The sequence below is a fragment of the Thermobia domestica genome, chromosome 8, assembly GCF_964235325.1.
Source record: "Thermobia domestica chromosome 8, izTheDome1.hap1.1, whole genome shotgun sequence".
Classification (NCBI taxonomy): Eukaryota; Metazoa; Arthropoda; class Insecta; order Zygentoma; family Lepismatidae; genus Thermobia; species Thermobia domestica.
Genome location: NC_137461.1, coordinates 2,642,095 through 2,786,273, shown reverse-complemented (window position 1 = coordinate 2,786,273; position 144,179 = coordinate 2,642,095). Strand labels below are relative to the sequence as shown.

The window sequence follows — 144,179 nt, the reverse complement described above, 5'->3', positions numbered from 1 at the left end:
AATTAGATGTGTAATATTGTGAACACGATTTTACAGTCATTTTAAAAGTCAAGAGTTGATACGGCTGCTTTGTATGTAACCGCTGTGTGGAGATGTTTTGTCCAAGTTAATTGTTATCACGGGAAATTTGATTTTGAATTCAAGAGACTGAAATCCTCATGTGATAGAGTATGTTTAAAACGAGTGTTTTGTTTGTTGAGTGATGCAGTATGTTGTTAATGATATTAAGAGACGGTGGTTGTAGTCCCAGTAGGACTTTTGTAATGAAAGGTACAAAACATGAAGTAACGTACGAAGTTTTCATGTAGATATGTAAAAATATATAAAACTTGTTTTTGGTTTCTCAATAAATTTACTTTAGATTTAGTTGGCGACATTTTAAAAATTCTTCCATGTTTCCATGTTTAGATTACACCTGACTGATAAAGGCCAAGGTATGGTTAGTTCCCCCCCCCCCTTTTTTTTTTTTTTTTTTTTAATAATTATTCGAGGTTGGTGGCAAGTAAACACACCTTCAAGAGGTGCAGCTTAAATGTACTGTGGGCGTTAGTGTTAGGAGAAATGAAACAATTTATACACATTCTGCTACTTAATAATGTATATTGATAATTTGCAGTACATAAATATGAGGGCGATTCAGAAAGTAATGTCTCCAAACCCACTACTTGGCCAATAATACTGCAAACATTCTGAACTGATGTTTAAGCAATAGAATGTCACTTGTTTCACCTTCCCATCTCTTCTCGTTTCAGAGTAATGGAGCAATCCATGACATCCAGTGTTCACGTCCTGTTGAAACAGCTCTAGTATCATTCAATTTCTGAGTGCGGAAGGTTGTGCGCCCAGGAACATTCATCGCCGGCAACGAGTGGTGGATACACCATTACGACTCAGAAACGAAGCGTGAGTCGATGGAGTATCGCCACACGTCCTCTCCTCTGCCAGAAATTTTCAAAGTTGTTCCCATCATTCTGTTTCACTCTACCTATAGTCCGGATCGTACATCCTGCGACTTTAGACTCCTCCCCATCACATTAAGGGCCAACGCTACAGTTGTGACGCGGAGGTAGAAGCAGGAGTTCGTCAAAGGTATCGCCAGCAGCCACCACAATTCTTCGCCGAGGGAATGAAAAACCTTGTTTTGCGTTGGTGCAAGTGTGTTGCCCGCAATGAGGACTATGTTGAAAAATGATGCCACCATTTGTAGCTGACATTGCAAACTTTCCACTGATACCTGTATCGATGTTATCTGTCAAAGGTATAACCTTGGAGGCATTACTTTCTGAATTACCCTCGTACCTGAATACTCCATCCCAGCAACATAAAATAGTATTATGAGTGATGGTATGAACTGCAAATGTGAAATAAAAGCAACGATAGGAATGGCGAAAGAAGCCTTTAGGAGGAAGAAAGTACTATTTTGTGGGACCTTGAATAAAGAGTTGAGAAAAAAAACTTAAAATGTGAAAAAAAAAAGCAGAAACGTGGAAATAACGCAAAAACGATGAAAAATGACTGGAAATGTGGGTGTAGAGAAGAATGGAAAGAATTAGCTGGTTCGAGCGGAAAACCCATGAGAAGGTCTTAGAAAGAGTGTCAGAGAAGAGAACAATTTTAGATGTTATTAAGAAGAGGAAGAGAAACTGGTGAGACATTGACTAAGAAGGAACTAGGGATGGCCACAAAGTTCCGGTTTTCAGAACCGGTTCCGGACATGGATCCGAAAAATTGTATGGTACCGATCGAAAAATTGTATGGTATCTCTTCCGTGTAAGGAGTAACAAAATGTACAGCTTGCTACCACATCTGCTACAATCGATTGATCTAGTGCTCCTGTGCGAATCATGTCCAATATAAATAAATATTTTTGTGAGGAAATCTTAAAGAAATTAAGTGAAATTTGAAAGAAAATCAGTGTTATGTAGATAGGTTCTGTGTACAAGGGCTTACATTGAAATAGCTATGCACAAAGGTATAACGTTTGGTCCGGGGCAGTAGTTTTTGGTTAAGCATAATAAAAATATCTGATACATTATATATTTATGGAGAAAAAGCAAAAAGAAAAAAAAACTAAAAAACGAGCTTTTTTGTTTTCTGGACGGGAACCAAAATTTTCTGGTTTTTCAGGTCTCAAAATCATTAGCTGTAAATTTTTTTTTTTTTTTTTTTTTTTGGCTTTGTACATTGTAGCTGCCCCCTCTCAAAAACGACGGACCCCTCATAGATAAACCTGCTGGCTACACCCCTAGCCTGAGTGATATAATGCGAGAAAAAAGAAAAACTTTCTCTGGCGTTAAAAAAAATACATATATCTGTATATTTATACGCGGATACTCTCCTGGTTTGTTTGTTGAAGTGTAGCGTTTCTTTTCAGCAGTAAGGCGATATGAGATGTGGAATCCGAACCAGACTGTTCTCCAGAATTTTTTTCCAGGGGCAAAATCAAAATATGATGAAACGACACTGGGACACTTTCTTGATGGGCGTGCCTTGCACAAGAATGGCATGTAGTTGCAATTTAAGTTACCTTGTCTTCAATACAGCAGCCCTTCGGAAGGATGCCTGAAAAAAGCTGAACCGAACCACTTTAATACGGTCAATGGTGTCCACCAAGAATCGAAAACGGTATCAATGCACTAAAGCCGCACGCGTTACCAACTAGACCAGCAAGGCTCGTTTGCTATCATTTACCTCAGTTTATTTAGAAAGGAATTAATTCTATGATATTTGTTAAGTTTTCCTTCATTCTCTTATGAAACAGTTCCTTCGTCGATTTGAAAATGTCTCCGATTGAAAGAATTCGAATAAAGTTAGGCTTGGCTCTCCAACCTAAATAACCATTTAGTCCTATAGAAAAGTGAGCCTGTTTCGTGCACAGACACATATTGGAATTTGTTGTTACTTCCTTTTTCTCCTGGGCTCGATTCCTTCCTCTTTCGGATTTAATACTTCCTCATTTGCTTGCCTTCCTTAGCCTCCCCTTCCTTGATACCGGAGTGAAAGAGGGCGTCAGCTACTTTAACGAATTCAGTCGTGTCTATTTAGGCGTGTGTTACGGATATTTTCCCATCAGTTTTAATGTATGAAAGTAGAACAGTATTTCGTGTGCGCGGCATGTTCGTGAATGCACTGCTGGCGAGGTGAGCCACTGAGTGACCATAATCAAACTCATTCAGAATCGATTCCAGACAAACCGAGTAGAATCGATTGTGCCCATCTGTAGTTCCTAGTCGAAAATCTTTTTAGCACGTATGGTCCCCGAAACTGTAACCTATTCAGTAACTGTCAGGGAACGTGATGGTTTACCTACTAGTTAGTATGTACCTATGACAATATTTCTTAAATATTGTCACTTTTCCTTGTACACCCTGTATATTCATCCCTCATTTTAACAGTTAAGAACCATTTAGTGCGAAAGAAAGAGGAATAGAGTATTTGGTTTCTCTCTCTCCATCTATATCTCTATCAGTTTTTTTTTAATAAGCTGTATCGATTGCAGTTTGCGATGCAAAACCTATAAATGCGATACAAATTGAAAAATGTATAACCACAGAAGCTAAAATAAGGTGCAAGCTGAAAAATATTACTGTTATTTTTAGCAGGGTCGCTGCTGGAAGAAAAAATGCATTGACTTTGGGTTACAAAAGAGTTTTCCACTCTGTCTTTCCGTCCCTTTGTCGGTTTGTTGCTTAGTGGGTCATGTTATGACTTCTCAGGTTTCGGGTCATCCTATCATTGTTACTGAGTGTATAATAATAATAATAATAATAATAATAATAATAATAATAATAATAATAATAATAATAATAATAGTAATAATAATAATAATAATAATAAAATGTCCCTTGAAGAAAAGACGCATTGACAGCAGAGAAAACAAGTCCAAAGTATATTGGACCTAGCTGATATATAGTGTAACATGAGGCTTCGTTAGGGTTAGTAAAACGCAAAATTGCTAACAGCAGATCACTGAAACAGTAACGGCATTCTTCAGCGTCGAAAATATAGAAAAATACACTCGTCTTTCTCTCTCTTCTTTTCGCTTTTTATTTGAAGTACTGATATATTGCCGTGCCGTGCTAAGCAAGAGTGCCGTATCTACACTAAACCTGAAATTGAGAAAACGACCAGCAACATTTTTGCTCTTGACGCTTCAAGTATACAAGTCTCTTTAAAAAATTAATGTAACACTCAACAAAATATATTGAAAATCTTCTGACTCATTAGATTTTCGATACATTTTTTTAACAGAGAGCTACATGATTTTTTTAAAAAAAGAGTTTTGCACACTTAAGCGTCAAGAACAAAAACTTTGATGGTCGTTTTCTCAATTTCAGGTTTAGTGTAGATACGGCACTCTTGCTTAGCACGGCAGTATACTGGATGCACATTTACGTACCTTGAGAAACCAACATACAGTACTTGCAAGATTTCTCCTCACAAGATGCCACGAACATAGCTCAGAAAACATCCCGACCAAATAATAATAATAAGGGATTCATAAAATAAATCCAATAAATACGTAATTCCAGTCTTGGGAAGTAACGTAACGCAAGTAACGCGTTACTTTTTAAGTAACATTTTCTAGTAACGCGTTACATTTTTTCCAAAGTAACTGTAATGGTAACGCCTTACAAATTTTTAAGTAGTTTGCGTTACATTTCGGATGAGTAACTACAATATATATATATATATATATATATATATATTTCGGAAACAAATGTTTTTTTCCTGTAAGCGAATTTCTCAGAATGAAACAATGGAGCATGAACTACGTATGTCAGTGACCGACACACAGAGAAACAGATATGTTCGTAGTGCCACTTGCTGTTTTTGGAAGATAAGGACAGCCTCACGGAAATCACGTATACTGATTGCAAGCACCTGGAAGATTTTAACAGCTTCAAATCAATACATTCAGTGAGTGAACTAGGAGTGCAATGATACCGGTAGTCTATTTTACTTTGATTGGTGTTGTTTTTATAAAGATGGAGAACGAAAATATTTACCGTTCGAACATTTGAAAGAATATCTTTTCTTAAGAGCTGAGGATGATGATGGACAGAATTTAAAAGTAAAGTGTCTGAAGTGCCCCGGCGGAAAATATCAACTAGGGTGCCATAACTAACGATATATAGTAAGGGGTTAATACGAATAAACTGTTCTAATGAGCAGGCCTATTTTATTACTAGAAAATAGTTTGCTGATGGTATGTAATATTGGAGTTCTTTCAGATCAGTTTGCTTATCCTGGAGTCCCGTTGATTATGGAGTTTGAAACTAGCTTTAAAAAGCATGTATCGATTTTAGAGTACTGGCAAGTTTGATTCACCCCCAGTTCACGTGTTCTCATTTTATTACTTGTAGTGTAATGTTTCTCTATATTCTGTATTTTTAATTTTACATAACAACATTGTTATTATTATATAATTAGTTTAGCAGAATAATAATAAGCAACAATTTTTTCTAACGTATAAGGATGAGCACGAGCCAAGCTAAAACTCGACTCGACTCGAATTCAAGTCGAGTTTCGAGTCAAGTCAAAGGTGATATTCTCGAGTCGAGTTCCGAGCCGATTCAGTTTTTCGCGTCGAGTTTCAAGTCCAATCGAGTTTGATAAATGGATCGTTCGTTTTAACTCGTCTTGAAATGATGGCCTGATTACACTGGAAAGCGAAAGCCGTAAGAAATGTAAGCTAAGCAGTAATATGGAATGCTGTTAGTATTGCTCACAAGAGGGAACACTGCTCGCATCTCGTCTCGTTTCGATAGCGAGACTACAAGAGATTTTTTTATAACAAGTTCAGCTCCGCTCGGCTCAACTGAGAAGATGGCTCGAGCCGGCTCGCTTGGGGTGAACCATCGACTCGAGCTGGCTTGGTTGGGATGACCATCTGCTGGGTTCGGCTCAACTGAGCCGAGTCGGTTGGGTGAGCTGGTGGCTCGGCTCACTTCTCGGTTCGGGTTGATAGTGAATGAACTGTGAGCCGAGCTGCTCGAGTCGTTGCTAATTCTAAACCCGGGCCGAGCAGATTTGAAGATATTTGGCCAGTGCCCTATAACTTTTAACAGTGTTTGGTTCGAACCCGAATACTCAATCTAGACCCTCAACCCAAATTCAGAAGCTCGTGAACAATGTCCTTGACTCCTAGACTTCACGACTACCGAGGTTGGCAATCAACTAGTTTTTTAGTATTCAAATACAAACCGCCTATCTTTCATATTTATATACAGTGTTGTAATAATTAATAATAATAATAAGTTGTACTAGTAGTAGTGTCATTGATAATCATAATATTGTCTATATAATATACTTGAAGAGAGTACTCGAAACTACACACCGGATTTTGCTCGACTCGACTCGAAATTCGACCCCAATTCGAGTCGAGTTGGAGGAAATTTTTCAAGCCGAGTTCTCGGGTCAAGCTCAAAGATGTATGTTTCTAGTCGAATCGAGTTTCAAAGAAAACTCGCTCGTGCCCATCTGTACGAATAATGCAGTATGGCATTTTATCAATGTTACATTATATGAAAATGTTCATATAACAAGTAAAAATTTGTCCTTGCATTTACATAAAGCGATTCAGAAGCGCAATAATAATAATAATAATAATAATAATAATAATAATAATAATAATAATAATAATAATAGCGGTAGTAACAGTAGTACGGAAAATTGAAGTAATATTTTTTCACATATTTAAAAGTTTCGGACCTAAAAGTAACGCGTTACTTTCGAAGTAAAGTAACAGTAATTTTTTTTTGGGGTAAGTAACGCGTTACATTTTTACAAGAAATTTACCCAATACTGCGTAATTCACAATTCCATTCATACTGAATGGAATTATGAAGTACTTTCGTATTTATTGGAGTTCTTCTATGAATCTATAATTACTCAGTGTGGTACAGAAAATGCGATACAAAATTTACAAATTGCGATAGAAATTGAAATTTGTATTGCAATTTGCTACACAAAATGTAAATCGTAAAAAAAAAAAAAAAAAAAAAAAAGAATAAAACGAATCTATATACAGGGTGTCTCAAAAGTCCCCTGACATAGGATAACTCTGTTATTATCAGAGTTACAACAAAATGTAAGAGGGGAAACCGTCTCCAAATATGATGTTTTTAATCTAAAGTGAAGGATTTTTTTTAAAAAAAATCAGACGAGCCGTTTGGGCTGTATACTCTTTATTGGCTCAATGTTAAATGAAAATGCAACATTGCCATATAAGTGAATGAAGTTACTGTCTTTTTCGCTAACATGTCGTTGGCCAGCCCCCATTTCAAACAGCAACTTCATTCACTTATGTTGTGGGCCCAAGTAAGTGGCAACATTGAATTTTCATTTAACATTGGCCGCATAAAGAGTGTACAGTCCAAACGGCTCGTCCGATTAAAAAAAAAAATCCTTCACTTTAGATTGAAAAACATCATATTTGGAGACCAGAGTTGGCGTGGGTCAATGAAAACTTGACCCATGACCCACTGACCCACCACCCACCGTGACCCACGACCCACCACCCACCGTGACCCACTCTGACCCACCGTGACCCACTGTGACCCACCATGACCCACCACCCACGGTGACCCACTTGACCAACCATCCACCATGAACCACTCTCATCCACTTTGACCTACTCTGACTCACCAAAATCCATCGTCATCAACTCTGAACACGATCCACGGCCTCTTCTAAACTGACTAAAGAGTTTACACTTGTAATAAAACAAGACTTTGAAATTGTCAATAATCGGAGTTTGAATTTCTAGTCAATCGCTCAAGCACCACTCTGTTACAATAACGGTGGATCTGACCTTTACGATATAAAATGGTAAAGTGTTTGTCAGTGAGGAAATTGAAACAGTTCGAGGTAGGGGGAAATTAGTGTGTGCCTAAAATATACTTGTACTAAGAGAGTATTCTTTCAAGTGTTAATTTCTGAACGCATTCCACAAGAAACTTCTATTCGCAGGAAAATACCCCTATACAATATGGAAACGGTTATGGTTTCTCAGTTCACAGTATTTTTCTCACAAAAGACTTGAAAAATCAGTTGTTCATAGGGTATAAAGGTGCTCGGTTACAATCTGTGGGAGCATCTCCATAAAGTATGCTCATAATTGTAATTTGTGTAATCACTAAAACACCATGTTAAATTTAAGTTACAAATATGCATAATTGCAATTATTATGAATATTTATTCTAAGTAGTTTACCTAAAGCAAAGAAGATACTTACTAAAAATTAGGTACAAAGTTGAATAACACAAATAAGCCATTAGTAATACAAGTATACATTTTCCGTAACACGTAATTTTCCACCTTAAAACAAATCTGAAATCGGATTTATTTCCTGTTGGTAACTTTTTGGCGGTAAATCATCCGCAGTGGAATGATGTCCATCCTTCAGCCAAGAAATAACTAGCTAGTCTACTTTGAGCTTGTTTAGCGGTGGGCCATTAACATTGATGAGCAACAAGTTAGACAATGTTTGAGCACTTAGTATATTTCTAATATTAGTCATCTTTAAATTCACAAGGGGAAATTTCCGTTCGCACTCTGTCGTGGAAATTGATAATATTTCTACCCGATTTCTGCAACTTCTTATTGACAATCTACTTGTTAGACTTAAGTCTGATAACGATTTTTCTTGGTTCGGTTTGAAATACTCAGCAAGAAGTATCATCTCTCTATCACCATAGAACATCTTTTCCATATCGACCATGTCAGTTGGTAATGTCGACCCATGTAGAACAGAAACTTCATCTACCACGCCTTTGATAGGGAATCTTGTTAATAAATTATCAATTAAAGCCTGATAAACTGATGATTTCTTATTTGTTTATAAATTTATTTTTTGTAATTACACATGAAGGTTTGATACCATTACCAAGTTCCCTCCCCCGTCTAGAAAGCGAAAGGGAACGTGGTTCCTGGAAAGTGTTCAGAGTTGAATGGGAATTTCCCTGCTTCTTCAACTTCAATTACCACACTGCTGTTTGCTATGTGCCAAATTACGATGAATTCAATTAAATTATCATAGTATAATTATTTTCTTGTTGAATTATCAATACTTTTCAGTGGAAAAAAGGATGAAATTTCAAAGTTCCAAATCAAAGTAAGTAGACCAACGTAAAGGGAGAAAAAGTGTAAAATTTTCCATACAATTATGCGTACAATCCAAACTTCAAATTTCCGTGTAATTAAGCTTACAGTACAAATTTTATGCCTATTTTTCTCACAATTTTATGGGTTGATTGCCCTGTGCTGTGAGCGCTCCAAATAATAAACATAAGCTTCAGCAATTATTATAGCAGAAAGCAATGGATATATGAAGCCAAGCACTGTATTTTTCGTTTCTATTTTTTTTCTTAAATAACATCGGTCGTTTTCGATCATTTTTACAAACCAACTCAATACCAATTTTCCATATAAAGAAAGTGCCCCCCCCCCCACACACACACATAAAGAAGAATTTTAAAAAATGCTAGGACACACACTGTTTATTTTCAATAAAGAGTTAATACACTGAATTTCATCTCCGTAAGTTTAACGGCTTGCGAGATACTCATTTTTTTCGCAAAAATTCGGATCCTCACTACCTCCTTAGGATATTATGCATTATAATAAAAGCAATATAACATCCCAATTTGGATTAAGGCCGAACTATATACCAAAAGTAATTTCATTTGACTTTGAAATTTGACCGTGATGATCAGGCACATATAGTTACATTCAATTTTTTTTATATGATAATTTATGTATTACAGTGATTCAAAAATGTATTTTTTCCAGTAGTTAGCTCTAAAAACTCACAGGTCTCGAAAGCCAAGTAGTAGTGGAAGTCCTATTGCTATTATTACTATTAAAATTATCAATATCCAAAAGTGCCTGAAGTTCTTTTTTCACTTGGTTAGATATACTCACCTCAGGTAAGTAGACAGAAACAAGTGGAAAAGAAAGGGAAATGAAGGTCTTGAAAGTAAAACGGAGACAAATTTACCAGTCCTCAGAAGATACTGTCTACAATGCAGTGAGCAGAGAGGGTCGGTAGATCATACTGAGTCGGTGGGTCGCAGTGGGTCATGGTGGGTGGTGGGTCACAGTGGGTCACGGTGGGTGGTGGGTCGCAGTGGGTCATGGTGGGTGGTGGGTCACAGTGGGTCACATGCTGTTGACCCACGACCCACCAAGAAAACTTGACCCACTCCATCTCTGTTGGAGACAGTTTCCTCTCTTACTTTTTGTTGTAACTCTGATAATAACAGAGTTATCCTTTGTCAGGGGACTTTAGAGCCATCAGTTCTTACATTCAATATAAATTTGGATCCAGCATGCAACACACAGTTACTTGCATTGGGCCAATTGCACACATTAATAACACACGCATCAATCCAGCTAATGTTACAGGACCAGTATCGGCGTATTTTGCCAGTATGATAGACCGGCAAGAAATTCGTTATCACAAGCGATGAAACTCGACTCGCCAGGACATGAAAGGGTCTCTGCCAACGTATGAAGAAGTTAAAACAATTCATTTTGATGGGGCTGATGACATCCAAGAGCCATAGGCTATTCAAGACTCCGGAGAACTTTACAAACTAGTATGAACATGACAGTGGAATGGAAGACACCGGGACCTGTGGTGAAGGGAAGGAATCAGTGAATTTGCAATACAAACAAAGAGTTGTCAACTACTGAAAGAGTGAAGAAGGTAAGTTAAAGTTGAACAACATCATGACAAAGTACAAAAGTATTAAGTTGAGAAGTCAGTTGTACCGCTGGGAGAAACAAATTGATTGTATTGGTACACAAAGAGACAAACTGCGTGGGGTGTCCTAGCTGCACATATCCATGATGTTGACCTCCGGGCTCTACAAGCAAGTCAGGAACATAATCTCCCAAAGTTCACTGCATCCAGAAACTGGTTACTGACATACGAGGAGAATACTGAAAGTCGTGAGCAACATGTTTTCAGAACCGTAATCTTTAGTTGTAAGTGAACTCAAGTATATCACCTCAATCTAGAGACCTTTCTTTCCAGACGTTGACGCTGTTTGTTGCTAGCACGTAACCACAGGCAGGATTTCCAAAATGGCGCGCAGCGATGTTTCGTTTCGATAGCGTGCTCTGATTGAATTTCTTGTTAAAGAGGACCAATCTACTTCTGAAATTCACCGCAGACTGCAGCGTGCCTATAGAGATGTGTGCATGAGTGCCAGTAGTGTTAGGAGGTGGGTGAAACGGAAACACTTGTATCGAAGATGAGCCTCGCAGCGGGCGCCCTTGAACTGCCTCCACGGAAGGCAACAAAGTAAGGGTTGATGAGCTGATTAGGGAAGATAGGCATATCATCGATCTGATTCGGTCTAGTTGCTTCGATTTAGTCGCAAATGCAGCGAGTCGATTTAGCCGTGCGACTAAATCGACCAAGTGTAAACGCCCCATTAGTGTCGCGGAGTGGGCAGAGTAGGTGTGGCGAAGCTGTGACGTATGGCTTCACGATTTTGTTGTATGGGCAGATCCTCTATTTTATAACATCCTTGGTATAATGCAATTTCTACTTTCGGAGTGTAAAAATACCATTTTACCAGAGATCGCTCTAAATTGAATGGTACAGGGTGCGCCATGTAAAACCGGCTCGTAAAGTGAACACATAAAATGAAATGTAATGTATTGAATATGATTAACTACAACACATAAATGAAATGTAATGTTTTGAATATGACTACTCACCTTCACAGCAGGTGTTGAAAGTGTCCTCCGCCCACTTCAACACACATGTGAGCACGATTGAGGAAATTCATATATACCCTTGTCAGTTCTTGTGTTGTAATGCTATTGGTGACATCCTGGATCCTGGTCTTGAGTTCTTCAATTGTGTGTGGATTTGTTTCGTATACTCTTCCCTTTAACAGTCCCCATAAGTAAAAGTCACACGTGGACAAGTCTGGTGACCGAGGAGGCCACAAGCCTTTGCTGATTGTCCTCTCTGGTGTAAACATCTCATGCACAAGGGACAATGATGCAGCTGATGTATGGCATGTTGCACCGTCCTGCTGAAAGTAACAACTGACGCTCCTCTTCGGTCAAGTATGTATAAAACTCCTCCAGGATTCCCATATACACGTCACTGTTCACTGTCGTCTCAAAGAATATGGGCCCAATAACGCGTGTGGCGGAAATGGCACACCAAACACCAATCTTCTCATCATGCAAGGGTACCTGGTGGATTGCGTGTGGATTTTCTGTCGACCAATACCGGTTGCTTTGGGAATTTACGTACCCAGACAGGTGGAACCACGCCTCGTCACTCATGATGAGCATTAGTGGATCCAAGAAACCACTGGCAACATTGCTCAACAGCCATGAACAGAAATGCACCCTCTTCTGCAGGTCAGGCTCCTTCAGTTCTTGCACAACACGTATCCGGTACGGCTTTAACTTCAGTTCCCTTAAAACACGTCTGCAACTTCTCTCACTCGCATGAACCTGTTAACTCAATCTCCTGATTGACTTTCGAGGACTTCTTGTCATTATCTCCTCCACCTGCATCTTTAATTCAGGTGTGCAGACAGATGGTCGTCTGTTCCTGGGAGCATTTTGAACCGATCCTGTACGCCGCCATTTTTCAATCAATTCCTGAATGGTGCTTTTTGCAGGCACAGAACGTCCTGGAAATTTCTCCCGAAACAAATTCTTTGTTTTCACAAAAGATCCAGTGAGAATGAACCCTTCAACAATGGCAACACGCTCGGGTATCGAATACGGCATTATCACACACTGACACTCACCCGGCTTAACACAACGAGGCCTTTTTCTCAACTGGTTTCGACAAGTTTCACTGGCTGCGGCTGCACGTGACTGCTGCAGGTCACGTAAGTCGACCCGACCTCGACACGCCATCTCTTGGTAGGAAAGTAGATTATTTAAGTGTTGCCAAAAACACAATATACCAGAATATTACGACGGGCCGGTTTTACGTGCCGCACCCTGTATTTGCAAAAAATAAAAAAAAAGACTATTCAATTACTAGGTTTTCTTCTGGATATTGCATCCATTCTGTCTATTATTAGTAAAACGATGCAAAAGGAAGCAGTTTCGTACAACGAAATAGAGAATAAAATCAATCTACACAGTAAAAAATACACAGGGCAGTGGTTCCAGTGTGACTATAAGTATACGATGTTCAACACACACCCCGTGATGTTGGCGTTTAACAGAGGGGGTATATTACGTCCTTAACACACAACCGGTGTTGAGTGGTGTTGAATTCGGATCTGTGTTAGTATTTTTGGTGTTGATTAGACACCATGTTAGGGTAGGTAGTGTGGAGAAAAGTGTTGAGTGTTACTTGTGGCGGTGTTGCATCAACACGAAGAAAGTAACACAGTGGGTAGTGTGTTAATTACTTTGTGTTAATATTACACCATGTCAAGTATCAATATAACACAGTCCCTGTGTTACTTCAACATCATTTTCTTATTATTTCAACACACAATCTGTGTCATAATTCAAGGTCAAAGCCGTATAAGTAACACCGTTTTAGTGTTAATTTAACACTTCCTGTGTTAACATTCAAGGTCAGATCACTAGATTAACACCGTTTTTGGTGTTAGTTCGACTCCACTTCTGTGTTACTACGACACCTATTTCGGTGTTGATGTAACCATTTTTCTGTGTTGGAAAACTATGTGGTGTGCATGCTTACGCTTACCGAAGATTCCAATTTTAAAATAAGAATAGTAAACTATAGAACACTTCATATAGAAAACCTTCATAAAAATTTTTTTCGTCCTCCCAAAAATTTATTGTGAAGTATTTCTTGATGGTGCGAAACACAACCTTCACCATCATCTTGTTCAAGAATGATAGAAAACTCATACCTATATCCTTATAATATTTGCCTCTTCATCGTGATTCTGCTTGTTCTCCGCCATTTTTGAAGCACAGTCCCCGATGTTGACTGGTGAGCTCTAGTGCAGTGTAGAAGTGACACAGTAATACGATGTTGTTTCTCGCTGTTGATATATTTCTTCAAAATATTATGTAAAACAATTGAAAACACATCGCGCGCGCGGTCTGCATGTTGAAATTTTGCGTATACTTGGATTTGTTTAAGTATTTCTTTCTACTGTGTTTGTTTGTAGCTTCAATTCATAAGCCTTTATAATTAGATACCCAACATATTTGGCAATCACGCAGAAAACAACACCGAAGATTATACACTTGTGTTAATTTAACATACAGGCTGTGTGTCGTTTCAACTACCGGCATTTGACATACAACTCCAAATGGAGAGTGAGTTGTTTCAAACACCTGCTTGTGTTATATTTTAACATATAGGCATGTCGTTGACATAACACAACGATTTTTTACAGTGTACAAGCCAAACTCTGAGAGAAATGCGTGTGAAAGATTATGTCTACCTCAATCTTTAAAGAGAAAAGCATTTAGTGCACTACAGAAAAGCGTCTGATACAGGGAGTGATTATAGTGTGTTTGATCAAATAAGGGGGCAGGTAATCCAGGGTTTAGAAGACGAAGTGGAAAGATGGTTCCTACTAATGATGTGCTAAAACACTTCTCAGTGTTTGAAAATAAAGATCGTAATAGCATGAGTGGTTTATTCGGTAACGTAGACGTACGGTAAGACAGGGTTACTTTGCACACCAGGGGTTACTTTGCACAAAATATGAAAAGAGTTTCACAATCCTCTGTCGGCAAAACTATGAACAGAAAAGAGGAAATTTCAACTGGCACCGTAAGATAGAACATCGTATTTTGGCTACAATGTTGGCAGTTAATATCTGTTCTAATTACCGGGAGGGTTAATTGTTGTAGAGGTATGGAAAGCAGTCACTGTAAAGGCCGACAAAATTTGAAAGATATCACGTACAAGATTTTCCGTCAAAGTTAAGTCAGTTTCGTAGAATACTACTGTTTATAATGGGCGAAAAGTTCACTCTGTGCCATTATCAACAGCTGCCTGTGAGCATGGATTCAGTGTTGCTCATTATATTAAAAGTTTAAAAAAAAAAAAGTATTTTGACGAGTACCTTCCAATCTTTATTGAAAATTGAACTCAATGGACCTCAGGGGTGTAGCCAAGGGGGGGCCCATCGGGGCCTGGCCCCCCCAAATATTTTTCTGCCCCCCCAAATGACCAGCTTTTAAAACATCATAGTAAAATTATCTCGCTTCATTCATTTAAAAGTAACAAAGTTTATTGACAATTAATAATTTATGGTAAAATACTATGGAGAAATATTGTTTTTCCATACCAAAATAGTATAGTATAATATTTCTTCCTTATACCGATCGAAAAATAGGATTTTTTTTTTTTTTTTTTTTTGACAGCAGATTACACAATTTACTGCGATTTATATTTGACAGTTTGAAGACAAACGTTTTAACAAGGTACTACAAATACAGCCATAAAACAAAGGTACTAAACTGATTTGTAAGTACAGTATATTTTATATGCTTTAACAAGTGTTTTAAAAGACATAGAGGATGGAAAATTTGGTGAGGAACAATGCTTTTATTCAATTTGGATTTCATTCGCTCTCTTTCTTATTTCTACTCAGTTAATAAAATAATTATGTTTTTTTTTTTTTTTTTAGTCACGAATAATAAATAAATATTTTTGTCAGGAAACAGTAAAGAAATTAAGTGAAATTTCAAAGAAAATCAGTCTTGTGTAGATAAATCTGTATACAAGGTCTTAAATTTAAATATAAAGGGAACCAAGAAAAGTTTTGTTGCTTTTTCACCCACCACCTTCGAACATCGATATGTCACCTAACCTGGAAGATCAAAAATAGTCCCCATCAGCATCGACGACCTTCTGAAAACGTTCTGGAAGGCCATGGAATCCATCGCGGTAGCATTTTGGACTTTTACTAGGGATTTGAACTGGCGTCCTCTAAGGTGATTATCTAAAGAATGGAACAGGTGTAATACCCGGGGAATATAGTGGTTGCAATATTGTTTCCCATCCAAGGCGAAAAATGGTGTCCTGAGTCATCCTAGTCACGTGGGACTTAGCGTTGTCCCCTAAACGAGGGCCCATTTGCAATTCAGAAGTGATGGCTTCAGAGTTTTGAGTTTTTGTTGAACACAGCTCAACTGCTGACACTACACAGTTGCATTGATACTCTGACCAGCTGGTAGCAGTTCCCGATGCACGATGCACCAAATACACAGAAGGACCTTCTTCTGGTACAGTGCTGGTTTCGGCTGTTTTGAAATTGGTTCATGGGATGCTAACCAATGATGACGGCACCGTGGAGCTTCGTATAGGACACACTTTTTATCACATGTCAACGGCCTGTCCAGAAATGGCTCCGAAAGAGTAAATAAACACAGGTGACTGCCGCGTTGCCTTCTGGCCCGGAGTCAAAATATGAGAGACCCATCGACCAGTGGCGGCGATTGGACGTTACAAGTGGGGGGACAAGATATGATCTGAATATTTGTATATCAATGTTAGTTTTCCTGGTTGTTTCTAACACTATGTTTGACGAAAGGTTGTATAACTAATAGGATACTATCTTTTTCAGTTAAAATACCGTACATCGCGTTTCATATTTAATTAAGTAAATTGACAAGAGCGACACACATTAGGTACTAACCCTTGATTCCTTGCTCATGAACATCTTAAAATTCTGTCTGGAAAATTGTGTGATCAGATTATTTAATAACATATTTGCAAAACAAATGAATAGAAAGGATATTATTAATGATACTAATGAATAATAAGGCATGTTTTGTAGAAGTTATATTGAAACTGGGAATTAATGAACAACTTACATTTTTAATTCCACATTTGTCATTAAATGTATGTTATTACTCTTAGAAAATGAAAAACAGTAAATACTACAAGCATATGCTACGACGCAATTGTAATATTAATTCCTTTGAATTGCAATTAAAACGCAATTCCTGTAGCTGTCTTAACTCTACGGGAAGACAAATAACCAATACACACTTACGTAACGACAAATATTATGTGGTACCATTTTTTTCTATGAACCAGTAATATATGCAAAAACTTTACATTTCCAAATGAAACTATATACATTACCCATTTTAAATTCTGACGTTTTAAAGGTAAATTATTAAATTTCAGTCAATCAGTTACAGCATCATCCCTATTTATCCTAGGATCATGGTTAGTACCTCATTCTCTTCAGAATAGAACAACCTTTCAAACGGTTCCATTTACGTTTTAAACATCATGTCCCTAAGGCGGGAAATTTTGAGGGAAATTTGGATTTTTCTGACTTTTTCAAACTTTGATCCCCTGTAGACCCCCTATGTTAATGCACAGATCTCAAAATCAACTGAAAAATACGAAGGGATGTACTAAATGTATATAAAAATTTCAAGCTTCTATCTTGAAAACTAAGTGCGGGAAAATGTTTACCAATGAGCTAAGAACATTCCCACAATGCCCCAGATGACCCGGATGTAATATAAAATTTTCCTGAAACATCCCTATTTATCCTAGGATCATTGTTCCCTTCAGAATAGAACATACTTTTAAACGGTACCACTCATATGTCTCCATCATGTACCTGAGGTGGGAAAATCATGAAAAATTGGATTATTTGTTTAAAAAATATTCCTTCTTTGTACTTTTATTGCCCCTCTGTACCCCCCTTTTTTAACGCAGAGATCTGAAACAAATACTCCAGATTCCCGTATAAAAAAGAATCTCAGGTAAAAAATTCCCTGAAACCCCTATTTATACTAGGATCATGGTTCGTACATCATTCTTTATAGAATAGAACAGCCTTTCAAACGGTACCATTCACATGTCTACATCATGTATCTGAGGAGGGAAAATCGCGAAAAAAGGGATCTTCGTTAAAAAGATGTCTTTTTAACTTTTTGCCCCTCTGGACTCCTCTGTTTTATCGTAGAAATCTGAAAAGAATCTGGAAAATATTAAGGGATGCACTGAATGTGTGTGCAAAATTTCAATGTTCTAGGTGCAAAAGTAAGCCCTGCAAAAAGTAATAAAAAGTCATAACAAAAAATATTTTTAAAGTTATAACGTCATCACACTCTACGTCTCGACGGAAAAAAGGCGTGAAAGCATATGTAACGTGTTCCACAATGCCTCCAGGCTTGAGAAAAAAAAACAAGCAAAAAGCTATTTTGGTACTTTTTTCAATCGAATAATGAAGATTCTAGCCTATCACCGAAAAATAGATGATATAATTTAAAAGAGTTAAGTAGTCACTTCAAAAAAGTGGGGGGGGCAACTGCCCCCTCTTGCCCCCCCTAATCGCCGCCCATGCCATTGACCCAACTTGTAGTGCTTCACAAGTTGATGGATGTGCTGCCGAATGGTTTCTCCACATACTGAATTGTAGTCCCAGTTCCTCTTTGTACATGTGTTGGTCTTCTGGCACGTGGTGTTTTCGGGTGTTTCGTCATCATCCTTAAACTTGTTAAACCATCGCTGCAATGTCCGCGTCGTCACGACACCCTCACCAAAGGCCAGGCATATCTTCTGTCCCGCTACAGCGGCGTTTGACCTCCATTTAACTCGTTCAGCATACATGCTCTTATGACGCTCTATGGATGTCCCATGTTCCCTCTGTCTTTACGCAAGTTCACGGTGTGTCTGAATTGCCACAACCAGGTAGTATGTTGGATATACCCACACCAACAACTGACGTTCGCCTTATCTCCACTCGCATTCAACTCACGGTGTGAGGTCCAATTGAACACAGACCTCCACGAAAAGGGCAGAACTTTCTTGGTTACCTTTATAGTTATGCACAAAAGTATAGTGTTTGGTCCCGGGCAGTAGTTCTTGATTAAGCATAATAAAAACTATCTTGAATATAATTTATGGATATTATTATTATTATTATTATTATTATTATTAATAATAATAATAATAATATATAATAATAATAATATATAATAATAATAATAATAAGAAGAAGAAGAAGAAGAAGAAGAGGAAGAAGCTAAAATAGTGTTTTTAGTTTTCCAGAAGGAAACCAAAATTTTCCTTTCTTTCAGGTCTCAAAAACACTATCAGCAACACTTTTTTTTTTGGCTTTGTACATTGTAGCTGCCCCCCCTCAGAAACGACGGCCCCCCCTACACAAACCTGTTGGCTACACCCCTGATGGACCTCCATTAAAATTCTGGGATGCTGTTATTGCTGCTCATACATGGGTTTCGTCTGGCCATCACATCTCCAACTCTTGTTAAACACGGAAAGAAAGTGTTAAAGCTTTTCTCTAAGCTAAGATACGTTATTGTAACTATATTTTAGATCGATAAATACAATAACACAATCATTCAATACTCGTATTATTGTGGCTCTCCCCGCTGGTCTAGTGATCTTTGGTGCACGGGGTCCCGGGTTCGATTCCCGGTGGGAGCGCCGGTTCGGATTCCACCTTAAACTGTAAGTCCACATCTCATATAGCCTCGCTGCTGAAAAGGGACGCTAAACTTAAATCACCAAATCAATCGTATTATTGTGCTTTGGCTTTCGTTTTTTAAAGTTTAACATCCTATGAATATCCACCAAGGTGAAGGAAGACGGTCATGATGAGATATTTGATAATGGTGGATTAAGAAAGTGGAAGGAAACGGGTGGGCTCCGGGAAAACCCCCACACACAGTGTTTGTATACCACAAGCAGAATCGGGCGCGAACTAGGATCCATCCAGAGATCCCACGCATCTGAGGTCAGCGCTCTACCACTGAGGCAACGCGGCTTTTTGTTGTGCTTTCAAGTATTTGTATTGAAATCATATCTGTTATTTATAATAACATATTCTTGCTAATAATACTACATAGATATAGTATTATTTAGACTTCCATAGGTGACAGGATATTTGAACGACCAAACTGAAACACTAAATACTTAGCGAAGAAAGGGAATTTCATAAATAATAATAAAAATTATACTCTATGGTTTGCCAGGTGGAGTGCTGCAACTTCGTACGTGTAATGATTGGTACATCTGCTCTCAGGTGCTATTATTACTGACTTCTAGATCTCAAACTGCACTCACGTATAACTTGGCACGACCTCAGCAAAAGAAAATGGGCATGAGATTTGGAACATGGAATATTAGAAGTCTTTATAGGGCAGGCGCGTTAAAATCCGTAACGAGTGAGTTAGAGAAATACAGGATGGACGTAGTAGGAGTTCAGGAAGTTAGGTGGGATGGATCTGTGAATTCCGGAAATTTTACGTTCTTTTACGGGGAAGGAAATAAAAATCACCAGTTAGGAACAGGGTTTTTCGTTCATAAACGTATATTACCAGCAATTAAACGGGTTGAATTTGTCACTGACAGACTTTCTTTTATTACTCTTAAGGGTCGGTGGTGTGATATTATTGTTTTAAACGTACATGCCCCAACTGAAGATAAGGATGACGATATAAAAGACAGTTTTTACGAAGAAGTGGAACGGATATTTGACCAACTCCCGCGATACCATATGAAAATTCTATTAGGGGATTTCAATGCGAAGGTAGGACGAGAGGATATTTTCAAACCGATTATAGGGAACGAAAGTCTGCATAAAGAAAGTAATGACAATGGTATTAGACTCGTGAACTTTGCAACATCCAAAGACCTAATCGTGAAGAGTACAAAATTCCCACATCGCGACATTCATAAATACACTTGGACATCACCAGACGGGAAAACACATAATCAAATTGATCACGTTTTAGTAGATAGTAGAAGGCAATCTAGCATAATTGATGTCCGGTCGTTTAGAGGGGCTGATTGTGACACTGACCACTACCTGGTAGCAGCGATAATACGAGAGAGGTTATCGTTGAATAAAGGTAATATTCATTGTCCGAAAACGGATAGATTCAATTTAAAGAAATTAAAAGAGTCAGGTAAGAGAGAAATACCAGATTGAAGTGTCGAAGTGTCGGCTTTAGAAGATTCGGAGTGCACCAGTGTTGAGGATACCTGGATTGAAATTAGAGATAGCATTAAAATTTCAGCAAAAGAAAAATTGGGACACGCGGAAATACATAGGAACAAACCATGGTTCGACCAGGAATGCATAAGACTAGCAGAGAAGATAAAACGGGCAAAATTACGCTGGCTACAAAATCCGAATGAAATAACTACACAAAATTTCACAGATATTAGGCGGGAAACTTCCAAAATTTTAGAACAAAGAAACGCGATTTTCTGAAAGCTAAAATTAAGGAACTTGAAGATAATAGTAAAAATAAAAACATCCGGGACATGTATAAGGGAATCAACGAATTTAAGAAAGGCTATCAACCTCGTGCTTATATATTAAAGAAATCTGACGGTACAGTTCTCACTGACACGGATAGCATCTTAAATAGATGGAAAGATTTCTTTGACGATTTGCTTAACACTCAACCAAAAACTAGTGTGCGTGGAGAAAAGGAGATACACACCGCAGAACCGTATATTCCAGAACCCAACCGAATAGAAGTAGAAACTGCTATAAATAAATTAAAGAAACACAAATCTCCGGGTGTAGACGAAATTCCGGCTGAGTTAATTTTAGCTGGAGGCAAAAAATTGTGGAACAAGATACACAAACTCATTCTTCTTATCTGGAACAAGGAAGAATTGCCACAAGAGTGGAAAGAATCAATCATTGTTCCAATTCACAAGAAAGGCGACAAAACTGACTGTAATAATTATCGAGGCATTTCTCTTCTGTCAACATCCTATAAAATCCTTTCAAATATTCTATTAGCAAGACTGACCCCATACGCAGATGACATTATTGGAAGTTATCAGTGCGGGTTTAGACGAAATCGATCAACTATCGACCAAATATTTACCATTCGCCAAATACTCGAAAAAAAGTGGGAATACAATACCCTGGTACATCAACTATTTATTGATTTTAGAAAGGCGTACGACTCGGTTAGGAGAGAAACATTATACAACGTTCTTACAGAACTTGGAATACCGAGAAAGCTAATTAGATTAATTAAGATATGTTTAAATGAATCCCAAAGTAAAGTCCGGGTAGGAAAATTTTTGTCCACGAGCTTTCACGTCGAAAACGGCCTGAAACAAGGAGATGCGTTGTCGCGATTATTATTTAACTTTGTTCTGGAATACGCTATAAGGAAAATCAAAGATAGCAACCAGGGCCTAGAGTTGAACGGTATTCACCAGGTTATGGCATATGCTGATGATGTAAATTTAATAGGGGATGATAGGAGAACAATAGAAAGAAATGCAGAGATCTTATTAAACGCTTGCAGGGACATGGGTTTAGAAGTAAATGCAGAGAAAACTAAATACATGGAAGTGCGTCGGGACCGTCATACAGTAAATTGTGGAGGCGTTAAAATATTAAATAATACTTTTGATAAAGTGGATAGTTTCAAATATCTAGGATCAATATTAACAGAGGAAAGTCATATCCACGAAGAAATTAAATGTCGTCTAAAAGCAGGGAATTCGTGTTACTAATTGGTTCAAAACCTCTTGTCGTCGCGAATTCTGTCGAGGAATTTGAAGCTTAAAATATACAAAACGATAATCATGCCTCTTGTTTTGTATGGCTGCGAAACATGGTCACTTACTCTGAGGGAAGAACATAGACTGAAAGTATTTGAGAACAAGATCCTGAGACGAATATTCGGACCCAAGAGGAACGGGAATGGGGAATGGCGGAAACTTCATAACGAGGAACTACATAATTTATACGGTTTACCCAACATTGTTAGGGTCGTCAAGTCTAGGAGGCTTAGGTGGGCGGGTCATGTAGCTAGAATGGAAGAAAGTAGAAACGCTTTCAAAGTATTGACTGGAAGACCAATCGGAAAACGACCATTATGAAGACCTAGGCGCAGATGGGAGGACAATATTAAGATGGATCTCGCAAAGATTGGAATACAAAGTAGAAACTGGATGCAGTTAGCTAAGGATAGAAGTCAGTGGAGAGCTTTTGTGAACGCGGCATTGAACCTCCGGGTTCCATAGGCCATAGAGTTAGTTAGTTTTTTAGATCTCAAACTGCAATTTTCGTGAATGTAGACCTCAATACGATGGTAAACACAAGGGGACTGTGCTCTCACGGGAGTCTAACTCTGGACCATACGCATCGAAGTGCATTAGATATTAAATGCAGTAGATAAATGTACCAATTTAGGTTAAATGAATAAATAACATAATTAAAGTATTTTAAATAACAATGACGACTAGTTTGAATATTTATCATTATTATTATTAATAATAATAATAATAATAATAATAATAATAATAATAATAATAATAATAATAATAGTAGTAGTAGTAGTAGTAGTATATGATTATTTCTACTTTTTGGAGCCCCCACTTCATGTGTGAAGCACAGTGAGGCAATGGTGTGGATTGCTGAACTTCTCCCCCCCCATTTTAAAACGATTTCGCACCCTGGGCTAAACAATCGGGAGGAGACCCTCCTCCTGCAACTCCATGGTAACGGACGCTCCTATAGATAATACATTTTCTGATTCTGCAATCCCTATAGCGTCAGAGATTACCATTGAAGCTATACCACCGGTCAATCTTTACCAAGATCATCATTTTCCTGATTTCGTGGTGCACGTGACAGCTGATTCTTCTTCTAATACCAATCCAAATATTGAGCGCAAACACCCCTTAAATTTGGTAGACTATTATTTCACAATAAGGTTCCAGGAATTAAATCTTTTCAAGATACGGGACGAAATTTTATTAAAGTGCTTTTTTATACCGGACAGCAAGCTAATGACTTTCTTACCAACTCGATACTAAGAGAAAACGGATGGAGAGCATACATTTCAACTTATGGCACCCATTCCGTTGGAGTGATCACGGGAATGGACACTGATATAACGGATGCAGAAATTAAAACAGATTTAAAATGTAGGGCAGAAATAACACACATCCGGCGCATTCATCGCTGGCAAAACAATGAGTTTATCCCCACTTACTTTTGCCTCTCAAAATTTGCCAGAGGTATGCTCGATCTACTATGCGAAATTCCGAATAGCAACCTATATCCCCCCAAGTCAAAAAGTGCTGTGGGGTTGCTTCCGCCTGGGGCACTGAAAAGCTGGGTGCCGCTCTAAACAATTAATGTGCGCCAAATATGGAAATTCACATGATACTGACACATGCATCAAGCCACTCTGCTGTATCAATTGCCAGTGACCTCACGTACCAACCGAACGCACCTGCCCGGCCCGGAAACGACATGAGTGAATCAACCAACTAATGATGTTAGAAAAATTATCTTATAATGAAGCGCAAAAACGAGTACCTCCTTTGCAGCGCTCATTTCCTACCACTTCCTCGGCTGTACAAACCTTTAATTTCTACTCCCCACTCCTTGCACTACCTCAGCAGCTCAGACCCGAGCGCCACTCACTTGCTTCCTCTCCCACGAAAGCGGCCACCATTTCTTACCACTATTCTCCCAAACCCGAACGACCTCTTATCCCGTAACGAAATAGAGCTCTACGATGAATATCATGTTCTTCCTCCAAAACGACGACGCCCAACTGGACATGATTCTATCGAATGGGTTTCACATAAACCTTCATTGATTGCAACCTCGACTAATCACTCTTCCTCAGAAGAACGTGCATTAATAGCTTCTCCAGGATCCTTTCCCATTAGACGGACTCGCATGTTCAGAGGAGATAACTTGTTTACAGCTGGCTCTTCTAAGACAGTCTGGAACCAAGAACTTGATACTAGTCATGTAAGAAACAGGAACTACTAAAGGAATTGCATCAGATAACTTCCAAACTTCAGTTTGACACCTAGCCACTCACCACATTAGGTTTACAGGCACTACTATTACGAATCATTCGCTTCCTGGAACATATACAAGAATGGCTCAGCTATAGCAGTTACGAATACTACAATGAAATATACAACAATTTCATGGCAAGGAGGTGTTTTTATCGCAACTGTACCGCTTCTTTACTCCAGTTATCATTCTACTACAAGAAACCTGGACTCAGCTTGAAGACAACTTAAGAATTCCTGGATACCAACTTTATCACCGCCCTCGGGATGACCACTACGGTGGGATGCCTTGGGTATCCGCACCTCTCTACCAGTTCGTGTCATCTCAACACTTCCACCAACCGGTTCAACAAAAATACAAGTTCTCGGAGTGCTCTGTGCTGGACTCACTTTGATCAACATATAGGCCCCACCAGACAGCCCTCCTACAACTAATTTATCGCAACAATTATTTACTTCAATCCAATTTCCCTGTATTATTGAGGGGATCCGAACTGTAAAAGTGTAAAATGGGGCAATCGTTACACAAATGTAGCTGCCCGGAGCCTTCTCGCTGCAATGGACACTACAACTCACCTCGTCGCCAATGATGGGACTGCTACTCGCCTCCCGAACCTCAATGGTCATCCCAATGCACCTGACATCACCATCCCCATTTCTGCTTTGTATGGAAACCACAGCTAGAGTGTTTATGGTTATACCAGTGGCAGTGTTCATTTTCCTCTACATTTGACTACATTTGAAGGAATTACTTTTCCGAGAACACGCAAGACTCACCTCTCTCCATTTTCTCTAACCGTTTCTCACATTTCTCAATCATACAATCGTAATCGTTTATGTCGTAATCAATCAAAGCTCCCCAACGCGCGCAGAAGGTCCTAACCATACCATCAACCAAACTCAACTAGCTCCTCTGCCTGGATCCCAGGTTTTGTAGTCCTGAAATCCAGGTGGCGAGCCGTGATTGACTGAGGACTGTTACATACCAAAGTGCGACAGACGAACCTTTCCGGTATGTTTCATCACAAGTCACCCCCATCAATACTTCTCATTTCATAAATATTATAGAAGCAGGATCCTTAGAAGCCTCCGCATCTTCTCAAATCCCTGGCCAGCCTCGAATTCAAGCATCCCATTCCCATTTTCCTTGGCGGAACAAACGTTACCAGTAACTTCTTAATGATTGCAAACAGAAGCAAAAGGCCTTTTTCAAAGAGAAAAGTCAACAAACGTATGTGGTCTATCGCCAGTCCCTGGCGATGTATAAACGTTACATTTAGCAATGTCGCAAACACACTGTCAACGAGTTTGTGCCACACTCCACCCACAGGCTATTTCTTCTTCTATTTGGACTTTTATACGGACCCAAATTACAGGGTCTCCTCCACGAACATTACCTACTTAAAGTCTCCCGGCTTGGATTGACGAATTTCATCGCCTTCTCACGCCTATTGAGTAGTAGAAAATGGATCGATCTGGGCCAGACCTGGCTCAACATTAGCCAACTCAGGAGCCACTGGGAAAATGACCACCGTGCACCGTGAGCCCACGGTCTTTTACGACCTCCATTTTAGGGGTGAATTTATTCCCTTTTATGAGCACTTTTAAGGGGATGTGTGTACTCGTTCCCTTTTATGAGCACTTTTCCAACCCCTATGTTAATTACGAACACATAGAAGAAGAGATAACACATAACACTACGTAACACACAGCAGAACAGATAACAGATAAGAATATGAAACATAGAAGGGGTGTACTCGTTCTCTTTTATGAGCACATTTTTAAGGGTGTACTCGTTCCCTTTTATGAACACTTTTCCAACCCTTATTTTAACATAGCAGAAATTACATAGAGCAGATAATAAACACAACATCCTCCATTTTAGGGGTGTACTCGTTCTCTCTTACGACCTCCATTTGAACATAGTAGAAATTACATAAAACTAAGACAATAATGAGGGTGTATTCGTTCCACCGAAGATTAAACATAGTCCATTTTAAAGGGTGATCTCGTTCTCCAACCCCTATTTTAACATAGCAGAAATTACGAACAAATAGAAGAGCAGATAACACATAACATAGCAAGGGTGAACTCGTCCCCTTTTATGAGCATATTTTTCAACCCCTATTTTAACATAGCAGAAATTACACTGAGACTATGAACACACAGCAGAACATATAATACATAGCACAGCTAATAAAAGAGCATAGCTTATTTTCCAACCCTTATTTTAACATAGCAGAAATTACACTGAGACTATGAACACATAGCAGAGCATAAGACTACGTAACACACAGCAGAACAGATAACACATAAGAGTACCTAACATAACAAGGGTGTATTCATTACCTTTTATGAGCATATTTTTCAACCCTTATTTTAACATAGCAGAAATTACACTGAGACTAAGAACACATAGCAGAGCAGATAATAAACACAACATCCATCCATTTTAGGGGTGTATTCATTCCCTTTTATGATTACTTTTTCAACCCCTATTTTAAGACAATGAATACCTATGTAACATAGCGATTCGATACGCTCTTTGAACCGATTTGGATGAAACTCGACATATGGCGGTTTTCGACCATGCTGAGTACGAATATCATACATTTAGCAATAGGTCATCAGGTACTACGTGTCCCAAAATTAGTGGTCATCCAGGTCAAAGGTCAAAATACTTAAAACCCAATAACTCGAAAACGAAGCAACGTATTGAGGTGCTGTTTCCAAATCTAGTAATAGGTCATCAACTAGTGCAAGTTCCAAAATAGTGATCATTGAGGTCAAAGGTCAAAATACTTAAAACCTAATAACTTAAAAACGGAGCCACATATCGAAGTGGTGTTTCCAAATCTAGTAATAGGTCATCAACTACTACAAGTTCCAAAAATAGTGACCATCGAGGTCAAAGGTCAACATACTTAAAACCTAATAACTCAGAAGCGGAACCACATATCGAAGTGGTGTTTCCACATTTAGTAATTGGTCATCAACTAGTGCAAGTTCCAAAATAATGACCATCGAGGTCAAAGGTCAAAATACTTAAAACCTAATAACTCGAAAACGGAGCCAAATGTCGAAGTTGTGTTTCCACATTTAACAAGAGGTCATCAACTACTACAAGTTCAAAAAATAGTGACCATCGAGGTCAAAGGTCAAAGTACTTAAAACCTAATACCTCGAAAACCGAGCCAAATATCGAAGTGGTGTTTCCACATTTAGCAATAGGTCATCTGGTACTACAAGTTCCAAAATAATGATCATCGAGGTCATAGGTCAAAATACTTAAAACCCAATAACTCGAAAACGAAGCAACGTATTGAGGTGGTGTTTTCACATTTAGTAATTGATCATCAACTAGCACAAGTTCCAAAAATAATGACCATTGAGGTCAAAGGTCAACATACTTAAAACCCAATAACTCGAAAACGGAGCCACACATTGAAGTGCTGTTTCCACATTTAGTAACTGGTAATCAACTACTACAAGTTCCAAAATACTGATCATCGAGGTCAAAGGTCAACATACTTAAAACCCAATAACTCGAAAACGGAGCCACACATTGAAGTGCTGTTTCCACATTTAGTAACTGGTTATCAACTACTACAAGTTCCAAAATAATGATCATCGAGGTCAAAGGTCAACATACTTAAAACCTAATAACTCAGAAACGGAGCCACATATCGAAGTGGTGTTTCCACATTTAGTAATTGGTCATCAACTAGTGCAAGTTCCAAAATAATGACCATCGAGGTCAAAGGTCAATCTCGTAAATGAAACCACATATTGAGATAACGTTGTGTGATCTATTCAATTTTGTACAAAGCAGAAAAAAAGTGAAGAAGGAATAAATTTGAGTGGCTTATTTACTTTTGTATTAATGAGAAAGAAATCAAAGGAGCACAATTTTAACTATCTCCAGAATTTCTGTACCTTTTTGGGTTATTCAAATGGATTAACAAGAAAGAAAGCAAAGATATGCCGTATTAACTAGCTATGTATTATTTAAGCAAAACGAAGGGCTAAATTTGAGAAAGCGAACATGGACCATTTTACTCAAATTTGGATGGAGTATTTATCTTTGTATGAACCAGAAAAAAATGAAGAAGATCCGTTTTAACTAGTTCAATATTTCTGTACAATTTTGAACTACTCAAATAAACGAAATTTTATTTTTTGTACCAATCACAAGATAATCAAAAAAGGGTCATTTTATACCTTTTTTGTGCTATTCAAATAATAGAGGGAACAAATTTCAGTGGTCTATTTTATTTTTGTACCAATCAGAAGAAAAGCAAAGATATACCATTTTAACTATTTAAACAAATGAAAAGATAAATTTGAATGACCTATTCAATTTTGTACCAACGAGAATTGCCATTTTGTACTACTCAAATAAACAAAAAAAAACGAAGAAGGTTCATTTTAACTAACTCAGACTTTTATACCATTTTGTACTACTCCAATAAACGAAGGAATGCCAACCAGAAAAAAAAAGAAGTGAAGATTAGGTGGATTATTTTCTTTTGTATCAACTAGAAAAGAGAAGAAGAGCTACTTTAACTTGCTCATTATGTACTGTTTAAACAAACGAAAATTGACCATTATGTAACTTTTGAACTTACTGAAATGTTCTATTTTTGTATCAATCAGAAAAACCCGAAGAAGGATCATTTTAAGAAGTTCATAATTTCGATGTTCTACTTTTTATACCAACGAGAAAAAATGAACTAGCTGAATATACGAAAGAATAAATTTAAGTGACCTATTCAATTTTGTACCAATGAGAAATGTCATTTTTAACTGGTTCAGAATTTTACTACTCAAATAAACAATGGAATATTGTACCATTTTGGAGTTTTCAAATAAACAAAGGACTTTTATTTTGTGTCAACTTCAACAAACAAAAGGAAAAAGCAAAAAAGGATCATTTTAACTAGTCTAATAAACGAAGGCATAAATATGAGTGAGCTATTTAATTTTGTAGTAACCAGAGGATCATTTTATACCATTTTGTACTACTCAAATAAACGAAAGAATAAAATTGTAGTAACCAGAAAAAGCGAAGAAGGCCCATTTTAACTAACTGAGAATTTCTGTACCTTTTTGTACTATTTAAACAAACGATGGAATAAATTTGAGTGGCCTGTTTTTTGTACTAACCAGAAAAAGCGAAGAAGGTCCAATTTAGCTAACAGTGTACTATTTAAACAAACGAAGGTCTCTTGAGTGAGATTTCCAATTTTGTAGCAAGAAGGACTATTTTCTAACTAACTCAGAATTTCATTTCATTTTGTAATACTCAAATTTGGATGGAGTGTTTAGTTTTGTTCGAACCAGAAAAATTTGATTGGATTATTTCCTTATGTACCAACTGGAAAAAGTGAAGGGTCATTAATCAAATAAATGAAGGAATAAATTTGGGTAGAATATTTAGTTTTGTACATAGCAAAATAAGAAAAAGAATTGAAGAACGAATAAAATTTGGATGGACTATTTTCTTATGTACCAACAAAAAAATGGAGCACCAGCGACAAAAAAGAAACCGAAGGAGGAATAAATTTGGGTGACCTAATCAGTTTTGTACTAAGCAGAAAAAAGCGAAGAAGGTAAAATTTAAATAGCTCAGTATTTTTGTACTACTAAAATAAACGAAGGAATAAATTTAGGTGTTCTACAGAAGAAAACGGGGAAGGGCCATTTTATTTAATTTTGTAGTACTCAAAATATACAAAGATATAAATTTGTGTGACCCATTCAGTTTTGTACTAAGCAGAAAATTTGTTGGCTTTTTTAGAAAGACCATTTTATCTTTTTGTGCTCTACAAATAAACAGAGGAAAAGCAAAGAGAGACCATTTTTAACTAGCTTAGAATTTATGTGCCTTTTGTAACGAAGAAACAAATTTGAAGGAGGTTCATTTTAACTAATCCTGCTGCGAGTAGATCAATATGGCATTATTGCGACTTTCATTTTCGAATACATACGGATTAAGCCACTACGGCAAAAAATACTACTCTCTCCTTATGCTTATTTGGAGCAGACTTAAGAGGACCAAGCATTAGAAACCCGCTAGTAGGGCGTCGATTCAGTAATCCATATTGGAGTATACCTTTTATACAACAAAACAAGCTTCTTAGCCCCACTCCAGAAATTAGAAAACAAATTCTTTCTTCTACGGTCTTCGGCATGCATTTTAGACCAAGGGCAGCAAGATTAATATTAAATAACACTTCTGCTGGATAGAAATTCGATTCTCTCGATCTTCTGCTTTATCCGGCAGCTTTACTTGGAAATTATCCACATCTTAGAATTTATCAGGTTACATCTAGTAAAAGAAAACGAAGAGACAATTTTGAGACAGTTCCATATGGGTAAATACTGTAGTAGTAGAAACGATAGTTTTTTTAATTAAGTAGAGATAAAGAGAGAGTGTGAAAAAATGGATAATTAAATTTTAAATCATTATTATTATCATTTTAGAGGTCAAAGGGAAGAATAAATGAATTTGAGTGGCATATGTACGAACAAGATAGGCCATTTTATTATATTATCGTGTGCTGTTTAAACAAATGTATGGAAATGCACTACTCAAATAAACGAAGGAATTTAATTTTGTACCGGGCAAAAAAGGAGTGAAGAATGAATAAAATTTGAATGGAATATTTTCTTTTGTACCAGCTGCGAAAAGTGAAGGAATTTAGTTTTGTACCATTGTATCAATTTAAGTATTTTGTACTATTTAGTACCACCGAGAAGGTGTAGAATATTTAGTTTTGCACTAAGGCTTCTTTACTTTTGTATTAACGACTAAAAACTTTAACACATACTTGGTTGTGTGAGTTACTGTTTTTTCATTTCCCTGTGGTACAACGTAATGGTCTACAATTAGATATTTTCGGTTACATAATGGTATACAGCCATGTTTTGTTGAGCATAATGCACACTATAACGATGTGGTAGAGAATTATTTGATGGATAGATATTATCGCTTCTTTCGCTATGGGGGAACGCAGGACACTTTGGATGAGTTATTAAAGTTTTGGAATCATGTGTGCGAGTTCAGGCCAAGTATCCAGATTGCAGATTTACTTGGTTGCTTTACACGATGTGGTAAAACTGGCCTTTTTGCGGTATCTCCTGATACCTATCTGTTGGACCTCGCGGTATTTGGAAACTTGGTGAAAAAGAATAACAAATGGTTTTTCTCACAATAAAGCTATACATACAGAATAATCCATTATGGCAAAAAAAAAATACTACTTTCTCCTTATGCTTAGTTGGAGTAGCCTTCGATAACAAGAATTTCCAATTAATAGGGGTATTGTACTGCACTTATAATAGTCTGTAATAGTGCAGTTTATTTTTCGAATGAGAATAGGTTTTAAAGGTGTATTGTAGTCTACCAGCAATAATGATCTCTAAGAGAGTTATTAGGAAAAGATAACAATTACACCGCCATTCTGCGAACACATTTATACGATCCAATTTCTCAGATTTAAGGCTAAATTAAATGGGCAAGAGATGTACAGTATTTGGGAGATATAACTAAGAAGTACTAGGATGTGCCAATAGAAAAATTTCAGAACTTCTATTTTAATTTTGGGGTGGAAAAACATGCCTATTAACACTATTTGTAATAACGATGATTCCGTGGGTGTAGATTGTCTTAGATAGAATACAGGTAATTCTTCCATTAAAATTTACAACTATCTAATTGATTTTCTTCATTGTTCAGACAAGCGTTTACAGGGTATTACGAGATGTGAAGCAATTATCTTTAACCACTATACTGATGAGTGGATCCAATTTTACACATCAAAGAATATTTACAGATGCTTATTGGAGTTGCCGGATAAAGCAGAAGATCGAGAGAATCGAATTTCTATCCAGCAGAAGTGTTATTTAATATTAATCTTGCTGCCCTTGGTCTAAAATGCATGCCGAAGACCGTAGAAGAAAGAATTTGTTTTCTAATTTCTGGAGTGGGGCTAAGAAGCTTGTTTTGTTGTATAAAAGGTATACTCCAATATGGATTACTGAATCGACGCCCTACTAGCGGGTTTCTAATGCTTGGTCCTCTTAAGTCTGCTCCAAATAAGCATAAGGAGAGAGTAGTATTTTTTGCCGTAGTGGCTTAATCCGTATGTATTCGAAAATGAAAGTCGCAATAATGCCATATTGATCTACTCGCAGCAGGATTAGTTAAAATGAACCTCCTTCAAATTTGTTTCTTCGTTACAAAAGGCACATAAATTCTAAGCTAGTTAAAAATGGTCTCTCTTTGCTTTTCTTCTGTTTATTTGTAGAGCACAAAAAGATAAAATGGTCTTTCTAAAAAAGCCAACAAATTTTCTGCTTAGTACAAAACTGAATGGGTCACACAAATTTATATCTTTGTATATTTTGAGTACTACAAAATTAAATAAAATGGCCCTTCCCCGTTTTCTTCTGTAGAACACCTAAATTTATTCCTTCGTTTATTTTAGTAGTACAAAAATACTGAGCTATTTAAATTTTACCTTCTTCGCTTTTTTCTGCTTAGTACAAAACTGATTAGGTCACCCAAATTTATTCCTCCTTCGGTTTCTTTTTTGTCGCTGGTGCTCCATTTTTTTGTTGGTACATAAGAAAATAGTCCATCCAAATTTTATTCGTTCTTCAATTCTTTTTCTTATTTTGCTATGTACAAAACTAAATATTCTACCCAAATTTATTCCTTCATTTATTTGATTAATGACCCTTCACTTTTTCCAGTTGGTACATAAGGAAATAATCCAATCAAATTTTTCTGGTTCGAACAAAACTAAACACTCCATCCAAATTTGAGTATTACAAAATGAAATGAAATTCTGAGTTAGTTAGAAAATAGTCCTTCTTGCTACAAAATTGGAAATCTCACTCAAGAGACCTTCGTTTGTTTAAATAGTACACTGTTAGCTAAATTGGACCTTCTTCGCTTTTTCTGGTTAGTACAAAAAACAGGCCACTCAAATTTATTCCATCGTTTGTTTAAATAGTACAAAAAGGTACAAAAATTCTCAGTTAGTTAAAATGGGCCTTCTTCGCTTTTTCTGGTTACTACAATTTTATTCTTTCGTTTATTTGAGTAGTACAAAATGGTATAAAATGATCCTCTGGTTGCTACAAAATTAAATAGCTCACTCATATTTATGCCTTCGTTTATTAGACTAGTTAAAATGATCCTTTTTTGCTTTTTCCTTTTGTTTGTTGAAGTTGACACAAAATAAAAGTCCTTTGTTTATTTGAAAACTCCAAAATGGTACAATATTCCATTGTTTATTTGAGTAGTAAAATTCTGAACCAGTTAAAAATGACATTTCTCATTGGTACAAAATTGAATAGGTCACTTAAATTTATTCTTTCGTATATTCAGCTAGTTCATTTTTTCTCGTTGGTATAAAAAGTAGAACATCGAAATTATGAACTTCTTAAAATGATCCTTCTTCGGGTTTTTCTGATTGATACAAAAATAGAACATTTCAGTAAGTTCAAAAGTTACATAATGGTCAATTTTCGTTTGTTTAAACAGTACATAATGAGCAAGTTAAAGTAGCTCTTCTTCTCTTTTCTAGTTGATACAAAAGAAAATAATCCACCTAATCTTCACTTCTTTTTTTTTCTGGTTGGCATTCCTTCGTTTATTGGAGTAGTACAAAATGGTATAAAAGTCTGAGTTAGTTAAAATGAACCTTCTTTGGTTTTTTTTTGTTTATTTGAGTAGTACAAAATGGCAATTCTCGTTGGTACAAAATTGAATAGGTCATTCAAATTTATCTTTTCATTTGTTTAAATAGTTAAAATGGTATATCTTTGCTTTTCTTCTGATTGGTACAAAAATAAAATAGACCACTGAAATTTGTTCCCTCTATTATTTGAATAGCACAAAAAAGGTATAAAATGACCCTTTTTTGATTATCTTGTGATTGGTACAAAAAATAAAATTTCGTTTATTTGAGTAGTACAAAATTGTACAGAAATATTGAACTAGTTAAAACGGATCTTCTTCATTTTTTTTCTGGTTCATACAAAGATAAATACTCCATCCAAATTTGAGTAAAATGGTCCATGTTCGCTTTCTCAAATTTAGCCCTTCGTTTTGCTTAAATAATACATAGCTAGTTAATACGGCATATCTTTGCTTTCTTTCTTGTTAATCCATTTGAATAACCCAAAAAGGTACAGAAATTCTGGAGATAGTTAAAATTGTGCTCCTTTGATTTCTTTCTCATTAATACAAAAGTAAATAAGCCACTCAAATTTATTCCTTCTTCACTTTTTTTCTGCTTTGTACAAAATTGAATAGATCACACAACGTTATCTCAATATGTGGTTTCATTTACGAGATTGACCTTTGACCTCGATGGTCATTATTTTGGAACTTGCACTAGTTGATGACCAATTACTAAATGTGGAAACACCACTTCGATATGTGGCTCCGTTTCTGAGTTATTAGGTTTTAAGTATGTTGACCTTTGACCTCGATGATCATTATTTTGGAACTTGTAGTAGTTGATAACCAGTTACTAAATGTGGAAACAGCACTTCAATGTGTGGCTCCGTTTTCGAGTTATTGGGTTTTAAGTATGTTGACCTTTGACCTCGATGATCAGTATTTTGGAACTTGTAGTAGTTGATTACCAGTTACTAAATGTGGAAACAGCACTTCAATGTGTGGCTCCGTTTTCGAGTTATTGGGTTTTAAGTATGTTGACCTTTGACCTCAATGGTCATTATTTTTGGAACTTGTGCTAGTTGATGATCAATTACTAAATGTGAAAACACCACCTCAATACGTTGCTTCGTTTTCGAGTTATTGGGTTTTAAGTATTTTGACCTTTGACCTCGATGACCACTAATTTTGAAACTTGTAGTACCTGATGACCAATTACTAGATTTGGAAACAGCACCTCAATATTTGGCTCCGTTTTTGAGTTATTAGGTTTTAAGTATTTTGACCTTTGACCTCGATGACCACTATTTTTGGAACTTGTAGTATCTGATGACCTATTGCTAAATGTGGAAACACCACTTCGATATTTGACTCCGTTTTCGAGTTATTAGCTTTTAAGTGTCATACAAAGGGCGTATCCCACATAAACCATCAGACCTGGATAAAAATAGGTATGATATTTGTAATCAGCATGTCCGAAAACCCTCATATACCGAGTTTCATCCAAATCGGTGAAAATTGTCATACAAAGGGCGTATCCCACATAAACTATAAGACCCAGATAAAAATAAATATAATATTCGTAATCAGCATGTCCGAAAACCCCTATATTCTGAGTGTCACCCAAATTGGTTAAAATTGTCATAGAAAGGGCGTATGCCACAAAAACTATAGGACCCAGGTAAAAATAAGTATGATATTCGTACTCAGCATGGTCGAAAACCCCCATATGCCGAGTTTCATCCAAATCGGTTCAAAGAGCGTATCGAATCGCTATGTTACATAGGTATTCATTGTCTTAAAATAGGGGTTGAAAAATCTGCTATGGTAAAATAGGGGTTGGAAAAGTAATTATAAAAGAGAACGAGTACACCCCTTAAAATGGAGGTTTTTGTGTGTTACGTACTCTCAGTGTAATTTCTGCTATGTTCAACTAGGGGTGGAGAAAATGAATACACCCCCTGTGCTATGTCCGCCATGTTTCGTAGTCTCTGTCATATTGAAATAGGGTTGGAAAATATGATCATAAAAGAGAACGAGTACACCCCTAAAATGGAGGTTGTTGTGTGTTACGTAGTCTCAGTGTAATTTCTGCTATGTTCAATTAGGGGTGGAGAAAATGAATACACCCCCTGTGCTATGTCCGCCATTTTTCGTAGTCTCTGTCATGTTGAAATAGGGGTTGGAAAATATGATCATAAAAGAGAACGAGTACACCCCTAAAATGGAGGTTGTTGTGTGTTACGTAGTCTCAGTGTAATTTCTGCTATGTTCAATTAGGGGTGGAGAAAATGAATACACCCCCTGTGCTATGTCCGCCATGTTTCGTAGTCTCTGTGATGTTGAAATAGGGGTTGGAAAATATGCTCATAAAAAGGAATAAATTCACCCCTAAAATGGAGGTTGTTGTGTTTATTATCTGCTCTACTATGTGTTCGTAACTGCTATGTTATATAGTCTTATGATAAGGGGTTGAAAACGAATACACCTCTGCTATGTGTTCGTAGTCCTATGTGTTATCTGTTCTGCTGTGTGTTACGTAGTGTTATGTGTTATCTTCTCTTCTATGTGTTCGTAATCTTATGTGTTATCTCCTATGTTAAAATAGGGGTTGAAAAATATGGTCATAAAAGAGAACGAGTACACCCTTGTTATGTTACGTACTCTTATGTGTTATCTGTTCTGCTGTGTGTTACGTAGTGTTATGTGTTATCTGCTCTTCTATGTGTTCGTAATTAAAATAGGGGTTGAAAAATATGCTCATAAAAGGAAACGAGTTCACCCTTAAAATGTGCTCATAAAAGAGAACGAGTTCACCCCTGAAAAAGTGTTCATAAAAGGGAACGAGTTCAATCTGCTCTGCTGTATGTTCGTTATGTTACGTAGTCTGATGTTCTGTTATGTGTTCGTAGGGGTTGAAAAATATGCTCATAAAAGGGAACGAGTTCACCCCCTAAAGTGGAACGAATACACCCTCATTATTGTCTTAGTTTTATGTAATTTCTACTATGTTCAAATAGGGGTTGGAAAAGAGAACGAGTACACCTCTAAAATGGAGGATGTTGTGTTTATTATCTGCTCTATGTAATTTCTGCTATGTTAAAATAAGGGTTAGAAAAGGGAACGAGTTCATCCCTTAAAAAGTGGTCATAAAAGGGAATGAATACACCCTTGTGTGTTACGTAGTCTCAGTGTAATTTCTGCTATGTTGGAAAATAAGCCATGCTCTGTTCTGTGTTGGGTTGGAAAATATGCTCATAAAAGGGAACGAGTTTTACGTATTATCTGTTGGCTGGTGCTATGTTCAAATAAGGGTTGGAAAACGAGTATACCTCTAAAATGGAGGATGTTGTGTGTTACGTAGTCTCAGTGTAATTTCTGAAATAAACCATGTTCTTTTATTAGCTATGCTATGTAATTTCTGCTATGTTAAAATAGGGGTTGAAAAAGGAAACGAGTTCACCCCTTAAAATGTGCTCATAAAAGAGAACGAGTTCAAAAATGGGAACGAATCTGTTCTATTATATGTTCATATTCTGCTATGTTCGAATAGGGGTTGGAAAATATGCTCATAAAAGGGAACGAGTTCACCCCTAAAAATGTGCTCGTAAAAGAGAACGAATACACCCCCTAAAAGTGCTCATAAAAGGGAATAAATTCACCCCTAAAATGGAGGTCGTAAAAGACCGTGGGCTCACGGTGCACGGTGGTCATTTTCCCAGGGGCTTGTGTGTTGTTCTAATATGAGCTAGGTTGGCCTAGGTTGTTCCAGATCGATCCATTTTCTACTACTCTCCTGCACCATTGAATGACAGACGAACCATCTAACCTCTTCTAGTTCCGATGTGCGTTTCAACAACCTACAAGAATTACCATCCAAAAACTGAATTAGGTATTAACCGCTCGGCGATCCACAACTCCTGGGAGAGATCACATTAGATATCAACATTTGTACGATCTATCTCCGTATGGTCAATCCGTACTTCTTCAAATCTACTCTGATACGGAGTACAGCACACATTCCACCTTCATTGAAAGACTTAGTGGTAGTCCCTATACTTAAACCACATAAACCTATCGGGCTGGCTCGGAGTTATCATCCGATTACTCTTATTTCATGTGTAGTAGAAGTTTTTGAGAAGATCATCCTCTCTAAATTGAATTGACACTTGAAATATTTCTCAATCTTCCCACCCACATTAATTGGTTACCGAAAAGGCATGTCATCTCTGGTCTCGGTTGCTACTCTTCTTCTAGATATCTGGAACACATTTCGAAATCGACAGTAATTGATTGCTGTTAAACTGGATCTGGAACATGCATATGACTCCATCATTCTCGATCGACTCATCACTCACATGACAAACCTCCAAATTCGTAAACCTTTTCTCCGCTATACTCATAATTGGTTGGTACAGCTTCGCGTGTGCATCAAATATAATAACAAATATTCTTCTTACCGTTCAACGTCCCTGGGAATTCCTCAAGGCTCTAGTCTCTGTCCAACATCATTTAATATATACACAGTCTCTTTCCACCAACTACTTAGGAAACTGGTTCGAATTCAACAATACTGTGATGACATGCTAGTATACGTCAAAACTTCTAAAATAGAAGAAGGGCTACGCTTCCTTCACGACGCTGTCCTAGAACTTCATTCCTGGACCTCTGATAACGGAATGTCAGTCAATTGGGCGAAATCTTTTTGCACGCTATTCATCCGGAAACGTTTTCAACCTCCTATCCATCGTACGGTAAATAACGCCCCGTTACCAGTTACACATACTTTACAATATCTTGGTTTTCATCTCGATACTAAACTAAATTGGAAGCATCATCTCAAAACAATAGCACTTAAAGCCCAACTATATTTCAAGTTGATGTTCTGCATCGGCCACAAGGGTTAAGGAACAGACATACCCTCCCTGCAACAAGTCTGTACTCAATGTGTGGATGCAAAATTTCACTCTGGCGGAATACTACTCTCTCCACTACCCAAAAGGATCAGCGAACATCATATTAGTCTTCAAGCCATAACACAGCGAATTATAATTCGACAACGAAAGACGGCACCTTCCTCAGCACTCTTAGAAGAAGCTGGAATAATTCCTTTCCCAGTGAAAACATATTTCGTGGCTAAAAAAATCATCCTTCAACGCATATGCTGCACCTCCTCCCTATTATTACCGAAGTTACAACTATACAATAACAAACTTCATACCCGATGTCCATATTATAAAGTTACCTTGGATTTATCGAGCATTCGTTGGTATTCATAACTGCCTCAATCAATTGTATCGAGGACCGAAATTACCATGTTATACCACACAATATGTAAATCTTCTACATTCTCCCACATTTGAGCAACCGGTGGTCTCCTTCAAACGTCTTCGTTCCAATCAGCCTTAGATAGTGCGCCATCTTTGGGAACACCATATCCAATCTCATCACTCAAATACTATTTTAATCTGCACGAGTGCACGGATGCTTCTAAACAGCATACTGAACATAAATCTGTGGTTGGAGCAGGAATCTATATATCAGCTCTTAATTACGCAGAAACTCACAGACTTCCCTCGAATACAGCAATTTATTTAGCAGAAACCTGGGCAATAAGCACGGGATTGAAAGTCGCCCTACAACGGAAACTACCTATCGTGGGCATTTGTAGTTTCCCTTAATGCTTTATAAGGAATATGTAGAACCCCATGGACATCTGGAAATACATGGTTACACATTAATACACGTCAACAGCTTCGGATATTAAATAACAATCAATTAAGTGGTAACGTTAATTCATACGCCTACCCACTGCGACATCCCCAGGAACGAAGTCAGTGATATCCTGAGCAGATATGCAACCCAACGTGGCACGCCTATTGATCTCCAGCTTCCAGCACCTTTTTTCTCTGAGATACTGCTACAGAAACTGTAAAGCGAATGGCGAACATACCAACAACAACAATGATCAGGACCAGGGATTTATTACTGGCAAATGGAACTTATTCCCACCACAAGCAAATGGGTGGCGCCGCATAAATCGACAAGAAAACATCATTGTTTATATTCTCGCCTTCGTTTGCATACTGCTCAGACTCCCATCCAGCAATATAAACAGCAGCATCGCCCCTTACGTTTGTGTTATTGTGGAGACATCGAAGGTTCTATTGACCACCTGACTTTTCAGTGCTGTTTAACGCCTGGTTACCGTCCGATACTCAACACTGTCATTTATTCTGTTTATTTCACTAGTCCAGTAACAGTGTCTTTCTTACTAGCTAACAGGAACCACCTCGTTCTTTATCATTTGCTACAATATTACATAGTGAACAACTACGACTTATAATAGGGTCAAAGTTAACAACAGTGCGGCGCTCTTTTTATTCATAGCAGTCTGTAGTATATAGTGTCACCGTCATAGTTCGTGTTCCGCATGAAGTGATTCCTTCTATCCCGGATTCATCCTGGACCATTCATCTCTAAATGTATAGATCCAGTGGCGGCCGGTGCATTATGGTTCGGGTGTTGCAGTACGAACGATCGGAGACAGAAGATTTAAACTGCACTCATTGACCAATCAGCATAACTTTAATTGCAAACGCTATATGACATGTGAAATTAAATAAAATTCTGATTTCTTAAAAATAAAAAATAATGCAGAACATTTTATTCGATTAGTCACCTTATTTAATTAGTAAGTCCATTCTTCTCTCTTTGATTGCAGTAAATCTGTCTAATACATGTTGATTGAACTCTGGTATCCCCATTATGAGGTATTTTTCGATGGAAGCATAACCAGTGGTGATAACCTTTCTTGGAACATTCAATTCCTTTCTTTTCGACGTGGAAAAATGTCTGTCTCCTTTTGCTGACGTCATAGATACAGTTAATATTAATTTCAGAAGCTTTGTAAATTCACTAAATATTTTTTCTAGATTATTGCGAAATATTCATTCTAGCAAATCCAGTCCCTGACAGTGTCAAAAGTCAAAGAACGTCAAAACAAACAGCATTGCCAGTTCTACACCCAGAAATTTTGCTGGGAGGGGTCCAAAGTATTTGAGAGGGTACAATACGTTTACGTTATATCGAACCTGTCTTATTTCCCACCCGATAAGTAGTTAATTACTGTCACCTATATTTTTTAAATGGTAGAACGATTATTTTTATAAGAAAAGAAAGAAGAGTACATGATTAGGCATAAAATAAAATATGTAACCTACATCTATCATTTCTCTGTTAAGAAAAACAAGTATAGTTCGTTAAGACAAGTATAGTTCGCGGTGGCTCAGTGGTAGAGCGTTCACCTCTGGTGCTTGGGGTCCCGGGTTCGATCCCAGCCCCCGCCCTCTGAACTTTGTGGTGCTTCTCCCACTTTCTTCATTGCACTATTTTCATTCATTACTCATCATCACCGTCTCCTTTAGCCTAACCGGTATAACCGTGGGACGTAAAACTCAAAGATTTCATTTCATTTCAACATTGCTAATGTTGGAGCACAATATATATATAATTCGGATCAGAGTGGATTTCAACTGGAAATGCATAGCAGTCGAACTTTAGCCCATAACCCTCCTCGGATCAAAACATGAGGAGACTGTGGTACAATCAGTAAGTTCTACGACACATAGTCACACAATTCAACCAGCTGACTGCATCATTGGTCACAGTCGTTCTTTCCTAACATCGAAACGCCAAACAACGGACGAAAATCGATTCGATGGAAAGATTTTATTTAAACTTGATGGCTCATACTTTGGCACGTAACAAGTTTATTTTATTTTTTGTAATAAAACATGTAAATATAACAGAAAATAGTTGTGACTTGTGATACAGTCCTATGTTTTGTTTAACTTCAACATTTCAGAGTAGTGCGAAGGATACAGAGTTACTGGAGTAATCACAACATTCGTATAAAAGTATTTTTTAATTATCTTTCCTTTTCAAATATTATATAATTGGTACAATTTTATTTAGTACAAAACCACAATATTCGTTTCATTCTTGAATCATCTGGTAACGAAGGCACAATATTCCTGATCCCCTCTGCGACAATACATACAGTCACAAGAACTGCGCCGCAAATTTCGTAAACGTTCGGAAACTCTTTAAAAACAGCCAGTTGCCACATAAAAGCAAATAGCACGTCCGAGGTTCGAATCACGGACACAGGGCCAGGAGGCTCTAATTTAATAGATATGGCATGGAATATGCCGCCCATCGTACCCAAGACCGCAATTGCTAGGGTGATGTACCGGTGAGTCCCGCACGCAGGAATGCAAAAGCGACCCGTGTACGCAATCTGAAACACGGTACAGCAAAACGCACCAAAGACGCCAGCTGAGAGTTGAATTACAGCAAAATGTACATCTTTGATCTTACGTATCACTATGTAGATCATAGAATTTGAAATGGCCCCACAAAGAGCGGCGATCATCGCATAGATTTCGGTGTCTGACTTGGATGCATTGTGCTGCAAGTTACCAAATAAAAATGAAGGCTGTGCCAGAATAACAATGCCAGCAATGGTAAATATTAAAATAACAATACTCATTATTTTGCAAGGTTCCCGAAGGAATATGCAAGCGAAAATATTAACGATCACTGGGGCGGTATTCAAAAATACAAACGCGTCGCCCATAGGGAGGTAGTTGCTAGCGTAATATGCTAATAAAAAACTAATTGCAGCTCCGACGCCTCGCATAGTGAGGAAAATTCTTTTGCCTTTGGGAAACGGGTGTTCCCCGTTGTACACAACAATTGGAAAGAGAAAAATAGTAAATCCCACGAAACGAATAGCTGTCAAAGCAGGAATCTCTACGTTTATTATTTTCATCAATAAGAAGTCTGCGGAAAATGAGAAACTGGACATAACTGCAACGAGCAATCCTATATGAGGGATCTGTAGTATTCGATTACAGCAGTTCACAACTTTAGATTTTCCATCCTCTTGGTTTTCAATCCTTTGGCCCTCGTCAGAAGTCTCTGGAAACTGTTCAACATCTACTCTTGAAATGGAACGCTCATCATCTTCAGATATTTCTCTTTCCTCTACAAAACAAAAGAAATTTTAAAATGACACTTAATTTGCAATGAATAGCTTCCTTTTTCTTCTTTAAATTCAATTAGAACGAGATACTGTAGAATTGAAATAGGGTCATTTGCCCAAGTGTCTATTTCCTCAAGTCTCTAAACTAGAGTCATTTCCTACAGTGGTTATCTTTTTTCTTAATCTGATTATCATCAACCGAAACAGAAGGGACACCTGCTGCATTCTTAGCAAATATCAGAAAGGGAAAGGAAGATATTCCGCTGCAGGTTATTATGAAATATCTCTCATAGACAGAGTTGCAGTCAGATAATTTTTTTTTTTAATGGTAAACTAAGCATAGTTGTTTCAGTGTTTAGAAACGGGGTTATGAGTGAAATAACAACATAGTTTCCCCACTGACATACAGGTTTACTAATATACAGTACATTACGAATCTATTCATAATTGAATTTGACCCAAAATGACACATAATCCCTTTTAACAATGACTAATTCAATTCTACAATGTAGTATTAAATTAGCCACGCAGCATATCTGAACATAGAAATAATAAATAATATGCATAATTTTTACGTGCGTTAAGTATTATTTGTATTATATTAATTGTAACTAACATTCTTTCTTGTAACTTCAGTAATGTTTATGCTTACGCTTCGTGCTCGCATGTCACTAGCGTCCAACCTACATAAACCAAAAGGTACAGGTTGACAATAACAAAGGAATTTAGTATCATTTTTAGAAATAATTAAGCTTATTTCAAATACTACTTCTAGATTGAAACAATATACGGATACAACCCACTCAGAACTGTTCTAGTGCACACATTCATTTATTTCTCAGCAAAGGAAAAATTGTAATTTTTTTTCGCTCAATAAGTACAATATATTTTGAGTATGCCTAGTTTGTTAACTAATTGAAAGGAAAAGGAAAGAGCAATATTCATAACTAGGAATTCTGAAGGAGGGAAAGTAGTCTTTTGCAAAATTCAATTCTCCGGGACTTTATCACCAGCAAAAGGGCAATAGTTTTCTGTGTCGCTACATTCATTATGTATTTGTATTATTCAGAAAAAAGCGATATGCACTCATGTTCAAGAAACTCAGACATTCACTTTCGGAAACTCTATGTTGGAGGGATTTCAGAAAACATAGGCACATGTTCTTCATTTTTTTGAAGTTTTTCATGCATCAGTATCTTTCTCAACATTATAGAGTGAGGAAAGAAATTTCTGAAAAGAAAAGAATTACTGTACATAATATATATGCAGTATATATGCCAACATGTTCTGCAAAGTTTTTCCGTATATTATGTCTGTTATCTGCATTTCTTCCTTGCTTCTCGGATGAAATTCCTTTAGTAACAGAATATCAGGGACGTATCTAATGGGGGTTGTAACCCATTGCATTGAACTTTCATGTACTACTTAAATAGAGTCTATTTCAGACTTAAATTTTGGAAAAGTGACAATCTTAATGTGTGGAGGAGGGTTAATTTATAGGCATTACATTACATCGTTTCCAAATGTTTAGAAATTTTTTAAAGCCTACAGTATATACTTATTCAGGGAAACTAGATAAAGGGATATCTTAACCGAAGAGACGGAAATGTAGAGACGATTACTTCAAGCATTACACAATAACTGCATTGGATAAGACACCTGGATGAGATCCCCGATTGTATTTTATACATTTCCAAAATTTTCCAGAGTGGCGTATTGCATTCCATAGTGTACCTCTCGCAACACACTATGGTAGTCCGGATCGTATGGGAGACGAGTCAACATGTAGGAACACTTGCCACGATTCCGAGTTTACGAGAAGTTTACCTTGCTCTAACTTAGAGAGCACTTCGCTTTAGTTAGCGTTGTAACTATCAGTTGCGATGGATAATTCGTTAGAGAGTAATTTCGACTTTGATTAGATTTACTGTATTCGCAACGTTGGTTTTCCTGCCCGGGTTTCGCAGACTCTTAACACACGACTACCTGGACGCCCAGCTGACTAGAGAGAAGGATGGACGGGCATTAACGGGATGATCTACCTTTTCTCGGCACAAAAATTTTTATATTGGACCTTATGGGGAGAACATGGCTACCGAATTTCCTCAGTTTCTAAGGAACTAGGTATCTCTAATGGGAAAGAAAACTTTTGCAGCATTCTACAGAAGTTTATTAACGGGTTGAAATACTTAAATTGTATATTTGTCTGCTAGTTTAGCAGAAATAAATTATTAAAAAATAAATAAATTAGTTTCTTTTTATACAAATTATAATATGTCTAACTTTGGAACCAATTATGGTAGAAAGATCAACTTTTTTTGTTTTATTCCTTGAGAAGAAACGACTCTAATAGTTTTAATCACAACCATATCTGATACGCCAATTAAAAAATAGTATTTTAATATAAGTATTGAAGTCCACCTGTCAAAGTTTGACGAGGGTAAGGCATCCGCGCCCACCCTTTTCTTCTGTTTTCGTTCCGAGAGATATGAAGGGACCGTTTTCACAGCAGATGTCAATGCGAATGTAAACATCCTGTCCTCACGTTCAATAGCCCAAGTTCGGCCACTTTCTCTCTCTTTTTTTCTCTCTCTCTTCCGAGGAGGTGTTTCTACCCTGCAAGAAAATTATAGATATGTAGAGAAAATGGTGATCAATTATTTCTGATAGCCAGATGATAGACAAGCATTCTAAAATGCCTTCGAATTCCAAAAATGTATCGACCATAACTTTACCATCTGCTTATTTTCAGGAGGCAAAAGTTATATTATTATTATTATTATTATTATTATTATTATTATTATTATTATTATTATTATTATTATTATTATTATTATTATTATTATTTGGAGTTAGAGTGCAAAGCCACGAAGATACAAATGGCTCCATTGGCTAAACATACACATAGCTGCCCCCATTCAGAACATCCCTTTGTGCGTTAGAAAACATGCTATAAGAATGCGCCCCTCGCAAAAATCTAATTCAACTCTTATTGACCTTAGTAGCGCTTACTAAAGATATACCTCATTGACTTGATCCCTAGTCTTTCGTTGCAAGCGCTGCTATCGGCTGAAGGAATTCCACTCGCTTTCTCTCGCTTAGCAACAGCTGAACCCTTATTGGCTCAACACGTGGGTATGTGAGGGTGTGAGCTTTAGTTCGCATTTTTGCCACGGCTCAAGACACTTTGGCAGCACAATAATAGCGTAAATGCTATAAATCAGGCATTTGCAACTAGGAACAGGGATTGGCCAAACTTACTCACACAGAAATCTTACTGTCGTCATGGGCTGTAAAAGGTAATATATGACATTTTCACAAGAAATAATTATCGGATAATTTAATAACGGACAATTTCGCGGGCTGTATAAAAGAACTCGGCGTGTCAGATCCGGCCCGCGAACCGACGTTTGGAGCTACGAAATTCTCCCAAGAGCTACGAAATTCACCCTCGGGTGCTTGAGATCTTCGCAGAAATTTCTGTGGAGCACGCAATTTTTAGTAGCTTTGCCCCCTGTGCGTGGTGCCTCCGGAGGAAATGATCTGAAATTAACACTGCTATAGGATAATTGGAGATTGGCTTACAGTGCTTAGTAGCAAAGTAAGCACGAGAAACCAGAAATATCACAAAAAACAGGGCTTTTGCTCCGCTGTTCCCCCGTGAAAATGCACGGTTTACACACAATCAGGGGCGGATCCAGGGCGGTCGCCCCGATCGCCCCCCCAGAAGAGGTAACTTTCTTATTTTATATATATAAATAAAACCCATCCCAAAGTTTGAAGCCCTTAAAAGTAGCAGTATGACAACCCACCGCCCCCCCCAGAAGTCGGTCCTGGATCCGCCCCTGCACACAATACGGGTTGGATCTAACAGGGCTATTTAGAGAACGTCTTATAGAGCATTTGGTGTGCAGTGTTGTCTGCGGACAAGGAGGCAAAACCATGTTTTTCATTAAAAAATGGATATTTTAAATTTCCCTCGCCCCCTCAGGAGACCTTCTTCAATGAGACCGTATCCTGCCTCTTTCTCCCATTCTCTAGGCTCTAGGCCAATTAGGACTGACAGGCATTTGAATAAGTCCATTACTTGGTTGCCTAGTAATTAGCCATCATATTGGCTGCCATATTGGATTTAGACAAATGTTCTCTCATGTTACCACGTAAAATATGTCTTGTCGTGATGAAAGCTACCAGAAAAAAGTAGGTTTCGTTTAGTCCTAAGGAAGTACGCTACATCCTAGAGTAATGCGTACATATACGCATTTGTAACTTTGTACAATTAATCGTTAGACAATAGTGTTGCCAGGTTGTAAGGTTTCTAAGTGGCAATAAACAATGCCATATTTAAATTCATCGGCCTCAGAAACCTATAGTTTGACACCAAAATTATCTTTCTAAGTGCCTTGGTTCACGATCTCTCTTTATATATATATATATATAGAGAGAGAGAGAGAGAGAGAGAGAGAGAGAGATTTACGTAGGGCGGTGGCCATATTGGAAAATGACGGCTACCAGGAAAACACCTCAAATTTGAAATATATTCCCAAGACATTATTTTAAAAAGAACTTACGGGACATTTTTTTACGGACACCTATATATGGGGGCCAGGACTTTACATTGTCGGAATCCTGAGGAGGCACCCCTCTGCCCCCCTTCCCTTCGCCACTATTGTATGCTATAATATTTGTCCGGAAGGGAAAAAACATTCCCAAAATAACAGCGTTTTCTGATATATACTGTTCTTCCCGCGCACTCTAGAGTGCATCTTGATGAACTTCCAGAGCTAACGAGGAAAGAGGATACTTCACACCACATCGTCCAGTCTCTTAGTATGGAACCATTGAGGGAGACAAACTCTATGAAGCTAACAGTATTTGGCAGCTGACAGGTAATCTCAGAAACTGGTCGAGAACCTATTTCATTCAGACATCTACCCCCTTCCCCCTCCATTTCACCAACCCCCGCCCTTTCCGCGGCCAAGCTTAGAGTGGGGCGTGACTTATCCTCGTCAAACTTTGACAGGTGGACTTTAATACTTATATTAAAATACTATTTTTTAATTGGCGTATCAGATATGGTTGTGATTAAAACTATTAGAGTCGTTTCTTCTCAAGGAATAAAACAAAAAAAAGTTGATCTTTCTACCATAATTGGTTCCAAAGTTAGACATATTATAATTTGTATAAAAAGAAACTAATTTATTTATTTTTTAATAATTTATTTCTGCTAAACTAGCAGACAAATATACAATTTAAGTATTTCAACCCGTTAATAAACTTCTGCAGAATGCTGCAAAAGTTTTCTTTCCCATTAGAGATACCTAGTTCCTTAGAAACTGAGGAAATTCGGTAGCCATGTTCTCCCCATAAGGTCCAATATAAAAATTTTTGTGCCGAGAAAAGGTAGATCAGATCGAGAAGGCAACATCAAGATTTACAAGTAAGTGTAAGTAGATTAACCAGTCCTAAAAGCTATCCCTTCTCACCCCCTTCACCCTCTTTGACATCACGATCTGTTTCTTTTGTATATGTTTGATTTCATTTATATGCAACCCAGGTCAGATCCTGTACCTTACGCTCTGCCAAATTCAATGTTTACAAAAATCCTGGGCGGAACTTGTCACTGAGCTTTCAGACTGACAAGGCGCGGCTGCACATGGTTGCGAGAGGTACCGGGATCAATTCCCGGCGCCTCCACCATGCTAAAACTTTAAAAATAGGTTTGCAATCTACCTTGACCGGTTTTGTGACGTAACGTGACCGTGACCTACCAAAAACGTGACCGGTTTTGTGACGTAAAAGGTAGTTAGAAACTTTCGGAGGCACGTCGAACGGAGATCTTTAGTTTGGGCTGCGAACCCCAAACAATTTTTATACATGAAATTACTGAATGTCCTTAACATCCACCCAATTCCTCCAAGAAGTAATTTAAATTAATGCAAGTCTTGGGGACGTAGATAGCGTAGCTCAGAATTAATTAGAAACATGGGAGTAGAAATTTAAAAGTAAAATTTGATAATATAGAAATAATTTAGAATAAGAATTTAATGAATTGATTTTGAATAATTGAATAATTACATAGCATGGTATGGACTGGTATGACTTAAAGATTAGAGAAGACAATGCATAATTACTTACTTTTAGTAACGATGATGAGCAGAACCTCTGATGGACAGAATGACGGAGTAACAAAACTAATGATGAATAATTTGACTTGCAAAGTTTTGACGTTAAAATAGAACTTTCCATACCCGGAAGAGAATTTGGTAGTATTTATGATTTTTTCGTCGTCATGACATTATTTTTACACTTTTTTTTTTTTTTTTTTTTTTTTTTTTTTTTTTTTTTGCATTTTCCTAGTTTTAGAAGTCATAGCTGGTTATTTGCATTGTAGAAATTAAGGCACTTTAAAAAATTTTTTATTGGATTATGAATTTTAAAGAATATTCAAACTGCCTCCACTTCATACATTGCCTATTTTATACACATTTTAAAATTCAATTAAATATTTTGTTTGATTACACATTGTGGTACACAATATTATAAAAGGGAGACTTAAGATAAAATTCCAAATATTTTATTATTTGTAAACAAAGAAGGAAAATCAACTTTACTTATTTTAGTTAAATAAACAAATAGCGGGGAGAGAAAATATCGGGATTTGGTATTTGGAACCTGAATATCAAGGAGTGGAGGAAACATATGAAGAGTGCGCGGAAAGAACGATGAAAGTCAAATTTACCATGTAAAACAGTTTTTAAAAAACTGGTATCTCAGAAATGTGAAAATATGACTTTCATCGTTCATCCCACGTACTCTGCATATTTATGTGGAGAGGGAGAGTATCAGGAAGAGAAGTGGATATGCGAAACACAACAGAAAGATATTATTAATCATACTTATTACATGTCCCCTCCCATCGAATGTTTCTGTCTAAGCCTATGTAGTATATATATTCAAATTTAACTTCTCTCAATTATGCTCAAAGGCTATGGTAACATTAATGAATGAAAGAAATTAATGATAATTCAAGAATCGATGACATACACAATATTCCCAAGAGAGACCATCCCCACTAGGTTTGTTTACCACAAAATATAACTTACACTTGCCGGGATTAAACAGTCCTTATCAGAAGTGAGCTACTGTATGTAGCACAAGTGTTGCTTGAAAACAAGATTTGGAGATATCTGATTTAGAAAAGATGCATATTGTTATTGGAATTTGCTTTCTCTCTATCTCTCTCTCTCTCTCTGTATTGCTCGAAATCTACAGGCAAGTTTTAGGGCGCAACCTTTAATTGTACCATAACGATACTGTTAAGAATGGGAAAAAAATCCCAAAATTGAATAAAAAGTTAGTCTACATAGCAAGTTATCATGGTTTCTTAAAAAACAACTCCTGTCTCATCTATTACTTTTGCAAGGCGAGAATTGTAATTTTTCAAGGGCGTTGCATCCTTGGTAAAATGGGAATCTCAGAGAAGCCAAGATGTGAAATTAATAGAACTTAACACTAAAGTTTTAAATTTCACAGGTAGCAAAGGAAATTTTCTTCATAATATAGAACATCTCGTCACGTTCTGGCAGAATTTATTAGACAAATCAATGCTATTGCAATTTTCCCTCACACTTTATCTAGGCTTGGAACTAGCTATTTTCTATGTGGGATACAGAAAATAGGCTGCTTAAAACTTGCAGGTTGTAAGCGATTTTTTTGGTCAAATAAATTATGTACACTCATGTCCAAAATTATTGTCGAATGTCTATAAATATGTTGTTGTAGGAATATAATTTGATAACGAATTCGTCTGGTATTTCTTATGTTAGTATGTGTATAATCGGCAAAGACATGTATGTGGCAAATTTCATGTCAAAAGAGCAGTACATAAGAGCAATAAAACAAAAATAAAACTTTCTAATTCATTTAGCAACATTTTGTTTTATTAATTCTAATTTTCGTATTTATATTTTTTCCTATGAAATTTACCACAAATATACATTTCCCGATTATACACATAGTATCAGTATTAAAAGTCCCTGCAAAATCATTATCAAATTATATTCTTACAAGAAGACAGTTTTAGATATGCCACAATCATTTTGGACATGAGTGTACATGTGAAGCAGTTCTCAAAAATTTTCACTAGTTTACTGTAGTTTCTGATAAATTATACACATGTGAAGCACTCCTCAAGAAATTTCACTGGTTTTAATATTCTCAAAATAGAACGGAAAGATAACCATAACACAATTGTCGAAACATTTTTCCGAAACCAAATACTCGTATTACAAATTAGTTATGGGAAAACTAAATGTGTTACTGAGTTCTTCACATAGTAGTGAATATTTTTTTCCCGAAAAATTTTCCTCCAGTTTTATTTCCACGCTTTTTGTTATAGTCCGCCATTTTAGGCAAAACGAGGATTAGGCCAAACGAGTATTCTTATCTTTTATCTGTCATAAAATTGTCGGATAATTGGTTAGGCGAAACAAGGATTAGGCCAAACGATGCAAGATCCTTCTTCCTGCTCTTGAAACACGTGTTCCCTTATTTTTAATGAAGAATCGATGTACCGAATTCTACACCTCCAACTTAAGCGAATCTTGACATTCAACAGTCTCTGAAGAAAGGAAGAGAAGTTTGAATATTATAGAAATGTCTCCGTTAGAAACGGGACTTTTGAAAGCGCTTAAATACATATTCCCTTATTTTAAAGAAGAGTTTATATGCTGAGTTTCATCTCTCTAATTTCATGAATGTGTGAGATATTAAATTATTTAAAAAAAACTTTAAAAATCTCTTTATTTCCCTTGGAATACATGCTCCAAAAATCCTTTCTTATTTCTTGCCTCCGTAATAAAAGGAATAGGCCTTGTTGCCGCCGGAAGCACACAAACAAGGGCCTATGTGCGATCATGATATAAATAACAAACCTCGAGCGCACAAAATATTATGTGATGATAATCCATTGAGTCAAACGGTTTTTGGCAATAGTGATTTTTTTTTTCAAAATCACCATCCTCCATCCTCGAATCAGATATTGCATTATCACTAGGCACAAGATTAGTTAATTTATTTAGTGCTGGAGAAAAAAACAGAATTTGGAGATAATTAGGTCAATATATTGCGTGTCATATCTTTATACTTTCATATTATTAGCATATACTTAAAAAGAGAAAACTGATGTTCTCTATTAACATAAGGTAATCGTTTTCAAAGTAAACAGCAAGGATAATTGTGCATAAATGAAATTCAAGAATCCTATTTTAAATTGTCTAAAACTGGTACACAAACAAACTTAAATCTTCCCCTTGACGAAAGTTACACATTTAGCGACACTTATACTGTGGTGGTAGCCCGTGGTACTCACTTTTTTCTTTTTTATAGGTGTGAACTAAAATTTGGTAAATGTCAATTAAATACATAATCGTGGATATAGAATTTACTATCTATATATATAAAAGAGAACGCACAAATCCTTTGTTACCTCATCACGCTAATACGGCTGAACCAATTTCTTTTATTTTTGGGGGGTTATTAGGATTTGGACCCTAGATGGTTTTTATCATATCACTTTAATTTTTAATTACCAGTGTCTTGAGATAATTGACCATTCAAGTGTCCATAACGTACAAATCCTTTGTTAGCTCATCATAGCTAAATCTAACCGTATTTATATGCAACCCACATGACCGTGTCACTCGGCGGGTTAACATAAATGACAGGCGATATAATGTTAACATTCTTCTATGGTTTTTATCATATCACTTGAAAGCGAAAAAGTAAAAATTATCTAAGTAACAAAGTTTATTGCGTTCCAGGGTGACCGCAGCGAAGCGGGGTGAACGCTGCTAGTATAATAATATTACGTATGTCATATTTCTTGCTATTTACCCTTTCATACAAAAACATCTTTCCATATTTTTCAAAAATCAAAATATGGCAATTAAGCATGTTATAATAAACGTCTATTATATTTCTTGATATTTGCCTCTCTATGTAACAGAAACAATCTCTTATATAATTTGTAAAACAAATCCAAAAATGACAACGCAGCATCAAATATTATATGCTCGCGATACCATATGCACTTTCTTTCGTTTCTTTGTAAGCTAGTGGAGTACACCCAAGGAATATTCTGTCCAAATTTCACGTTTATTTTTACCTAAAGAAGTATGATCTAGGCGATGATGAGCGAATCACTTCCACTTATTTATATAGATATGGTATTAGTGTTATCCAACATAATGTCGAAGGAGAATTTTCGAGATGACACAGAACTCTTCCAATAAAAACGTTTTTAAAGACAACAATTTCACGCCTACTTTTAAAGATGAAACAGCCTTAAATCTCGTCTCCTGTCTAACACTATTCTTAATCCTTGTTATACTCTACGCGTAAAACATTTTGTTTCAAACAATGGAAAATTTAATATAATTTCCTTCAATACAGCTCATCTGAATTATACTGACCTAACCTAAGAAATGAATGTGATTTATTGAAGAATTCGTACATACGGTGTAAAAGGACAGTTTGTTTTAAATAAATATCGTCTGTAATTAATTATCTTTTTCTTAAGTCTTTTAGGCAATGAAAGAAATCCAGTTGTTACCTTGAATTGCTTAGATCTTCGTAATATGGAACATATGATACTGAGAATGTGATAACTGCTAGGGTTGAGTCCTAAATTACAAATGTATGCACATACTTTAGGAATATTCACATCTTCTTTGACATAAATGATTCATGAAAAACAATCTTATTAATAAAAAAAATCATAGTAAAATTTTTATCTTTCTGGCAACCCTGCATATATTTTATCATATACGAAAATCTCAACCCCCCGTTCTGGCCATTAGCCAAGATTTTTGTGCCTATCATGGATTTCCAGTTCATGATCAATAGCAAGATAAGATACTTGAGGAAATGTCCAACATTTTAATGGTTGAGCAAAACATACTTGAGCAACTGACGCGATCCCGTAGAATTAGGTACTCTGTAAATTGTTAATTTTTAATTAACACCTGTTTCCTCTTTTGCAGTAGTCAGGGGTGTAGCCAACAGGTTTATGTAGAAGGGATCCATCCTTTTTGAGGGGGGCAGCTACAACGTACAAAGTTTAAAAAAATGTTTTGTAGCTAGTGTTTTTGAGACCTGAAAAAAACGGAAAATTTTCGGTTCCTTCCGGAAAACTAGATACACTGTTTTAAGATGCTTCTTCTTCTTCTTCTTCTTCTTATAATTATTTTATTTATCTGCTTTTTCTTTTTCTTCATAAATTATATTTCAGTTAGTTTTTATTATGCTTAACCAAGAACTACTGCCCCGCCCCAAACGTTATACCTTTGTGCATAACTATTTCAATTTATGCCCTTGTACACAGAACCTATTCACATAAGACTGATTTTCTTTGAAATTTCTCTTAATTTCTTTAAGATTTCCTGACAAATATATTTACTTATTATTCGTGACTTAAAAACACTATAATTATTTCTCACCAGGGTGGAAAAAAATCATGATTTTTTTAATAAAAATCATTTTTGTTGATTTTTTTGATTTAAATCGATTTTTTTGATTTAAATCAAACCTTTCTCCTCGTATAATACAAGTCGCGAACTGGAGAAAAAACATTAGGAATTAATATTAAATGACAATTATGCCATTTAAGTGAAAGTATTTTGGTTTAATTTCGAATTAATCCTCAATCCTTAAGCCATTTCAATCCGAAACAATATTTCTTAAGCATTAAGGAAAAAACGTACAGCAACGTTTATCAACATGACACTTTTCTTTTCACGAAAGTTCCTGATATTTGGCAGGAGTATATTTTTTAAAACATCGAAACTACCCAGCGGCACGAAATATATCTAAAATACATAAATTTCGCCCAAAATTAACTGTTTAACTCTATGGTTTATGGAACCCGGAGGTTCATTGCCGCGTTCACGGAAACTCTCCACTGACTTCTATCCTTAGCCAACTGGATCCAGTTTCTGTTTTGTATTCTTATTTCTGCGAGATTCATCTTAATATTGTCCTCCCATCTGCGCCTAGGTCTTCCTAATGGTCGTTTTCCGATTGGTCTTCCAGTTAACACTTTGAAAGCGTTCCTATTTTCTTCCATCCTGGCTAAATGACCTGCCCACCTGAGTCTCCTAGACTTGATGACCCTAGCAATGTTTGGTAAACCGTAAAAATTAAGTAGTTCCTCGTTATGAAGTTCCCCCATTCCCGCTCCTCTTGGGTCTGAATATTCGTCTCAGGATCTTGTTCTCATATACTTTCAGTCTACGTTCTTCCCTCATAGTAAGCAACCATGTTTCGCAACCATACAGAAGCAGGGTGTCTACCAGTCAGGAAAAGTCAGGGAATTTGCAGGGTCAGGGAAAATGTCAGGGAATTTCATTGTGTATCAGGGAAAAATCTTTCCCAGGCTATGAGGGGTGAAGAAATGCCACTAAAATAGTCATAAATTACAGTTAAATGAATTGGTTCGTTTGTACGTTTGTAGAATATTGTATAAGCATATAAACAATGGTGAAAACTTACAGTTCACTTTAAATATAAGTTAGGGGCGCGGTGGCTCACTGGTAGAGCGTTCACCTCCGGTGCTTGGGTTCCCTGGTTCGATCCCAGCTTGCACCGTGTGAACTTTGTGGTGGACAAATACCGTGGTCGTGGGTTTTCTCGGGGTTCACCCGTTTCCTCCCAGTTTCTTCATTTCATTCATTACTCATCATCACCGTCTCCTTTAGCCTAACCGGCATAATCGTGGGACGTAAAACTGAAAGATTTCATTTTCATGATTTAAATATAAGTTACTTTTCATGAGTTACTAAGAAAAAAAGAATGACAGAGTCAGGGAAAATTATAATTTTGTCAGGGAAAGTCAGGGAATTTGATTATGCTTGCTTGCTAGACACCCTGAGAGCAACAAGCATATATATTTTAATCTTCAAATTCCTGGACAGAATTCGTGACGACAAGAGATTTTGAACTGAATAATAACACGAATTCCCTGCTTTTAGTCGACATTTAATATCTTCGTAGATATCGTTTTCGTCTGTTAGTATTGATCCTAGATATTTGAAAGAATCCACTTTATCAAAAGTATTATTCGATATTTTAACGCATCCAAAATTTGCCGTATTACGATCCCGAGGAACTTCGTTCTATGTATTTAGTACATAAATTTCGCCTAAAGTTTTATTTACTTATTTATTTTTTGTTTCGGAAAGGGGATCGGGCCCCTCTAAATACGCCCCTATTATCTGGAAACAAGCAAATAGACGTGGACATAAAAGAATTTTTGTCTTAAATGTCAATGGTGATTTCTCCGTTGGAATAGTTAACGATTTAAAAACCCTATGTTACGAAGACAAGAAAGCAGGATTCTCCCGTTACCCGTTCAAAACGGGAATTTTCCTAATCATCCTCTGCATGATACTCGTTTTCATACTGTGTTGTACATACATTTGAGTCTCATTGTATTATGATTATTATCTTCCATAATCGAAATAACAGAACAGAAACGGGATTTTACTTATTTTCACTTTAAATTAATTTATTTCGAAATTTGATTTAAATCAACGATTTTTATTTAAAAAATCAAGTGATTTAAATCTTGATTAAAATCGTGATTTAAATCAGACTGATTTAAATCAATCCACCCTGTTTCTCACTATATATCACTTCCTGTTTTACACCAAGCAGCAAAAAAAAAAAAAGAAAGAAAAGAAAGAAAGAAAGAAAGAAAGAAAGAGAGAAAGAAAAGAAAAGAAAAGAAAAGAAAAACAAAAAGAAAGAAAAAAGAAAAGAAAAAAGGAGTGAAATACAAGTTGAAAAACTGAATAAAAACGTTGTTTTTCACCAAATTTTCCATCTGATAAAAAATACTAGTTATAGCATATAAAAAAAATAATGTATTTACAAATCAGTTCAGTAAAATTGTTTTACGGCAGTATTTATAGTAAGTCCCTTGTTTAAACGTTTGTCTTCAAACTGTCAAATATAAATCGGAGTAAATTGTGTAATCTGCTGTAACCAGAAAAAGTACACCATACTATATTTCGATCGGTATGGTAAAATAGTATTTTTCCATACTATTTTATCGTAAATGATTAATTATATTTAAACTTTGTTATTTTGGCTAAAGCGAGGTAATCTTACGATGATGTTTTAAAAGCTGGTCATTTGGGGGCCCAGGAAATTATTTGGACGGCTGGCCCCGATCCTTCCCCCGTGGCTATACCGGTGGGTAGAGTCAAGCCATTTGCAGTATTGCATTCAACATTAACATCAATGCCATTAACAAAGAGCTGAAAGAGATCGCCAAAAAAAAAAAATCGACAACCTAAAATCAGACAAAATGGAGACAGACGAAGCGTCTGCATCTCAAACATGGTCAGATGTAGTGAGACAGGGAAGGAAGATAAGCAAAAAGGAAAATATATGGAAGTATCGGCAAAGACAAAACAGGCAATAATATTTAGGCCAAAAGAAGGGGAAACTATCAAATAGACAGAACAAAGATTAGTGGAAGTTATAGACCCAAAGAAAGAAAAGTTGGAGATAACGGGAATGAAAAGTACGGAGGACATAGTAGTATTGGAGGCGACCACCAAAGAAGACATAAACAGAATCAAATCGAAAGAGGAAATTAAAAGGAACTTCGAATTTGAGGAAAATAGAAAAAGAAAGCCACTCATGATCATCTGTGGTGTTCCGTCCGACCTAAAAGATGAGGAAATCCTGAAAACAATGATTGCACAAAACTTTGAAGATAATCTTTCGGGAACAGCAGAGCAAATTAAGGCCAGATTTTGTGCAGGGGAAAAGAATCAAAAGAAATGCCACTTAGTAATTGAAGTCTCCCCTAATATGAGGGACTACTTGATAAATAAGGATAAAGTCTACATCGACTACGAATCACATAAAGTTAAGGACTTCCTGATGGTGCCAAAGTGCTACATCTGTCAGGAGTTTGAGCACATCGCAAAATATTGTGATAATAAAGTAAGATGTAGACACTGAGGCACACTGAGGCACAAAAGTGAAGACTGTGACGAAAAGGACAAAAACACCTTGCTAACTAAGACACAAGACATGCCCAACCCCAAATACTGAGGAATGCATATCCTATAAACTAGTCTGTGAAAGGATAATTAGTAAGATTAATTATGGATAAAAACATCACACATAAAGGTAAAACCAGGAAAAACAAACCACCAATCAAAATTAGAAAAGACAAAATAAGACTGGAAGCGTTTCTAGAAAGAAAGAGAAAAGGCAGTGTAGCAACACAGAAGAAATATGTACAAACAGAAGAATCCGATGAAGCGATGTCAACTCACAGTGAGTTTACAACTTTATTGAATAGAAAGAAAAACCGAAAGAATAAGCATAAATCGGAGGAAAAACTGGAAATACCTAAATTGGAAAATTCATTCATACACGGTGAAGAAAAATACTTATTCCCACCCAACGAAGAGAACATTCAAGATCAAACAATTTCATCGACATCGACAGATATATCAGATAAGCACCAATATTTAAAGAACCAAGACCACTTTATGAGAAAATGGAGAGGCAATATAAATTAGCCAAGCTGGAAGATAAGCCGATATTAACGGTTGCGTTTAGGCAAATAACCAGGGACCTCCTCGAGAAGGAAAGATCTATAACATATCCTGTTCTTGAAGAAGTAGATAGGATGGAGTTACGTACATATGATTTACCAGCGATTGGTTGGGAACTAGTAGGCTTAATTGATGAAGCATTTGAAAGACGCCAAATTTACTGGAACTTAGATAACGTATATAAGCAACTTGTCAGTGCTCACGGGCGAATATATTTCAACTTTAGCAGGTCCGGCAAGGAGGCATTAGTCCATACAAAATATGCATAACAAACTCACAAAATTAAAATTAGTGCAAAATAATGTTCAAAGATCACAATGGAATTAAGGAGACTTGCTGAAATTAATGAAATAGACATAGTAAAGATCCAAGAACCGTACACTGTTAAGAGCAAATTAACAGCATTTCCGCCTACAGCAAGAATAGTAAAAGAAGGAAATGACCCGAAAGCCATAACTGTAATCATGAACAAAAATATTGAAGTTCCGAAAATAGCGCAATACTGTGATGAATGGACCGTTTGCTTAGAAGTAACTTTTGGTAATAAATTCTTTTGGTTGATAAATTCATACTTCCAATATAGTTTAAACATACAGGATTTCATACAGAAACTACAGACAATAATTTGGGAAAACCCGAGAAATAATTTTATTATTACAATAGATGGAAATGCAAAATCCAGCATGTGGGGTTCACCGATAACAGACGACAAAGGTTACAAAATGGTTTAATAGTTCTAAACAAAGGCAACAGACCGACATTCGTAAGAACGAGAGGGAAGTCCTTTATTGATGTAACTATAAGTTCTACTGAAATAGAAAAAAACAAATAATAAATTAGACAGTTCAGGACAATGTAACAATAAGTGATCATGAAGTCATAACTTTTAACATAGAAGACAATATTCTTGAAAAAAAAAAGCGAAAATTATAATATACGAAAAATAGACTGGAAACTCTTTGAAAAATACATTTACCACAAATTGATGAATATGATGATTTAGATAAATTAGTTACACATATAGAAAATAAAACAAAGATTTCTTTAGAGAAATCAATTCCAGAAACCAGATCAAAGAAAAAATATAACGATTTTTGGTCTCCAAAACTAGAAAGATAAAACAAAATAGTAAAAGCAAAGAGAAAGAGTTACCAATCCACCTTTATTCCCGTACTTAAGGAAAGGAGATTAGAGAATTATAGGCCAGCAAAACAAAAATACACAGAAGAATTATTAATCGTCAAAAAGAAGATCTGGGAAAATTCTCTTTAAAATAATATAGAATTGGATCACTGGGGTCTTGCCTACAACTAATCATGCAGAAAATTAACAACATAACGCAGAAAACACTAAAGACTGAAGATAATTCATTTACAAAAACAAGGGAGAAAACTATGCTCAAACTGTCGAGTAAATTCTTCCCAAGAGATAATATAAATGAAGAAAGAGATAAACAACAGAAATTAAGGGAAGAATATAACCAAATTATTCCAAAAGTAAATGAAGATTAAATAGATTTAGTAACAAATGAAGAGAGGGAACACATAATTAAGAAACTGAAATCAGGAAATGCTCCAGGATTGGACGGAATAAAAAACGAAATTTATAAGAAGAAAAAAGAAATGTGGATACCTTACTTAGTTAAACTATGTAACACTCTACTAAGGAAGAGGAAATTTCCACTCCCTTGGAAGAAATCAGAGTTAATAATTCTGTTGAAAAGTAAGGATAGAGACCCAACAGATGTTAGCTCCTACAGACCGATATGCCTCCTCCGGAATATTTCAAAAAATCTATGAAAAAACAATAGCTTCCAGATTACACAAATACAGAAACATGGAAGAAGATAATTTGCAACACGGTTTCAGAAGGGGGAAATCAACTAAGGACACTCTCAATGTTTTTGTGGAGAAAATCATAGAGTGCAGGAGCGCAAAAAATATGTACTAACTTTGTATACATAGAAGAGGGTTTCGACAATCTGTGGATTCCCTCGCTGGTAAGAAGACTAAAAGATAGTGTTGCCACGAGACGAGACATTTCTCGTGTCCCGTCTCGTCTCGTCTCGTAAACGAGACGAGACACGAGACGAGACGGAACCCTTTTAGACGAGACACAAGACGGGACAGACTACTTGTCCCGTCTCGAAAACGAGACGAGACGGGACGTCTCGTGAAATGTCTCGTCCCGTCTCGTGTCTCGAAAATGCAAACGCTGGCGGGAATGGCCAAGATTGAAATTGCCAGTGGTCATATAGATTGCAAAAGGAAAATCCCCTTTGTGAGAAAACATGTTGAAAAGCCTTCATAGAAAAGTGTCCTCTGTCTATTGAATGAATCAATCGTGATACATGAGCTTCCAGGAATATCATCCTTAATGTCTTGTCCCCAATTCCCCTTGCTGTAAACAGAGGAATTCTCATTTCTTTTTTTTTTTTTTTCATTTCTGGCTGGAATGATGACAAACAAAATCAAAGACAGGGAAGATTTTTACAAGGTCAAGAAACCGAACTACCACCCCATCTATTCAATTTGAAAACTGGATAAGGTCTATACTCATTACAGGCTGTAGTTGAAAGTTCTGGTTGAGATGGCGGATTCTCTGGTGGCGGTATTCTTTTTGCTATATGAACCGAAATTAACCGAAAACGGCAATTGAAGTATGTCATCTTGCAACTAATATTTTGTCTTCTCTCTCGTTCTCTCTCTCTCTCTCTCTTTCTCTCTCTCTCTCTCTCACACACACACATCCACATAAAAATACACTTTTACCATTTTACCAATCGCTCGCTTATTATACAGCAGTCATGTTGTAAAATTCACCTCTTCGTTTGGAAGGCGGGCGCAGGACAAAAAAAGCAGATATTATCGACGAACCCTTCAAATTGTTTGCTTTCAGCAAATTTATTATACTAACAATATCACTTTAAATGAAGAGGTTTTACAGGGGGACCTTCGTTTTGTTACGCGGAAATGTTTGATCTGACCAGTGTGCGAAATTGCCCTCTGCTTCCAAGGTTCGCCGACCCTACTGTTCCTTTCCTCTTTTAAGGTCGCGTCATAACTACCCTTCTTTGAAAACCGAAGATGCAGTAAAATTGTGACGTCACGGCGGGAACAGAAACAGCTTTCGCCCAAGGTTCTTGTCATTCACCCTTGCTTGTTTCTTTGGTTTTTGCAGGAAAGTGAGTGATTCTTGCTTTCCTGTATTAAGAAAACATTATTTATTGTAGTGCTCGTGTTAGCCTATAAGCATGTCGAATTCTACACTAAGTATTTGTCGCAATTATAGTAGAAATACTACGGGTTCCAAAGTTATTTATCATATATTTCCCTCGGTTCCTTTGCGGAAAGTTTGGCGAAAGAAATGCTGTCGGAAAGATATCTTTAAAGTTGAAAACGCCAGCGTCTATTCCGATCATTTTATTCCCGAAGCTTATGGACATAATTTAAAATGTGAGCTTCTAAATATTCTACCCAAGAAAAAGTTTAAACAAGACGTGCCTTCACTAAACTTACCTTTACTATACGGAACCGTGTTGATGTAAATAATGAAAGAATTAAATGTACGGAAGTTAGGTGTTTAAAGAAAAAACAAATCAGACATTGGGGTGCAGCCAGATGAAATAACTATTGTGACTGAAATAAAAAATAACTCTTTGTTTATGTTATTTTTCGTTTGTTTTGTGGAGAGTGAGGGGCATAAACCAAAGGAAGAGCTCTCCTTTTTGCGTAAAGAGAACGAAAAACTGAAGTCTAACAGTATGTACAAAGCCAAAATAATATGTTTATAAACGAAGTTAAAAGAATTGGAAAGCAAATATAATAAAGAATTAATTTCAAAGGCCAGTTCTAAAATATAATATTGTGATCGTTTCAATAAAGTGGTTAATAACCGGTGGTGGATATATTACGAAAAAGCTTTATACAGGGCCAAGTAAATATGCTAATGAATGGCAAGAAAAACTAAGATGGATTGATTAAGATATCATTTGTGCATTAACACAACATGCCTCATTGATAAATTATACAATCATCTGCGGTTACAAGTTCGAATCCCCGTACCCAATGTGTCAACATTTCGACGTTGTATGATTGCGAATAGATCACGACAATATAAGAAACTTTAATCCAAAATGGCCACCCAAAAATCAACTTTTTTTAGACCACTAGCTAATCTGGGTGTACTGTCATGAGTTTGTTACACAAACGGGGCAACCACCATATAGTGGCACACACCCTGCGGTTATGGGAACAGATTTGTACCATGGAGGTGAAGACTGGCCCCAAGCATTCTTTGGTCCGATGTGTCGTTCAGCTCCCATTACTATGGCACTTTAAGTAGAGCTTACTGTGCAGTAACATAAAATTTCAATCAAATACTTTCCATTACTCAATAAAATTATTTGGTTCCGAGCTTTTTTTTTAAAAAAAAAAAAATAATTGCAACAAATCTAAACATGCTAAAATGAAAAGTAGTTTTTGGATTGGTATGGAAACCTAAAGGCTGGAATATATGAAATCAAAGTGTACACACATATCTATCTCTCTATCTCTCTATTTATCTATATATCTTTCCATCTCTCTGTCTCTCTGTCTGTCTGTCTGTCTGTCTGTCTCTCTCTCTCTCTCTCTCTCTCTCTCTCTCTCTCTCTCTCTCTCTCTCTCTCTATATATATATATATATATATATATATATATATATATATATATATATATATATATATATATATGTATGTATACAGACACTATAAAGCAAGTGGGCTGATAGTACACGATAGTGTCGGGGATGGTGACACCTTTACATCGAACTTTGCTTGTCGTGTAAACATTATTTGACATTAGTGTCTTCATCTTCAACGTACCTATGAGCAATTTACTGTATATTCGTGTATTGAAACTGGTGAAACAAGTTTAAATGTTTCAGAATGTTAAAAAAAAAAAGCCAGGGTCGAGAAGCCTCAGACAACTAACAGCAGAGACATATTATCTTGTAAACTATTTGTCCTTGCCTTGTGAGCTTATTTGAATTTATTTTTAAGACCTTTAGGCAACTTTGGCCCACCCCGAATGGATGATGATGGGAAAATTGGTGGAATGAAGAAAGTGGTAGGATACTAGACAACTTCGAGAAAACACACACATTCGAAAAATGAAATGAAATGAAATGATGTATTTGAGTTTTAGGTCCCACGGTAATGCCGGTTAGGCTAAAGGAGACGGTGATGATGAGAAATGAATGAAATAGTGGAATGAAGAAAGTGGGATGAAACGGGAGAACCCCGAGAAAACCCACGCACACGGTGTTTGTCCACCACAAAGTTCACTTGGCAGGGGCTGGGATCGAACCCGAGACCCCAAGCGCCAGAGGTGAACGCTCTACCACTGAGCTACCGCGGCTCCCACACACATTCGATGTTTGTCCACCACAAAGCTTACATGGCACTAACCGAGATCGAACAGACTACCACATACACCAGAGGTGAAGGCTTCACGGTGTAGTTACCGTGACATTTCTTGTCTTTGTGTTCTGGTTAATACTTGTAACTTAGTTGTATCTTGATTAGCATGGGGCAGCCTGCTACATTTAACTTTCGTTCCCATGGTATGCTGCCATATTTTTTACGAGACAAGACGAGACAAAACGAGACAAACGAGACGAGACGAGACGGGACAGAACCTCTCGAGACGAGACACGAGACGGGACGAGCGCATTTTTTCGAGACGAGACACGAGACGAGACACGCTTTACACGAGACGAGACGAGACAGCCTGAAGTCTCGTCTCGTCTCGTCTCGTGGCAACACTACTAAAAGATCTAAAAGTACCAGAATATTTAGTGAATAAAATAAAAGATTATTTTCAAAATAGGAATATATTTAAAAAAAGAAGAGAACGGAGGTATAATCGTTAATACGCAAAAAGGATGCCCACAGGGATCTATTTTAGGCCCATTATTGTGGGATATTGAATTTCAGCCGTGTTTGGAAGCTAAAAATAAATGTATAGATCGGGTAATAGCCTTCGTAGATGATCTTGCATAATAACCTCAGCAAATACAAGAATAGAAATAGAAGAGAACTCGAAAGAAATAATAAGAATGCTGCAAGATTGGAGTTTACAGAGTAAACTAAAATTATCAAAGAAGAAAACCAAATTTATGATGTTCGGGACAAAATTGGCAAGGGATCCAATTATAAAAATTGGAGAAGAAAAAATAAAAAAGTTAATGTCAAATATCTTGGCATTCAAATTGATGATAAACAAAATTTTGGACAACACATAAATTATATAATTGATAAAGGTAATAAGGTTACTAACAAACTTATAAATATAGCAAGTAACAAATACAAGCTCTCACGAAAAGTAATAAAAATATAGCATGACTCAATTCTAGGGGCAACTATGAACTATGCTGCTAGCGCTTGGGCCCACAGATTGTTAGAAAATAATACGTTAAAACTGAAAGTAGAAAGACCTCAAAGAAATATAATGATCAGATTAAACAGGGCATTTGGTACTATTCCCCACATTGCACTAGCTGTACTGATGGGGTTAAAACTGATGCATTTGTCAGTAATCCAACGGGCGGCAACATATTGGTTCAAAAAAGGGGACAAAAATAGAGTGAAAGACCTAATTCTCAGAGAAGTGGATAACATACTAGATATTGAAAATGGAATATTATAAAAGTGGCAACGAGATTGAAATAATTCAGAAAAGGCAAGAAGAACATATACTTTAATCCCAAACATAAGGTAAAGACTTAAATGGCACCACTTCGATCCATCTGCTGGCCTTGTCCACTTTCTCACGGGACATGGCCCCTATGACCAATACCTTCAAAGGTTTGGATTTAAAAAGATGTAAATTGTGATTGCGGCGAGCTTGGCACTCCGGAACATTATATATTGTGGTGCCCTCTACTTGAGAATGGAATGAATGATTGGAACATCATAAGGACAAGAAGATTGAAAGATGTTATCTCCGATGAAAGAGACTTTAAAATGCTAAATAAAATAACTACAGATTTTTCCGAACGAAGTAAAAACAATATGAGGAAAGGAATTTAGCAGACAAGAGTCAATAAGGAATCAACAGATTTGAAAGGGAAAGAAACGGAGTGCGTGAATTTGTGTTTGTGTCATTCTTTTAGGACCGGAGGATACCTCCAGGAACGCTGGTATTCCGCGTGCCCCGAAAACAAAAACGTTTGAGTGAATGTGGGGTCGACACATCCGCGGCACAGACCGGATTGGAACTCCGGATGCGTCGGGCCGGAGTGAATTCTGCGTTTCGGTGTCGGGAAGTCGTGTTTCTTCGACAAACAAACATATTAAGATCTCATGGAACTAAATAACGATACGAACAAATACGAAAGATAACATCGTTACCGTCCGCGACTTAGTTGCATAGGCGCCACTTACGGTTCCAGTGTGACGGCGGTGGGACACAACTGACCAGGGCCCGCACTAAGTGTTCCGAGTGGGTCCTGGGCCCCAAGCCGCTGTTCGAGGGATCGAGGATGTACAAAACAACGGAGGATTATAAATTAGTAACAAAATCATCAAACATGAGATAAACAAGGGATTAGAGAAGAATGCACGACAGGGAAGTGTAGTGAGTGTAATGAGTGTAGTGAAATAGTGTTAAGTTGTGTTTCACACACAGGAGTGCGATAGTGTGGTAGTATTAAAGCTACAAATCAATGTGGAGAGGGTTTAATGGTGATAAGCAATGTGTGTGATCAATGATTTAGTTGAAGAATGTGGTAAATTCCCACACAGGAGAGAGTCAAATACAAGTAAAAACCAAACCAAATCATACACGGAAAAACATGAACGAAACGGAACAAAAGAAGACGAGGGAATAGTATAAGGCTAAGTATAATCAGAAGCAATAAATGAAGATAATAATAATAGGACACGTCAAGCTCAACTCGAGTCAGAATTAGAGTAGATTAGGTTAGATTATATAAAGAAGACTTAATCATTATTAGATAATGATAATTAGTAGTTAGGATCTTTTTTCCTTTTTTTCTCTTTAAATTTTATTGTTTTGTTTTCTTTGTTTGTTTATTTTTCTTGTTCAATGTGTTGTGGTTTAGCAAACCCAACCTTGTCCTTGTCCTCGTTCCTGAAATAAATATAAATGATGAAATAAATATTGAAGAATGATATTTCAATGATGATAGTCCATTTCGGTTCAAATCTTCAGGTGCCGAAACCGAAGAGGCGCGTCTGAGCAATATAAAATATAAACATTGCATTCAACAAACGCTAAGTGACAGGTTTGTAGGCAATAATCCTTCAGAATTATGCGCACATAACTGAATAATTCTGAAGGTTCATCATTGTAAAAACAGGACCTACCAGTAGTTCCCACAGACAAGCAATACACAGATATACTTCCTCCTATTCGTTGTTGAAATTCGTGTTCTGTCGGCTGCACAAGAAACAACCAATCATATTTGGGTAAGGTCGAGTTGATGTTTGCTGCTTCTCTGGACGTCACAAACGCAGGAGGAAGAAATACAACTACTTATCAGGCTTACCACGATTACAAAGAAAGATTAGAAGAATATAGTATGTTAAAATATGTGATCAGTCATTTGTATTAAATATTTAGTATTTTGCAACATGAAGGAAGAATTTATCATACATTTGTAAGGCTAAATTTTTCATACATGCTTCTTCTTCTTCTTTCTCTCTTTATTTTACAGTCAAGGATCTTATAAAATAGAGGATCTGCCCTTACAACAAAATCTTGAAGCCATACGTCACAGTTTCACCACTCCTACTCTGCCCACTCCGTCCACTCCGCCCAATAAGATCGCAATGTTTTGAGCCAACAATCATGGCGGAAACGAAAGTAGCCAATCAAATGATGGCAGAAACGAGAGTAGCCAATCAGACGTGCCTATGCTCGGTTGCTTTTTGGCTTCACCGATTTAATAGGATGAAGATACATATGGGCAGATCAAGGATGTTATAAATAGATGATCTGCCCATATGTATTGTCATCCCATTAAATCGATGTTACATTTTTTGGTATACAAATTGCACAATATACTTAAATCACCTATTTTTATTCTTTTAAAAGATGTAATTACATTTGTTCACACCTGTAGCGTTTGGGCGGATACCTTCACTGCATACCTTCTCTAAGGTCTTTATTCTTGCATTTTTTTAAACTAATATAAATCGTTCTTCATGTTATACAAAAAATCATATTTTTCGTATGACTCTATTAATACTATTTGTGCTTCTCTTGTCCAGGCAGCATTGTTTTGAAATTACAGCGAGAAATAAAGTTGAATGTCGGGTGCTATTCTTTTCTGATTGGTAGTTGTATGTAAGTTCAGAAGAAAATAGAAACTGTTTCTATTTCTTCCAAGTCAGGATCCAAATAAGGACAGCAGAAAATTTAAATCTGAACTAGGGAAAAGTTACTTCTCACACGGTCGTTAAGTAAGGTCGTGAATTTTAAATCGTGAATCGCAGCCTTGCTTCAGTCTCGTCTGAGAAAGGCTTTAATGGATAATCCCTTACTTTCTTACAAGTTTGAGCCATCTTTTAATTATGTCAGAAAATTTGCCTGAACATATCTCTATAAAGGCGAATTTTCATGTGTCCTTTACCTCCGTGAGTTGCGAGCGATTGTGCTAAACAGCCAATGAAATCACGCATCGGAGATGGCGCGTTACACTCGCGTCAGAGTAGAAATTTGTTCAATTCTGACGGAAGTAGCGCGCGTACACTATTGTATTCACTGACTAACATGGCGGAGGTAAAAACAACGTTTGAAGAACTGCTCGTAGAACAAGTAAGAGAAAACAAAATTTGGACAACCTTAAGTATCCGAAATACAAGGATTCAGTATTAAGGACAAAAACATGCCATCAAATTGCTGAAAATATTGGTATCGATGGTTAGTACTTTTATATTTGTGTAATTAATTAGTTGTATTACCGGGAACAATAGATAGTTCATACAATAACTGGTATACTGCGACACAAATGACGTTATGTCTGAACACCAATTTCTGCGTGGCGCTAGGGTCAGTTACGCACTCTGTATACTCCCCACTTTCTCTCTGACAAGGCGGTGTTGCCATGTTCTCACCCTACCCTCCGTCTCCAACCTTCGCTCTTCCTTTTACCCAAACGCCAAAAATTGGAAGGGCGAAAGATTCTGTTCATTCAGGATCATTTGATATTGTGTTTGTAGTGGATACAAAATTTAATTTCAGTTTGTTTTGTAAAACTGCAAATTACATGTGTCTGTTAGTATTTAGGATCTGTATGAGTTTTTTTGCACGTTAAGGATATATACCGGCACATTTACGTATACATTCTGCTATTCTTTTATTATAATAATGAATTTAAATTTTCATGCACTTTGATTCCTTAACACAATAATCACTGAAGATAAAATACTACGAAAGACTTACTAACGATACAATAAACTGGGCTTTCTCATCTCATTTTATATCACGACCCCTTTTATCATATCCTCTTGCCTGTAATCCCCATAATTAATTTCCGGTTTCCAATAAGTTTTTCATTATTGCTGCCAATCGTTTACAGTTGAAAGTTGTATTTTTTTGCTTCTGGTGTTTCAATTTGCAGTTTCTCACCAGTTTCTCCTTCTTTTATTCCAAATGTTTTTTTTTAACTAATCTTTATTTGTTTAATATTCTTTGCTGTATTTGGTAACAAAGTATAGAAATAAAAATATGTCTATCAAAATAAGAAGTTTAACATATATATTTTTTTTAAAATACATATTTTTCTGCTACTAGGTCCTAATTACAAGTATCATTTTCATTTCCCTTCGCGATCCCAAGTTGAGAAACCCCCCAAGGGACAAAGTGGACAATTTATTGCGAAAAAAAGGATGAGTTTTTTAGTTTAACGTCCCACACCTATGCCCTTTAGGCTAAAAGAAACATGATTGATTAAAATAAATATTTGACAAATTATTTTTTTGTCGTCCCACCGGAAATGGAACCAGGGGCTACGTGCACCAAAGCCATACGCGCTAACCACTAGACCACCGGGAAAGGCTAATTTGTGATATAAAGAAAAATGAATTATGTTTGCAAAATAACTTTCAAAAGGCATAGCCCTATTTGTTTAGTTTATGTAGTGATAAAGAATCGATCTGAGGAAAGAATGGAGAAATGGTTACTTTAGAGCAACATAATATGGATGTCGATTTGCTTCATATAATATAATATCATCGCACGCCTTGATTTTTATTAATATTAACGTGTTACAAGAAAAATGCAGTCTACCAATGTTTTTGTAAAAAAAAAAAAAAAAAAAAAGTTTTGTTTTCAAAAAAGTAGTAGTAGTAGTTACACACGGAAAACAAATGTTATAATATTACTCCCCCACGAAAACAACAAATATTACGAAAACACTTCTAACTTTTCTAACCTCAATTTACACACTGGTCTGTCTAGATCAAAATGCAAGGGGGGAACTCTTGAGGAATTTTCTCTGTGGAAGCAAAGTTCTGGACTAAATTTTGAACACTGGAATTAATAATACGGAAGAAATAATACATACATACATGAAATACCTTATCTTGCTCTAGGAAAAATGTTTCAATGATTTTATCATTGGTTTTAGACATAATTCGGTCCTTATTATGTGGGACCAGTGACGTACACAGAATTTCATTAACGACGTCCAAACTTAAATAGTTTCAACTTTCAAAATACGCGCGTTTTTGTATGCTTAAGTACATATCTTGATATGGTATATATTTTTTCATATGATCTAGTTGAGGTGGGGGTTAAAATTGGAGAATCACCTTAAGCCATTGTATGCGACTGAGCAAGAACATTGAAAATGACTCGTATGATCGATCTGTGTTTCAAATCAGAGTTTTGTTACGAGGATGGAATATGAATAGTGCGATCTTTTGTCCTCCCGAATCATAGAAATTCACTTTATTGCTACAAAGATATGAAAATATGAACATGAAATCAAATCATGCCTTACCTTGGTTGATATTATTCCGTCGGTAAAGGGCTGATACCTGACATATCACATCCTGATTCATCTTCTTCATCATCTTCTGTGGAACTCGCACTCACTTCGGAATCAGCACCAAGTTCAATTACAAAATTTTCGATGGCTTCTTCAACTAGTCCATCTCGTTCCCAGTATTCGTCTTCAAGTTTCCTCACGTGGCTGCATTGTTTTCTCCACTCATCTGGTGTAATGGACTTAAACACATCTTCCGTTATATCTTTAATATTTGCACCCGATTGTTCAACGTTTCTTTCCGCCACTCGTCTTTTCACCAAACTCCAAATTAATTCGATTGGTGACAAGTCACAGTGGTACGGTGGCAATCGAAGAACAGTATGTCTCTGTTCTTTCAAGACATTGTCAATCACATATTCTGGTTCCCGGCGGTAACACTTCACTAAATTCAATAGTTCACTTTTTCGAAAATCACTTTCAAAGGCAATGTTATTTGCCCTTAACCAATTTTGAATATCAGCTTTAAGAGCAGATGATGTTGGAGGTTTGTTTGTTTGCACTGAATGGTATGACGCATTGTCAAAGCAGACTATACTGTGAGGCGGTAAGCCTGGAATCAACTGCTCACGAACCCATCTAAGAAAATTCTGTCCATTCATTTCGTCGTGGTAATCGCCGGATTTAGTTCTTGCTTTGAATATGCAGAGAGCACCCGGCACAAATCCGCTTTCTCCTCCAGCATGTATAATGACCCACCTTTGGCCAACATGTTCAGTGGTGTAAATGCCATTTACATCATCTGATTGCCAGCATTTCTTAACTGTGTAGTTTGGATAAATGTATGTCTCATCCAAGTACACAACTGGCTTTCCGATTGCTCTATTAATTCTCATTTGCCTAAGAAAGTATGCTCTTTTGGCAACTATGTCCTCCCTTTCTATAAGCAAGTGCCTGTTCTTTTTGCACTTAGCGAAGCGAAATCCTATCTCCTTGAGAAGTCTTCGTAGAGTTTCTTTGCTTCCAGTAACCAATAGCTTCTCGAACAACAGGAAGCAATGATCGTAAGGTCGGCACAGTTTTACGGAAAACGTAAAACTCGTGCACTTTTCTCCTTATGATGCATTTGTCCATATCATCTAATTGGATTTTTTCAGGCTTACCTCTGCTTGATTTTCCCGGAGTTGATAACTTTTCACCGCTTACTTCGGCTTTTCGTCCTTCCGCTCTTATTCTTTGAATTGTTCCTTCGGATTTTCCAGTCGCTGCTGCAGCATGTTTCGTAGCCTGATTTATTGGGAAAAGCCAGTGACCCGCTTTTTTCTCCTCGTCACAAAATTTAATTACGTTATTAATTATTTGTCTTCCTTCGGAACGAATTACAGGCTTTTTCTTACTTGCCATTACATATAGTAAACGCGCGCGCGCACACACAAACACACACACACACAAAAAAAAACAGCACTTAGCACTTACACAAACAAAATAAACTGCTTCAACATCAGTTGTTAAGATACTGTACTAAAGCCGGCCAAAGAGCAAACACCGGAAATGTTTCCAGAGGTCATGAGCCACGCCTCTGTTTTAAGCGAATGGAATGTCCAGAAACAGCAGGGGTTGTCGAAATGCCCCATATGTTCTCTGGACCAAGAGATGTGGTGGAGGTTACCAAAACGTCAAAAATTTGAAGGGGGAAAGAATCATAGGAGAGGACATAGGGTACGCAAATAGGGAAAAATAGGAACATAAACTTTACAAAGCAGAAATGTCCCGATGATGTAGATAAATACGCGGCATGCTTTGTTCACCTCATGTATTTAGGTTTCTTAGACAAATGATAAATAAAGATCGATCAGGATTTTGTATTTTGTTAATTTCATCGAGAAGTTATTAGAACCCTTCTGCGTTACAAGAGGTCAACAAAGAGTGTGATATAACAACATTTCTTATTTTAATATAATGATTTCCATATATTTGAACGTTGGTAAATGTTCTTCACTATATTCGCACAGTAACTTTAAAAATGAATAGTTTTTATACTATAAATCATGTAACACTAAAACAATTTTTGCGATCTAAGCCTTGGGTGAACTAGTTTCCCCATTAGATTTGAAAGATCTTGATAAAGATACAAGGATCATTACTTGCATGTTTCTCGTCTCCTCTCTAATTTGAAAATACACTCGTCTTGTGCGCAACACAGGCCCCCAACCAGCCTCAGAGGTTTGGGGGGGCATGAATATGTTAGGGGGGCCAAGTCATTAAAAAATCTGTTACACATAGCTAAATTGTGTTTTTTTTTTGTATTAATAATAGCATTTGGTGTTAGCGTCTAGGGGGGCCACGAAAAGTTTGGGGGCCTCTAGATGTGGGCCTGGCGCAACACTACTTACAGTCCTACTTAAAACTGCCATATCGATGCAATTGATATGATAAGGTTACATTTAAAGAGTTATGTAACACGAAAGAACACTAATTTTGCACTAAAGAATGTCGAAAAACTTTGTTCTGATGCAATAGACAAAGTTGACAATTTATTCTGGAATAATGTAATGAAACATGAATGGGACTTAATACAAAAGGCTTGGACAACGCGAGGAATTTTTAAAAATTGTCAACAAACGTGTCACAGTGTTAGGAAACAGTGACAGCAGCAATGATGATGATGATGATTATATCAATATTAGCTCTCCATGATGGAAAAGACGATGATGATTAATATGTACTGTACATGAAGTGAGTTTGTCGCCACGGCATTTTATTTTTCATTTCTCAATAATAAAAAAAATGTCGTTTGTTAAAATTGCATGTTCATTTGTATATCATTTTAAAACACTATGTTCAAATGATGATAGTAAAAAGTTTAAATTAATATTCTTGGCGCAAGCGTATTTATGGTTACGGAGTACTCCGCCTCTCTGCCCATTTTTCCCCCTCTTTTCTTTTCATCTGTTGAGAAGAGCGCGAGGTAAATTAGCCCGCGCGAATCTTAAGAAATGAAGCAGAGTGGAGTCGAAGGCAGATGTGTAAGCATGGCAACTCAGCTCTGTTGACAGTCGCTCTGGGGGTGTGTAATGTGTTTACAACCCCTATTGGTTGAAACTTTCTTGTCGTCTTGAAGAAGAGCGTTGCAATAACTGAGAACATTTCACTACTCTGATATAGAGTGATACTGACAAAGCTACAAATTTACGATGAATTTCATAGTACATTTAAACACTGACCGGTATTTTAACAAAACTTCTTATTTACACATATAATCTTTATGAAATCGAAAAAGGACTATTATTTTCAATATAGGCCTATTTTAATTTCAAACAAGTTTTGTACTTGTAATGTGTTTCGGGTAGTAAGGGCAAACAACATTGGGTCTGCTTTTTTTTAAATCTTTGAGTTTAACGTCCCGCGATTATGTCTGTTAGGCTAAGGGAGACTATGATTAAAGGAATGACTAATGGGAGAATTGGTTGAATGAAAAAGTAGGAGGAAACGGGAGTACCCCGAGAAAACCCAAGAGCACGATGTTGTTCACCACAAGCTTACTTGCCCTAGCATCGAACCAGGGACCTCACACACTAAAGGTAAGCGCTCTACCACTGAGCCACCGTGCCCTTTTATTTACCAAAGAATTAATAAAAACAACTTAAACAACACTATTAGCTATTTGGCGCGGTAGATCAGGATTCGATTCTCGTGGAAGCTCATGTAATATTGATCCTATGCTAAATTGTAGGTTCACGTTTCACTTAACTTTGGTGCTGAAAAGGACGCTAAACTTAAATCACCACCAATAATAATAACTAATTGATAGATGAATATTTTGTTGAATATGCTCTTATGAAGACATTTTAAAATGCGCTTTCACCAAAGTAAATTTTTGTTGAGTTGACCATAACACCTCATATCTTTTTGCATACATTGAGCTTATATCGAACACTAATGTTTATTTATATACTTAATCAAGTTCCTGATACATTCTGAGACGGTCATATATACTGGAAAAAAGCAACAATCAACAGCATAAAACGACGTGGAAGAAAGTTGGTCACTACTTACTGAAACGTTTCATTCGTCTAATGAAGCTTGAAGAAAACATCTTGAAAAACCTCAGACACGATAGACGGACTTGAACATGGTATCATCAGATAAAGAACCAAGAATGCTAATATATATATATATAGGAAACGGTGGTTTAGGCAAGTGAATAACGATAGAAGAATTGCTGGAATGATAATCTGGGAGGAAACGGGAATACTTCGACAAAACCCACGGACACGATGTTGTCCACCACAAACTTACTTGGCCGGGAATAGGAAAAGGGACTGACGTCGCCAACGCTCGCTCAGTTCCCTCTGTAGCAACTGAGTTACGAATCAAATCTTGTTCAAACATACTAAGCGAAATTTTAAAAATAAAAAGTGATTAATAGATCAAGAGATTTTAAATAGACAAGGAATTAATTTTATTCATAACTCGCTCTATTTATACTCCTTATATGACATATGGGCCTGCAGATCGTTCAACCGAAAAGTAAAAGGATATATTTCTCGAGTATGACTCGACAATGAAGCGGAAGGGAATAACATGAACAACAAAATTGAACATTTTTTTCTTTCTGCATTAATAGCACAATATAATTCTTATAACAACAGTAACTACTAGAGTTCATAAATTTGCAACACTGTTTTTAGTTCGCATATTTTCCGTCGAATTTGTCATCTGTGTCGCACTATATGTACAAATTATCAATCCCTATATAAAATAAAAGCAATGTAATTTGAAACATGCTTTAGTATGATTTATAAATATTTTTATTTGTTTTATAAAATTTATCCGGATCGGATTTTAATTCAAAGAAAAGGTTCCTGTATATTCCGTATTCTCGTCGAAGCTGGAAAATGGGGTGAACCCACCACATTTTCCTAACATACTTCTGACCAGGGGCGGATCCAGAGGGGGGCGATCGGGGTGATCGCCCCCCCCCCCAGAAGAGGAAACTTTCTTATTTTATATAAATAAAACCCATCACAAAGTTTGGAGCCCTTAAAAGTAGCAGTATGGCAACCCATCGCCCCCCCAGAAGTCGGTCCTGGATCCGCCCCTGCTTCTGACGGCGGCGTTTCGAAATATAATATATTCCAGCTAAAACGATAGCTCTCCTTCGGGAATCCATTATCACAAACTAAAGTCGCAAACTTTCTATTTTACGCATGCGCATTAGCTAGCGAGTAGTAATTTGGCGCAATACACGCACGGATGTATGAAAACGAAAATAATTTACGATGAATACGCTACATGTGATGCTTCCGTTCTAACGCGGGCATGAAAATCCGCCTTTACCGATATTGCCCATAACAGACACGAAATGTTTGGTTGCCAGAAAATGTTAGACCAGGATAAAAGAGGTTGGGTTAAAGAGAACAATCTTTGAGAAGATTGGAATTGAGTGATAATGAGAATTGGCAATCTCTGGAAAGCGAACCAAATTACGAATACACGAGAGATGCGTTTTGGAATTACGTTCCAGATCTGTATTTCTCTGTGGCAGATAATGGAAAGTTGTCTCGTGCAAAGTGCTTCAAGAATTGCTTTTTTTTTTTTTTTTTTTTTTTTTTCACGGTAGAGCTGCAATGAATCACATGATTTATACTAATATAAATGGACAAATGTAAATTCTGGGATCATCAATTCTTCATGTCTTTTACTTTTAACATACCCTGTCAGTCGACAGACGGCCAGACGTAGAGCAAATTAGACAATTTATGTAAAATTCATGCGACTAATTGTGTAACAAATTTTAATAAAATCTCAACAGTTACTCCTACACATACCAGTGTGCGTTTCTTTCTTCTTGCAAGTGGTATACACCTATCTACTCTATCTCGTGTATTTTCAGGATTTCGTTAAATTTCAGGGTTAATAAAACTCCTTAGACAACATTAGTTCGGGATCAGATAGTGGAGATCAAAAGTGACACTTAGGAACCAAGAACCGAAAATATGGAGCAAGTAAGTGTGCCGTCACAAGTGATACCATGTTCATCGACGCAGAAGAGATTCTGCAGTGTTAGAATGGAGAAGAGAGAGAAGTCAAGGTCCGACTGGCCAGGTTGCCTATCCCAAATGTCACTTGAAGAGAGATTCATGGAGAATCAGAAGTACGAAGCTTTAGGTGCTTGACGCCCGTACAGCCCGCCTGAAATAGCAGATTCACAAACAGGACCAAGAATCATCCAACACACTCCTATGAGCCATCAGTAATAGCAAGATATTATTCTTGAGATCGATCCACATAACTTATTCTCCTTTTCTCTCTCTCAGCTTCATCCGTTTTCTGTTATCTTTAGCTTTTAAGACTTTTGTTTCATGGCTAGGCCTAGCTTTTGATTCATAGACCTAATTTGATTCGTGTCAGCTCTATCTCCTCACAACCTTTGAAAGCAAATGAAGATTACATCTTCTTACTAAATGATATTTCTAAGACAAAGCGGAAAACAGTCTTACGCGTATCGTACTCACAATCGGAAATCATAAACGAGTTCAAAAAGTGAAAAAAAAAAGTTTTACATTCTCCGTGGCTTCAGCTAAAAACATCTTTAATGAAACAAGGTGGGAGGAAGAAGATGCATTGGATGAATTATTCTTCATGTTAAAGTTATAGATGCTCGACATCTACACAGTATAACACAAGATAACACCAAAAACGCTGTGTTCCAATGACCAATATTACTGTACTTCAAGGCCCACATCTGGTCAATGTTTGAAACTGTACTTCGGAGCCATTATTTGTCCTGGCTCTGAATATCCTTGGGACAATATGACGCCATATATATCTCGTGGTTATTGTTAGCGTACCTCTCACCAGTACTGTACGCCTGGCTTCGATTCTGGGTGGGAGCTCATGATTTGGATCCTACGCTAAACTTCAGTTTGTATTTCATAAATGCTTAGTGTGGACAAGCTATAAAAAACTTCGACCTTCTTTTTGATTAGTATACATATCTTTGACAGAAGAGGAGGACAAGGTCCGAATCCCATTGGTTATTACACATATCATTTATATGGAACTTTTGATTGGCTTGGGTGAAATGTCCAGGTTCGATTCCCTGTAAGAAGTCTCTTAATTTGGATCAAACATTAAGCTTTAGGTATATGTCTCATATAGCCTAGGTAATTAAAGATTAACGCATGTACCTTTGAGATGGAAGGATCGTGTTCGATTCCTAGTGTGAGCTCTTTTAGTTTGGATCCACGTTAAGCTTTAGATTCATTCTTCATACAGCATCTGCAGTGAAAGGAACTTAGCCATGGTTTGGGAGGTTTATCGTAGTCTGAATTCCCCCTAAAATTTTGGACATTATGAGGTCACGTTATTTTCATGGATAGCCTTTTTTCTAACAATATATTAACATTTCATCAACATAACGTTTCGAGATTCAACAATATTATCTTGTTTTCATTCTTATCATAGCAAATCTTGTGATATCCTAATGAAATAGATGAAGAGATTTCTCCAGCAATGCATATACAGTATGTTGACTTCATGTGTAGTATTTTATCAAGCAGTAAATTAATATTTCATTATGTTAATTTTGAATACTATACCTTGTTTATAGCCCATTTATAGGGAATATTTCTTGTAACAGCGCAATGAAAGACATGATTGACTTTCAGATTAAAACTCGCTGCCTATTAAATTTCTTATTAGAATCATAATTCTACTTTAGTTTAAAGTCATAATATATGTGAGTAAACTGGCATGTACATATGTATTTAGGATTGACGTTTCAGAAACACTTGATTTCCTCGCATCCCCTTAACATATTACACAACACATTCCAAGACAATTCGATGATATAGAGAAAAACGAGTGTAATACATATATTCTCTCTCTCTTTCAGAAGAGATAGAAAACGAATGTAATGAACGTGTAGGTTAATAAGAGAAAGTCTTAATTGAGAATCGTGTTTATTTTTTAATTTTTTTTTACATAACATGTTTTATCATATTGTTTGAGAAAGGACCTCGTGCCGTATAGACACTGCTGGTTTACATCTAATTAGATTGTATGTTTAAAGTTGTAATATTAGAACGATCATTGTACGAACACAGGATTGCCATTGGAATATTTCGGTTTAGACTAAACGTCACTTGCTAACACTGGAATTGAACCACATAACGCATTACCAGTGGCCTATTTAGGGGGTAGGGCTTCTGGGCTTAAGCCGCCCCCGAAATCTTACTAACTATAGTAAAGTATATGAAATATCTTGCAGAATTTTCACATTTTCAGGCAAAGCCCACCCCGAAAGTTAGCAAGTTAGCAAAGCCCCTCCCCCCGAAACAAAATCGTAAATACGCCACTGCGCATTACTTCTGTTTCAAGCGAATTTACTTGTTTTTTAGTAGTTCACGTGGTGACTCAACTGAGATAGACTTACTTTTTACAAAAGATAACACAGACAGGACAACGGAAGTTCATCCCGGGATCCTATCCTACAAAGACATGTTTCATATCATCAAATTTTTTTAAAAAAAATCATTAAATGAGTAAATAAAAGAACTTGATCTATTACCGTCGTTAGCATAATGTGCGTCTAAAATGAGAAGGAGAAATATCATTTAATTACACAGTTGTAGGGTGCATTGCTTGTCACAAGGAGACCTTTACCCAAATGATCATGAATTTTCATTCAGATATGACAGATGGTAGAATAAGAGAAACTGAATAAAAATAAGAATAATATATGCATAATTGAACTTGATTACTATACTGAACATAAACAAAACAAGTACACACAGGGTGTCTCAAAAGTCCTTTCACATAGGGTAACTCTGTTATTATCAGAGTTACAACAAAATGTAAGAGGGGAATCCGTCTCCAAATATGATGTTTTCAATCTAAAGTGAAGGAATTTTTTAAATCGGATGAGCCGTTTGGGGTGTACACTCTTTATGCGCCCAATGTTAAATGAAAATGCAACGTTGCCATTTACCTAGACAAACAACATAAGTGAATGAAGATACTGTCTTTTACGCTAACATGTCGATGGCCAGCCCCCATTTCAAAAAGTAACAGCCGCCTTTCTGTCAATATTGAAAATGTTCACTATTTCTACTCTCCTTTTTGCACGTAAGGTATTCGCATTACGCATATTATGATATATATGTATTTCACCTGCCCATTATTTCATGTTAATAAAAAACCTTTACGTATCGTATCATAACCCATGTATTATTAGATATTGTAATATGGACATTTTTTTTAAAAAAAATTAAGGACTCTACGTACATACATAATAGATAAACCAGCCATACGTGCCGTAAAAAACGGGACAGTCCCGATTTTGGGCCTGTGTCCCGAGTCCCCGTATATTTAGTCGGGATAGGGAAATGTCACGTATTTTAGTCTTGTCCCATTTCTGCGCTCAATATCAGCTTATTCGAAAAGTGAAAAATCAAAAATTCTGACATTGGCTGGGAATCCTGTAATTAGTGCATGAAGAATCAGCTGAAACATGTAACAGCTTCGAGCAAGTTACACCACAACCTTCTCCGATTTGTTAGCGAGCAAGCCAATAGATTCGCAGCACAGAGTTGCAGTTTGTCCGTTGGCAGTCAAGGGGATCTGTAATCTTTGGTAAAGTTAACGGGCAGCTGAGCTGTTGTTAATAATACAGTATAGCCTCGGTTATCAGGCCTCGTTGATCCGGATCAGATTTGTAGACATTTTTTAATTGAATGTTCACATAGATAATAATTTCTAACTATGATAGCAAGATCGTAACTATAATTATGCCAAACAATTGTTTTTTATTTTGATTAAATGTACAATTTCGTGCCCATGCTTCAGTCAAACGCCACTCGTCTTTGAAACTGAAGACAGCGGGCCAATTCTTTGTTAAGAAATGATGTGAAAATTTATCGTAATAAACAATTGTTTTGCTGGACATATATCACCAGGATCATGGGCGCCCACAGAGGGGGACAAGAGAGGGTAATTGCCCCTCCCTGGATTTTCGAAAGACATTAACATTTATAGACTCTTCTGCTGACAAAAGTTTGCTTTTAAAATCAACATTCAAATAAATGATTAGGAGTAACAAATTTTAGTCGAGCCCATCCCTACTTCCTTCCCTCGTGTGATGTTTTACATTTTTTCAGTAATGATTATATTCAGCCTGATTAATGCAATGACAAAGTATTTTGAATGATAGTATCCGTCAGTTGAGTTGAAAAGATAATTTCGATCTTTGTTGTTTCTTTTGTGAACGTGAAGTCGTGCAGTTTTAATATACGGATCCATAGTATAAGTAGTAATAGGAGTAGAGGTAGAGGTAGCATAGGAGTAGGAACGGGTTACAAGCCCCGTAGGGGTTCGTTGGGTTCTGTTCTCGACATAAAATGGGTAAATTAAAGACTTCCCCACATTTTTCGTACATTTTACAATCTGTGGATCCTATAGTAAAACTGCACCCGTGAAGTTTTACTATGTGCTAAAATAATTGTTCAGTTTGATATGAAGGATTACGCGTACACGTCTCTTAAAGTGATTGTGTAAGGGAAAGTGGAATATATGCAGGGCGCAAAATTTCAAAGTCAGAAGCACTCGCCAATCCAAAAATGATGATCGTCAGCATCTATCACGTACAAATAATAAGAGGTTCCCTCCCCCCTCCCAAGGCATTCTTTGGTTTGACAAAGAAAGCGATTTACATCAGGGCATAAAATTTCAAAACCAGACAAGTAGATTCAGGATAATCAATTTTGAATTGGACAATTCGTATACATATTCAAAAATATCTTAAAAACATCACGTTTGTGAAACGCTCTTTCTCTATCTGCACTGAAGTATCAATTGTCGATTGAGTTCTCGGATCAAAGTTCTTAAGTGAAGGATTATTGATGGAAATTATCAGCAAATCATCTTGTGTCGGTTTTCGGTGAATTCCGGTAGTCTTAACTCTGTTGAGACTGTCGAAGCCTCTCTCACATGAAGCATACTCACAGGTAAAACTGCACAAAATGTGACAATTAGAAGCAAATTTGGGAAACTCGTAATCAAGTTTTCACTGTAAATCTTTTTCAGTACCTGATTCAACGTCAGTGAAGAAAACAAAGTTTATATTCTACCCACTCTGCTAAGACACTCTGAGGGAGGAAAGGAGGGGCGAATTACAACCTTGTGAAGACTTCACTTTGTATGTCCGTTGTGAAGACTTCACATTCGGTGTTTTCTCTCACCCAGTGATAATTATTTTCGTGATAATTATTAGGAAAAAACATTTCTATTCAACACTGGTCGCCAGGTCTAAATTTCTAGTCGCCATTTGCGACCTGGCGACCATAAAATTTAGCCCTGATATATACAGGGTGATGCAATAAGAACGTACCAGGCTTATATCGCAGCTAATACTGCAGGTAGAGACTTCAAACAAAAATTGCATTACCAAATTGTATGTGTAGAATGCAATAAAAATAGTAGCCAGATCAGTGGCGTCTCGTGAATACCTCCAACGGGGGGCAACTTCAAAATTTGAAATGGAAAGTGGTATAACTGTTGGAATCGTTCGAAAGGACATTAACTATCATGGAACTTTTAGAGGACAAACTTTGTCATATCCTTTTCCATTTAGCCGCTAGAGACGTTGTTGCAGACTTGTATCTGACTACCCGTAGCAGGCCTTTGTCTCAGTTAATAATGAACATAGAGCCGTCAAACAAAAAATTGAACTACCAAATCGTATGTGTAGAATGCAATAAAAATAGTAGCGACACCAGTGGCGTATCGTGAATATCTCCAACGGGGGTCATCTGCAAAATTTTACATGGAAACAGGTGTTGGTTGTGTCTCCATTGAAACAAGTGCACAATGGGAGAAACGTCGAGAGGAGTCAAGGTTGCCAGTTGCAGCATAATCTCTATAAAACTGTCGGGACCGTTTTATCAGTGGTAAGTATTGAGGAGGTAAAGAGGGTCTAAAATTTGAAACGGTAGATTTAGGGATGTATTTGTCTGTGACGTTATGCATAACAGCGATGACAGAATCCAGAGCATGAGAGAGTCCGGATTCGGTGGTTGGTGAAGGAAGATCATTAAGATGAACCTGAAGATATGATCGATAGGCATTCCAATCTGCTTTATCATAGCAATAGGTAATACGGGGAGGAGGTGTCTGAGAAGTGGTGTTGCCATGAGTCTGAATAACTAATTTGATTGGGGCATGACCACTACCAATGAGATCAAGAACGGTAGCATAGCTGCGTTGTGCAATGTTGCCCAAAATAATAACTATATCTGGAGTAGTCTGACTCGTGGGGCGAGTGGCTTTAGGTAGTGGCAAAGTCACTCTGGTGGAATGACTGGTGATGTAACTGAGGAAACGATCCCGTTGTGTAGCTGTCCGACTATGTAAATTTACATCTGCCATGATTATGTAGGTGTGGAAATTGTTGGGAATATATTGAAAGAAGCTGAATGGAATATCATGACCCGTGCGAGCGTAAATGGTTGCCAAAGTCACATACAGTGCTTGATAGTATAGTGATGTAATAAGGTATTCAGGAAGATTTGGGAGAACTGGAGAATGACTTCGAAACGGAATAGAGGGCGAAAACTCCTCCATTAGCTCGTCTAGCAGGTATATTGTTATCTTGACGTAACAATTGGAAGCGAGATATGCGGCAAAGCAGTCTATGGGTGAGATGAGTCTCATTAAGGATGAAGGTATTTATGCGTTCTTCTAGTAAAAGCGCTTCAAAAAGCGACTTATGCTGTGGTAAAGAGCGGATGTTTAGAAAGAAAGAGAGCGCCATAGTGCAACACAGAATAATATGGATTGTGACTGGATAGCGTTTAGACTTCGGTTCCAAGGACATTTGAGTGATAATATACATTATTGCCTGAATATGTTGGACAGATGTTGGCGTGGAAAATTGCCTTGGCTGCATACTGAATTTGTTGAGCGATGTAGTTACGTAAGAACGGATGAATATTTTGTAAAGAGAGAGTAAGAAATGCTAAAAGCTGATGAACAGTTACAGGCTGTTGAAGTGCTGGATTTGTAGGTGGTTGGATGTGTTCAGGTATGCGCAGTGGCACTACTGTTTCTGGTTTTGATGGCTCAGGAGCTGGTTTGGATCGGCATTTGTAACTATATGTTGGATGTGAATTTTCTTGACATGTGGAACACGTCGGAGGTGATTGTAAATTTGTACAACTGCAAGTAGGGTGTGGACCTGAACAGTAGCCATAGTTAAACGGGTTTTTGCACTGAGAAGTAGGGTGCTGACCATAGACTTGACAGCGCTCACAGCGAAGGGGTAATGGAGAAGAGGTGCGAGACGGTTCTACACGATGGCGTTGTTTGTAGATATAGGCACCACGATTAAGCAAGTCATCAATAGTCTGCTCTGAATTAGTAAGGGCGCGCACCATGTATGTCGGACCATGGTCGCCTTTGATCCTGATACATTTGATGATAGTGTACCTTCTAACTTGAGTTCTTCAATGACCTCATCATCAGTATAACTCGGATCTACACCACAAATGACAACAGATAGAGTGGGTGATTTTTTCGGTGGTGGTGGCTGTTTGATGCACTGGTCACTGAGCTTGGTCATGTTAGATTTTGCTCCGAAAATTTCGAAACTGAACTTGTTCCGGATTGTACGGAGAAATTCTAGATCAGGTGTCTTGATTATAATTCCGTTCCTGGTCTTTATGTCCTGAGTGATATTGGCAGGAGGCATGTACTTAGTGATCTGAACAAAAAGAAATTTCGTATTTGTGAATTTCGGATCAAAGTTTTGAATAAGAATAGATAGCTGGTCGACCCGGGGTAGGCAGATTAGAAAATTGGTTACCATCGTGAATGTCAATATTCATTGAAGATTCGGAACTAGCATCACTGATCTTATGCTGTCTTTTAGCAGGCGGCAATTTTGTTGATGCTACTGGGGAACGGGTGCGAGCTGAAGAGCCCTGGCTGGCACAAATCCTTTTCAATGAATGATATCTCCGTCTTACCGATTTCCCGGAAGAGCAGGAGGGTTGCGGTACAACTGGTAATAATCTCCGTCCTGTAGTAAGTTGCAGTGAAAATGATGATGAAGAAATGATGTATGAATGATGAAGCTAAGCTTCCAAAAATTATGTACACTGGTATGCACGGTAAGGCAGTCTCCACTTGGGTGAAACCCTTAGTCTCTCTCCCTCTCTCGCCCGTAAATAAGACTTACCGTGCTTGTGTTCACAAGCACGTAATAATCCTAGCCTAGACTTGACAATGCAAGCAATGCCTCCAGTGAGAACGCTAGAAACTAGCGAAGTGTATTATATTTTATTTGCTAGCCAGAGCTAGCTACCCGCTCGAGGGTTACGCACTCTATGAGGAAGTGAGTGACATCACAATGTGAAGAAATAGCAGTAGTGGTGGTTGGTCTATGTGATGTTTGTCTTACAGAGTTAGAAGAGGGGTATAGAAAATGAAGGAAGGTGGTATGGTTATTTTAGAGGGGATTTTATTTTATTTTATTTATTAATTTTAGTATTGGTAGGTTGAACATTGTGATCTTTAGATCACAATCATGAGGTGAAGATGAGATGGCATAATATGATGTGGTGAAGTGCGAATCACAAACACAACACTGGGTTATGTTAGTTGACTGATGCTGGTTAATCTTCTCGCTTGGGGGCTGCTCCAAGCATTGATGAAAGACAAGAGAAAGCCCAGATTAGTAACAGAGGTATTACAGTGCGTATGATGGACAGATGAGAGGCTGTGGGTCGTCAGTCTTCAATTCTTCTGCTAAGTGGTGGTACCTGTGGTTTGGAGGTAGAGTGTAGTGGTAAATCGTGAAAAAAAGAAGAGATAACGGCGTATGTATAATAGGAGTAGAAATAGGAAAGTCTATGTGGGCGTTCATGGTGTCTATGAGAAGCGGGTGGCGTTCATGCAGGTGTTTATCGACATATTTGGGACGGAGAGGTTTGAGATGGAAGACAATATGTGGAAAAGGGATTCTTTCGTACAATTCGCATGTTGGACTTGGTAATTTTATCCTATAAAAAATGCGGAGTGCATGGCGTTCTAAGATCTTTAATTTGTTATAGAAGGATGGTGGTGCAGCGATCCAAGCTAGATTAGCATACGTCAGAACTGGACGCAAAAAGACCTTGTAAGTATTTAACACAGTTGTAGAACTGAGACCCCAGGTAGTGCCCGTGAGACGTTTAAATTGAGCCACGTAGATGTGTGTCTAAGGTGAGGCCGAGGTATTTGACAGATTTACTGAGTTGAATACGGGTATCATCGACTGTGAGATGAAGTAGGTTTGGGTTTCGGTGGACCTTTGTGCGTTTTTTGGGCGGCAAGAAAACTATAGTCTGAGTCTTCAGAGCGTTTATCTTGAGCCGCCACTTTTCACACCAGTTAATAAACGAATCTATGGCGGACTGCATTGAAATGTCAAGTTGGTGAACAGTTTTACCAAGTACTAGGAAGGCGGTAACGTCTGCATATTGGAAAACGTGAACGTTCGTATGTAATGGTGGTAAGTCAGCAACATAAAAAAGATAAAGCAAAGGGGAGAGTGAAGATCCTTGGAGTACACCAGAGTAAAGGAATATAGGATGAGAGAATGTGTCATTAATAGATACTATGCCAAGCGGCAATGCAAAAAGTTATAGATGAATCGAATATAAGCAACAGGAAGCCGGAAGTTCAAAAGTTTGTACATAAGTCCTGCGTGCCATACTTTATCAAATGCTTTCTCCAAATAAAATAAGGTAAGACAAGATGGTCGTGACGTATTATAATGGTTGGTGATGTGATTCAGGAGACGGAGTAATTGGTCGTTGATGGTAGAATTTGAGCGAAATCCAGCTTGCGAACGTGATAAAAGATTATAATGAGTAAGATGGATATGCAGTCGTTGAACTAAGAATTTTTCGAGAATTTTGCTGAACACAGGCGTTAATTGAATAGGGCGATATGATGAAATACTGTCGGCTGGTTTATTAGGTTTGAGAAACATCAGAATTTTAGACGTCTTCCATTGTGATAGTATGAATCTAGAACGTAAGATGAAAGCATAGATTAGTGAGAGAAGGTAGAGGACTGCATATGAACATTCCTTAATATGGCGATAAGAGATTGAGTCTATACCTGGGGCTGTGTTACGTTTTCTTCTAATGGCTGAAGTAATATCATCAGGAGTGATGGCCGCTGTTAGTGTTCTATGAAGATTTAGCTGGTGGTTACTGTTCGGCTGAAGTTGAGCAGATGAAAAATCAAAGTGATCCACCGGATGATTATGAACAGGACGGTCAGGAATAAGTGGTGTGAAGGTATCCTTAAGATATGTGGCAAAGGCATTTGCTTTATCGAGATCAGAGTGAAGAGGTGTGTCGTTAAGAATGAGTGGATATGACGTTCTATTTGATTTGCCAGAAAGAGCGTTAAGGCGTTTCCTGTAACGTGACGGGTGGTTTGTCTCTGAAAGAGTGTTGCAGGTTTTTACCCACTGACGTAATTTATATGCTTTAACATAGTTTTGGACTGTACGTTGAAGAGCTCTGTAATGGCGAACAGCCTCTCGACTTCCTGTATGAATGTAGTCCCGAAAAAAGTGTCGCGATTGCTGCACCATGGCAAGATATTGCGGCGGGAGTTTAGTCTTATATGGCGTATAATGTGATTGTGGTATATATTGTGCTGAGGCGTGATAGATATGGCGTGTAATAGTATCCAGTAGACGATATAGTTCTCTTCGGTAGTAGGTGGATCAAGGCCTTCTAGGTGTGTTGAAAGATATAAACGATATTTCTCCCAGTCTGCTTTATCAGATCTTAAGATCATACGAGATGGAGTTGCATCGAGAGGTCGATGAGTGCGACATTGAATGAATAGCTTGATCCGTACATGGCCACTTTCTAAAGGATCTAAGACTTCAAGTGTTGTGCGCTGTGTTAAGGTAGCTGAAGTAATAGCTACGTCAGAGGTCGTATTTGAATCTGGGCGTGTCGGTTTTGGTAGTTGATGATATGTTCCTGTTGTAGTAGTGGGATAAAGTTCACAAAATTCGTTTTGTCTCTGATAGAACGACTATGAATATTGATGTCAGCTAAGATGATATAGCGCTGAAACGAGTTTGAAAGAAGCCTAGAGGGATTGGGTGGCCTGATCGTACATAGATTGTTGCTATGGTGATGTAGTCTGATTTGTAGTAAAGGGTGATTATGAGATGTTCTGGTAGATTCTGTGCTGGACATGTATGTATGCGATATGGTATATGAGGTGAGAAGCCGATAGCAACGCCACCATTTGCACATCGTGCTGGTAGAATGCTGTCTTTGCGGATTTATAAAATTGCAATAGTCTACTCCTTGTATCCATACCAGAAATATCATAAGTAAAAGTGATAATCTAAGTTGGTCGTACTCTTTTGTTATTGACAAAGCTTTATGAAATATATATATACAACGGAAGATAAAACGTGTTACATTTCCTGTAATCCTTTATGAAAGAAATGTTTTGAAGTGAACTTTTGAACAGCATTTACAAGAGTAACAGTGCTGCCATCTCATGTGCTTATTTGTACTACAAACATGGTTTATAATAATATACTCAAGTTACATGCCAGAAAATACATAAACTTCCGTAAATAAACTTTCCTTCACATTTCTCTATTAATTCATGCAGCATCAATATTTCAATAACAGTTTTCCTATTCTTTAGGAAGTATTCACAATTGTTAAGACTTTTCGTTCTTAAAAATTGGAAATGGCACCTTTGTACATGTTTCACGTTGGTCAGCGCATGTGCGACACGGAATGACACATATAACCATGTATTGTTCAAGTAACTATGTGTATTATGCGTGCAACTATGTGTATTATTCGTGCAACTATAAAAGCAACCACAATATGGTATATTTTATGTACCACAATAGAATTTCCTCACATGATTCTGGTAACATAGGAGATAATGCTAATATTGTTTATGTAACAAAACAAGAAATATATTTCCAAACGGCCATACCATGTTTAACTATATTTTTATGGTTCTCATAACCCTACTCGTTTTTAGAGTACAGGTTTAATAATAGAGCAATAGATTTAGAGTTTATACGTCACAAATTTATGGTGACATGACTTGTATACTGATAATGAACGATACACCTGCTTTCAAAGAGGTGCACTGAGAGAAACTGTTCTGCGTACAGTGGTATATTGTACAAATATAGGGAATCCTCTTGCTTACTACAGAAATCAGTACGGAGTATACGTTATCCGTATGCTACATAGGCACTGCCCTTAGGTGTTACATCATGCTGTTGCAGAATGTCTGATATCTAACAGTCTTCCTTGTATTACATACATATATGTATGGTACCTTCTTCAGCTATATGTTATATACATCCATTTGTATGTGAGATTCTGACCGCCTATATTGTTTCATACGGAAAGTACGTACAGATGGAACACTTATACAGATGGAACATTTATATAGTATAGCTATACGTTTCCTATACGTTAAGTCCAAAAACTACAGGATTTACAAATGTAACATACAATTTTACGTACGCCACATACGACCTCTTTTCTCAGGTGTACGTTTAAACTTTATAGAATATCACACGATAAAACGTTTACTGTAACTTACGAATTACAAACATTAAAACTGAATTGGTGAACACAGAAGCTATGTATGATCTTGCAACGTGCCCTTCTTTCAGCAAGTAGAGCTTTTGAATATACATAATAATGAATAGGCCTACGTACCATTAGGTTTCATCGTAAATCGAAATAGTTTGCGTAATGTATAACATACTGTCACAATGTTACACGGTAGCTACAGAAAACATTAGCAAACATGATTTCCGATACATTCATAGTGAGCCACAAGGTATCGAAGCAAGGACATTTACTGAATAAGCACTCAGCTTTTACATCATTGGAAACCAGGGAGGCACGGTGGTTCAGTAACACACCTCTCATCTCTGGTGCGTAGGGTCTCTGGTTCGACGCCGGCCAAGTAATTTTGTGTTAGACAACATCATGTCCGTGGGTTTTCTCAAAGTATTTTCTTTTCCTCCTACATTCTCTTTCCACTAATTTTTCCATCATCATTACTTGTCTTATTCATTAGTCTCCCTTAGCCTAAAGGACATAATTGTGGCAGTGCCGTACCGTGGAAAATTAGCGCCCGAGGCGAGATTATACAACGGTGCCCCTGTACATATGAGTGAGATCAACAGACCAGCAGCGAAGCGCCACCACGGTTAGCGCGAAGCGTCAGAAAATTTTCGAAAATAAACCCTGCTTTTACTTGATTTTGAGCATTTTTTATTACTTTTTCCTTCCGTTTTATTTTCTTTTTCCTTTGGAATTTCGCGCCCCTTACTTCGGCGCCCGGGGCCGTTACTCCGCTCGCCCCCTTCTATGGTACGGAACTGAACTGTGGGACGTTAAACAGAAAGATTTCATTTCATTTGACGTTTAACTTTCTTTTGATTGTACTTCTTAATGAAAAATTGAGACAATTAAGGAACTTTGCATCAAAAATGGGAAACTGGAACTGTACATTATACGATTGTTTTAGACAATTTCTTGAGATTATATGTATAATAATTTCTTCATTATTTATTACCATGTAAATAAGAATTTATTTACTTATCTGTAATTTAACATTGCTCACATGGTATCCAGGGGCGCAGCCATGAGGGCAACGGCGTCGACTTTAAAAAATTTATGTGGATGCATATCAGTGGCGGTGCGTGATTTCAGGGAAGTCTATATTTGATTGATTTGTTTGTAGTTAAAATCTTATATGAACACTGTGATAAAGGCATGTACTATGATAAAGTAAAATACGCCGGTACTATACCGCGGTGGCTCAGTGGTAGAGCGTTCACCTCCGGTGCTTGGGGTCCCTGGTTCGATCCCAGCTCGCGCCGTGTGGACTTTGTGGTGGACAAACACCGTGTGCGTTGGTTTTCTCGGGGCTCTCCCGTTTCCTCCCACTTTCTTCATTCCACCATTTCATTCATTTCTCATCTTCACCGTCTCCTTTAGCCTAACCGGCATAACCGTGGGACGTAAAACTTAAAGATTTCATTTCATTTCATTTTTCACATGCACGAGGGTGTCCACCGGGTCCCCAACAAACTTCCCAACTCATCATACATTTGTACACGTTCTCAATAAAACTCTACTTGTTTAACAGAGAAATGATTGATGTAGAATGAAAATTTCATCTTACACTTTATCTGCACTCTTTCTCTTATAAAAACAATCTAGTTCTATCATTTGTTTCTGAAAATAGTGGAAGTTTTTTTTTTTTTTTTTTACGATTATTTATAATCTTTTTTGCTGCAGAATAATGTCCGTTCAATACAACATAGACGTAGTGGTTTGCAGTAGATATATAGAACACCCCCAAAGCGCCTGACGGTATCTCTGTTATGAGGATAAAATTTGATTTGTACAGTTCTCGACTGAAACCTAGCACTGAGTTCGATAAAAGTTATTAGTTTTCACTCAGGTTTTTTCAGAGAAATTTGAGCTTTTGTATTCGCACGCTTGTTTGCTGTTCTAAAATGTGCTTTTCATAAACTACGACACAAGACCTATATTACAAAAGCCGGACACCGAAATGTTTTACCTCCTAGGTTTTATATGTATAATTTTTCTAATCTGATACTGAAGGTTTTTATAAAATTAGACTCTTAAGGATTCGATTTAGATTGTAGGTTGTAGTATCTCTTGATAAATCGAATGTTCTCTCCTACCATGGCTACATTCATGATTATCTATGCTCAAGTTTCACACACTGGTCTTAAACTACATTCTAAGGGTCCGATAATAATTAACATTGTTGTAGCTTCATCTTTATATACACATATATATATATACAGGGTGTTTCAGATGAAACGTCCAGTGCTTATAAATCAGAAACCGAAATCAAAAATTGTTTCCTAGAAAAATTGTTTCGTTTTTCAAGGACTACCGAGTGAAGTATGATTCAATACATGTTCCTATTTGAAAACTTGAAGTTGGTCCCTAGGCCCCCTCAAGGAGGGCCCCTGGGGTCACCACAACAACAGCATGTGATGTGCCCTATAACAGTTTTCTATCTTAGTTTCTGTTTCATCTTTTTATTCTTAGCCGTTTCTGATTTATAAGCACTGGATGCTTCATCTGATACAGGACCCACTTTTTGCGGCCATTTTGAAAACGGTGGCCCACATCAAAAATTGTTTCCTACAAAAGTTGTTTTGTTTTTCAAGAACTGCCGAATGAGGTATGATTCAATATATGTTCTTATTTGAAAATTTGAAGTTAACCCCTGGGCCCCCTTCAAGGAGGGCCCTGGGGGTCATCACAACAGCACCATGAGATATGCCCTATCACATTTTCCTATCTCAATTTTTGTTTCATCTTTTTATTTTCAGCTGTTCGTTTATTTATAAGCACTGGACGTTTTATCTGATACAGGACCCACTTTTTGCGGTCATTCTGAAAACGGTGGCCCAAATCGAAAATTGTTTCCTACAAAAGTTGTTTCGTTTTTCAAGGACTATCGAATGCGGTATGATTCAGTATATGTTCCCATTTCAAAATTTGAAGTTGGGCCCCTGGGCCCCGTTCAAGGAGGGCCCTGGGGGTGACCACAACAACACCATGAGATATGCCCTATGACATTTTCCTGCCTCAGTTTCTGTTTCATCTTTTTATTTCCAGCCGTTTATAAGCACTTGACGTTTTATCTGAAACACCCTGTATATGTATTCGGTCTCTCTCACGAAGAAAAAGTAGCTAAAGTTTGTTGGTTACCTAGTTAGAATCTAAAGGGTGTATTAAAATTATAGTTTCTAGTATTATCATTGTAACACATTATTAAAACCAGTTTAGAATGCTCCAAGAGCATTGCCAGAACGAATTTAAAAAGAATGGAGAAATACAGTGGGAAGGACAACTGTGATTTTACCTACATGTAAAAGTAAACCTTTTTATCCGCACCTTCTACTGTTTCTTGCAAAAATTCGCAAAATATCCTCTCTCTATGACTTGTAGTTCCCGAGATATGGCTCCTTAAATTTCCAGAAATTCGAACTTTTTGGGCCAATACCTGGGGAAGGCCAGTAGCTAGTTGGCCAGTAGCCAGTTGATCAGTGGCCACCGGTTACTATTTGGTATCAAACGGTTCACCATCCTCTTAGGTATTGATCAACACCAGTATGATCTCTCTATAGCTTTTGGTTCCTGAGGTATGGCTCCTTAAATTTCTGGAAATCGACCATTTTTTGGCCAATATCTCGGGAACGGTAAGAGTGACGCGAAAAAATTCATCACTTTCTTATATAGTTTTTAATGCTCTATCGAATGCAGGGTTCAAAATTGAAAAATTCGCAAATAACAGACAGACGGACAGTCAGTCAGACAGACAGACATATAGACATAGAGAATTCAGTAACGAACTTTTAAAGTTCGTTGAAAATAAATAGATTTCGATAATTACGCTTGTAAGAAAACTTGATAGAGTACATTAATTTAAACAAATTATATATGTGCAATGTTTATACACACACCAATGGTGGTTAGTCTTAATTTGATAACATTATTTTTCTTCTAGCTAATAAATAAAAAAAATATCAAAAAAATTAATAATTCAGCCAAAAATGTGCTGAATCATAAATATGTACGAAAAACTGTCAAATGAAAAGATTTCTTCAAACTAAAATCAACTAAAAACATTCAAACTAAAAAACAGTTACAATTCAAATCCTCCAATAAACAAGTGAAGGAAATATTTTAAACAAAATTTTTGCAACTACAAAAAAAAAAAAAATCACATACAAGAAAATCAAACTAAAAGAATTTAGGAGAGGAAAAATGTGAAGCGAGAAGATAACTAAATTTTCAAACTAAAAATGTGATGCGAAAAATTAACAACTAAAACGGTTGTCAAACGATTTTTTTAAAAGGTAAAATTTAAGTAAACAAAAACTGAAACAAAATCATTTCTGAAAGGTAAAATACTTAACTAAAAATAGTCAAACAAAAAATTTTCAAGTTAGACAGAAATGTGAAACGAAAAAAAAAGACATTTTCTGCAATCTAAAACTTTAAATTATATAGGTTAATTGAATGAAAACTGTAATACGAAGAATTTCAAACTAAAATTGTCAAACACATTTTTCCAGCAAATTAAAATTCTTAAGTAAGCAAAAAATAAAAACATTAAACAATCACTTTTAAATACAAAAAAAAAGAAGATTCAACTACAGAAATTTTCTGTAAATGAAAAATTATCAAAAAATTAACCAAAAGTTTCAGGAAAGATATCTAACAAATTAAATGTAACTAATAGTTGTCAAAAAAAAAGTGAAATCTATGAATATAAAAATTCAACTAGATTCGATCTACATCAACTTGATAAGAAATCTTTTATATCAAATAAATAACCACTTTACTGATGCAGGTAAATATATTTAACCTTGTACATTTTTCTAATATAAAATTAACAAGTGGAATACCTGTAAAATTTTTAGTACTGGTAGTTTCCTTCCTAAAATTTTCGATTTTTTAACTGAACATTTTAGTTTGAAATGTTTGTTTCAGAGTAAGTTTACTGTAAAATTTATTAACCACTGTATCATTAGCTGTAAATATTTTTCTAATATTATAAAATTTAATAAGTTATGAAAATTGCTAAAATGTCTGGTTGATAAAAATGTGTTTTTCATTACTAAATTTTCAGATTGAAACTTAGTTTGCTGATACTTTAAGAATTTCTTTGTTCACTAAATTTTCTAAGTTTGAGAATTCTTGTGTTCAATGGAAAATTTTCTTTGAAAAATCCTTTCTTTAAAATGCATTTCATTCATTTCTTTAAAATGCATTTTTAATTGGAAGTTTTTACACTCACTGAGAAAAATCTTTGATTTTTTATTTAAAATTTTTTACTACTGAAAACTTTTCCACTTGGTGAAAACTTTTGATTGGTTCAATATTTTGCAAGTCTAACAAAAAGAACTTTAGCACTTCTCGCTGGTATAATGGCTAGGGCGTCTTCCTTTTGTACATGATCTCGGGTTCGATTTATGATGGGAGAGCACAAAAAGGGCCTTTCCTAGTGAGATACTGAAATCGGCTCTTGATCCAAATTGGCTCGTTATTGACTCAAAATGTTAGTTTCGTCCTAAAACCATCCCAAAAAAGTTCCACCCCTTACCAAATTATCGTGTCATACGTGATCAAACTAATATTTTTCAATTCTGGTGGGGGTGATCCAAATAATTTGAAAGTTTCAAAGATTGTAGACACTATGTAGGTGTGAGAATTTTTTCAAGAAAATCGAAAAAATGTCTTTTGCGTGTTGAAAATTTAAAAAAATGTAGAAAAAAGTTTTTGAGGGGACGCGTCTGTGATTCTTTTGTTAAAAATGTTGTAATACCCTTAACTACAACATATATTTTTTTCAAGATCTGAAAGTGATGCCAACATTATCAAAGAAGTAAAACTGAGAAAATTTATTTTTCGCAATTTTTGACCATTTTAGAATCCTCAATGTCAACACTTTGAATCCAATTTAATATTTAAAAAAAAAACTTTGAAACGCTCCTTATAGCATGTTTTGGGTACCGAACCTCGTTTTGCAATTTTTTTCAAGTGTGTCTGTTATTTATTATCATGTTTCTTTTACAAAAGATCAATTTGAAATCTATTTTATACACAATTGCAGTTATGTTTTTTTCAATTCGCAATTTTGGATAGAATTGAATCTTATACCATCAAGAATCACGAACTTACAGCTTTTTAAATTTTCAAAACGAAAAAAAAAACAAAAAACAAGAAGATACGCACCGAATTTTTTTTTAAAATTAGCACTTACATTTACATAGTATCTACAATCTGTGAAACTTTCAAATTATTTGGATCACCTCTACCAGAATTAAAAAATATTGAAGTTTGAGCATGTATGATACGATAATTCGGTAAGAGGTGGAGTTAGGGGGTCGGGACTTTTTTGGGGGGTGGTTTAGGTGGAAACTAACATTTTGGGTCAATAACGATCCAATTTGGATCAAGGCCAATTTCATTATCTTACTAGCAAAGGTCCTTTACTTTCACAATGATTTAATTTTGTTAATCATATGTTTCCTCTAGTCTAGAGGGCACAATCGTCAAACGTTAAACACAAAAAATTTCTTAAGAATCGGAACAGCTTTGAATAAAAATCTCGCAGCGCTATGCACTAAGCACTTCCATCAACATGGTTGACTAATCTGCTGAGCGATCAAAATTGTTCAAACCATTCACAATCTTTCTAAGTTCTCGTTGATAATAAACTATAGTTGTTTCATTGGATGACTAATCATTGTTATAATCAACTATTCAGAATTTAGCATGATAACGTTTCCCCAATCAGCGTTTAAAAAAATAATATAATTTTATGTTGTCCAAAAAATTAGAAGTAAATTCAGAATCAGGTACAAATAATGCCTCCAAAATCTCGTTTCAAGGGCACACTGACCTAAATGTCGACTTTAAAGTGCTCCCTTTCAAATTTAGATGAGCTTCTCAAAAATACCTTTTAATTGTTCTACAGACATGTGTTTAAATTTCCAAATTTGTTTAAGAAAATATTTTTACCAAAATGTATTACATTGAATTTTTATCTCCAAAAATTGTCAAAAAAAATTATCTATCTCTCCCAAGGACCATAAAATCTCATCTTGGAGGACATAAACCTTCAACTTTTTGAAATGTTGTTAATTTGTTACCCATACAAGGACACAAATAAACTATCAAAATTAACTGGGATACTAAAGGGCCCCTGTCAAAATTTGAAGTGGATACCGTAAGGATCACGCGTTAGCGCATCAACCCCGTATTAGGGAACAAATTTAATTTTTTGAGGCATTAAGTACAGTTTTCATTGAACTTTAGGGTAAAAATAGTATGTTTCCATTATTTTAGAATTTGCCATTATGACCCTAGACCAGATTACCTGTGCCAAAATCAAGAGGTGATGGCATTGGTCCTTTAGAGCAGTGCTATTCAACCGGGGGTACGCGAAGATGTTTCTAGGGGTACGTAATCCTAAAGTAAGCATATTTCGAATATTTATTGAATGATCATAGTTGTAGATTTTTTCTTTCCAATGGACGATTTTCGAGATGACGTCACGCGTGTCTAGTATTTCCAAGTAATCGGTTAACATTTATTGCATACAGTCTCAGATTTTTTTCCACACGCATGAATCCATTTTTACACCTCTGTAAATCATCCCACGGTGTTGAAAACTTGACAAAAAAAGTCATGTAGTGCTAATATAGGAAGTTTAGCAATTTTCCTGACTGTTTTTCAACATTCTAAACAAAATGGTGTTAGTATTATTGAGAAAATCTTGGAGAAAATCAAACGCTATCTACAAAATCTAAGTGCCGAGTTTCTGAAATACTTTCCAGAGATCAAACGAGAAGATAAAACGTAAGATTGGATATAAATCCTTTTCGCGTTTCTGAATTGAATAATTGTATTCTCCCTTTGAAGCTAAAAGAAAGTCTGCTGGAAATGTCTGTTGACAGTTCACTGCAAATTAAATTCGATAACTTTCAATTTGTGACTTTTGGATATATGCTCGAAAAGAGTACAATGAAATTAGTGACAGTGCTATTTCTCAACTTCTTTCATTTCCATCAACATATTTGTGTGAACAGGGTTTCTTTGCATTAACATCAATTAAAACGAAGCACAGAAATTGCTTGAATCCAGAAGCAGCTCTGATTCTTGCACTCTCGAATATTCGACCTACAATCGAGGAGTTGACGTCCCGGGAACAAGCTCAGTCATCTCATTAATAGGTTAGTTCTAAAGTTACTTTTAGTTTTTGAATTTTTAACATTGTCCTCAGTGTGCGAATTATTAGGGAGGATGAGGGCAAAATCCCCCTCAGTAGAACTGAATCTCTCCCATATGTTTTGAAATTTCCCATGTTAATTTTTTCGGATGTGCAAATTATCCCCATGTAAATAGTCTTTTGATTGGCACTGACTGTCCTTTTATTGCGCCTCTATTTGTCCCCCTTTTTTAACCAACAGAACATGTGTAGCCTATTAAGTTTAATAAGTTCATTTCGATTTAATTTCTTTTAAAAAGCTTCAGGGGTACACAATTGGATGGCGAACTGTGTCTGGGCTACGCGAGGAAAAAAGGTTGAATAGCACTCCTTTAGAGGGACCGTGAGCTATGTCAGGACCCGAATGTGTCTCTAGGTGACAGTATACTATATGACAAGAGGCAAGATCTAATCTAATTTCCCGCCTTTAGATCACATGACCGTCAATAACCAATCAGGTACGAGTTTGCCTAATTGTTCTTCTTAAATATACACCTTATTTTGTAGTGATTAATTTTATAAATTCCAGGGTACCCCCTACTCAGGTTTGCCCAGTGGAACCAATTAGGATTTCCTTATGTGTTTAAAGGAAATAGGTATATTTTACTTTGCTTGCCCTTTCCTTGCAAGCGGGAACGAATGTTTGTTTTACAATGGGGTAAAGGTTATTGCCTTCCTGCAATTTCTTACACAATCTTATTTCGCCGAATATTTTAGCATGAATAATTCTTTGTGACCACTTTCTTTGTTAGCGTTAATTTCTTGTAAGTTCTTCAATATGTTGATGATATTTGCCATGCTTCTAGCTCCAATAGAAAGCCCATTTTTACCTATGTTTATTATGACTTTTTCTATAATTTAGAGAAGGAATTATTTCCAAAATTTAGCCTTGTTATCTGTGAAAATCATGTATATATGTCATTACAATAACATGCACAAGGGTAAACTTAATTATTTCGTTAAAAACCACAGTTTTCTTCGAAGTGTGGAGGTTTCTGTCTGAGAGCTTACAAGTGTTCGCATTATTTCCATAAAAATACACAAAACTAGGATTCCAGCACCAACTGCTCGAGGCCAATTCGGAAAATCGTTGAAGATTGTGATTTGCCACACAAAGGCGTATAACATGTCACTGGTCCGAATGACGGAAACAGTGCTGGCTGACTCGTATTTCAGGGATAAACAGTGGAGCGCCCCAGCCATGAAACTGAACGTCATTATAAGGACAATCAAAATTCGAGGAACACCGCACTGCGGAACGCAATAAAATCCGAGGCCAATCGAAAGTCCTGTTGTAAGGACAAAACCAATGGCAGTTAGCGATGTTTGCACAACAGCAAAACTAACGTGTTTTAATGCACGAATAGTGACAAATACTCCTGCTCCGAACAGTGCAGCACCAAGCGATGCCAATACACCGTACAGCTTAAATCTTTCATTATCAGAAAATTCACTCGTATGACCAAACAAAAATGACGGCTCAGCTAGTAACAGAACGCCAGGCAATGAGCAACACATAATCACAATTTTCGTTATTCCACATGGTTCGTGTAAAAATATTCGTTCCAAAATTCCCACAAACATTGGAGAGGTTCCTTGTATTACAGTGACGTCACCGATGGGCATAAGTCGCAGCGCGTAATAAAGAAGTACAAGGGTTGTAGTACCAAGCAGACCACGTAAAGTTAGCACCAACCTCTTGTGTTTCGGGAAAGGGTGAGAACCATTGTAGATTAATATCGGGATGTGAAACCCCATCATTCCTATGAAGCGATACGATGCGATTGTGAAAACATCTATGGACTTCAATAACTTCACGATTGCCCAGTTAATGGAGAAAATGAACCCTGCGAGTAAAGCAAGGTAGATGCCCAAATGAGGAATTCGTAAGCATAACTTGCAGACAAAACACTTTCTCTTTGTACCTACGCTGGGCAATTGTGTAACTTCGTCTGTTGATGGCCGTTGATTTGGCACGGATGATTCCGAAGCTGTATTACTGAATTCTTCACTTATTGTTGTTTCTAGTTGAGCAGAGCGTTGGCTATTGTCCGTTACATCACTATTTTGTATTTCATGTTCATTTCCATGTACTTTCGGCGGTTTCTGAAGCACTTTCCCTGTAAAATTAAAATAAAACTAATTTTAAAAGTAATGGTATTGCGTGTAGTTCTATTTTTTATTTGAACAAGTTGAATTCTGCATAAGATTACCACATTAATATCCAGCGTACACATACAATATGGTTCATTCCCTATTTTTATGTATACAAAATACACGTTTCTGTCACTCTTATAGTTACTAGATTAAATTTACAGGCTATAATTTGTCTAATAAATAATGAATTCATATCATTATTCTGTAAGCTTAAATACATTTTTAAGTAGCTCCTAACAGGTCTACACTAAAAGCTTCAGTGAGATTTCTTTAAGTTTTAGTGTTCTCTATGGATTGATGTAATATGAGAGTCGAACCGATAAGCGAATACATTTATTGGAGTAGAAACCATGTTTACATTCTCATAGATCAATCAGCATTCAATAGTGTACAGTGTGGGAACATTTATCATTCTTTGAAGGCAAAATCGCACGAAATTCTGTATATCGTCATGCTGGAATGTTGGCCTTGAGAAGATCTTTAAGGGTCCTAAAAGTTAGAAATCGTTTGGAGAGAGAGAGGTTCGATTCTCCACTTTGTCAAAATATTCTCAATTGTGTGCAAACTTGTCATCTGTCCATTTTTTTCAGAGATCAAACTTTCTCTCCACTGTCTTTCTAAAAATTAATGGATTCATAAGACTGGTTAATGCGTATTAATAGTTCCTATGACAAGGTTTATCTTTCTTTAAAATGCACGTGTTATCTGCCAGCTAGACAAGTCAAAATGTGATTATTACACTTCATTTGATACAATTTGTTTTTTCTGACAGTTGTTTTCCTCTGTTTTTTCCTTCCTGCGCGTGGTCGTAACAATCAGGCAAGAAGAACTGTTTCTATGGCAACAGCACGTTCAGCCAATTATAGTGGCTCATTTCTCTGCTCTGTAATTGTAAAGATTCCACCCTTTCCGCACGTTGCCAATTTGAATATCAACAAATGCATATTGTTTTAGTCGAATATCAACTTGAATAGTGGACCTGCCGGTTATTGAGAGCACTCCTTTTAGTTCTCTTTTGTGTCATTTAATTTTATAAAACTGAGATTTACTTGCAGTGAATAATTTCTTGTTTCAATACCCGACGCAAAAGCTGGCAACACAGCATTGAGCACCACGTGCTCGCAGCGAGCTGTTAGAAAGGACAAATAGTATCAATTGTACAGCATTTACATTTCTAATATGATTTCTGTCAACTTTGGCTAGCAGCTCTTTCCGTTACGATTATGTGTGGTATTTTTCATACCATATATTAATACACTATTTGAAAACAAACCTTATACTTAGTTTTTGATATATTCTCTGAATTCAGCTAGTATAGTATATAAAAAGCCATTCTTCACAGAGAGGAATGTAAATCAGATTGTTACGAAATTTAAATTAAAATAAATACAACAATTATCATTACGTTTTCCTATCGTAATTACATAAATATATTGGTAAATAATTCATTACACTTGTTATGTAACAGAGTCACTTTGTCAGGCACCATAAAGCCCTCCGATACTTGGATTTTGGAGAGAGCGACAGCACCACTTTCCTTACAGTTTCAAGAATAATACAAAATAAAATAATAGCAGCTCCTGTCCACCGAATCCAGTCCGGAAAATCTTTGAAAAACACTATTTGCCACACAAATGAGAGAAGAGTCTCTGAGATTCTAACAATTGATACAGATCCAGCTTTTTCCATTCTCAACGCCAGGCAATTGAAGGCCCCAGCCAGGAAAGCATTTAATCCTAGACCTTGCGCCAACAGACGCTCCAACATGCAGCTAGGAATGCAGATGATCCCGTTGACACTCACTGTAACAACCGCGGAAATAATTAACCCTAGCACGGATACCGAGAACTGTATCACTTCGAAGCTCAGGCTACTCAATGACCGGATTGTCACGAACATACAGGCGTTACATATGGCGCTACCAACAGCAGCAACTATACCGATTGTTTTTCGAAGGGTATCTGCAGAACTTTTGTCACCACCAAATAAGAACGGTGGCTCTGAAATGAGTACAATGCCAACTACTGTGCCACCGATAATAACAATTTTTGCTACGTTGCATTTCTCATCGAGGAAAATTCTAGCAAGTATCCCAACGAAGATTGGAGTAGTACCAAAGATCACAGCTGTGTCTGTCAATGGGAGAATGTCAAGGGCAATATACAAGGTGAAGATCATGCCAACACCCGAAAAAGCTCTCAATGTTAGTACAATCCTTTTACCTTTCGGGAACACATGTTTTCCGTTATATATCAGCACTGGAATAGTATATACAGTCATGCCAAGAAATCGATAGAATGAAAGGGTGTATACATCAAGGCTATCTATAAATTTCACTAACACAAAGTCCATGGAATAACATAGGCTAGCGACAAACGCCAAAACTAATCCCAAGCGAGGAATACGCAACAGGCAGGAACAGAAATAGCATTTATATCTGTTTCGGAGTCTTTGAGTACCAGTTGCTACTTCAACGTATTTCTTACTCCCACTCAGTTTCTTCACTTCTATACTTTCACCTTCTTTCGATACTTCGACTGATGGATCATGTAACGATTGGTTTTGCATATCCTGAAGACTCTTATCCGATTCCCCTGCAAATTAAAACACAACACTGAGAGAGGATAATGTTCAATGTATTGCATATACCTAAATCTAATAATCATGTGCACGAACTATAAAATGTGAAGACTAGGCCATTTCCTAATTGATATATCAAATCAGAAAACTAATAATCAACCTGTTTTCCTGAATCACGAAAACTATACAAATACAAAATTGAGAAATTATTTGGAAAGGAAATCGAGTTTGGTAGTATGATGTCCCCTTTATTTAATAGTCCCTTACTGTGAAAGTACCAAGGCGTTCCAAAATTAAATTTTAAAGATTTGGTTATCACAAAATAGTAAGTACTGAATACAACTGCATGCTTTGAAAACATTAAGTTGATTCATACAACTTTGTCGCACAAATATCCACAAGGAAATAATACGTTTAGCGCGTATTTTTGTGTGTTGAGCTCTGTGGCAGTAACTGAAAGAAGTTACATCAGTATAAGTTACGATTTTATTTATTTGTCATCAACACAATAGGCATAATCCCAATCATAATGTTGTTTTATTAGTATACTAAATAAATTTACAATAGTTTTCTAAAACATTTAGTTCATATTACATATGTCAATTTCTTTGTGTTATAAGAAGAGCATATTCTTCGGATTGGTGACTTCAATAATACGTTAGTGTTTGCTTTTTTTTTTTTTTTTTTTTTTTTGCAATAGAACAGGCCAGAGTTGTCAACACTAATTTTAAGTGTCGGGACATGAAAATTTAGTGTTTATATGAGATCCGTACAATTAAACTTGTTTTGTACTATTTTATGTATAAAAATCAGATTTAACACGTTTCGCCTTTGTTCAAGTGCAGGAATGCAAGTAACCACTTGTCCACTCGCCTGGGGCAAGAGGTTCAACCGTGCGGGTGAGTTCTTAATATCACTATTATTTATTTCAAAGGTAAGTAAATGACTTCGGTTATATGGGATGTGGGCTGGTAATTTTTTCCTAGGCTAGTAAAATGGTATTAACCCACATCCCACAATAGGAATCATTTACTTACCTTCAGTATGCTCGCCCGCACGGACGAACCACTCGCCCCGGGCAAGTGGGTAAGTGGTTATTTGCATCCCTGAGTGTAGATATTCAGAAGTTGTCTATTAATGTTAGTTAGCTTTCATAAGACTCCAGTTCTCTTGTATGCCAAGTATTTAATAAATTTAAATTGGACTTTTTCCAGTTCTTGTCGGTATTACTGTTATGATGGATAACAGATCATAGCAGCATACTCCAGTTTTGATTGAACATAGGAATAATACATTTTTGTTAGTGAAGTAATATTGCTAAATTCCTTTCCAGCTATAATTATGAGCCCTAACATCTTGAGAGATTCATTAACTATGTTCTCTATATGGTTATTAAATGTCAATTTCGTATCAAATATAACTCCAAGATCTCTGACTGAATTTAATCTATTTAGTAAAGATCTGATTCATTGAATAATTAAACTTTATTTCATTTTTGTTTCTGGTAAACGATAAAATGTTACATTTGTTTATGTTTACATTAAGCTTGTTAGGAGAACATCAATTAGCAATAGTTTCCATGTCACCTTGTAAATTTAGACAGTCATGGATGGTCTTTATCCTACCATATATTTTGAGGTCATCAGCATAAAGCAATTTGTTACTTAATAATATATGATCAGGGAGATAATCAATGAATAAAAGGAACAAAAAAGGACCTAGGTTATAGCCCTGAGGAGTTCCAGAATATGCAAATAATCAGTTGATTTATATTCTTTGTAGATAACAGTTTGTTAACGATTGCTTAAATATGATGAGAATTTGATCGAGAGAGAAGATAAATTATATTCACTTAGCTTTTGCAATAATACTTTGTGATTGCCTCTGTCAAATGCCTGTTCAAAATATATATATTACATCAACCTGACATCCTGCATCTAACGAATATGCTATCACTACAAGCTAGCGGAAAAAAAAGTTATCTAATATCCTACTAGTAATTGTTGTACACAAGAATTAGAATATTAAGTAAGTTTTCTTCTCGTAAGTTGTAGTAATAAAAGTGTAGTTCTTTCTAATGTAACTTTCCTCAACAGCCATCGCTGGTTCCAGTGTTTCTTCCAGACATGCTTTTGGGGGCATTGCCCCCCCTCCGGATATCTGTGTGCCCCCCAGAGAAGACCTAAATAATACCTCTATAATATAATAATAAATAGAAAAGTACCAACAGTGCCTCCCGGAACATTTTTCTGAAAGAACGACTGGCTGGTTCATCTGGTAATCCTTGGCTAAGGCTACCACTATTTTACTCAACGAAGACAATGTTTCGTAGCCTGGCTATACTGACTAGCAAAGTGCAATTATCTCTTTTGTTAATCGAGCCATAGAGAAGTAATGAACAGTTAAAATATCTCGGTCAATAAGACGAGTTTTAAGCGATCCGTGTGTGCAAAGTTATTGGTGATAACAGTAATTTACAAGAGGATTCGCAAGTAGAAGCTCCACTTCCAAATCCATTTCAGATTGTTATGCACTGAACTGGAATATGTAAGACAATTTGAATCAGACTTAAAACTGAAATACAAGTTCATATTTGACAATTACGGTAAAGAATGACTGTAACAATAACATAGAAAATAGGCCTATTATACTTAAATGTTGAACATAATTAATTCTTTCGATCTGAGCCTGAGTAAGACTCAGGATAACTTATTTATGCAAATCCGAATTCAGCTCGGTAATACTGTAGCAATTCCACCAAACAATGGGAATAAATGTTGTGAAAACGAAATGTAAGTTTAAATTTAACGTCCCACGTTATGTCCTTTACGCTAAAGAAGACGAATGAAAGTGAAATTAAGCTTCTTGTGCTCTCCCATTAGAAATCAACCCGGGATCACGCACTGTAACCAATAACCGTGAAAATAAGTGCCTCCTACCGTAAAAAATATACGGTTTACCGTTTTTCTAAAATAATGGTAGGAGACCGTTTTCCTGTCAGATGCTTGTGTCGGGCATGCGCATTGGAGAGAAAAAGCACATGTTCGAAGCGAGGAGTTGATGGCGCGTAGGTTCGGATGTGTTGTGCTTTGTTTTGTTTCTTTCTTTTGTTTGTTTGTTTCTTTGTTTAGTGTGTGGTTTTCTGGTGTGATATATACAAAAGGCTTACCACTGTTGAAGATATCCTGGAAATTCAACATTAAGCAAGGTAATGTATGGGAAAGCACCATGTTAATATTTAAACTTTGTTCGGTGACCAAAAAAAAAAAACCTTTAGTTGGCTATCGTGGCAAGCAGATCGCTCCAAAGTGCAACGATTCGAAACCAAGAAGCTGCTGGATGTATAAAGTCTTATGATAATGTAGCCAACTACGAGTGGTTTGTGAAGCTAGAATTAGAATCACAATGTTGAAATACTCAAAAAAAAAAAAAAAAAAAAAAAAAAAAAGGAAATGTGCTTCGTAGTTTACCGTAACAGCATTACATAAATTGTGTTGTATCAACTGGAATTTTTCATGTTACAGAAACAAAAGTATACTGTCACTCATGTGTGTCCGAAGGAGGGGCAGGGGGTCGCTCCCCTAGCTAGTGAAAACGTATTAAATTTCTTAATACAAATAAAAAATATCAGGGTAATAGTAACCAGGGAGTTGAGTCCCCTAGAAAATTTTCATCGGGCGCCCATACTGTCATTATTTTTTCTGGATAAATAAATTGTTAGATTTGAAAAATATTTCTGTAAATGTTTTTATCTTTAATTTTGTTCTGAGTACCTATAATCTGTTCTGGTGTCTTGTTGATACATTTGAGCGTTTAATAATCTAAATATGCAAAAGTTCGATACTCTAGAAGTTTGGTGACTTTTTTTTTCTTTCTTTTTAGCATTGATGCCACTGTTACATAATTATGCAAACACGTATTTATTCATTTGAGATAGCAGATACTGGATACTGTAGGCAGTGTTGTGAGAAGTCATATGGTTTTACACTTGTTTAGTCGTACTTCTGGTCATTCTAAGCTATGTTGTCGAGTGCCTGCTTGGTTATCTGAATCCGTAATAATGCGACTAATCGAATGAATCGCTGGTTAGAATATTTGAGGTCTATTAGTCTACTGGTACTTATAGCGAAACTACATGCAATAAAGCTAGTCTTAACACTGTAACAGAATATCGATTTATGAATATCTTAAAAGGGCATGGATGTTTGTTCCAACTACATCTTCAAAGCGTGCGAAAACTCAGCTATAAAATTCAAGATTTTTTTTTTTTTTTTTTTTGTATGTAATATCGAATTCTCTTCTGGTGTTTTGTTCAATACATGACAAAATTAGTAATTTTGAAAAGAAAAAGCAATGTATGTTCAAGATGATATCAGAAAAAGGGTTCGATATTACAAACTAAGAATTAATTTCAACTTTTATTCTTATGGATATTATGCACGTCGTAGGTGCAACGCTTCTTTCGTTCACTTTTGTTTTCTTTAGTTAAGTAGTCTTTAACAGCAGTGGAGCAGTGTGCACTCTAGTTGCATCCATCCAGCAAAAATTATTGCTAGCCAGTGTGTATACTGATACAGTTTCCAGCAATTCGATGAAAATTGGGTCAATATATATTGACCAGCAAGAATTCTTACTGGATCTAGCAAGAGGACACAGGTGTATTATTACCGTAAATCTTGTACGGTAATAACACACCTGTGCTTTTTTTTAAAAAAGCGAACCCTAAATATTACGGTAAATTACCGTAAAATATACGGTACCAAATTTGTTTCTAAATACGGTCAATATTATTTTGCTTCTAAATATACAGTCTGCCGTTTTTATGAAAAAACGGTGGTCCGTAAAATTTAGGGTAATCGGATGGCAGCGAGAGTTGACGGTATTCGGTCAGTAAATTTAAGGCGAAATTTTTTACAGTGCGTGCTCCAAAGGCGCACGCGCTAGCCACAGTTACTATTAAGTATCCTACTTATCCTTAAACATAATATTTAAAGATTTATTTGCCAACTATTTCGCATGCCTACATTTTTCTGTTATCTGATATACAGTATATACCTAAAATGCACTAAACTGACAGGAAGCTGTAACATGCTACCTGAAACCAGAAGTGAAAGTGTTAAAGTTCTTCGAATTACAAAACAGAAATAAAACTATAAAATCTACCTTAAGTAGTAGTATAATTAGCTAAAATGAGCCTATATCAGAATAATTTCTGTTTATTATGCAAGAAAATGGTATCATACATTGTAGTTTCAAACTAAAGTTTTCTGCGACTTATCAATATGTACTTAGGTTTTCGTGATGATAACCGATATTTTCTTGAAATAATCGTTTAAATGGTTCTTCTATAAAACTCCCTAATAATTAAAATTTTATCGAAAGTGTATCTATGAATTTAATAAGTTTTTGCGTCTTGTTTCTTTTAAATCACATATTACTTACCATAAAAATATAGGAAAAAACCTGTTACATTCTAAAATTTTTAAAAAGAAAAAAGATAATTATTACGATTCCTATTTGAGGTTAATTTGCAAGGTAAGTCGTTACCCATCATAAGAATTCACTTTTGTATAAAAATTGTAATATCCCGGACATGGTTCTATTTTCAAAAGCAGACGACAGTAACCTTCATCACTGCTGAATTGTATAATAGAAGAGAAACACCAGCATAACTGCTGCCTATGAGCAGCTATAAAAATTCAAAGATAGAATCACAATAACCGATATCAGTTTCAGCTAGCCAACTTCCCTCTCTTAGCTTGCGCTGGAGCTCTGAGGTGCCCTTTCCCAGTTAGCTTGCAGCGGAGTTCTGTTAGAACTTAATTCTTCTCCTAGCTTGCAGCGGAGTTCTGAAAGATTCTTGTTCACAAACCATCCACCTTGAACTGGAGTTTCTTGGTTGGTTTCCTTTCCTGTTTAACTTGCAGCAGAGCTCTGCGAGATTTCGATGTCTCTTTGCTCGGAGCGGATTATTGAGAATCCTACTCCACTTCACTCAGCTTACAGCGGACCATTGTGAAGAATCCTTTCCTTTGCTACCTAGACCTAGAAATACTTACCCGAATTATTAGTGAACTTTGTACTTATTTACTGAAACTGTATTATACTGTTTTATGCACGAAGTTTAATAATAAAACTGGTTCTGGGAGAAAATCGATTCCCGTGTATAATTGCTCTTCCTTCTACCTGCTTTAGCAGAATTTTAAAATTTAAATTCAAAAGACGAATCTGTGCTCAAATTTATTATCGCTTTTTAAATATCTAGTAAGTTCTTAGCAGTTATATGTGCAATAATTAAAGAAAACGTGACTTCTATTATTTATATCCTGTTTGTTATGAAGATGGTTCATTAATAAATAATTTTTGTATTGTATTTCGATTGTATTTTTCAAAAAAAAAAAAATTAAAACCCTACTTGTGACGTGATATAGGTATACGGAAACATTAAAAGAAAATATGAAATAGAAATCTAGAATACGAATAAAAATTAGAGGAGAAATAGAAAACGAAAGCGATTATTTCTAAGTATGTATCTTATATCTGACAGTATCAGCATTATTTTATTTACGTACATACCCACCATCGCTAATGTGCCAGTTTCTTCGGACACACATTCAGTTTCGTTTCACAAACCCTAAGTCCACTATATATTATAGGATAAATCCTAAAAAATCTCTTACGATTTATCCTAGAGTCAAAATCTCAACGTGTATGACATCAGATCGCATATCATTGTCTATGTTCTGAACGATCCTACGAGATTTCTCTTATTTAGAACACGCCGTACTTCAGAAATAAATTTCGTAAGGTTTCGATTTAAAGGATATCATCTGAGGGAGAGAGTGAAAACAAATTTGTTTTATCCCCGTTAGCCGTATTTGGATGAAAGAGCCAAAATACTCGACAAAATGAAGAGTGGGGCAGGGACTGATGAGGTATGTTTTGCTAATTTATCTTCTGATTTTTGTGCTTTTTTGAGAGGTGTGCAATTTAACAATTTAGCACCTGGTAACAATCAGTAGGATGTGCGGTGCAATTACGTATATGGCACAAAAGGGTAAGATTTTCTACGAGATATGCCGTACCATTTTTCCTCAGATAAATCCTAAGATATTTCCTAGGACTTATCTCATAGTGTATAGCAGGCCTAAGTCGATTTTAATCCTTTATCTTTGATTGTCTTCTAAAAATTAAATGGAATCATTAAGTTTTACGTCCCGCGAATATGCCGGCTAGACTAAAGGACACGGTGATGGTGAGAAATGAAGGAAATGGTTGAATGAATAAAGTAGGAGGAAACGGGAGAACCCCGAGAAAACTCATGCACACGGTATTTGTCTACTACAAAGCTCACTTGGTGCGAGCTGGGATCAAACCAAGGACCCCATGCATCAGAGGTGAACGCTCTACTACTGACCCACCGTACACCGATTACCTTATAATGTCGCTATGTATGTAGTACAAAAAGTATTGGCTGTGTACAACTGGCCACAGAAATTCTTGAGGTACAAAGTCCGTGAGTTAGGCAACCCAACTAACGCCAGCTACAAGATTAATTACGCCTGGTAGAGTAGCTAGAACAGCAGCATGAAGTTGCTCCACCTGTTAAAAGAACAAATCTTAAAGTGTGTTTTTGTGCAGGAGTGAGGAGAAACGCTGGCTGACGAAATGACAAAGGGGAGTCTTTGCATACTTGCACTCACAGTACACAGCACAGTACAGCAGAAAAATATACGGACACCAGAGGCGCCGATGAGAAGATAATAATCGGGGAACTTAAATAATCTTATAATTAAATCAAATGAGGGATTATATAAACAAGTTAGCTTACTTCAGATGACTATACATATATGCGTATCAAATAATATACGGATAGATTATGCGGTATGGATTGATCATTCGGGAGGAGAACCCAGCCCCTAATGAAAATTTTGGGAGTCTAAGAAAGCATGAGCTCCTAGGTTCCGGCGTCACTGATTGATACGTAATGTTACTTCGAAAGAAGAACTTATCTAATTCCATTATTCGTTAAATATTTTTTGAAAATGCTAAATAGTGTTATGTAGTAATTTATTTGTAAATATTAAAAATGCAAAATTCGATAACACTTAAATGAGTTGGAGAACTTACTCGTACTAAGCATATTTCTCCTTAAGTTGGAAATATAGCTGAAGGTTCGTGAATTGATTAATATTTGTGAAATTTACACATTGAGACACGAGGAGAAAAGGGGAGAATATAGTGCCAATAAACAACAATTTAAAAATGTACGGAATTAACGGTTAATATCAAATATAGAACCATTAACAGAATTAACTCTGTAACTCGTTTTCTCCATTCATTTTCCTTCCTTTATTTTCAGGATTACATCATCACTGAATTTCTCCACTGGAGATTATCTTTCATTTAGCAGCATCCAACTGGAGCTCAGCCTTGTAAATGAAAGATTTTAAAAAGGGCAAACGGCGAAGACGTGAATCGAACCCGGGCCGCCAGAATAGAAAACTACAACTCTAACCACTGAAGTTTTATTGTACATAACTGCCAAATACATAACTGGCAAACAACTAAATTAGGTCTTGCAGAAAAATTAACCTAGAACATCATGAACAATAAGGTAATTCAACTTAATCAATACACAATAAAAAAGTAATAATAATAATAATAATAATAATAATAATAATAATAATAATAATAGTGCAACTATGCTCTTTCGAAAGTAAAGCGAAGTATTTATTGCAAGACCACTTCTATAAACCGGCTGAAATATTGCCGGTCTAGCTCCGGGGAGTAGAGCTTTCGACGTGTACGTCTCAGAAAGTCAAAATAAGTGCAAGCATCCAACAAGGGCATATAGCGCTGGAAATATGTAAGAGTGCATGCTACAAGAAAGAGCACTGCCTGATGTTTAGTGGGGGGGAAATAAAAGTCAGGAAATAACAAGTGCTGTACTGAGAGCACGGCGAGTAATACGTCCTAAAAATTCCTGTAAGGCATGCCAAATAGGGGGAGCTCCAACGCATTGTGTATAACAATGAGCCAAAGTGTCCTCTTGTTTGCAGTTTTCATATGACGCATCAGGGACGCGTTGAATATCAAATAAGCGCGCGCGGGTAGGAATAAGCTGATGTACAACCTAGAACTAGATGACTTGCATGTACGAAGGTAGTACAGAGGCCGAGATATTAACCCACACTTGCTTCCAAATGACTTGTGGAAAATGATGTACTACGCGCAGCCGAGTCTGAAGATAAGTTAACATTACGAGGGCACAATATAACGAACGTGAGATGTGAAGGTGGGGTTTATGATCATCCCTGAATAGGTCCAATAGCGGATGAAAGTCTGGACATACGCCGGACACTGTGCTGCAAATTGGATAAAGGGGTATTCAAAGGATGCTCATAATTAGGCCAGAAACAACTGATCCAGTTATGAGTGAAAGAAGCTGCAGAAGTGAGCGCAGTGTAGAAATCTAACATGTACAAAGTTTGGCATTTTAAGCGGATATTAACTAATCCTAACACACCAAGGGAACGTGGCAGATAAAGCGCGGTACGAGGAATACGGAAATAAAAACCGCGCCAGATATGCCAAAGACACAAAGATTCGAACCGTTTGGCGTATACCTCCGGTAATGGGTAAACTCGCTTCCGGTACCACAGTTTGGTTACAACAAAAATATTGATAAATTGAATACGGTGTAATAAATGGAGCCGACGAAAACGCTGGGAATAAAACAGACGGCGTACCTGTGTTAAAAGTGGGGACCAAATCTCGTCATACTGCGGGATAGGGTGTGATGTAAAGGGAATGCCTAAGATTGTTAAGAAAGTGACATGCAGCAGACACGGGGTACCAGGAGCGCTCACAAATAACTGAAAGCCATTAAACTGTAACACGTGAGTTTTCCCGTCATTATAATGAAGGCCAGAGCAACGAGAATATCGCTGTAAAACAGGAAAAACTCTCTGGAGAGCAGCAAAATCCACTCCGGTAATGGTCAGATCATCGGCAAACCCAAAGATGTTTTGGCTGCGAAAAAGAGAGGGTCCAGAAGGAGACAACGTTGCCAAACGATTAAGGAGCGGGTCTAAGACTAAAGCGAGTAGCGTGGTGGAGAGGCAGCACCCTTGACGCAAGCCACGGTATAACGAAATAACGGGAGATAAATGGTCATTATTTGAATACGGAAATTCGCTGTAGCATAAAGGTTGGAAATTACTTGACGGAAAGCCAACGGAAAGCCCCACGCTTCAAGAGTTAAGCGAAGGAAACCATGAACCACGCTGCCATAAGCCTTAGCTAGATCTACTGCTAGGGCTCCTGCGGGAACCTGACGAGAATGGAAATATGCGAAAAGATCCCAAAGAGAGCGAAGGGTGTACTGTATGTTATGCGTCTCATGAAGCGCCGCCTGAAAAGAACTGATATATCGTTGAAGGACGTACTCTGGCTGTAAGAACATTCGTGAATAATTTAAGGTCTGCTGGTAATAAGGAAATAGGTCGGTAATCAGTAACCACGCGTGCAGTGGAGGATTTCGGGATGAGCACAGCGATAGCCGTATTATGTGGAAAAATATTCCGCCGACAACAAAGAGTTAAAGATCGATCCACGAGTCGCGCTGAGAAGAGACCAATAACGTCCGTAAAAGGAAATGCTCAAACCATCAGCCCCTAGGGCACTGTGACCCTTAGCACGTCGAAGAACACAAGATATTTCATTCTCTGTAATTGGACGCATCCAATCATGACCGTCACGTGCCGTCAGCTTGTGGGGTATTGCGGACAAAAATTCTGGTGCTGAAGTATGATTCATAGGCTGCGCACTCGCAAATGCGTTATAGTACCGAGTGAATTCCTGTAATATTTTAAGCGAATCTGTAGTAGTAGTGCCATCCGCCAAAAGAAGGTAGTCGATGAACATCGAACGTCGTTGTCGTAACAGGAGGTTCACGTGATACATGGAGGAGGTTTCTTCCGGAAAACAATTATAGAAGTCCTTTGAGAAATAAGCTTGAACAGAGGCGTGAGAGTCAATCTGTCGCATCCGACATCTAAGGTCGTGAATACTGGCGTGGTTAACAAGTGACGGTGGTATCGCCCAAACTTCACAAAGAACATGGTAAAAAAGGTCGTGTAACTGACGGTCCTGTTCACGTGCGAGTTTACCACGCCATTGAAAGAAACTACGTATTTTATGCTTACAATAAAGAAACCACCATGCTCTGACAGTCCGATAATATTGTTGCATTCTACGCCAGTACGCAAAACGCGTGGAGAAAGCTTTCACCACTTCTTCGCGTGACAATACTTCATTATTAATCTTCCAAAAGGAAGGGCCGCGTGCAACAGGAATAAAACAGGGAGCTTAAAGGCTACTTCTATTGCTGCGTGATCTGACATCGGTACGGTTAAAGTTAGGACATGTAGCACTGCAGTAGATAAAGGGGACGTAACATAGGCTCTGTCGAGTCTGCTCTTGGTCGTGGGGCCGCAGAATGTCATATCATGCGTAGAATTAGATCTAATCAGCGCATCTTCTAACTTCAGAGCGCGTACTAGCTCCACTAAAGAATGGCAAGGAGGTGAAGAGGTGAGAGAATCACGAGGATCTATCACCGCATTAAAATCACCTACCAATATACATTGGTTTATACCGGGAGAAAGCAAAGACGGAATGGTTGTGGCATAAAACTCTTCCCTTTCTCGTATCCTGATATAGCCAGAATGACCATATAAACAAATGATACAAATATTTTGAATGTCGCAGCGAATGGCTCTACTATCAGAGGACAACTCACTCGATCATAGGTTAATCCCTTCCTCACTAAAATAGCGACACCAGTAGATGGTTCGCAATTGATAATCGCGTTATAATCACGAAGAAATTCAAAGGAAGGGAAAGTCAGTTCTGTGATACAACAGAAGTCCGGGCGACGCCTCTCAATAAATTGTTTAAGGAGTGCCGTATTTTACCCAGAACTAATCCGATTAATGTTTAGCGATAAAATTTATCGCTGATATACTTACATTCAACAAGAAAAAACAAACATAAAAATAGTTACGTGAGTAATACTGGGCAGTGCCCTTAAAAAAATCGTGTATATAAATGAACAACATATGATACAGGTAACCTGCCAACTGGTAAGCAATAGAACAAAAATGCAATAGAACAAGGTTGCAAAACATTGCATGAATCGTTCATAAACAACAAAAGCACTCTCGTAATATAAGGTTGAACGACACTCACGTCTTCACTCACTGCAATTCCGAATCAGAAATAGAACGTTGTTGTGAGAGCGTGTCACGAGATACTGCATGGTTCGTCCCTTTAAGAACAGAAAGAGATACACTCTGGTCTTTTTTCCTGCTAGATGACCTTGATACTCTTCTTCGTTTTTGTTGCGATGAGTGATCTGGGTCAGCAGACACAACACCTGTAGGTAGTGGAGGAGGAATGAATGTGTCAAGAGCGAAGGGAGGGGAGTCACTTGTGATCGGAAGAACATCTTGAATCGATGAATTACCAGCTGATCGCATACTTTCCAGTAGCATATTTTATGGAAGCAGCAGGGGCGAGGTCGCTATAGAAGCATCCAACACTGGCGTCGATTTTGTCAATAACACTAGAGCAACAGAACGTCGGGGTAACTCTTGAAACTCACACACATCGGCAAAACGATTTACCCCCGAGGTCTGAGGACGGGGTCCAGGGGTGTCTCAGCCAAACGCTCCAAAGGTCCAGGAAAATGAATTGAACGTTGCACTTTCCCTAATTCGGTCATGTGCACAGAAACGGGGGTGGGTTTCACACTCAAATGGCTGGATTTTTTCTTACTCACTTTATAGCCCTGCACTATTAGGCGAGATGGTATATTTTTATGAAGTTCCCTATGTATAATACGGACGCCACTGTCAATCCCAGTAGGGAATGGGGCAGCCCAAAATTGCTTTTCTACGAGTCGCACTTTTCCATAAGTACTAAAGTGCTCTTCTAGTAATTGGAAAGGCCCTTCAAGGGGAAAATAAAAAACAAGCACCATTTCAACTGGATCTTCAGCCGGCAAAATCCTCACAATGCTCGAATTTCCATCAGCGCGGGTTAACACAACAGACTCAGGAACTGTCGATGCAAACTGTTGATACTCCTTTAAGTTCCTGAAGTTAATATAAATGCTGTAAGACTCTTCATGTAACTGAAGGGCACAATTATATCGAAAAGGCGAGGAAATGTCTCATTTAACCACTAGTAGACCTGGCTCGAATTTGGACGAGAACTGCGATATCTCTTATCAAACATAAATATGTATTATTGCAGATCATTTTTATATGACATGGTACGTTGAAATAATAAATCACTAATTCACACTAAACTCACAAGGATAGGCACCAAACAGGCCAAGCAATATATTCCACAGGAAACTACCAACCGCACAACACTGCAGGTGTGGGAAGAAAGTAAACAACACTACCAGCACACGCTGCAATATGCTTCGCTCGAACGCTTGAGCGGAACTGAACCACTCATCTAATGCGTTACTTCTTCCAGCTCACCTATATAAAGAGCCTTTTCTCTTCGTTCAAAACAGTAGCTTGCTAATAAATTGAAGGCAAAACACAGGAATATGTAATTGAGTCGGAGGGCATTATATCACTGTATTCACTAAATTATTATCAACGTTACAGATTATTTAAAAACAAAATACAAAACTCCTTTATTTTGAATCAAATACGGCGCGTGTATTATACTCGTAAACAAACTAAAGACAAATCAATTGCTGAGTAATAGTCGTGGTTAAGTGGTCAAGGTTCTCGACCACTAATCTGAAGGTAGTCGAATAGAATCAGATCCACGAATGACCAGTACATTTTTTTAAATGTAGAATTCCTGGTGGCGATTCATAGGCGATGACACACGTTTAATATTCTTCTGATATTTAAATACTCGAATGTTTCAATACTTTAACTATCAAATCTTCAGGAATAATAATAGTAGTAATAATAAAAATGAACTAATAATAATAACCATTATCTCATAGAAGATTAAAAGTTAGGAGCTTATTATCGCTCAGGGCATAACATTATAGGAAAGGGGGCAAGAGTACGCAAATTTTAATTAAACATATATAGTTTGGTAACAAATAGTTACAACGGAAAACTTTTACATGGAACACAAAACTTGAACTCTCCTTTACGAAATGTGAACTCAACTTTTATATACCTCTGCCCTTGGAGGAACTATAATTCGTAAAATGAAAACATTCAAATTCGTATTCTTGTCCCTATATGTAGGGCAAGAGTACGCACCCAAAAGAGCATTAACAATTATCACAGATGAAGGTGCCTACTTCTTTAAATGATGTGCATTGTTCATGCCACCATTCATGGCATCTTGCGCACTTGATCCAGTCTTCTATTGGTGGATCACTGTAGATGATATTGCATAATGGACACTCGTACACTACTTCCTCACTGACCTGAGGAGTTGTAGCTTTCTTGGTGCAAGATGGTGTTTGCCTTTGCTCTTTGGATGGCACCGTTTCGGAACTATGTTCTGCTTGAAAGGAGAGGATGTCAGAATCTCTGATTGACATCGAGAAGATAAGATTTTTTGGTTGAGTCGGAGGAGGACTGACAACCACCAAAGGAGTGCATGATGTGCACGGTCCACATGGGCCCCTGCTTACCTCCAGTGAAGATCCAGCTTTACTGGTTGGAGGTTTGGTAACCGATGAACGAGCAGCCGGCAGAGAAGTGTTTGATGTGGACAATCTGCATGAGCTCCTGCTTGCTTCTAGTGAGAATCCAGCGTTACTGGTTGAAGATTAGGTAACAGATGAATGAGAACGAGCAACCGGCGGAAGAGTATTTGAAATGGACAGTCCGCATGAACTCTTGCTTGTTTCTAGTGAGGATCTAGTGTTACTGGTTGAAGATTTGGTAACAGATGAATGAGAACGAGCAACCGGCAGAAGAGTATTTGAAGTGGACAGTTCGCATGAGCTCTTGCTTGCTTCTAGTGAGGATCTAGCGTTACTGGTTGAAGATTTGGTAACAGATGAATGAGAACGAGCAACCGGCAGAAGAGTATTTGAAGTGGACAGTCCGCATGAGCTCTTGCTTGCTTCTAGTGAGAATCCAGCGTTACTGGTTGAAGATTAGGTAACAGATGAATGAGAACGAGCAACCGGCGGAAGAGTATTTGAAATGGACAGTCCGCATGAACTCTTGCTTGTTTCTAGTGAGGATCTAGTGTTACTGGTTGAAGATTTGGTAACAGATGAATGAGAACGAGCAACCGGCAGAAGAGTATTTGAAGTGGACAGTCCGCATGAGCTCTTGCTTGCTTCTAGTGAGAATCCAGCGTTACTGGTTGAAGATTAGGTAACAGATGAATGAGAACGAGCAACCGGCAGAAGAGTATTTGAAGTGGACAGTCCGCATGAACTCTTGCTTGTTTCTAGTGAGGATCTAGTGTTACTGGTTGAAGATTTGGTAACAGATGAATGAGAACGAGCAACCGGCAGAAGAGTATTTGAAGTGGACAGTCCGCATGAGCTCTTGCTTGCTTCTAGTGAGAATCCAGCGTTACTGGTTGAAGATTAGGTAACAGATGAATGAGAACGAGCAACCGGCAGAAGAGTATTTGAAGTGGACAGTCCGCATGAGCTCTTGCTTGCTTCTAGTGAGGATCTAGCGTTACTGTTTAAAGGTTTGGTAACAGGTTGGGGAGGACGAGGAACTGGCAAAGGAGTGTTTGATCTGGATGCACCGCATGGGTCCCTTTTTACTTCCAGTGAATCATCCGATGAACGATTTTGGGCTCTATTCAGGTCTGATGCTTGATTTGTTGCTTCAGGAATGCTTTCGTCTTCAGACCTGGCTTCTACATTTAAGTGTACCACATTCACAATAGAAGGAAGAAAATCTTCTTCAGTGAACACATCTGGATTCAGTAGGAAAACTCCAGATTCTTGAAGGCTGGATACTAATGGTTGCAGCTTTGTAGTAAACCTCAGTAAACAAACTGGCAACTTTAAATTAAGCGGGATGGATGATTCCTCATCCATTTATTACACACTGTTGAATACCAGGATTTCGGCAGGTCAAAAAAGGAGCAATCTAATGGTTTCAAATTATGGCTGGGATTTGGTGGTAAACTCAACATCACTATCCCATTTTGCCTGCAGAAATCAATCCCTTCGATTGAAATGTGAGAGTTCTGATTGTCAACAAGTAACAATACCTTTTTTGTAACCGAATTTGATCACACATGTTGGTGTAAATAATATAACCGTTCTACGAAAAGTTGTGAGGTGATGAACCAGAATTAGATATTCCCACAGAACCCGGCGGCGAGCCATCGAATAATTCTTATTTCATGTTTTGTGGGAAATATATGGGGAATAAAGGCACCAGATGCACTCACCAGGAAACAGCTGTTAACTCCAAAATCACCAGATACAGTTTTATTCACAACTGATTTTTAGTCGACTTTTGGAACTTTATGAGGAACCGTATTTATGCCAGTTTCGTACATGTAGATATCCCGTGGAGGAGAGCCGTTTTGTCTTACAAGATCTTTATGACAATTAAAGCATTCAACTTGGGGCTTGTAAAACCACGAGCTCTCCCCAGACCAGTCTTTGAAGGCTGTCGCAAAGCAATTGTTAAATGTCTACGACGGAAAGATTCTGTCCAATTTCTTCCTGCCATTCGATTCACATGGCTAAAGGATATGGGACAACTAGTTACGTTCAGCAAAATTGTATGCCATTCTTCTTAGATCTTTTAAAGTTAAGTCATAGAAGAATAGATCCAGTAATGTGATATATTCCACTAATTCGTTCTTCATTTCTTCGGTAAATAGGCCTACTGGCTTTATTGTGCCTAAAGACGTTGCAGATTCTCATTTAAAAAAAGAAAAAATCCTTAATTCTTCTTATATCAGTAATGGGAATGCATAGGATACAAAAAATCAGATAATATTTAGACCCTTTATAAAAATATATTTCCAAATTCAGCTTATTCCATCAGTTACAAAATGCTTGTCACCTACGAGAGTAACTTGAAAACTTCTCGACCTATCCTTGATGAAGCTACATATTGTCATGTGTTAGGTTGGGTTAGCTTCATATATCTTTATAGGATCCCACACCAATCATTGGACTGATACCGCCTTATTCAGAGTCGTTTTAACGTATGATTACAAAAGGACTGACTACTACAGGAAACATACGGTAGTCGAACTTTTTAGTACGGCACTAATCACGCGTCAGAACGACTATGCATAAGACCCATTGAAATTTATTACTGAAGACTACTGACATTTAAGGTAAAAGAGGACAAAGCGTAGTATTTCTGAAACCTGAATAAAATAAGCAAGCGTAACGTTATTCAATAACTGCAGATTTAACTATCTCACACGTTTATCTGTTTCGAAAACTCAAACACCACCTTAGATACTGTTATGTAAGGAGTGGTATTTAGAATAAAAATTTATCCCTCGTACATAAGAAAATATCAGGATTCTTCGGAATTCTTAACGTTAGAGACTACATATGGGAACCAGTATTCGTAGAGTTTGCCGTCACTCTCTATTACAACGGAATCTACATTCTTTCTTGATTGTTAGATCTAAATCAAATTGGATTATTTTTCATAGAACAGAAGGGGCAAGAATACGCACGCGTACCCTTGCCCCGTAGGTATCTGCGTACCCTTGCCCCCTCACTACACAATTGACTTTCCCGTGATGTTGTACTGTTGGAAGAAAGGCAGTTTACTCCATTCTGTCAAACAATGGATATGTTAGAAACTAACGCTTTATAGTACTTTGAAATCGTTATAAAATTGTATAAGTTATTCATTAACTACTTATATCCCAATATTATATCAAACAATTAGAAAAACATAAATAATTACCTAGATAGCTTGTAGTTTGCCGCAGCACACTCAAACTTGTTTAGGTTCTAGACGCCACTAACTTCAAACTTCACGTGACGCATTATTGCCATACGCGAATATATTCACCTGTTTTTAGGAAATTGTATCCTTGTCCCCCACGTACTCTTGCCCCCTCTACTCTACAACCAGAAATGTAACATGTGGCAAGAATAGTTCGGTTTTGTTTAGTATTGCTCACGAGAAGAGGAATTTCTAATCTCGTTTCTGAAACAAAATAAACAAAACTGAGACGAGAGTTAACATTTTACATTCGAGGCGAGACAAGGCTAACTCAAATAACCGTCCCGCTTTGTAGATGGAAATCAAGACGAGACAAAGAGTATCGTAAACAATTCTCGTTTTATCTCGATTCTCGAAATAGTGTACAGTATGTCCATTCTTTAAGCAAAAATTGCTTTGTAGACTGAATCTTATACGCTATTTTGACACTTTGTATTTCGGAGCTCATTGAATTGATTATGGTCTGTGTAGGTATTTTTGTAGCAAAGCGTTAGAATTATTTCTGCATATCTTAAAAGTTAGTTTATTATATGCCTTATTATTCAGTTATATTAAGTTATTTTTATTAGTTATTTTCCTCAAAACGTACAGTAGAATACTTTCTACATGAAATTTCAGTGGAACGCTTTGGTTTAAAATTTTGGTAGTTGTAGAGGTATGTCCTGGATGTCCAGATACCATCCCGAAATGTCGAGTCGAGAGACTTCAAATTTAAATTAAAAAACAAAAATAGACATATAGTGCCTTAGACCACTCTCTTTTCTGATCCACCGATAGTATCTCCGTAACATGTCTTTGTTATACTTAGTAATACTGGTTTTAAGCTATTTCCAGTAACTTTGAATGACAGGGACACAAACACAGATACATCGAGGACATATACAATTTCAAAGGATCTCCCACAGGGAATTGAACACGGGACTGTGAGCACTGAATTATCTGAGGCAGTGATGGCGTGGGTCAATGAAAACTTGACCCACCACCCACCATGATGCACCATGACTCTCTACGAACCGTGACCCACTCTGACCCACCACCCACCATGACGCACTCGGAGCCATCACTCACCATGACCCAGTCGGACCCACCACCCATTATGACCCACTCGAACCCACTACCCACTGACCGGCTCCGACCCACTACATACCAAAACCCATCGTTATCAACTCTGACACATGATACACTGCCTCATCTCTACTGACTAAAGAGTTTATACTTGTAATAATAAAACCAGGTTGTGAAATTCTAACCAATCGGAGTTTGAATTTTTACGGTCACTCGCTCAAGCACCGGTCTGTTAGAATAACGGTGGATCTGATCTTTACGATATAAAATGGTAAAGTGTTTGTTATGGGTCAAATTTCGATGAATTTCAATTAAGTTATCATGGTATAATTATTTTCTTGTTGAATTATCGATAGTTTTCAGTGAAAAAACGCATGTAATTCGGAAGTCCCAAACAGTGTTGTAAATAGGAAAAACACCGTTCGTATTTTTTCAGAAATGTACGTTTTTTAGAAAAAACTTTGCCTCTCGTTTTTTTCCTAAATTTCGTTTTTTTTAAATAGTCATTTGTAATGCATCTTACGTCTATTTAAGTATGCAATATTTATATGTAGGTGTAATCACCGTAAAATGCAACATAAATTAAACGCTAGATACTGATACGCTACAAATATTTTACAATTTACATGAATACCATACCTATTAACAATTCGGGTTTCATCGGTTTTCATCAATATCAACTAAGAAATAAAAGTAGAAATGAAATTTTGTTTTTTCGTGAAAGCAGGCCTTTAATACGTACGAAAATAATGTTACGAACAGTATAAAATTTGAATAATTTGTCTAAAGGTAAAAACTAATACTATTTTGCCTAATAGTATTTTTCTAAATATCATATATAAATAATTTGTCGACTAGATATATATGATATGCAGAGCTGGCTCTACTATATATGTAACACGTGCATTTGCATGGAGCGACAAGTTTGGAGGGTCCGGCGAAATCTGTCATAAGTATATTATTTAAATTAAATATTTCTTGTTGGAAACAGACTTCATGATGATGGTAGTTACATTTACTAAGCTGACCTATTTGAATACTACATTCATAAGTTATGTTTAGGTTGCATTAGTTTAAGATCACATGGACAATGCTAAAGCAAATGGTCGAATAAATCCGAGGAACAATTGCTTGATTTTTGTCAAATGCAAGAATTCAGTTCTCGAATAGTAGCGAATATCTGTTCTATTTAGTTAGTTTTCACAGTTTTGATATGACAACTAGTCTTGTTTTTGTCAGAAACAAGTTCCTTATCATTGAAGATAGAAACAAGTTTTTTTAAAAATGTTAACAGATGTAGAAGAAAAATCAAGAAATAGAGATAAAAGAGCTAGTTGCACTAGAATTTCAAACTGATACATTCATATTGAAGCTCGATAGTGAATTCTATTAAAAGGATTACCATCTTTCCTCTGCAGGTATGTTTGCTTTATCTTTCACTAACATAATAGATTAATATTTAAAGAAAAAACAGACACAACGGGATTGCATTTTTAGTAAGTATTTAAGCCTTTTGAGTGCGACTGCACTTACCCTCCCCATCGTTGTTCATGCTGGAGTAGCACACTTAAAATCGTGACTTTTAAGATTTGTTCCTTTTGGAGAAAGGGGGAGGCGGCAAATTATGCAATTGCACGGGGGCGACAAATTGCCTAGGGACGGCCCTGATCATATGTATATACAAGATATCAATATACGATAACACAATTTGAACTAATGCAGGGTGTTTCAAAATGAATATTAGGGTTTTGAAACTTTGTAGTATCTATTACAATTAACTTATAATTATAAATCTTATATCAAATGAAAAAGCAACTCAAACAGTTTTGTATGCACGCACGTATATGCATTGTTTCTTGTGTCTACCGTTAGAAACAGCAAGTAGCAAAGATGGAGACTAGAGAGCAGAAAGCTTTTTGTGTTTTAATAAAGACTGAATCTGTACAGTGCAACCGTCCGTGTGAAGAATATTAAGGAGACGCTTGCAACTACGTCCTTATCGTTTGCAGTTGCTAAAGGTCTAAAGCCTACAGACTACGGTTTACGTGCCAATTTCGCAAGTGAAATATTGCTGCATAAGAATTAAGATTTTCTGGATCGTGTTGTCTTCAGTGATAAATCGACATTTCACCTAAGAGCTAATGTGAACACTCAAAATGTTTGCAACTGGCCGTCAGCAAATCCTCAGGAGATGGTACAGTTGAAACGAGACTCCCCTAAATTGAATGTGTTTTGTGCCATTAGGGCCTTTCTCGCCTATCGACTAGATGTGTGCCGTGTGTCTAGGGATGCACGCGAGACGAGACGAGGCGAGAAATGGTAAAGTCTCGTCTCGTCTCGCAGCCTCAAATGTTGGTCTCGTCTCGCGTCTCATCTCGTCTCGCAAATGTGAGATCTCGTCTCGCGTCTCGCATAAAATTTTTAGTCTCATCTCGCGTCTGACGCGAGACTTTCTCGCATGGTCTCGCAGTCTCGCATATATTCTGGGTCAAAATTTTGCGAATGTGTTATTTTATGGCTGTTAATGAATGATGATGTGATATTCTGTCCGAAGGCAGGTATTTGACCTAAGGCCGCGCCTCCATTGCATCCGAATGCGACTGCGAACGCGAATGCGAATGCGAACTGCGAATTCATGTGCCTCTACTACATCCGAAGTTTTGTGAATGCGAATCAAGTTGCAATATCTCTTTCAAACCTTCAATGTGAAATATTTTTGCTTGAAAATTCATATCTTAAAGTTTTCAGAGCAATAATAATAATAATAATAATAATAATAATAATAATAATAATAATAATAATAATAATAATAATAATAATAATAATAATAATAATAATAATATCTATTAATTTCCTTTGTGTGCAAAATAGAGTGAATGTCGTTCCTCTTATTATGCTTCTGTGGTAACCGCTATTTTCACATTAAAATAAATTAACTAAATAAAATTAGAGATTGCAAAATCAACCAACTTTCTAAGAAAATTTTCTCCATGAGTAAAAAATTCGTTTTTGAGATTTCAAACATATTAGTCAATAATGACATGTATTCGTAAAATCATTATTTGAGGAACAAAGAGGAAATATATTGAATAAAAAGTTGCGGTTCGTCTATTAATTAAATCTTAATATTTTAAAGAGAAACCAAAGAAAATTATACATATACTCCACTCCAAGTTCTTTACTTACATCTGCCCATAATTTGTTCACGACGTGTCGTTTGTGGTAATTTGGATGAGCTTGGATCCACAATGGAACTTTATCGAAAACACAATTTATTAAAACATCAACATCTATTTCCATTTTTATTTTTATTTTTGTCTCCGCACCTCGCAACGTCGTCTACTTTCACTCGAAACAAACTTTCTTCTCTCACATAGCGCTCATTTTCTCTGCAGACGACTCTCCATTCGCACGAGTTCGGACGAACAATCCCAGCATGTTGGGATCATTCGCATTCGCATCTTTTCGTCCGTTTTCGCAATTCGCAGGTCGGAACTATAGGCACTCCAGTTTATTTACACGTGCTGGGAAATTCGCATTCGCAATCGCATTCGGAAGCAATGGAGACGCGGCCTAAAAGTCCCTTGGCAAGGTGAATCCATGGTGGTTTGCCATTGCTTTCCATGGGATGAATGTTCATAACTTCCTAAGGAGACAGAACCTAGAGTTCAACATGGTATCCGAACTTGTGTCCCCTCCGCTCAAATTAAAAGAAAAGTTGTGCTGGAATTTGACTGCTAGACCATTAATTTTGGTCAAATTAATAGCATAATTTACAGCAAAACCAGCATAAATTGTTGCTGGATCCAACATTGTTTTCCAGCTTAGAGGTCTCCAGCAATATTTGGCTCTTCTAAAATATCGCCGGCACTATCAACATTTACACGTTTTGGTCGTTTCCTTGAAGGGTGATTTTCCATTATAAAGATGTTTTTATACCACCAAAAGCGCTTGTAGACAACAAAAGAACTCCTCACAACAGAATACGACCCAATTCTTTCAGTTCATTCGCGCTTGTAGCAATGTTGCATTATCGCATTTTATCAACTTTCGCTTTCAACTTATATAGTGTTGCCAGATCTAGAAAATAAAATTACTGACAGATATAGGGCCATTCCTACCATCTCCCACCAAACCTATAGGGTCATCCTACCAAACCAGTGTTTGAATTAAACTTCCGAACTAGAGGGGGATGTTTTTGACAAATATATAGAAAGAAAATAAGCACCCCGGACAAAAAATTAGTCACCCCCTTGGTACTTACGTTACCGTGTAGCGCCGTCCCTGGCCTGGATAACCGCCTGGATGCGTTCGGGAAGAGAGTTCACAAGGGTTTGCAAGGCCGTCACATCCAGTTGAACCCACTCACAGAGAATAAGATCACACTATTCTACCAAACGTTGGGCATGCTGATGTCGACGTTTCGCCCGTTGCTCCAAGTGGTCCCACAGATGCTCAATAGGGTTGAGGTTAGGAGATTTTGCGGGCCATTCGAGGTGTGCTAGGGTACCTGAGTGTTCCTCAAGCCAGTTACATATGGGTTCAGGTCTGTGAACCCTGCTGTTGTCGTCTTGAAAATTGGGGGTGTCTATAGCAAAGTCATCGCGAAGAAAGTGTCTGAAGGGCAACACCTGCTCGTCCTTGATGTTCAAATAAACGTGCTGGTTCATGTTCGTGGACACCTCAATAAGCAGGCCCACCCCATAGTACGGAAAACACCCCCAGAACATAACAGACCCACCACTTGCCTGCATTTGACCTTCCACACACTGCGGGTGAAATGCTTCATATGGCCGTCGTCGGACACGACGCCGGGCGTCATTCGAATACAGACAAAATCGTGATTCGTCAGACCATATGACACGGCGCCAGTCTGCTACTGTCCATGTTTGACGATTATTGGCCTACTGCAGACGAGCAACTTTATGTGCATGTGTGAACAGTGGCCTTTTGCGAGGTACCCGACTCCATATGTTCATTGCATGCAGTTCCCGTCGCAATGTTCTCTGCTGACAGGTTGGACTGGGCCTGCACTCACGGACTGCAGTAATTCCTGACGGGTTTGGAAGCGATTTCGATTCACAAGCCTGGCAACCCGTCTTCGGCCCCGATCTGTGAGAATCTTTTTCCGACTACAGTTCTGGCGTCGTGTTTCATGGCCACGTGTATTACACCACTGATTGTAGACACGTTGAACAATCCGCCGCGAAACACCAACAAATCGGCCAACTTCCATCACTGTGTGGCCATGGGCACGGCCGAACACGGTTGCTCCTTTTTACCACTCCGTCACGTCCGCGCTCTTCTCCATCTTGCCCCACACACACCGCTTCGATCGGTTCTGTGTCACTCCACAGTAATGCCCTGTGATCGCCTCGAGGCTGTGTACGCACGTTTGGCCATGTGATTCGTCTAATACGCCATATGTACCTGTTTGCTGACGCAGCCTTGCTCTCGCGCGGGGGTGACTAATTTTTTGTCCGGGGTGCTTACTTACTCCATGTAAAAATATCATGTTATTTCTGCGAGCCTGGCCGGGAGCCTGGTCGTGAAACTTTGACGAGAGGGGATTTTCCCGCCATTCCCCAACATTAATCGCTAGTAGTAGTGTGAAAAAGACAGAAACAACAGAAATATCACATTTCGCAGCAATAGGGAGGCTTATTCGCTTTTCAGACCAAAACCAGAAGCTCATGTATTCGTGCGCGCCAGCGTGTATGTGTTTGTGTCGCAAAATTAAGTCCTAAATCGATGCTGTAATAAATTTGCAATTTACAAAACTTTTCTTTTTTTAATGATGTTTAGAAACTAAAGAAGGCTTTAATTCTGAAAATCAATCTTGAATAATAATAAATCTCATAAAATGTCTATTGCCCCTATCACTATTTTGTTCCTGGAGGCCTTAACGCTCAACTTAGAAAACTCAATAAATGTAAAATCACTAAATATACAATTAAATGTAATTCATAAATGTTGCGAGACTGCGAGAAGTCTCGCGAGACTTCTCGTGCGAGACTTAACCGAGTCTCGTCTAGCGTCTCGTCTCGCATGGTTTTGTCTCCTCTCGCGTCTCGCATAAAATTTTCAGTCTCGTCTCGGGTCTCGGCTCGCAAATGCGAGACGAAACGCGAGACGAGACGAGACGTCTCGCGTGCATCCCTACGTGTGACGAATCAATCTCACATCGAACACTTGTAGCAAAGACTGTTTGAGGTGCTCTTTTACTTGATGCATTGCTTATAGTACGGGTGTCACTTTTTTAATCCGCTCCTGTGTGGACACTAATTAAGATATCGATATATTATTTTTGCCAAATAAGGTTGGACCATTGTTTATCATATTAATTTCTTTTTCTTCTGGTGTCGAATTTCCTTCTCAAATACACCCCAGACAAAAATTTGAGAATTCTCGAATTTCGAATTTCCTTTACTTCTTTTTTACCTGTAGTTTTCTTCGTTGTAGAAAGACCTTCTTAGGACTTGGCAGGTAGATACCTAGCATGGATATCTAACTGTTGACATTAATTGTTGCCTGCGCGCAGTGTTGCCAATTAGGGAAATTAAAATTTCCCTAAATTTGGGCAAAAATTCGAAATTTTTGTTTATATATCCGTACCTATACGTCCGAGTGCAAGTCAACTTACGCCAATCGAACATTTGTCCTTACTTAACAAACGCAAGTATAGATCGTTACAATGGGGTAATTAGGGAGCGCACGAAAAATTCGTATTTAGGTTTTAACCCTTGATTTTTCTAGTTTTTCCCTACTTTTCTGTTTACCGTAATATATTTTTGCTAATTAAAAGCTTTGTTCTAAATATCGCCATAATACTTGTAGAATATATTAGTGGTGTACCAATGTTTAATTTAAGATAGTTTGCGTCTGTCTGGTAGCAGTGTTGCCAGCTACAGAGAATTGCAATTCCATATTTTAGGGGGGAAATTTGGGGGAAATATCGGTTTTGTCTCTATTATTTCCCTCTTGTTGGCTACATCGGAACAAACGTACCAGTATCTGTAAGTCTCGTCTTTGCCCTACACAACACACTATATAAAGTTTCAATAGGATAATTAGGGGAAGTACAGTTGAAGTTTACAGTAGACCTTGTTCTCTAATTGCAAAGATAACTGTGATTTTTTTAAAGGTAGAATGAAATATTTTTTATTGACATACTTACTTTATTAGATATCGTCACAATACTTGTAGGGTGTATTAGAGGGATACCAAAGCTTATTTTAAGATACTTTGTATGTGTCTGATGGCAGTGTTGCCAGCTACAGAAAATTTTAATTCCAGATTTTAGATGCAAATTTTGGAAAAAAATCCTTTTTCATTCTATTTCCCTTTTGTTGGCTACACTCGAACAGACATAGCAGTGTCTAAAAGCCTCGTCCTTAGCCTACACAGTGCACCATAAAAAGTTTCACTAGAATAATTAGGGAAAGTGCAGTTAAAGGGTAAGGGAAAAAAAGAAAGAATGTCACAAAACTTCATTTTCGAGTAAACTGCGATTTAATATTGAAAATCGCGTAAGAAGAATAGGGTTAGTTACATCTTTTGCCCCTTTTTACATGGACATTTTTACATCTACCTATGCATGGCGTATACAGTCAAATAGTACCAAGAGTCACCAACAGATAGGACAAAGCACCCGAAAAAGCACATACATGGACATTCATTGTTTTTTCCCCTTACCCTTCAGTTGAGGTTTATAATAAACCATGTTCTGTAAATGGTAAGAAAATGGTGAATTTCTGAGGTAGAATGAGATTTTTTTTTTAAATTTCATGCTTACTTTGTTAGACATCGCCATAATACTTGTAGAATATAATCTTGGAATACTAAGATTTATTTTCAGATAGTTTTCGTCTGTCCGATGGCAGTGTTTCCAGGCAAAACAATTAATTCCCGATTTTAGGTGAAAAATTCGGAAAATTTCCTTTTCCCCTTTATTATTACCCTCTTGCTGGCTACATTGAAACAAACGTACTATCTGAAAGCTTTCTCTTTGCCCTACAGAACGCATTATAAAAAGTTTCAATAGGATAATTAGAGAGCCATGGCATATCTGTTGATTTTTGCTTCTATGGCGTAAAAAGTGTCAACATTTCATGTGTATGCTGAGAGAGAATTTTTTCTTCCCCTCTTTGAATGAAAGCCAGCGACTTCAGGATTTCACTGTATCTTGTTAACACACCAATGATTTTTTTAGATTACTTGAACCCATATAGAAGCAGTGGTGCTAGATACAAAAAAAAAAGAAATGAAATTCGGTTAGGGAATTTTTTGTAAATTTTCACCCCTACATTTCCCTCAATAATTTCTCACCTGTTGGCAACACTGCAACGCAACCTACACCAAAAAATAGCCATATCCATTTTCTAAAAAACAAGGCCTTAACCATATAAATCGGATGAATGTTTTTTTAAAGGAAAAAGTCACTAACTGAAAATGTAGGAAAAGCCAAAAATGACCTGGGTCCGAAAGGAATAATCTCACAGTTTTGCTCGTATAGGTACAAAGAAACAAACGATTCGTAAGTTACAAGGGCTTGGACTCAAGTCCTGTTGATTATTTCAATAATCTGGAACATAAATCAGTAAATAATAGTTGCCAGAAAAAAACAGACATTTGAAAAGAACATGAAAAAGAATTATGTTTTTTTATTTTAAAAAAACTTCACATAAAAACAAGGTTTATTTTCAAAACTAGCCCCAAATCAAGGTAAGTAGACCAACGTACAGTCCAAACTTAACATTTCCGTGTAATTAAGCGTGCATTACAAATTTTATGTCTATTTTACTCACAACTTTATTGCTTGATTGCCCTGTGCACTAAGCGCTCCATATAATAAACATAAGCTTCAGCAATTAATATAGTAGAAAGCGCATGGTTTCTGTTTCTCAATTTGTTTGTGAATTTGTTTCTCAACTAATATCGATCATTTTCGATTATTTTTACAAACCAACCCACTACCAATTTTGCATATATAGGAAGTGCCGCCACCCTCATAAAGAAGAATTTTTAAAAATGCTATGAGACGTTGTGTTCAATTTCAATAGAGAGTTAATATACTGAATTTCAGCTCCGTAAGTTTAACGGCTTGTGAGATATCGCAAAAATTCGAATCCCCACTACCCCTTTAAGATATTATTATAATAAAAGTGATATAATAACATCCCAGTTTGGATTAAGGCCAAGCTATATACCAAAAGTCATTTCATTTGACTTTGCAATTTGACCCTGATGATCAGGCACACATAGTTACATCCACTTTTTATATAATAATTTTATTCATTCATTTATTTATTTATTTTACCTGTTTTGACTTACAATATGGAGAGTATCTCCTATAAGTTCTACAGTTGCCATATATATATAAATGCAAATTGTAATTACAACTTATTACACCATTTGTAGTACAAAATTATAAACAAACATCACATGTTAAGTTTGTTACATCATTACATCATATTCATACATCGTTATCATTTGCAAATTCCTGAACTGAATAATATGTTTTAGGAAGTAACAGAGTACGAATTTTGTTTTGGGTATTAAAATTTACCTCTTTATAATATGATAGTAACATATTATAAAGTCTCGTACAATTTAAATAAACATTTTTTTGGTATTTGGAGTAATTTTGTTGTACTATGTAAATGTCGTTTAATTGCCGCGTATTGTATGCATGAATATCTCTTGTTTGTATAAACATCTGTTTGTCTTGTTTCACGAAGTGTATATATTTATATATGTATAGGCTTGGAAGGGTTAAAATTTTTTGTGATCTAAATATTTGTTTACAAGATGTTCTTTCATTTAGTCTGAGTATTATTCGTAGTATTTTCTTTTGTATTCGAAATGTTTCCTGACTGGATGCGGCTGAATCCCCCCCCCCCAAAAAATAATAATTCCAAAACTGAGAAGTAATTGAACTTTTACATAGTATATCGATAATAAACTATTTCGTGAAACTGTATCACGTAACCTAAAGAACGCAAAACATAAAGTAGTCATTTTTTTTATTTAATGTCTTAACATGGGTTTGCCAAGACAAATCATCATCGATGTAAACACCAAGTAATTTTGTTGCATTAGAATACTCAACTTGTTTTTCATTAATGTTTAGCGAAGGGAAGGATGGATTATTTCCTGGAAAACGAAAGTTTATTGCGACTGTATAGTATAGTGGTTCAAAATGTATTGTTTCCAGTAGTTAGCTCCTCTAAAAACTTACAGGCTGTGTGTCTTGGAAGCCAAATAGTAGTATAAGTCCTATTGTTTTTATTGCAATTACAAATATCAAGTCCAAAAATGCTTGAAGTTCTTTTTTCACTTAGAGTTACTCATCTCAGGTAAGTAAACAGAAACAAATGAAAAAGGAAGGGTAATGGAGGCCTTGAAAGTAAAACGTAAACAAATTCACCAGTGTTCAGAAGCATATTTTTAAGGGTACTCGACGATAGCAATAGGAGCTAAATACGCGGTTGTAATTAGTTGAATTTATCCTTCTCTCGCCACCTACCATAAATATAGCACAAATGAACCATATGCTGCTGTCTGTCTTCGTGCCCGAGACAGCTAGCACAACTGGTTAGTAATTATAGTTACTTTTGTCGTGGGTTCAAACCCGGCTCAGAGAAACTTTTTTAATTCTTATATTTTATTTTTTATTGTTTCCATAACACTTTTTCAATTAAATGTCATAAATAATACTCAAAAAAGTTATTTACTTACGTTACGCGTCCAGTTTTCCTACACGACTCCATAGTATAGGTAGTAGTAGTAGTAACAACTGGTCAGAAGCCCCGCAGGGCTCGTTTTGTTCCAGCTTGAGTGCCCTGATATTAATTTAACCTCAGTTGCATCTTCAATTTCCTTCTTTAATTCCAATAAAGTGACAATTTTCTTCTATTACTATAACGCACAATACATATACATTGTCCAGAAGGTTTGGACAATCGCAAACTGCAACCAATCAGAAACGAGTATTTAGTTTCTATAGCTAGGGTCGAGGGTGAAAAAAATATACTGTTCAGAAGATACTGTCTATAATGCAGTAAGTAGAGTAAGTCAGTATATCAGAGTCAGTCGGTGGGTCGCAGTGGGTCATGGAGAGTCGCAGTTGGTCATGGTGGGCAGTGGGTCGCAGTGGGTCACATGCTGTTGACCCTCGACCTACTGCTCCATTCAAAAAAAACTCGACCAACTGACCCACCGACCCACTCCAACTCTTATCTGAGGGTGGGGTACTTTGTTCGTTCCTAAGGGAAGTAAGCGTGAAGTGGACATCATGCTCGTGGGTTTTCTCAGGACAGTCTAATTTCTTCCCATTTTCTCATTCCACTAATTTGCCCCTCATAATAAATTTCCTTTAATCATGGTCTCCCTTAGCCTAACAGGCATAATCGTGGGACATTAAACGCAAAATCGTGGGACATTAAACGCAAAGATCACGAAATATCAAAAGTGCTAATAATAGTATGTCAGAAGTGCCTAAAAGAAATGATGAGTTTCAACGAAACTTTGGGTAGCGACAATACGCAAAAAATGAGCATATACGTGTTTTTTTAATTTTCTGTGGAAAAACGGTTTTAGTGGACAAAAGCCCCACCCAAAATTTTGAAATTTAACGCCCGAAAATCAAAAAACGTGGACCGAAGCGAACGAAATTGTACACATCTAGACCTGAAGTGAGGGAATATGTGTTTCATATTTTCCTGGGAAAAAAGGTCTGGTGGGTTCCGGAAAGCCTTTGATCATGAAATATCAAAATTGCTAATAGCAGTATGTCAGAAGTGCCTAAAGGTCATGAAGAGTTGCAACGAAACTTTGTGTAGGGAAAATACATAAAAAGAAAACGAATATTTTTCTCATTTTCTACGGAAAACTGTTTTTGAGTGCAAAATCCCGTACCCCAAATTGTGAAAGTTAACGCCCTAAAGGCAAGAAGTAATGTGAATGTGAACGTAATTTTGCACAGATATTGTATATGTCAAATGAGGCAATTTTCATTGGGTTCTTCCTCCCAAATAATCCATCCATACTTTTAATTGACTTGCATGTAGTACTACTGTTAATAGTTTCAAAACTCAGCGCAAAACTTTGAGTTAGTTAAAAAAAAATAACCTAACATATATACCGCATACTCTATCTGTATATTATTTGATACGCGGATATGTATAGTTATTTGAACTAAGTAAACTTGTTTATATAATCCTCATTTCAGTTAATTATAAGAGTAACTAGGTCCCCCGACTGTTATCCTCTGATATCCGTATATTTTTTCAAGTGGCTGTGTATAGTTTTACGAGTGTATCATACAAACAAGAAGTACTGTGAGTACAAGTATCCAAAGACTCCCTTTTGTCATTTCGTCAGCCAGCGTTTCGCTCCACTTCTGCACGAAAACACTCTTTACGATTTGTGCTTTTAACAGTTGGGGGCAACTTCACGCTGCTGTGCTAGCTACTACCAGGCGTAATTAATCTTGAAGCAGGCGTTAGTTGGGTTGCTATCTCACGGATTTTGTACCTCAAGAATTTCTGTTGACGGCTGTACACTGTGTGGCTGGAGCATAGCGCCGGCTGTTAAAAGTAAGGAATCATGTGTATACATACAGAGTTCAGAATGGAATCCTAACCCTCGCAACACCTTCAATGCTCTCCCTCCGTAAATCAAATCCAGAAGCCCTGTGTACTCTGTGTTTCCGTTGATGAGTATTTTGTCCGTAATGTCGTTTTGATACACACACAGAATTATCTCAAAAGTGTTTCAAAAATTTTCATTTTTATAGAAAGTGTTTTTAGTGGCCTTCGTAAAGTAACCATGCCTGTTACAGGTTGGTTGCTCGGTTGTAATGATATACTAATAAATATCTAACAAAATTAGAATTTATAGTTCTATTTTACGATATATCGCCATTAAATTTTACTGTTGAAATTGGTGTGTCCATGTGAAAAACAAATGTACAATGTAATAATTTCCAGCAGCGCTGTATTCTGCACAATGTACGAAAAATATATTAATCCCGAGAAGATGGTTATACGTATAAACTATCTATAAAGTCCATTACTGTTAATGTTTATTAGTATTTCACAATATTTTGTGCTGCACGAAGTACAAGTACTTTATCATATCACGAAATTAGCGGAAATTAAACCGTGCAAGTCAAGTTTAGGCACACCACTAGAACAATTATTTTACTAATTTCCTCATTGTTCTCCAAAAATTTAAAAAAAAATGCGCTGGACATGACAATGCCTCAATTAGCATAAATTCAAGGGGAACACCGAGAGGAATAGTTGAAAATTTACGATTTCGTCACGATTTACGTAAATGTCATAACATCAATAGTGCAGAAAAACAAATCGACATGTGCTAGGTGACCACTAAAAGGGGCGAACGTGAATAACCGAATATAATAGAGATTAGCTACGTAGATATTTTCGGTCTTCTTTTTAAATTTAAATTTGAATTCTCTGCACTATAGTATTTAATTATGACCGAAATCAGTGTTTCATCGTTAATAAAATATTGGAATAGTAAACGTTTGCAATTCGCTACATACCCGAGTGTTTCTTGGTTCTTACTTAAAAGAGGTGTCTTAGGGTAGTGGCTTGAGCGTTCGTTTCGTAAGTTAGGGGTCCGTGGTTCCATTCCGTCCGAGGAAATTCAGAAAAATTTTATAATTTACAATGTTGATATTTCTGATGGATAATAACATAAAAAATAGTCAATTTCTCTCGTTCTTACAAGTTAGAGTTAAAACGACTTCCTTCACAGGGGAAAACTAACAACATGACGTCACAGTCTACAATCTCGATTCCTACTGTCTGAAAACTTCGCGTGTTTCGCAAACAATTCATGAATACAAAAGGATCATCCTTAAGACCTAGTATTAGTCATAAATTTGTCTAAAACGTCATTGTGGAATTCGTGAGGAATCATAGTTCTTCCACTTTTACTACAAATAATAATACTTTCGTTCGCCATTTTCAACACGTTCCATATATTCGTTCAACCGAAATTGGTAAATAGGAACTATCATTTTTTATATATTTGTATGTATATTTTTGTTAAAATATCAATATAACGCATACATAATACAATGTCTTTTACCCAAAGAAAGGGCGTTACTATGTCGTAATGCAGACAAATTCTACTTAGTTTCTGTTAAGGCATCCGAAAGTTCGATTTTCATATTGACAAGTAGGTGACACCTTCTTTTCCCCTCCTCTTTTCCTTCCAAAGTATCTCTTATAAGGCAATTCATCCTTATACAGGATCCAAAACATTCTTATTTTTCTTAACTTCAGTATGTTTATTTGCGTTAGAATAGGACGTAATATTAAGGTCCATAATATTCAGTAATAATAATAATAATAATAATAATAATAATAATAATAATAATAATAATAATAATAATAATAATAATAATAATGGTATTAAAAGTTTTAAAGTTGCCCTAAAATTCGGCAAAACTTACTTAAACGTAGGGATTTCGGGGAAGAGGTTCCATACCTTCAAGAGACACCTCTGCAACTACCCAAATTTAAATGAAAGCTTTCCACTAAAGTTTCATGTAGAAAGTATTCTACTGTACGTTTCAAGGAAAATAGCTGTAATAACTGTAATAAAAATAACTGAATACTAATGAACAGTAAGGCATATAATAAACTAACTTGTAGAATATGCAGATGTAATTATAAAAGCTCTGCTACAAAAATATATGCATAGACCATAATTGAGTGAGCTCTGAAATACAAAGTAACAAAATAACGTATAAGATACAGTCTACAGAGCAATTGTTACTTAAAGAGTGACATACACTATTTCGAGAATCGAGACAAGACGAGAAATGTTTACGATACTTTTCGTCTCGTCTAGATTCTCATCTCCAAAGCGAAACGATAATTTCAGTTAGCCTTGTCCCGTCTCGAATGTAAAATGTTAATTATCATGTTATTTTGTTTGTTTTAGAAACGAGATGAGAAATTCCTCTTCTCATGGGCAACATTAAACGAAACCGTAACATTTTTTGCCAAATGTCACGTTTCTGCTTGTAATGGTATGATGTGAGCGATAATAAGTTTCTAATTTTTAATCTTCTACGAGATAATAATAATTATTACTATTATTATTCCTGAAGATTTGATAGTCCAAGTATTGAAACATCCAAGTATTCAAATATCAATTATAATAAAACATATGTCATCACCGATCAATCTCCATCAAAATTCCTAAAGCAAAAAAAAAAAAAAAAAAAAAAAAAATGCCAGGCGTGGATTCGATCCAAGAAACTCCAAACTACTGCCTTGACCACTGAACCACGATCAATGCGCTGTAAATTATTTTTATTTAGTCTTCTTACGTTAGGTTTCTTTGCCTCCGCTTGCAAAATTGTAGGTTATTTTTATTCGTTTAAAAAATCTATTGTATTCTTTTATGATTATATAAGTTAATAATCTTCGGCAAAGTTTATATTAATAATATGAATTGTTTTTAAACCTTTGGTTCACAAGTTTGTTTCTTCTCCACACGAAATTACAGATATGACAGATTTAATTCTCATACTCTGCATTTGTTTTAAAGAAGTCGCCATTACCTGGTCAAGGACTTATGTCCGCCACGATACATACACACAAAAGTAAAATACATTCCACAAGATACCGATGCAAGTGCATGGAAATACAACGCCGAACGCCAAGTTTTAAAACATTGTTGCACAATATACCGTGCCATAATTACCCATAAATCTGTCGATGGTTTCGAAATTTTACATATTGTTTCACAAGGAAGTGATATTTCACCAACAGCAAGGTAATGTCCACCTAGTAGAGGTTGGTGCGTGTTTTTAGCACGAATGATAGTTTTCGCTTATACGCACCATCTCGCGCCTGCTCCCAACCAATGCACCCACATGCTCCCGTCTGGCGGCACACCAAAGCCTGCCTTCAAGCGGAATGGGTGAACCTTTCTATTTCAAATATGCCCTCGGAAAATGTTTGAAACATACTTCAGCCCCAGCCCCCCGGCCCTCTTATGGAGGAAACCTTCCCAAAGTGAGTGACATCGGCTGTATTGCGAATTTGTCATCCAGTCGTTTGGTTTCGGAGAGTGAAGGTAGTACGATACTCAGAATGGCTAGCAAGACAGTGCATTGGGAAGCCCGTGAAATAATTCAGTGTGGCAACCCTGTCATCATCCAACTATCAAAAGATCCCAGTCACAGCAACTTATCCCTCCTCTTTCGTGGGAGATACGGGAAAATACATCTTCAGCAGCGCCAGCAGGGGCACGCTTGAAATAGAAAAACTCTAATGATCATGTAGCACATGTTGATACGCGTTTATGAATGAATAATTGTTTATGGCATGCCAGCTTTCATCATATTATCAATCTGTATGCAATTATTTGTGCATGCTCCAAGAAAATAGCGCTCTAGAACAGGGCGCAAAATTTCAGGTCGCCATTGGCGACTAGAAATTTAAAGCTGGCGACCACTGTTCAGTAGAAATGGTATCTGCCTAACCTCACAGGGCTGCACAGTTTCTGTTTGGCACGAAAATAATTGTCACTGAGTGAGAGAAATCACGGAACGTGAAGTCTTCATAACGGGCGCAGAAAGTCAACTCTTCACAACGTTGTAATTCACCCCTCCTTTCCCACTCTCAATCGAAAACTTCATTACGAGATTTCCAAATTTGCTTCCAATTATCACTTATTGTGCAGTTTTCCGTGTGAGTACTGCTTCATGTGAAAAAGGTTTCAGCAGTCTCAACAAAGTTGAGACTGCCTACAGGAGTTCACTGAAGACTGACACACTGGATGATTTGCTGACAATTCTCATCAATGACCCTTCACTTTAGGACTTTGATCCGAAAACTGCAATGGACAACTCGTACTTCAGTGCAGAGAGAGAGCGTTACAGAAATGTGAAGTCTTAAGGTAAGATATTGTTTAAGATGTATATGAATTGTCGAATTCAAAATTGATTATCCTAAATCTAATTGTCTGGTTTTGAAATTTTATGCCCTGATGTGAAAGACGGTAATTTTGGCACCAGTAGTTTTGACACGGTAATTTTGCCACCGGTAATTTTGGCACCAAGAAACAAAGCAAGCGGAAATTTTGGCAGCATTTATAACTGAAGTACAGAAAATACTCTGAATTTAATAGATATTTAAATTTACATGTTATTAACTAGAACTGCTCCAGCGCGACGAATCAAACCAGTGACGAATGTGCAGTCAGCGACAAAATTTCTTTCTTTTCTGTAAAATTTATTTTGCTTATAACTTTGGAATTGATAGACTGATTGCAGCGGATCTATGAGCATTTGCAGAAAAGACTTCAAAATTTGTGCTTGCCCTACAATGCTGGAACAAAGAGCATGCAAGAATTTTTGCATGCTGTTTCATTTAATGTTGTGCACAACAAAAGTTTAAGATGTAAAGAAAAGGTGCAATGTTTTACAATTGGGATTATTGTGAACCATATATTATTGCAAATCATGTGTTATTGAAATTCATTTATTGATTTGTTAATTTTTCTTGCGTAAGTGTGTATTTAAGTTTTCTTAGTTAAGAGTTCAATAATTTCCATTTTGACTTGCTTTGAATACCTAATAAAGCTACCAATATTACCTTTTACTGGTGTTTGTACATTCGTCGCTGGTTTCATTATTCGTGCTGATACAGCTCTAGTCATTAACATGTGAACGTAAATATCTATTATATCTAGAGTATTTTCTATTTTTTTCTCTGTACTTCAATTTCAATGGTTCCAACCAGCTGTTACTGTTTGCACTTGAAAGTAAAATACATACCCAGTGCAGTGAACATAGTACAGTCTTCAGCAACTCAAAGAAGATACAGTTTTCCATTAACTACAGAAAACTTCTCAAATCAGTCCATCAATTCCAAAGTTATAGGCAAATAAATTTTACAGAAGAGAAAGAAATTTTGTCGCTGACTGTACATTCGTCACTGGTTTGATTCGTAGCGCTGGAACAGTCCTAGTTAATAACATGTGAATTTAAATATCTATTACATTCAGAGTATTTTCTCACATTTTCTGTACTTCAGTTATAAATGGTGCCAAAATTTCCGTTTGCTTCGTTTCTTGGTGCCAAAATTACCGTGTCAAAACTACTGGTGCCAAAATTTCCGGTGCCAAAATTACCGCGCTCCCCCTGATGTATGGGGGCTCATAATTTTTATAACATATACACTGGCGACAATCATTTTTGGATTGGCGAGTACGTCTGACTGAAATTTTGAGCCCTGCTTTAGAATACATTAGGATATCTAATGAAGAATGAAATTGTATAAATTGACGATATCAAAAGAGTATTTAGGGGGTGGCTATCGGGCTCAAGCATCCCCAAATAATTCCATTATTTGTTCGCATTATACGTATAACACAAATGCTTCTTACTGGTTCTCAAATCCCCCCACCCGAAACAAGATCCTAAATACGCCACTGGACGATATCTCGCAAATCTCCACGGTGCACTCATAGGACCTAAACAGAACAATGCTCTTATAGGGATATAATGGCATTTATTCCGAAATTGGGTGTCCGCTTTCGCCACGTTTTTTCGCTGTTATCTCCTTTCCACATTTTCTGCAATTTGTTATTAGGTTCATTAATCCGTGCTCTCCACAAACTTTTAAAAGTTCTTGCTCGTTATCAACGTACTGCTTCACAAATGTTAAAACTGTTAGTTCATTGCCCTTGTACATTCGCCATTTTGATAACATAAATGCTCGTTACTTTCCCACAATGCAACTGTTCGATTACCTTGCGCCAATAAGTTCCCTTCGCTCGCCGTATAGTCCCATGTTTATAACCGCTTATATATAACAAATAAACATATTTTTCGAGACCCTTATATATTATCAAGCACACAAACGATCAAATTGTCCATATCTTTCCTGTAAATTTTACAAATTTTGCTGCAAACGGAGCCCAACTTTGGAACTTAACCCGGGATAATTTTGAAACTGGGGCCAAAATCAGGTAAAATCACCATGTTTACAGGAGAAAGGAGTTGATTTACGTAAGTGTAATTACTAGGTACTAACATAACATAACATAACCTAGCCTAAACCATCAAAAACACAGAAAATATAAGAAGAAAAGGCCTATGTTTAGCAGAAGGGGTCCAGCTGTTTTCTCTAAAAAATGATACAATTTTGGTAATTTCTGTTCACATTCGGTTAGTTTAGGGTAGGGTTGGTTAGTTTAAGTTAGGTTAGGCTAGTTTAGGTTACGTTAGGTTAGTTTAGGTTGTGTTATATTAGTGTAGGGATCCCGCATAATTTTCCAAAAAATGATAGAATTTCGCTTATTTCTACTAATATTACGTTAGTTTAGGTTAGTTCAGGTTAGCTTACGTAAGTTTATGTTAGGTTAGGTTAGATTTGGTTACGTTATGTTACGTCTAAGTACTTACATCATTCATTTCTCCTGTAAGTTTTGTGTTTTTTACGAGCTTCTGGACCCCTTGTACTAAACATACTCCGAAGAAAATACGAATTTTAAACAAACAATTCTACCCACTCCAAATCCAAATATCCTAACCTAACCTAAACTAACCTATCTAAATCATCGAAAAAATACAGAAATTATAGCAAGAAAGCACGAAATTTAAGCAAAACGTTATGCCCCCAGTTCCTAAAGTACGCCGCTCTCATGAAATAAGAAAAATGGATACTTACTAGAACTAGTTGGAGGTAGGTTATCCTTGTCTTTTCTGTTAGCCATGGACAGTTTATCTGGTGCATTCAGTACTAATATACTGCATAATGTATATTCTTGTATAAGTTTCAGTTCACTTCTTTTGAACTTGATATTCTTTATTTTACGGTCACTTGTCTTTAAAACTTAACAAGAAATTGTTAAAGCATTAAATTCATAATAAAATATTTGAATTTCACGAAAGCAGTTGTGCATTTTAATGTATTTTCGTTACTTTCTTCTAATGTTTCAGTATGTAGTACTAATTATAAAGGTAATCTTCACCCACTAGAAACAATTGCAATTTCGATATTATACTTTCGGTTAAAGTTTCATTTGCTTAATATTAAGTTATTTTTGATTTTTCAGGATCAAAACTTTTGTTTACTTGATGCAGGACAACTTTAGACACACCACTCGAAATAAAATTGTTTAAAATTATAATTCTTTCACCAATTTCCGTCATATTGTCCTCCAAAAGATTTACGAAAGATCCAATATTTTCCAGCTTGCAGTTTAAAACGCAATTTTACTTCTTTTTTTTTAACCAAAGACATTATGTTGGTAATTGAGGTTGTTGGCAAATGCTCGGTGAAGCTACCGATTGTAACATGGAGCCAACGGTGGATTTCTCAGGCACATGCGTTACCCTAGCCAACTGTTTCAAGTTGGTCACAAGGAAGCGGGTGAGGTTAGATTTACATCGAAGTTGCATTACCGAGTGTGTCACGTGGTATTATCATGAGGGTCAAGGTGGAACAAAACGAGTCCTCGGAGCTTTTGACACCTTAACTCGCTCAGCTGTTTCTTAACATAAGTAAATATCTTTTTATGCATTATATATTACGTACAAGGGCAAATTTTATTTTAATGATAAATGTGTCATGAAAATTTTAGAATAATAAAAAGGTTTACCTTGGGCTGGGTTCGAACCCACGCCGAAAGTGATTTTCATTATTTGTCTATGCGCTAACATGTGCGGCCATTTAATTTGTGCTATATCTATGCTACGTGGTAAGAAACGGATAACTTTAACCAATCAGAACCGTGTATTTAGCTCCTATGGTTAGAGTCGAGCGTAATTAAAATGATACCTTTCTCACTGTTCAGCAATTCTCAGTTGGTGCTGGAGTAAAATTCGTTGTAGTATAATAACCAACAAGGCTGAAAATTAGGAATTCCAGTAACAAAGCTTAAAAAAAAAATGTTCAAATTAATGTTGGCCAGTCAACAATTTCTCGGCATTTATCAAATATTTTCCTGCTTGCATTCTTAAACGCAATTTTACTTTTCTCGTACGACTTCTGTTGGTAATTGAGTTTGTTGGCAAATGCTCGGTGAAGCGTCGGTTGTAATAAGGAGCCAATGGTGGCAGTGGCTCCTCTATTGTTTCCCACTGTTGGGGCTACTCTATGTGCTGCTACGAGGTAACATACTTAGCTTTATATAGTATAAGTAACTTATAATCCGCTAGATTTAAAGACAATTATATTAATAACCATGCTATTTTAATACCAACAATGTTAGAAATCTCAGTAGTATTATCATTTATTATTATTATTTTACGTTTAGTATTACTGTATTAGAGTTACAAACCCCTTACTTATTCAGACAAATAAAATATGGAACATATGCGAAATTAGACGACTATATTATGCAAGATGAATATTTTTCCTCTTTGCTTGAGTTTATTTCTTTATCGAGTGAATTCGGATGTTCATTTCCAAAAGCAGTTTTTTCGTTTTTCATATAATTCCACTTCGTTCGAAGCAAGATAAAATGGAGGAAGAGGATACGAACGTGCTCTGGATGCTTTATTGCGCTCTCATTTCTATGAAGACGAATGAGTTGCGATAAGATCAACATAAAGCAAGGCCTTGTTTGTTTTCTATAAAAGTTTCTGCTGTAGAATATCTTATGTTTATTACTTGGTAAGATTCCGTTTGTATAAGGCTTTGAGTATAAAGGAAGGAAGGAAGAAAGAGGCGTTAAGAAAACAATTTGACTGAAATAGTATAAACTTTTATTTGTTATCTTAAGCAACGTCATTCATGTAATCAGTCCTATAAAATACTGAGTGTTTGGATTGACTAGATATGAAGAGTTTGTTTCTGCCTTTTACTGTTTACAATTAAAAACTCATTCGAAGGCAGAATTACATTTTCTTGTTACTCCACAAATGCATTAATCCATTCCTCGATTAATAAATCAAGTTTATTTTTAAAGCTGAAAATTCGGCCTTCCACAACAGGCAGATTATTTTAACAACTGTGGGCTCCTAGAACACAAATGTTGCCAGAGAAAGTCCAAGCAGTGTGTTTCTTAATAGTTAATAATTTAAGTTTTTTTTTTCATAGTCTCAAAAACGAAATTAAACCGGAATTTGAATTCGTTAAACCTTTCAAATTTTTGTTGCATTTGCGCAATAATACCGTTCAGATTGAGAATACTCCAAACGTATCTATAAATTATAACATATAGATAGTTTATTTCAGTATTTATTGACAAAAATCTATTATTACGTTAAAAACTCTTGTGGTGTTCGTTCCGTACAACACTTCTTAAAAAT

General features: G+C 36.9%; 2 protein-coding genes across 5 annotated transcripts in view; one reads left to right on the top strand and one right to left on the bottom strand.

Annotated features, from left to right (window-relative positions):
* Nucleotides 1–366, top strand: part of Pi4KIIIalpha (phosphatidylinositol 4-kinase III alpha) — a 140,500-nt gene extending 140,134 nt beyond the window's left edge. Inside the window, exon 39 of the mRNA XM_081767994.1 lies at nt 1–366. This exon is cut by the window's left edge and continues 7,605 nt beyond it. The gene's annotated coding sequence lies outside the window, so the exon portion shown is untranslated.
* Nucleotides 367–42,446: 42,080 nt separating this feature from the next.
* LOC145692645 (solute carrier family 35 member G1-like) lies at nt 42,447–142,112 on the bottom strand. 4 transcript variants are annotated; one of them, XM_081767998.1, is made up of 3 exons: nt 141,592–142,112; nt 100,017–100,207; nt 42,447–43,541 (listed from the first exon to the last, which is right to left on the bottom strand). In XM_081767998.1, exons 1-3 carry the CDS (start codon nt 141,635–141,637, stop codon nt 43,494–43,496), a joined length of 285 nt encoding a protein of 94 aa, XP_081624124.1. In that variant the 5' UTR covers nt 141,638–142,112; the 3' UTR covers nt 42,447–43,493. The 4 variants fall into 4 exon arrangements, with proteins under 4 accessions (XP_081624124.1, XP_081624123.1, XP_081624121.1 ...); XM_081767997.1 differs by lacking the exon at nt 100,017–100,207; XM_081767995.1 differs by lacking the exon at nt 42,447–43,541 and having other exon boundaries at nt 98,359–100,207.
* Nucleotides 142,113–144,179: the final 2,067 nt, after the last annotated feature.

Bases quoted from the DNA above. Each gene is read 5' to 3' on its own strand.
- LOC145692645 (XM_081767995.1), bottom strand. From the start codon at position 141,637: ATGGCTAACAGAAAAGACAAGGATAACCTACCTCCAACTAGTTCTA. The intron at 100,208-141,591 runs GTAAGTATCCAT...TTAATTTTACAG, and splicing joins CCTACCTCCAACTAGTTCTA to GGAAAGTGCTTCAGAAACCG.